General features: G+C 42.3%; 6 protein-coding genes across 13 annotated transcripts; 5 read left to right on the top strand and 1 right to left on the bottom strand.

Annotated features, from left to right (window-relative positions):
* Window positions 1-37263: 37263 nt before the first annotated feature.
* IFNLR1 (interferon lambda receptor 1) lies at window positions 37264-42434 on the top strand. The gene is made up of 7 exons (XM_063355847.1): window positions 37264-37444; window positions 38134-38257; window positions 38505-38686; window positions 39098-39240; window positions 39779-39935; window positions 40459-40580; window positions 40800-42434. Exons 1-7 carry the CDS (start codon window positions 37387-37389, stop codon window positions 41703-41705), a joined length of 1692 nt encoding a protein of 563 aa, XP_063211917.1. The 5' UTR covers window positions 37264-37386; the 3' UTR covers window positions 41706-42434.
* A 4430-nt stretch (window positions 42435-46864) lies between these two features.
* IL22RA1 (interleukin 22 receptor subunit alpha 1) lies at window positions 46865-53798 on the top strand. Its single transcript, XM_063355980.1, has 7 exons — window positions 46865-47045; window positions 49292-49424; window positions 50148-50329; window positions 50502-50686; window positions 51164-51299; window positions 51548-51669; window positions 52278-53798. The coding sequence occupies exons 1-7, from the start codon at window positions 47003-47005 to the stop codon at window positions 53304-53306; spliced, it is 1830 nt and encodes a 609-aa protein (XP_063212050.1). The 5' UTR covers window positions 46865-47002; the 3' UTR covers window positions 53307-53798.
* Window positions 53799-60680: 6882 nt separating this feature from the next.
* MYOM3 (myomesin 3) lies at window positions 60681-87185 on the top strand. 2 transcript variants are annotated; one of them, XM_063355834.1, is made up of 36 exons: window positions 60681-60787; window positions 60940-61007; window positions 61648-61820; window positions 62062-62219; window positions 63359-63454; window positions 64094-64182; window positions 67173-67217; window positions 67437-67577; window positions 68585-68746; window positions 69030-69171; window positions 69265-69464; window positions 69783-69836; window positions 70168-70295; window positions 70940-71123; window positions 71986-72160; window positions 72792-72913; window positions 73574-73761; window positions 73938-74064; window positions 74534-74712; window positions 74789-74903; window positions 75185-75341; window positions 75736-75845; window positions 76345-76389; window positions 76521-76657; window positions 78264-78408; window positions 79660-79719; window positions 80687-80754; window positions 81045-81155; window positions 82229-82316; window positions 83403-83441; window positions 83976-84081; window positions 84706-84869; window positions 85500-85536; window positions 85653-85675; window positions 85766-85821; window positions 86550-87185. In XM_063355834.1, exons 1-36 carry the CDS (start codon window positions 60681-60683, stop codon window positions 86847-86849), a joined length of 4299 nt encoding a protein of 1432 aa, XP_063211904.1. In that variant the 3' UTR covers window positions 86850-87185. The 2 variants fall into 2 exon arrangements, with proteins under 2 accessions (XP_063211904.1, XP_063211905.1); XM_063355835.1 differs by having other exon boundaries at window positions 60940-61014; window positions 61661-61820.
* Window positions 87186-89133: 1948 nt separating this feature from the next.
* On the top strand, window positions 89134-93461 carry LOC134525373 (fatty acid-binding protein, liver). Its single transcript, XM_063356183.1, has 4 exons — window positions 89134-89287; window positions 90340-90512; window positions 90800-90889; window positions 93351-93461. Exons 1-4 carry the CDS (start codon window positions 89155-89157, stop codon window positions 93399-93401), a joined length of 447 nt encoding a protein of 148 aa, XP_063212253.1. The 5' UTR covers window positions 89134-89154; the 3' UTR covers window positions 93402-93461.
* A 3495-nt stretch (window positions 93462-96956) lies between these two features.
* On the top strand, window positions 96957-108229 carry SRSF10 (serine and arginine rich splicing factor 10). Of its 7 annotated transcripts, XM_063355634.1 has the most exons (7): window positions 96960-97264; window positions 99375-99481; window positions 101243-101344; window positions 103024-103186; window positions 103485-103538; window positions 103713-103814; window positions 106938-108229. In XM_063355634.1, the coding sequence occupies exons 1-7, from the start codon at window positions 97200-97202 to the stop codon at window positions 106954-106956; spliced, it is 612 nt and encodes a 203-aa protein (XP_063211704.1). In that variant the 5' UTR covers window positions 96960-97199; the 3' UTR covers window positions 106957-108229. The 7 variants fall into 7 exon arrangements, with proteins under 7 accessions (XP_063211701.1, XP_063211700.1, XP_063211704.1 ...); XM_063355631.1 differs by lacking the exon at window positions 106938-108229 and having other exon boundaries at window positions 96957-97264; window positions 103488-103538; window positions 103713-105930; XM_063355630.1 differs by lacking the exon at window positions 106938-108229 and having other exon boundaries at window positions 96958-97264; window positions 103713-105930.
* A 279-nt stretch (window positions 108230-108508) lies between these two features.
* PNRC2 (proline rich nuclear receptor coactivator 2) lies at window positions 108509-113080 on the bottom strand. The gene is made up of 3 exons (XM_063355637.1): window positions 112908-113080; window positions 111628-111832; window positions 108509-110974 (listed from the first exon to the last, which is right to left on the bottom strand). The coding sequence occupies exon 3, from the start codon at window positions 110954-110956 to the stop codon at window positions 110534-110536; it is 423 nt and encodes a 140-aa protein (XP_063211707.1). The 5' UTR covers window positions 110957-110974; window positions 111628-111832; window positions 112908-113080; the 3' UTR covers window positions 108509-110533.
* Window positions 113081-114095: the final 1015 nt, after the last annotated feature.

Raw genomic sequence — 114095 nt, 5'->3', positions numbered from 1 at the left:
CAGACACACGCCGTTTGGGGAACAGCTACAGGAATACCACCCAGGCAATAGCTCTGTAGCAACTCACCTGTAAACGGGGAAAAGATTTATGCAATAGAACAAAACTCATCATGGATTCAAGCACTCCTGTTGGATAGTTTCTGTCATCCGTGTTGCAATGAGGAGGCAAAGGATGGGCTCAGCAGGTGACTCATGTTGACTGGATTTGGAAGGCAGAAGAGGATTTTACGAGACAAGTTGGTACAAGCCTTAAAACAAAGGGAAAAAGAAAGGCTTCCACCACTCGTTCTCACCCGCCACCACTGTCTCACTCACAGTCTGTCCCACTCAGTGCCCTGCACCAGCAGGTGAATACAAGAAAGCCTGTAAGTCTCCCTTCACATAACAGTAAATTCAGCTCTCCCAACTTGGTGACAAATGGCCTCACCAGCCCACTCAGGCAGGCGCAAGGCATGTCTACACAGGCAGATGTGAAGACAGAGCATATTAATTTGGGTACAACACCCTTCAAACACATCTCTATGGCTTCTGGCTCAGACCGTGGCCAGCTCAGAGAACGGGATGAAGAATGACCGTGGCATATCTGTGCTGGCTGATAAGGACGTGCTGGGCTGAGCTTTGCCTGACCCAGCCAGCAATATCGCCCTCCACTCTGCTGTGCAAACTCCTGCCTGCCAGGGGTCTAGGGACTGGACAAAGTCTGTTTTCTGGGAATGAAAACCAAAGGTCTGGAGCAATGCAAACTCTATTGAGGATCACTGGAGAGTGTCAGCTGCCAAGACCTTGTACAGCAGAGGACAGCAATACCCAAAAGTCAGCTGAATGGGGGCTGATGATCAGAATTAATGCCACGGCAGAGAGCGTGCGGTGGTGAGAGCACAAAAATAGAAGAGGAAAGAACATGTATGTCCTATTCAGCCAAGGAAAGTACAAACCTTATGCAGTGGTGGCATTAGTTGATCAATATTCTGATTATATCTCTGATTTAAGGGAACTCTGCCCAGCTCATGGTGACCAGAGTTGTGGTCCTGGGTACTTTTTCTTTACCTGGATCCAGACAGAGAGCATTTCACTGACTCTGGGTAGTGCACAGAGGAGCAACATCCCCTTAGGGGATTTCCAAGTTTCTTCTAACCTTTCACTGAGACTTACCAGATTCCAGCAACAAGAGTGAAGATGGAGAAAACACTAGCTGAGCCAGACCACGCAGGGGAATGGCAGGGCATGGGGTTCTCAACTCTGCAGGAAAAAGCCTGTGTCAAAGAAAAGAGAGAGAGAAATGAGTCTGTGAAAGGTACCCTGTGGGCCTCAGTGCCACCACGGCCAGGCCAAATCCACCTCTGGATGGAAATGTTCAGGTTTTCAGACTTGGCCTTTTGCAGAACAGCAGGGATGATGCTGTCTGCTGCTCTAGGATAGGGGACAGGAGAAAAATTAAGCCACTGGACCCTTCTGCCTGCCTGGAGCTAAGCTCTGTAACCAGCACGCTGCTGACAAAGCCTTGTTCCTACCTTTGGGGGTGAAAGCTGCACTTGCAGCTCTCGCACCACAGCTCGGGTGGAACTGGGGAGAGCCAGGGCCAGTCTGGGCTTACCCGGCCCTTGGTCCTGCCTGCCAGTCACCGTCGAGGCTACATATCCTGTCCTGCTTCAGTGTGTCTGGAGTCTGGCTGAGAAGCCACGAGGTCCCTTTTGGAAGCTGGGATGGGCTGTCAGAAAGGACAGAAACAGAGATTCTCCTTTGAACAAATTCACCAGGACTCCTACAGGACAGCTGTGAATACCTCTCTTAGTTTTACTAATTCTGTTTTTAAGCATTAAGTTTCTTCTTAGCTTTGCTGCCACAGATCCAGGACCTTGTCTTTTCCTGCGAGGATTTTCCTGCAATGGCGGACTGAGAGACTTTGCCAGCTAGGAAGACGCGTGCTTGTTCTCGCATACAGTCTTATTTCTTATGCAATTAGCAGCGCGCCTACCCACAGCACTGAGGCACTCTCCCAGCCTCCAGGAATTATGGCGCCTGGGTAAAATCACTCACAGCAGAAACCAGCCCTTTTGCGTCAGTACTGTGGGGCCCGGACACATGTCTGTCTTCTCTATGGTAACACCAGGTTGAGTTTGCTCTCTCAGACACCTTTCCAAGGCCAGATGAAAACGTTACCAACTCCCTATCACCAATCTTCCCACAGAGAGGACCCTCACAGCCTCCCCTGAGTTAGATTTACGCTATCGCCAATGAAGGAGGATCAGAACCACTCCAGCACATCTAGGTGGGAGGTGTCCCGGTGGGAAGCAGGGACAGCTTGGGCATCGCCAGCTCCTGCCAGACGGGACCACCCTTGCCCTGCCTCTTCCATTCTCTTGGGCACCTTGTCTTTTTTGTGATAATGCATGTTTTCTGGCGCCTGAGAGGCCTCCAGGCCTGGACGCCTAGACAAACCCTTTGACTATGATTTCAGTATTTTTAATTATTATTTTCTCTTTTTTTTTTTTTCATTTATACTCCACCCTCCAAGAGTATCTGGTGAGGGGGTGGGTTAGAAGAAAGAGACCAAGAGACACATTCTCTACGCACAAAACCCTCCCACTTCCCTTCCACTCCCCTGTTAAATATACCTTGGAACAAAAGCCCTTTATGATGCTCTAAAAATAAAGCACACAGCAGTCAAGACAAACTGCAAAGTTTAAAAGAGAGGGCCAAATTTTGCTCACAGCTACACCCTCTCTAAGGCAACAGGGTTGCAACTTCTGTTTGGATTGTTAAACCCTCTTTAAACATCCAAGGGCAGACTGTGATTAGCTGCATTTCATTAGCAAGAGATCAGCAGCTCTGTGATCGAGGACAACATCACTCATCGGGTCTCCAGCCCCCAGATGCTGCTGCTGTGTCAGGAGCCGGCTGGGTCTCTGCATCTAGAAGAGCTGCCCAAGCTGCGGTGTGACCATGCCGCCCTGGTGTTCCTATTTCTCCCTGCACCACCGATTTGCGGTGCGACCTCGGATAAGTCATTTCACACTCCCTGTTCCCAGTCTGGCTTCTTTTCCGTATAACTTGTAAGAAACTTCAAAGCAAGGGCTTTTATCCCTTTAGGATATGCAGCTTTTCCCATTGACAGCTGTCAAACATCCTTTCCAGTTGTCCTGTGATGTGCCAGGAATTTCAGCTGTCTTTGACCAAAGGTTATTAAAACACTTCAACAATTAATACGCAGTAAGAGGAAGCAGCCTGAAGCGGGTTAAAGTGAGCTGTTCTCCAAAGGGAGATGTGGCTGCTTCGGGTGCTTTTCCAGCAAAAAAATACAACGTGTGCCATAGAACTTTGTAGAAACCTTTGATATCCCTTTTTCCCAGTGAGACTCCCTCTGTCTCCCAGAGCCTTTTCCTTGGGAAGGCAGAACAAAAACTTGAACTGGAACTTCCTTGGGCTGCAAATCTTAGTCTGGCAGGACTGCCCTTTTGCTCTGTTTGTACAACACATAGCGCAACAGACACTACAGAAGTCACTCTATGGTGCTATTGTCACAGTAATAATGAGGAAAAGGAAAATAAATAAATAAAAAAGGCCTTTTGAAGCAAGCAAGAGAGACAAACCCTTCTGACCCTTTCCAGGCAGTTGTTTTCCAGTTAGGTGAACACCTCTATCTGCGGGTTATCTGGGAAGCTGGCTGGCTCTGCTGGATCCTAGTACTACTAAACAACATGACCTGATGCTTAAATGTCTTTTTAATAGAGTCAGGCCAGTTTGTTATTATCTGTTGTAGCCCACGGGGCTATAGGAAAATTCCTGTTGTCTTTATCTAGTTCTACCAGTTTTTACACAGTAACAAGTTTGGGTTGCAAACAACTGACCCAACTAACCGTCTTCAGGGCAGCCACCTTCAGCTTAAATAAACAAACATGACCCACCTTCTCAGCCACCTTCTCTTTGTTGAAGAAGCTTCACTTTTTCTCACCTACAAAAGGATTCAAGTGCTTGGAAAAAGCCTTGCTGGGCAGCTGTGAGGACTGAAGTTCTACAGGGTCTGGACAGCTGAGGCAAAGTCCCCTGTACCTCCACACCAGGAATGCTCTCTGTGTGCTCTGACCTGAGCTTGTGCCGTGCTCTCACTCTGGAGCTGACTTTAGCTGACACCTGTCAATCCAAACCCAGGCAGAAGAAACTCACACTGGGAATGGACATGTCAGTTTAGCCTATAGAGGGAGGGAGTTGGTTGGACATGTAGCAAGGGTGTTCTTCATTTCAGCCAAATTTGCTGCCCAGGCTCAGGCTTCCTGTGATATTCAGCAACAAATATGTACAGGGAAGGAGCCAGGGGAAGGTTTCACTGAGGAAACTTGGGTCCTCTTTAAAAGAGATTGCAGATTGGCCCCAAGTACATGTTGTCCTCTAACCCCAGCACTCAACAGTCAGCCATACCTAACTCACAGGACTTCCCTCCCATCAACTGTCTCACACATACAACTTGAAACACAAAAGCACATTTACTCTTGCAAAAACACAAGGAACTGAACTCCTTCCCAGTGATTTACCACACCAGGAGCAGAAGGTGCTGTCAATGATGCCAGCAGTGCAAGGAAGGGCTGGGCCCACAGTTACCGCAGTGCTGAGATTCCTCACTGAGAGAAACTTATTTTTAAACATGAAAACAGTTTTTTAAATGGACCAGATGCAAAACATCGGGTATTGCTCCCAACCATTTCCCCCACTGCTGCAGCCTGATCAAAGCTGCCTGCCTTCAGGAAGTTATCTGATGTCAGCCAGTGACGCTATAGCAGAGATGAGTTTGGTCTCAGATACCTCAGTTGACTCCATTCACCATTAATCAGCCCTTCATGAGCAGAGATATGGAAATGTCACTGGCAGAGGTGTCCCAAACTGCTCAGAATAAATTACCCTTATCAGCCAGCGGGGTAGATTCCAGCAGCAGAGACTGGGCTCAGATTCAGACTCCAGCTGAAGCATGAAGAGTGTTTGGATCCCAGCGTCTGCTCAGTTCACGCAGTTGCAGAGATGCCGGTTCCGATTTGAATCTAAGCACGGCACAGAAATGGGATTTCATTCAGTAAATTCTAAGTAGCAAGTAAAAAGGAAATATTATGAATGAATATGAGTCTGTCCTGGTGGACTACACTGAATCTGCTCAGGGAGCCTTGAAAGACACCTTTACGTGACAACTTAGTTTCTGTAGCTAATTAGAAAAGCTCAGGCCAGAGATACTTATCTGTGTGCAACATCTGGAACTCATAATGTCTCCGGTTTGCCAGCTTTCATGGTTTCATCACAAATCTGCTGATACTTGCTGCTGTTATTAGTTTATTTAGTTACCTTTTTAAAGCCTGACTTCCTGTCATCACATGATCATGTGAAAGTTTTCTCGACATAAAAAAATCTCTGTCCTTCATGATTGTTGCAAAATACCTCAAAACACAATCCCTATAGGCTCAGGAATGAAGAGACCGAAATGAAAATAACTCCCTCGCACACCCCACAAGAGTTAAGCAATTTTAAAGCCAGTCCTACATCTACCAGGGACCTGGCTCGTGGTTTCTGAGCCAGCCTTGCGTTTAGCAGGACCATGGCTCACGATATATTAGTGCTAAGGCTGGTCAGTATCGGAACCATCAAAGCACTCTGCAAATTTTAATTATTTCTCACTTCTGTTCTACAGCTGTCATTACTCATCTGAACCAGTCATGGGATACTGGTACAGGGGACGTTTTGGGATGGCTAGTATCGGCACACGGCAGCAGTCGTCCTGCCTTTCTCTTTCTCAGCACTTTGGCAGGAGCTGACTTTCCCACAATACCTTGAGGAGACAGCTGTTGGACCTGATTATTTATAGAGAAGAGGAAGAAGTTGGCTCCACAATCTTGATTTGACTCTAAAATTGTCCCTCGAGTTGGGATTCCGTGCTTAGATCCCAGGCCTGGTTTGGAGACACCTTCTGCTCCTGAAGCATTCAAATGAAAAGGCAAACGCAGAGGGAGGAGAGAAGCAGCGAGGCTGGGCAGGGGCTTGGTACATCAACTGTGGGAACTGAATCTCATTTCCACTGAGAAAACTGGAAACCCCTGCCAAGGGCTCTGCGTGAGTCACGGAGCTATCGTCTCGCTGGCTGATACTGCGCAGGTAACGCAGCACAAAGTTCTGAACAACCTCATGTGGGAGAAGTGCCCTGTACTTGGAGCTCTAGTTCTCAGCTCTTCACAGGCAGGGAGGGATTTCCCTTTGAAAATCTCCAGCAAACAGGCCCAGTGTTGGCCCTGCTCCCTCCCCAAGGGCTCCAGATTTGTCATGCTAACGTGCAGCCACCAAACTAAAAAGGAGAGCCCCCTGTGAAAAATATGCAGAGCCCACAGTGTGTCGCATGTTGCAGCAAAACCCAAGCAAAGCTGAAGCCTCCTGTAAAAATGACAGTTCTGGGTTGGTGAAAGAGGAAACTCGAACTTTTGGACTTAACCTTCTGGTGCAAGCACAGCTCAAGGGAGTTGCTGCAGGATGACATCTTCATCTGACAGGATGAGGGAGTCGGTGTCTCTCCGGCTCCCCTTTGGTGCTGCACACCACTGCTGCGACCGGCACTCTGCCAGCACAGACTAACAGCAGGGAAAGCTTTATCAAGGGGACATGGGACCTTCAGAGTCACTCCAGCACCCCCTCAGCTGCACAGCCTCCCTCCATCCACTCAGGTGCATCCACCCCTGGATGAAGCTGTGATCTGGTGAGGGTGCAGGTAATCACCACCAGATATCAGGTCTTCACCTGCCAGAGTCCACGCACCGCAGCCCACCTCCTGCTGACAGAGACCAAAAGCTGTAAGGAACCCAGGCTCCCCTCTGATCTCTCTCTACGGTACACGAGCAGGCACATGGCAGCTTGGAGGAGCCTTGAAACCCACCAGCATCATCTCTCCCAAACATCCTCCCCACGGCTCTGAAGTCTAGAAGAGAGAAACAAAACCAGATACCCATCTACTCCATGCTCTGGTAGTGGGCAAGCTCTCTTTGCTTCCCAGCTGGCACCTGTCTATCATATTTGATACCAAATAAAGGCCCACTTAATTCTGACTCGCTCTACCTGCTCATATTGCTTACTTTTCGTGGCCAGGCCATAATCCAACATCTACGGTAAAAAATCTTGCCATCTTAAATGAAACCTAAATTAATCAGTGCATCACCTTCTCAGATAACGAATCTAACCAAACCTTGTAAAAACTTATTAGATCCTTTTAAGATTGCCCAGCATCTAGGTCAAACGTATAAATCCATGAGCCTGCCTGCACAGCAAATCCAGTGGGTAAGTTTTCAACAGCCTCTGTAGGGGTGGAACTCCCTTCTCGGGGCAGGTTGTTGGTGGGGGATTAACAGAAAGTTCACCGCAAGGTACCAGTTGTCCTATGGAGGGGAAAAATATCAGGTAGTTTTGCAACGTTTAAAGAGATGCACCAAGAACGTCTTGGGTGGCAGTTAGTGCATAAGGGCTGCTGGCCCTTAGGAGCTTGGGGATTTTCCTACCTCATAGTAAATACCTCCTGCAAGAAGCACATACCTATTACAAAACAAACTGTGTCTTTAGCTTTGTTAAATAAATAAATCAATCTTCTTTTACTTCAAGATCTGAGAGTCAGCCTCCCTTCTAAGCCGACACTTTCATATTTTGCCCACAAATATTGTATGGCACCCAAGTATCAGGCACTGATGGCTTGAGAATGGCAAACCAAATTTACCTGCAAACTTTTGATGCCGGGTCTGAGCAGCAACGGCACTCGTCATTGATATTCAGGGAGGATCTGTGGCCATCACTTGTCTCTAAGGCACTGAAATGGAAAGCAGGAGACCAAAGCGCTGCTCACTGCACATCCCTGTGCCTGAGCTTTGCCTCTCACAACCTTTGTGCCTGTTCCAGTCGGAGGCCTGTTTGGGCAGTCCCGCACTAAGCACTTGGACACATGCCACCCCTGGGGCTCTCATGGGATTTGCAACCATGACCGTACGGCAAGTAATTTTATGCAAGTCTTAGAAAAATTTGCCTACCCTGAGTGTCTAGTCACCCACGCAAACCACTAGTGGAGATGTGACTTATAGCAATGCATTTTTACCCCAGTTTGAAACAAGATCAAACAAATTGTACTGCACCAGCATAAACCGTGTCTCTACTGGAGCCGGAACTGGTACTTGTGGCCAAAACCCAAGTACAGATGAGTCCTAAAAAGACACAAAAAAGGAAGCTACAATTTAATCTGAACCTGAAGGATTTATAACCTTGACAGTGAGATTTTTTCCTGTGAGTTCCTACAGTAGCTTTAGGATTAATCACTGCCAGTGAAATCAGTGTCTGCTGCTGTGATTTTCAGCAGAGAATGAAATCATTTTAGGATGAACTAGAAGGATCCAACCTGGGTCAGTCCCGGGAGCAGCCAGATTCAGAGCTCAGTGGAGAGGGGCAAAGCTGAAGACTGGGTTCAGCTGGAGGATGTTAGATGGTAAGAGAAAGCCTTGTTAAAAGAATTTAAATGTATTTTATCCATTCTTGAATGAAAGGTCAGACAAACAAGACATGAGTGTTCTTGCACTTGAAGGTGCTCAGCAGGTAGGCAGGGATAGGCTTACTCCTTGTCTTAGGTCTGCACTGCTTTTGCATTCCAGCTGGTGGGATTAATTGCATTACACTACTTCTCTACCTCAACTATGCTTTAGAAGGAGAGGGAGGACCATAGACAGGGAAGACAACACAACCTAAGGAGTTCTTGCACCCAGCTACTTAATCCCACTATATGAGTAGATATCTGGGGAGCCCAGCCAGCTGTCTGGAGCCAGCATTGAACCTGGAGTGTAGACAAGTGTCAAATGGGGCAGCGCAGGGCCGTCGGGAGCCTTCCCAAGGGATATTTTGGATTGTGGATTGTTCTTTTCTTCCACACAAGAAAAAAATGCCCTTTGCAGAGCCTTGCAAGCTGGCATTGCGTGGCAGTGTGCAGGCAAGGGTATTTGGAGACTCTCCCCCTTGACCCGAGCACGACATTTGGCTGACATTTCTACAGAGCCCATCCCTGCAGTATCAGATCCTTTCTCTCTGTGATCTCCTGTGTCCTAAAGACCCCAGGCAGCTCCCCTGGCTAACAGGAACCCAGATCGAATTCTGGCCATTCGCTGCCTGAGGTCAAGCTGTAAAACGAACAATCCAAAATTGCCCCGAAAGGCAGATGTACTAATTAGAGAAACCCTGGGTGGCAGTTCTGAGTATGATGCTTTTAATAACTGCAGGGATGTTGAGAAGCAAATAAATTATATGATGAAAGTCTACCAGGCTGCAGAACCCAGATATGTAATAAGCAAGACTGGCACCAAGACTGAAATTTTGCCCCCTGGGCTTGGCATTTTGTCTGATTGCCTTTCCAGATGAGAAGGTATCTGGAGCTTCCGGTCCTGCCGACTACTTGGCAGAAAGGTATTTCTCAACAACAACCTGCGGAATCATCCCAGGAAGGCTGGAATTAGAGAGCCAGCACTCACTGGCGCTCAGGGAATTACAGCTAGATTTTCACCAGGGAAAAGTAACCAAGGTTTCTCTCCTGATTTTTGGACTTAAAGTAGGCATAAACCATAGGGGAACTTTAAACATGCTTAATATTGTAGAAAGCTAGCTGGTTAAAGCCTTCAGTTCTTCTCTTTGCCAGCGCACAGATAAAAAGGCTCTGGCAGCTCCAGGGGTCGGGACTGCTGCCTATCTGTCTGTTGCCTCTGATCCCATCAAGCGCTCCACACTCTAAAGGTTTATCTTCCCAGCGCTCTTGTGAAGCTGGGAAAACCTCTCCTCTCTTTACGCTGTGAGATATGCCTTTACCTTGCAACACAGCACAGTGCAGAGGTCCCCACGAAAATAGAGACACAAATTGTTTGCATCTGCATAGTACAGCCCTCCGGGCCTGCCAGCCTAAAGCCACATGCAGTGGGTCACATGAATGAGCCTCTGCTGTTTCCAACCTAAGCCCGTTCTCCCAGCCACAGAGGCTCTTGCAGGGCCAGTGCACCCAAAATGACCAACACAGGGTCTTACAAGTAATCGCCGCAGAGCTAGGGCCCCAACACACTCGATTGTGTGGCAGTGGGGATAAGAGGGACACCCACCTTGCTGCTTTTGCCAGTCCATGGCATGCAGTGAGGCTCCTTGAGTCGCTTCCCTCCCTCCAGCTCAGCATGTTACACCCTCCCACACATCCGTCCATCACTCTGTGACTTCTTTGTGCCCTACATCAGGGCTACCTGTGCCCACCTTCCAGCTGTGCCACCCCACAACAGCCTGGTCCACACTCCTGTCTTGGCTGGGATCTGCATGCACCCATTGCCTCACCCAGCACACACCAGGAACACCCATGGCCTCCACTGACCCTGGGCTCTTCTCCCATAACCCCACCTTTGTGGCTTGACCAACAGCTCTAATAAATCTTGCAAATGAGGGTCTCCAATTACAGGAGGTTTGTAGCCCCTGAGAGTTTGCTTAGTCCCATAGGTCATCACAGCTTTCTCCCAGGGTGGACCTTGCTTGAAAGCAAACTCCCACACACATATAGACCCCACTTCAGACGTCTTGGCCAGCAGAGACTAACAAGTTGTATCGTTAGTCTCCTTGTTGCTCCTGCTAACAAGAAGCAAGGCAGGCTGGAAATGTTTGTCCATCCCTAGCCCATAGCTGCCTGAGGAAGGAGGACACCAGTGTCTGTATCATGCCTATAAGAGCTTTTATTCACTCACAGGCTGCTACACGTCCCAGACGAGCCACACACAGTTATTTTCAATGGCAATTAAAGACTAGCTCTTGTTTCAAGGGCTGGACAATGAAATTGCAGGAAGAGCTGCCCTTACCCAGCAACCATTATGTCAATGAATACACTAGATTGAGAGATGCTGACGCTCATCTTGACTCCAATTCACTTTTAATTCTCCTGGCCTGAAACCGTGCAGGAATAAAATGGGGAGCTTGTAGCCATTGCATGGGGATTTGGGAGCAGCACCTGTTTCAGGAATAATCAGCCCAGCAGGAGGAAAGTTTCTGTCGGCTGGTTTCCGAGCATTTACATTTTTGACCCTGTCTCAGCGTGATAATAGTGCACTTTGTCAGTCTTGCACAAAACCTCGCTGGGCTCTGTGACTGGTTTGTCCTGACTCCTGCATGGCTCTATTATGATTTTTCAAAAGACCTCCCATAAGGGTTAAATGACCTCACATTAGTGCTAATTTAGGGCTAACTTTCCTATTCAGCACTTAACAAAGCAATTGGTGTTTACCCAAGTCCCATAAAGCGACAGGGACCACACACAACCTAACTGCACTCAGCCTGGACACAGACAGAACTCCACCCCAGCCCATAAGTACTACCATTTTGTGAGAGACAGAGGGAGGGAGGAAAAAATAGGAGAGGCTGACGGAAAAACTTCACCCAGCCTGTGCCCAAAGCACGACAGGCTGAATTAAGCACCCAACAGTCAACCTGAAGGAGCTCCACTGCCGTCCCCAACAGACTGCAATGGGAAGAGACAGTGGCCATCCCTTCCGTTGCCCTACGTGGCCTAATTGCAACCTGCTGAGTCACAGACCCACAAAAGACTTGGCTGCTTCATTCCTTAGCTGCTTTTCTTCTCCACAGGCTCCTTGTGAATTTAATTCGTATTAATTTGATGCCAGTAAATCACCCTGCACAGCTAATAAATTAAATGTCTCATTGACCCTGCTGCTGGGAAAGGAAAGGCTCAGTGGAGAGCGAGCGGGGCGCGGGCTGACTGCACACCAACGGCTGCATATTGTCACCACAAAAGGAACTGCCAGTCTCGTCCCTGTCCCATCTACCTCTCTCCGTGATTAATGACAGTGCAAAGTAGGGCAGGCTGAAAATAACAACAAACCATGACTGATGTTCCCAAGCACAGAGCGAGACTTCAGCCGCAGAGAACTGGTGTCGTGACTGGAGCCGAACGGCAGATTTTACACCAGCTCGGCTTGTGCCGCTGTGGTGCAACGCGACCCAGCAACAGCAGCCGAGGGTTTATTCAGTGCATCGTTCCACTTCATCAGAGGCCCATGTGAAGCACAAGGGCTGTTATTTAGCCATATACTTGCCCCCTTCCCGTTGCAATTAAATAAGGTCGAAAAAAAAAAAAGAGAGAGGGAACACAAACATGTTATTGGCCGAGTGAGTAAACATTTCAGGCTCTTTTGCAATCATTAATGATAGTACAAGGGGTGTGTGAACTTCCTGCACACTGTACTGCAGTTCATTCTGAATTCACCAATGCAATTAGGGTGTCTTTTATGCAAGAGCTGAAATTCGCCTAGATTGATTTAACGAGTATAATTTCCTCTTTGGAACTGCTGGAAATTAATCATCACTTCTCCAAGCTCCATCTGGAATTCACTCCGTCAGCACAACACACAGCTATGATGGTGGCAGCTAAAGAGAACTGCATGCTGACTACACTCTTGTTGACTTTGTTCAAGTATTTCCTATACTTTGAGTGGGAAATATCTCAAATATGCAGCAAAGTCAACTATCCCAGCACAGCACACACCAATTTTTTCTCCAGTGACAACCATCACACAGACAATAAACCCAGTTCTCTTCTTGCTCACACTAGTTTTCATTGAGGCAACTGCACCAACTTAATTGGACTGACCCTAATTTGCAGCAAGTGAAAGTGGCAGAAGAAACTGATGGAATATTCTGAAGAGAAATGAAATATATACACCTAACCAGTTACATTTCTAAGGAGCTGCATTTGCACATAAAAATGTCAATTTGTGCATGCAAATCAGGTAACTAGCCACCTAATTCCCTATTTTCATGGCTACCTGCCCAATTTGGATGTATGGCTGCAGGATTTGGTGAGCTGAGAGCAGTGAACACCTCTCAGAATGTGCCAGTGACAGAATTATCTGTCCTCCAAGAATTCTATTCTTTCTTGCCCATTTCAAACTCAATGAAAATCTATAAATGAAGTCAGACAAATTAAAAACAAGGACAGCTTTATAGCATATGGGGACACCACTTAAGTGGCTAGCAGCTAAAAGACTAGAATGCTCTAGAAAGAAAACTGTTTTGTTTATTAAAACAATTAATACAGCTTTAAAGGAAGAGCGCTGAAGTAGGTGTGAATGAACTGCCCTTCTCAAAACTGAGGTGTGGCTGCTCCAGAGGTTTTCCCAGCATTTTGGTGTCTTTTGATGTAAACCACAGAAACTAAACTATATGAATTAAAATCAGAGCTCCTTAAAATTCACTAGTTCCAGGATTATTCTTGGGAGCTGACCCATCCCTAGAACACCCCACAGGTGTACAGTCACAAAGGAACTCACATGAAAGTTTGAGCAAGTCTTTGTTGACTTCTTCCACCCTGGTGTTGACCCATTTCTAGCCATCAGTAGTTTCCAGCATTTTTTGGATGAGAATCTCTGTAAGTTTTCCATTCTTCTGTATATAATCAGTTTAAACCAACTGACAATAAGCTTCCTTTCCTCAGTTACCATCTGCAGACCCACTAGAAATCATGCAAATCCCCTAGGAGTCTGTGGTTAAAAAGAATTGATCCCCATCCCTTTATTGCTTCTCCAGCACATATCATACCCTTTACTCAGCCTCTTGGGAAGAGGCAGGACTTAGTCCAGCATAGTTTTTCTCTGGACAATAACAGTTAGCTCTACCACCGAAAGCTGCATGTTGGAAGTACTCTACAGGGACCATCTAATTAAAGATTATGGCATCCCTGGGAGATATACCAACCCATATGATTCTCTCTATCGATAACTGGGGAAAACAGACTCAAAGATGAAGCGTCTTGCCCAAGAACGCAGCATGAGAGCAGCAGAGCCAAGATAACAACAAGCACTACTGATTCCTGCCACACATTTTTACAGATTCTGGTTGGGACTAGGAAAAAAAACCCTCCTAAAATCTTCCTCTGCTAAGTTTCTGCCTTTCTTTGGAGCAAAGACAGCTGGAAATCAAATGAAAATATCTCCTTTTACAAGACCTCCATCCAGTTTTGCAAATAAACAGATAAGCAGCCACCCAGTGGGGGAAAAAGATAACTAGCTGGGCTCTGAGATGCAGAAAGGTGTGTAAAAAAAAAAAGTTTCAAGGATGGTAAGATGGATGTGCAGGAGATGGAATTACAGACAACCCTAATAAGGGAAAGGAGAGTTTGAACTTCCTGTGAAAAAGAAAAACCACAAACAAACCTGGGAGATTCTCAGAGCCACGGAGAAAGGAGTAGGGAGAGGCGGGGTAAAACTGCACAAAGTAGGAAACTGCCAGAAAACTTTGAGCTTTAAAAGTCTTCCCTTTTATCTAGAGAGCTTTGGGGTAAGAATGGAGCAAGAGGGAGTAATAAGCATAGGTGCTAATTGCATGGAGCATCTCCATGGAGCTTTAGATTAAAGACTCCAGCACCTCGGGGGGTGAAGGAATCTGTTGATCTTGGAGACAGTATGTGGGGCAGGCAGCTGCACCCTTTGTTACTAACCTGCCTCCCTTCCCCATCTGATCATGTAAATGAGAGCTACAAATGCTAGAGTTTACAGCATGCAACATCTGAGTTGGGATCTCTGGGGAGACAGGGATGGATTTATTTACATGTTCCGAGTTATCTCTGCAAATGATCTAACAGGGGCCCCTTCACATCTGTAGAGTCCTGATGAAAGTAAAAACATTGTGCCCAGGTATTTTTGTTTGTGCTCATGGCACTGAAGACAAAAAGGCCAGATTCTTTGCCTGTTTTACACCCCCTTAGCACTAGCATTCATTACAGTCTGCTCCTACGAAGTATGGCATGTCCTTGACGATGAATGTATTTTTCAGGGGAAGAACCAGCACCAGATTCAGTCTGAATTGCCAGTTTGGCCCCAGATCTTCCCCAGATGCCAGACCATGGCATCTGATCCTCATGGCTGCTGATCCTGACACCCCAAATGAAGCTGCACAGCAGCAAGAAAATCTTTGGGAGGGATCTTCCTGCCATGGCAAAAGGCTGCAATAGTGGGAGAGCAGAGGATGGGCCAGATTAGTCCTACTCCGGTGCTCCAAGTTATGGTGAAGCCCTCCCCATATCTGTACCATGAGGGCCTCAGGGAAAATGACTTCTCCACCTGCGATCTGAGTGTGGGTGCTTGGCAGCAAGGATAACCTGGATAACCGTAATCCTGTTTGGAGCCAGGAGGGAGGACAGTAACCCCTCTGCTCTCTGCCAACAGCAAAAAGGGAAACAATAAGAAGCAAAGCCCCAGGTGCTGGTGGAGCAGAATCCACAGACACCAGGCCTATTTGGCACAACACCCCTCACTCCGTGCCTGCACTGCTGTTCCCAGGGAGATTCGAGCAGAGGAGAAGCAGCCACAGCCCTCAGATGGGGTATCTGTTCAGCTCTGTGAGCGATCTGAAATGTTTAAGTACCTTCTCTTGCTGCAGGATGATGGTAGCCCAGGACTGCTGAATTCACCATTCTTCACGTGGTTCCGTGCTTTCTGTGCAGCTGACTTTATGCCTGCATTGCTGACAGATTTTGTTTTTGAAGAGGGGATGCTCCTATACTAACCAAGCAGTCCTTCCTGTCAGTAAAACAAGCAAACTGAGCTAGTCCCTCACTGCTATTGCCAGAAGGGGGGCAGGACAAAGAAGAAGAAAAAAGGAAAAAGAAAAAAAAAAAAAGGCACCAAATAAACCAACCCATGAATCAGCCTCTGGAGCTATTTATAACAGACGTACTGGCAGGTGTGTAATTGCCCTCCTACCGTTATCAGCTGGAGCTCATGAAGGCCCTGCAACCACCTGTACCTCCATAGCAGGGATGCCCAGGGAGCTCTGGCCTCCACCCCAGTGCACCCAGCACCTTCCTTTAATTAAGTGTGGGGCCTCTTCCCACCCCAGTGCTACCCTGCAGACTCAGCGCTCCCTGTGAGAATGAAAGTGGTTGTCGCTGAGGTCCACGGCTTTGTCTTGGAGCCACAATAAGAGCTATGCAGCAGTTTCAGTCCCTGCTTCTATTAAATCTAGAATCTCAGGAGACAGATGGGAAGCAAATCTTTCAGTTCCTAGATTTCTGGATCTCTTCCTTCTATGTAGGGTCCTGTTGCCTTCTCTTTCACGTAGGTTACTCCAGAAAATATCCACTACGGGATAGCTTGCACCCTTCCCTGCCACATCTGTTACAAAGAGTGTCAATGCTGGCTTAGAGGACATACCATGTCATGCAGAAGCAACTTGTGCTTTCCATTTTTACCACAGTAGCTATTCTTGGGCATCTTTGTACATGATTTTGCTTTCAATAGTATTCTTTCTTTGAAATAAAAAGATTTCATATTCTTTCATATAGCCCCAGAGCCTGCAAACCTCTCATTTTGGAAGAATCAGAGTCATTTGAGAAGAAAAGAAAAGAAAGACAAAAAAAAAAAAAAAAAAAAGGAAGTTCTTATCCTTACTTATTGGGGAAAAAAAATCTAGAGCCAAAGAACAAATAAAACTAATTGAGCCCCACGATTTCTGCAGTGCACTTCCTGACTTTTGAATGCATAAGGTTCATTTAAAGAGCAACAAAAATGGGTGGGGATACAGTTGAATTTCCTTGGCCTGTGCTATGGAAAGATGATTCAGAGCGCTCTCAATGGGGCTTATGGCGGGCATTGCAAAAACTGCACCCTTTGCTAACAGAACCGTGGTGATGAGCAAAGCAAACAGCTCCTCCAGCCTGGCCTTGCTAAGGGGAGGCTATTTGCCCCGCAGCTGTGACTCCCATCCGTACCTGTGCACCACTCTTTGGAGTCCTGCTAACATGAAGGCCATCCCTGAGCAGCGAACTCCATCCTGCGAGGTGCTGAGCACCCTCAGCCAGACCCTGTGGGAAAAAGCGGGCTCCGAGTGAAATTAAAGGGCAGCATATGGCGGGCTCCTAAAAGGAAATAGCTGTGTCCAGCGCATAGCAGAGCAGAGGAATTTGCAGCCGCAGGAAGGCGACTGAGACAAACAATGTTGACTGGGTTTCAAACTTGAGTTGGAAAATTTTATGACTGCAAATAACACTGGCAGTCGTATAACCCAAGGGAAAAAATAGGGGTAATGAAACCTCCTGCTTCAGGGCATGAGCTGGTGGCCTCTAGGGACAACAGAGGAATTTTTTCTCCAATTCACAGCATTGCTCAAGTAGCTGGGTGCATTCTATAGGAGTTTCACCATCCATAGAAATACCGGGCATCAACTGTTGATGGTAAAAAAAAGATACTGCACTGGACAAGCCACTGGCTTGGTTTGGTAAGGACATCTAGCAGATAAGTCAGGCAGCAATACTGCCATGAAATAAAAGGGACATTGGATGAGAGTACAGCCCTGGGCTCCTAACAGATCAACAGGGATGCTCTCCAAGGACCAGAGATAAACACAGGAGACACAAAGAAAAAGAAAAATGTGGGCCAAACCTTTGTGTTTTGACTCTGAGCTGGAGCAGACTACCCAATACTGTTATGCTGGCCAGCCAAATAATATGTCTGTGGAATTGATTTTAAATTCCCACCTTTGATGGCTAAAGACTGGGAAACTGGATCTGTGGTTCTGTCTGGGCTCCTCTTCCTTCTGAACGCTGACAACCTACCGACACAGGGAGAGTACCAAGTTTGCTGCAAGTCTTCAAAAACTCTTCTCTCTAGTGGGCAGAATCGCCTCCTCATTGTCAGTCTAAATCAACCCAGGGCCACTTTAAATTCACTGATTATTATGTCAGTATTGTCTTTCCTCTGAAATAGTTCTCATTTTTTCAATGTTTGCCCTTGATATATTTACAGTGAGTGACCATATTCCCATTCGGAATGGTCTTTGCTGGGTCACAGAGACAGCTCTTGCAGGCTGCTTGTCCTGGGAGCCCTGCTCTGAACCTGTCTCACTGTCAATCCACCTTCCACTGCCCGCTGATGACCGCCCCTATAGACATTATTTCTGACGAAGCTTTCCCTGGCTTTGTGCAAGGGCACTTGTACTTCTCTGATAATACTCTCCTCCTCCCATGCATCCTAATATCACATTTGTCTGCCAAGTTCCCATAGCTCACAGATCTGCTGTGATCACTTATCACACCCAGGTCCTTCCCTTCTTTTGTTATCTCCAAATTAAACATTCCCTGTTTATAGCTGATTAGTTATTAATCCCTGAATGCATGAATTTGCATTTTGTACTTTGAATGTCATCTTTTTTCTACTGCTCTGGTCCTGAAGGTCACACCACTCTTTCTGTAGAACACCCTGACCCTCCCCTGCTTTTGATGATAAAGTCTGGATGAGAGTCGGCAGATTTCATCACTACACGCTTTTTTGTTTATTCTGAAAAAAAATGGGTAAGATTGAGCCCAAAAATTATTCTGGAAGAAATCTTCTACTAACCTCCTTCCTGCCGTCAGCTTTCAACGCTTACCTACGGGGTAAGTCTTTCTGCCTCAGTTTTCCTGTCTACTTCAAGTGAATTATCATGTCCAGAGAGAATCTCATTTTTACGAGATCTCAGGCATTGCTACACACACACGCACATGTGCGTGCACATGCACATATGCTCGCTGAGGATACCAGCAAGGAGTCCATTTCTCAGTGAAAGAATAATGGTCTGTGCAGTCCCGAAGTGGTACAAACCTGAGCTTCCAGGAAATCTTATTCTCAGACCTAAGCTGGCTTGGAGCCACTTTGTAATACCACTCCCAGCACCCCATAATAAGTAAGTAGCTTAAAAACCCAGACATCAGGACTCAGAGTCTAGCAAACGGGCACAACAGCATCTTCTGGCCCGTAACACTTTCAGCAGCTCCAAAGGCACTCAGATCCAAAGGGATTAGGTGGTTTATAGGACCAAAGCTCGGCAGGTTTCCCTCCAGGGCCCCCAGCCGTTTGCTCTGTCGGTCATCATTCCTGTCAAGCTAGTTCAGAGTGTCTCTGCCTTTACTCTGAGTGGATTAAGGGGTGGATGAGCAGTTATTTTCTCCTGCTTTGTTGCTCAGAGATGGGGCTGCAGAGGGGAATGAATTACATCAGATAAATACATTAAACTGTCACTCTGAGAATTAACTGGAAACCCTGGTCCCTCCAGGAAAACAGTACAAATGGCAAGAGAAGAAAGTGCCACAGAAGGCATCTATACTGTCATTCACGTGGATGGATCAACACGGACATAATTTTTCTTCCCGGTAATTAATTTCAGTGTATTATTAATTGTAATAACCATCAATTTCTAATGAATACACTTGGCCTCATCAAAATCCTGTCACTCAGTTGTCACAATTAAAGTAACTGTAGTATTCCCTGATCAGCGGGTTCAGTCCTTCCATCTCCTCCCACTCAGATCAGAGCTCAAAGCACCTTATGGCCAGGAGGTGACTGCAGGTTTATCCCAGAACTCAGGGTCTCTACCGCGGATTGGCTATAGGACTTTGAGGAAAACTCTCTTTACCTCCATCTCATACAGTGGTAACATCAGTCCTCTACTGCACTCATTTATTTGGAAGTAAGCTTGTTAAAAATGCAGGGATGATTCAGATATTTAGATAACAGGACCCACAACAAACTGTCTGCTGAGAAAAAAACATCTTAGGGAATCCTGCTAAAAATGTTTCCAAAAAAAAGACCCAAGTCAGGTTCTAGGTGTGGAGGTATTTTAAGTCAGTACAACTTACATGCCATGTTAGGAGACAATTATGCTAGTTGAGAGCTTAATCCAGACTCGCAGAGCGACAGCAACATGAGTGTTTGTCATTTCCTGCACACAACTTCATCAACTAGAAACAAAACAATGGATTGCTACATGTGCCATTAGCCTTATACTTCTCACATCACAAGCACACTATAATCAAATATAAAGAAACAAGTATTAATTGCAGCATGAATATCTTAGTCAGTATCCTGATGAAAACAAAACCCAAGAATTTTATCCTTAACCACTCTTTCAGACGAGAAGCAAGACAACTACATGAACGTGTTGATGACACATCCCACCCCAGCTGTACTCTCCTTAGCATGGGGACTGCTGTCTGTTCCGCATTTAGCACAGGGGTCCTGGGATTGCTGACACTACTACAACAGCAATTCTGTTTCCCATTAAGACACGTGTACCTTATTAACAAGAGGTAATAGTTACCATTACTAGAGCAAAATATTCAAGGGCAAGTCAGTAAATGTATCAATTAATTGTTTTCTTCCATTTCCTTATGGAAGGATGTTCCAAATGTTTCGTTTAAGAACATATTCTGAGAATGGCGTCAAGAGCCAGAACAGTTAAAAAGATCTTAGTTAATAATTTTCAGGTCAGAGTTAAGGACATGATGTGATGTTACAGTACACTTCTCTACATAGCAGAAATCCTGACTTTGTGAAGCTGAGTGGAGAACTCCTACCGATAACAAGATTTCCCAGTGTGTTTAGTCAAGGCGAGATTTGCAGGAAGGGGCATTATCCTTTACTGCTCCTTCTGATGGCAGTGGAACCGGGATTTCACAGTGCAAAGATCTGTAGTGAGAAGCATTACCTTTTATAAACCAGCTGCTACAGCTGAAAAAAACAGAGATGCTTTTGGGCACTCGGACACGCATCTAGATCTGACTCAAAAGCAACAAATTTCAAGCTACATTCAGGCCAAGAAAATTGTCTTTGAGTTTAACAAAATTATGCTGATCAATTAGACAAAAAGAGAGAAAAAGCAGTTGATATTTGTGCCAAGTTTTACTAGTTAGTGCAAGTTCATGTGATGTTAATAAGGCTAATGGACTTCCAGGCTGAAACAACTTTATATTTTGTTGGCTCAGGGTAAGGACAGATGATGTTCATGATTGCTGGTGCCCGTCCATGTAAGTATGGCCTGAGCTGTGGGCAGTTACTTACTTAGTCATTTCCGTGCTCTGACAAGATCGTGATTTACAAATCATGTAAGTAGGTATAATGTTGTCACCTAGCAATGTTTTTTTTTTAATGAAAATTTTTGGTTCTGGACTATGACCCAACTAAATGGTTTAGAACAACAGGTGAATCTCAGGATCTCTCGGTGTTGTAACCTTCATCCTCCCCTGGGAGTCTCCTCCCCTTTGTTTACTGCAATTCTTCCTTTGCACTGAGATGGTGAGATCCTGCGAACAGGGCTCTATCCAGGCTTTGTTCTGACTGCGATACATAAACAGCTATTTGCATTCAGTGGGAGATTTACCTGACCCAGGACTCGCTAGGAGCGGTGGGATCAAGATTAAATCCATTTACATACATGTAAATTTTTGCCATTTGCTGTGCAAAAATATCCTCTCTCTGAGATACGAGAAAATATGGTTCTGACTCAGAATTGATGCTATCTTTCCAGTCAAGATTAGAGTCTAAATTGTGCAATCCAGCTTAACTCACAGTATCAGTTGCTACGCAAAAGACAGTGTTTCATACAGAGGTGTGGTCTTTCCAATGATTGCAACAAATACAGACCACAGCTGGCTTGTCGTTTACATCCAATACAATCGGAAAGTGCAGCCAATTTTTCAGGTTTCATCCTGAAAGAAACTGATTATTCCTCGTAAGGTGCAGACTGACCTTAAATCACAGTGAAAGTAATGGGATCAAGAGCTTTTGAATGCCTGTGAAGAAACCATCCCGAAAGACAAAAAACAGAAAAGGTGAAAGCACTTAAAAAAAAAAGAGAAGAAAAAAAAAAGCTTTTTTCCCACAGGAAACTTCCATCACTATTGTATTTTCCCTAAGGACATTTCTGTATCTGTCACTAAAAATTACTGCTGTCAGCGGCAATGCATCAGCACAAACCAGAGGGCTGGGCTTTGGTGGTCTGAAAAAGGATGTAAACCACAGTTGTTTTTAACCACCAACTCACCTTAGCTGTAGTGAACGTATTTATTATGGAATAAATCCAATTTTGTCTGAAGGAAAAATGATGTTGGAAAGAAAAATTGTGTGCTTTTTTCTCAAGTGCATGTCTGATGCCGAATCAAGGCTGAGAGAGAGACGTTTCACTCACATAAGGCTGAGCAACTGCCAAAACAGAGGTAGGAGAAAGGTACGTGACAGCGAACCATCTGCAGATTAATGCCAAAACCCTTCAAACCCCCGAGACAGCAAAACTGTCTTCTGTCAGAGCCCCTAAACAAATGCCTTATAATTTCAGTGGCAAAAGAAACAAGCCTAAAACAGATTTCCTCCATAATGTGAAATAACGCCCTAGAAAATTACACTACCAATAAAAAGCTAATGAAAAGGTCTACTGGGAACAGTTTTGCCCTACAGATAACTTGTCCCTCCTGATCTTAATGAATTCACTTGCAATTTTGACATGCTTTTATTACAGTGACACTCAACGCCCTAGAAATCTCAGTGCTAGGTGCTGTTCAAAGAGATGGTCTTTGTCCCAGGGAACATGACGTAACTCTTAGAAAGGCAATGATAGAGGCTGCTAATTATTCATTGTTTGCACAGGGAATAAAAAAAGGTTTATATGGAACTAACGTATGGGTAAGTGTAAGTATCATTAGTAGTAATTATAGTAACTGCCTCTATGATCCTCCTCTGTTATATTTGAGGCAGACTTCATTTCATAACTACAGGTTTGTGCTAAAAATCCTCTTTCACAACAGAGAGCCCACTGCGAGCCGATGGCTGCTTTCCCGTATCCTGCCGCTCTGCTCGAGCTGTCTTCCAGCACGGAGGGGTCTCCTTTGGGCTCAGGCTCGAGGAAAGCTGCAGCAGATCCGTGCTATATTTCTCTTCTCAAAGATGATTACCAAGGGATTTGCATGGAGCGATTTAATGACAGAAATGTGCGGGTTGTCAAATCATCCAAGGAAAGGGACAGTGGAAGGCCCTGATCCTATACTGGCAGGCAAAATAACCGTCTCACTTCAAACTAGCACTTGATAGGGGAGCGGAGATGCGACGAAGGGTGTCTTCTGTCAAAATGGTTGTTGCTGGGTAAGGGAAGAATTAAATAGGATGAAGAGGGCGTGGACTGGAGATAGGGAATGGGATCTCTCGTGATGCAAGACGCATCTTTGTGCAATGGCACAGCCCAAACCGGAGCTCACAGGCTGTGTCCACCCAGGCGGAGGTTCACCACCATCCCCCTGCCCCAGAGGTAGAGAGGTTTCCTCTCCAGGGAACCCAAAAGAACCACGGGTGAAGTGGATTTTAATCCCTGCTGAGAAAAGGCAGTGGTAAAAGTACTCTGCTCAGCATGTGCTGGTTGCCAAGCCCACGCAGGCGCTCAGGGCGGGTCTGTTTGTCTCTTCAGGGCCACAGAAACCAACAAACAGCAGCAGGGAGAGGAGTTACCGTGGCCGTATCCTCATCACGCCCACACTCCCATGAGTGGCCTTCTTTCTGCCTAATGAAATGAGTATTAATTAGAGAAGGTAATGGGCTTCTACGGACGGCATTGTCAAGCGCTGCTTATTGCTGTTTGTTGATTCAGCCAGGCATTTTGTAATCCCTTACGTGGTTTTGCAGTGAGTACAGAAAACAGGTAAAAAAGACACTCAGCTTTACCAAGTTCAAGGCACCTGTGCAGACCCTTTAGAAATGACGGCTGATGCTGGATAGCACTGAGCAATAGCAAACATACAGTCAGTACTCAAATAGTCCCATTCGTCTCCAGAAGAATCTATCGGCATAGAATGGGAAACAACAAAACAAAAGGTTTTCTATTTTTGTTCAAAAAGAGGGGGGAAATTTAAAGGGAATTTGGCACTTCTCTTAAACAAAAAGCTATTTTCTCTTAAAATTTTCTTATTTACACACTGTTTATATAATGGGGGAGATACTGCTCAGAGAGAGTGTGGTGACTTGCCCAAAAACAGAATAGGGAGGAAAACCCAATGGTTTTTGCTTGACCCATGCAGAATACGGTACACCTCAGAGCCTGACTTTTCTTTGCTCTTTGCCATGTCCCAGCTTCTGCACGCACAAAAAATACAGTGTGTAATGGTACTAGCCCTTAAGTAATGGTCAGCATCCACGCTGCCTTGCGGTGGCAATGCCTCAACACGTACGGCATCAGCAAGCCAGCCTTTGCTGTTCCCATGCTTTCTGCACAATTCTGCTTTGGGCTGGGTCATAAACAAATACAGAAAAGGGTCTTCCAGAGTTTTCCCTGTAGAACCACTTGGCAAAGGACAAGGTTACTCTCCTGGAGTTGAAATAACTCTTATCTCCCTGGCCAACCCACCTGGATGTTAGCAGTCACTCTCCCGTCATGTAACTCAGCCTGGAGAGTATGAACAAACATTAGCAGGTTTAAACTGACACTTTTCTGTATTTGGGCTAAGCAGAGCTGAGGGCAGACATCCAATGTTGTCTTTGTGTGTAGAAACCCACCACAAAAAATAATTAAAGCACTGAGTCCTGATTTTTCCCCTTAGTTCCTTTCCAGAAAGGTTAGAACTTCACCCATGCACTGAAAATTTGAGGCCCCTTTAAAAACTCCCCCTGGATTATATTTGCCTGCCCAGCAGGACAGATGACACATTAGATTTCATTTCATTTTCTCAAGACGTGACATTTTTGTTGGCTCATGTAAGGGGAAGGTATCTCATGCCTTTCTAAAGATCTTTGCATGCATGAGCACACCACAGAGCAGACAAAGCCTTTGCCCTTCCCAAGAGAGATATTTTGAAGAGGGATGTGCTATGAGGGGGAGACAAGGCTCCCTAAGCAGCGCCCATCATGAAAAGAGAGCAATCGTTGTGGTAAGGGCAGAGGTTTTGGCTCGTTTGCTACAAGATCCTATAGGATCTATGTCGAAAACAAGAGCAGGGTGTAAGTAGCTGTGTCCTGTCCCACTGGAACAGCCTCTGCAGTCCAGGATGCCAGTAGCTCAGGATTTCAAGTGGGAATGTCCAGAAGACTGGTTAGCAGGTTGGGCTCTTTTTGTTTTCCTCATTTGTCATACCTTCACCTCACAGGCGGGTGGTGCCAGGGAATACACGTAGCTTAATGCAAGCTGCTATGGCTTAGAGGCCGGGCAGCATGAGGCACAGACACATCTGGTGGCAGCGGCACCAGCGTGCTGATATGCCACTTCAGACAGTGCCTGAGTCAGCTGGGACACGGGCTGTTCCTAAAGGACAGGTCCGGGAAATCCCTGCCTGCCCTAAGGAACCAGGAAGGATGACTTCCATTCACTAAGGATACAACAACAGCTCCCGCGTGCCTTCAAACAGGCTGAGCAAGACTCCTGCTGAACTATTGCTCCACTCTCTTAATCGGGCATAGAGGGCAGAGGAACTGTCCCTCTACTTTCACGGTGAAGGAAGATTTGCTCTTTTGAGGTATTTCCTAATGGTCATGCCAACAGCCTCCTCCCCTCATTGCTTCCTCACTCCTCTCCAAAGTAGCTGAAGGGTATGAAGAAAGCTGGAGGTCTAGTGGAGTCATTTCAGATTGATGCTGAAACTCCTAGAGAGCTTGGCTACGTGGCGGAAATTCGGGGAAATCAATTGGAGTTCATGAATGATAACAACTTAAATAGGTCAGAAAATGGCAATGAACTCTCATGCAGATGCTCCAGTTCAGAATCAGATAGCCTTAACCGAGTCACTTAATCTGAAATCACTTTCAATTAAATTACAGTAAATCCAAATAAGGCCCCTTTGATTCTAATTGAGTCTGTACGGACCACTGTAATTCTAATTGAATCTAAAGGTGCTTAAGTAGCTCACTTCAAATTCACACTTCTGAGACACCGCCAAAAGAAAGCTTGAAAACACGATGGGAGTATAATATAAAATGTTCTCAAACAAAGGAAAAGTAGTGCAAAATAAGTATATATATTTAAAATCTCATGCTTTTTCTGAGTTAGCATATTGAACTACAGAGATGTCATCTAACAATGTCTCGCTCTCTACAGATTACATCTCTGCCTAGTGTGTGATGCACACGTTACGTGCCAGGGTATCAGTGGAAATCCCAACTCCAGGCCCTCCTGAGTCCTCTGGCTGACTCACTGGGCCACCGCAGGAGCGTTGTCACTGAGCTGCGGTCTCTCCTGCTGACCTACAGCAGCAGCGCCTACAGCGCAGATCAGAGCAGGAGCAGAGCTGGGCAAATGGGCTGACAGATGAGAGACGCCATGAGTGGAGCTACACACTTCCTAGTGAAAGTGAAGGGCTTGCAGGCATCAGAGCAAAATGACTGCATTAGACCTACTAACAGTTGTTTCTTCTGGATTTAAAGAGCTTGTTATGGACAAGGTGTGCTGGGAAAGACTGTCTATAGTTAGCGTGAGTCAGATCAATGATGGACCAGTGGCATCCAGGAAAGAGGATGGGAGGTTAGATCTTCTCAAGGAGGTGGGTGAGAAGCAGTTTGAGCTCTCAGAGCTCAACGTGCTTGTTGCCACCATCACTTTCACTCATTTATTAGCAATGCCAGCAAATGTGAGAGCTCTGCCACACTGCCTGTGGTACACGTCCCACCCAAGCCGCTTTTAATCTTAAGAAACAAGAGGCAAGAGGGAAGGCAAACTGTGCTCAGAAAGGGTCTGCCTCTTGCTCAAAGTCACACAAGAGATCCACGAGCAGAACTCAGCTCAGAACCAAGACTGATGCCCTTTCCGCTAGACCAGACTGCCTCTTTCTCGGATTCATGGGATAAACAGCCTCATTTCTTCACTCTCAGTACAGTTCTCTGCTCTGTTATAACCATGCTAGGACTTCACTGGACCAAAGTTAATGCCTGTACTGGTTTTCCTCAAGCCAGGTTATAAAGCTTACGTGTTACCACACCTGCCTCACCTGGTAGTTAAACACTAGACACAGCCTGCACAGAAAAATCTGTCTTAGAAACGTATATTTTTAATGCAAACACATTCCTAAGAGCATAAAGGCACCTGGTGAAGACATTTCCTCATTGCTGGGTGCATGTGCCCAACTGCCATTAGCACTAAAGAGAAATAACAAGAGCCTGGGAAGACCCATCCTCTTGGGTGGAGGCTTATCATAGTGCCAGGTCATCAGAGGAGATTCTAGGACAATTCTCAGGGATTAAGACCTCCCATTTAAAATCACTGACACCTGACATTTCCAGTTCAGCTGTGAACTTGTAAAATCACTACAGAAAGTGAAACCAGGTGACATTAGTACCAAAAGAACCAGAAATATGTGCGAGTGCCCTCTCAGCCTTGGCAATGCCCATGCTCTCAGTTAAATGAACTCTTGAGCAATTTTTTGCCTCTGACCATTCCCAATTTGGTTTCTTACAACATCAAAACTGACTACTGACTTTCTTTCAACTTATCTGATAGAGTTAAAAGAAAACACCCTGGCAGTGCCACTGCATCACAAGAGAGGCTTTGATCATTTGGAACTGCCAACGCACCTTGAAGCGTGTTAAACATATATGACTTGGCTGACTGCATCTGCCTGATTCCATTAAGTGTACCTGCAAGGGAACCACCCGCTGAGAAGGGGCAGGATGAGGGAGAAACTACCTGGGTTTTGGGTTACTGCATACTCCTGGAGACTTTTCATAGAAGGAACTTTCAGCATTCTGTGTTGAGCTTGTCACCCAGCTTGGATAAGCAAAGGCCAGGTGAAAGTGCATTTCTGAATAAGCTTTCAGCAAGAACTGACCTTTCCACTGTGGTTATGAATGGAGAAACCTTCCAGCAGTAAAAAACCTTCAACAGCTCTCATGGGCTTTGGGTGCTCATGTGTCATGGGCTTTGGGTGCTCAAACTCAACGGATGAGGTTCAACTCCTTGGATAGCAGGTGCTACCAGTCCGTGCTGGTGACCCAGAATGCCATGTTGGACGCTGCTACGTTGGGGATTCATCCCTCCCACCCTCTACATAAGTCTCCCTGCGTACAAAGGCCCTCCCAGTTGAAAACAGCTCTAACACTGCTCGGCTCAAGAATCAGAGCATTAAATTTCAGACTCTGCTTTTAAAGACTCAGATTAGGGGATCAGATAGAGACAAATGCTGGAGTAGGAGACACAATGCTGATGAAATATTATGACACTTCGACACGAGCTTTGTGGGGAGATCTCAGAAACCTCCTTTTTGGTAAAAAAAAAATAATAAATGTAACCCATTTTCACCAGTCTCTTATTTCCTACTAATGGTTGAGGACTCTTCCCAGTTATCCTCTGCAGCATGAAACACCAAGGTCACCTCATCCCCTGCCCTCTGGGAATGTGATTCTGGCTTTGTAGGTTATCTGGGGTGGGGTGGGGTGGGGGAGGAAGCAGGGGAGAAGAACAGAACGATGGGGTGCCGTGCAGATGATTCTCATTAATTTTGGAAGGAGTTATAAAAAGTAAGCTTTAAAGTCTATCCTAAATATAAGGATTCAGCTGATTGAGAACTCATCTGCTTCTATCTCTTGGGTAATCGTGAATACGCTTCTGCTGTGTCACTTCAAAGGCACAGCACAGCTGGGAGGGTTTTCATCAAAGCTTCTGCATGTCTGGGGGAGGTTTTCCCCCCCATGAATATACATCACTGGAGGCTCCTTTTCCCAACTTTTCCCATGCCTCTCTCTGATTGATCCTCATTTCATTCAGATGAGCTCTTCCTCTCTGGATGGCTAAAGGGCAAGAGACAGCTCTCTCCAAAGCTTTCCCACTCGCCTGGATGCCTCTCCGAAGATTTTCCTCTCATCAGAGTGGGGGAGGGAGGGAGCTGTTCAGACAAGAGATTGAGCCTTTAAATTAAATCCTTGTCATCTGAGGGCTGGGCCTGATAGTAGCGGGGGTGGGAAGCATATTCTCCCAGTATCGGGACTCTGGCCAGATCCTCATATGGTGTAAATGTGTGCCAGTGGACTGATCTCAGCAGTCATGTCATCAAAACTATAAGACTTAAAACACTCCCCCCTGCTGCAAGGCAGCAGGTTGCTGGGTGAAACCAGCATCATCCTCTGTGTGTCTGCCCTGCGGAGTACGTGAGCTCCACAGACGAGGAACACTTACTGAAATTGCTCAATTCCCCTCTTTTTCAGTGGGGAGGGAGGGCCGGGCAGCTCGGTGGAATTTCAAACACTCAGCCACCCTCAGCCGGGTTGGGATTTCACAAGAGCCCAGACCCTGTGCGCACCCAGCACGTGCAAAGTGCTGGTGGAAATCTGGGCCCCTCTCCTCGTCTCAGATGGGAGCTCAGCCCTCCTGGAAATTCTGGGCCCGGTGCCACTTCGTTACAGCACGTCTCCTGGCTGGTGGCCAGATCAGAGGAGTCTGAACCTCATCTTAGCTTTTCTACCCTCCACCCTCTAATTGCATATTCCCTAGGGCCAAAATGACCCCAGCAATTGTCAGGTCAGGACACTGCTGAAGTGACTGGATGTGCACTCTCTTACACCACTGGCACAGATGGCCCATATGAATGATAGTGTGTTGCTGTTGATTTTTTCAAAAAAATGCTATAAATCTCCTATGCGGTGACCGACAGAAAAGTGACGGGCTTGCAGATTATCCATGTCTGCTTGTCCAGTGAGATCTTCCTCCATTCCAGTGAGAACCCTCAGCGGATGGGGACCCCCTCTGAGGGCAGGAGAGCTGCATAGCCACCACCCATCACCCACCAGCAAGTTTCATGAGCTCGTGTCCTTATAGCCTCCTGTGTATCCTCTCTTAGCTCAGAACCCCATAAACCCACATCTTGGACCTTTGCCAGGGAGATCAAACCAGGTCCACAAGGACATGTCACCCTCATGGGGAGTCTTCCGACACTTTCCAACATAATGTCTGTTGGCACCTATAAATCCTGTCCTCCACGCTCAGTTCCAGGCTGTAACCCTCCACTTGGGAGCAAGAGCCCCTCTGCACAGGCATTCAAAGCTGGGTTGGTTGTGCTGGTGCTGCATGTGACTGGGGCATTTCTTCCCCCCAGACAGTGATGGGATTTTCCCGCACCAGTCCCCTGAATGGTTAATTGGATCTTGAATGCTTTATCACTTCTTTCACTGGGGTGTGTGGCTGGATTTACTTTGACACAAGCCCCTTTCTGAATTGCAACTTGGCAACAATAAAAGGGAGAAGTCTTTAATTAGTTATCTGGCTAATTAACTTTTACAGCACTGTATAGCTTTGGCATCCAAATACTGCAATGCAAAACATTGCAAACATTCAAACAGACTACCCACCCCACCAGGAAGCTGCTGCCACTAGTGGTTGCAGGAGAATAGCATCTCGCAGCCTTGGCCAAGGTGCATGGAAATCCTCGTCTCACTGTGCCGTGCTCCTTGGACTCCCTGCACATCCACTTCTGCAGATAATTCACCTTCTGATGATGATGTTCAAATTAAAGATACAGAACATACATGGCTTCCCCGTGCCATGCTCCTCCTTCCCATCATGTGCACTCACTCTACCATTGGGTGAAATACCTGCAAGATAAAATTTATTTCCTGCTTGAAAGGGGTATGTAGAGATCCCTGCATCCGCCTGCCGTGCAGGGGAGAGTTTCACAGTCAGGGCCAGCGTACCAGCATCCCACAGTCCTGAGCCCAGAGAGAAACCCCTCACATCAGGCAGGGTTACGTCATGTCACACAGTGAGGAAATTCTCTCACAGAGGGATAAGCTCTGAAGCTTGTGGGATGACCCCCAAGAGCACAGTTTGCTCCGAGAGTACAACAGACAGGTTGCTAGAATTAAGTCTCTCTCTCTGTTGGAACATGCAGGGTCCCCACCGCTTTTCCCACGCTGATCGGTGAGAGCTAGGGGTTTCGGGAGGCATGGTGCCCCCAGGACGTTCCCGTGTTGTTATGTCTGCACCTTGTGGGCTAGCACATGTTTTACTCTGTGTGCACCGGAGTTTCGCCGTTACTGCATGTCCAGGCAAGCTCCCTAACTGCTTTCAGCATGAATAAAAAGGCACTGTAAAGGGGAAGGGACAGGTTTCAGGAAAAGCAAGAGAAGCAGCGTAAAACGGGCCATCAGCTTGAGTTCACTGGCTAATCAGTACCATCCCACATGTCTGCCCCACTGCTCGGGGAGGCAGGGAGGGAAGGAGAGGTCCATCTGATCTCAGGCCGGGATCCAAACTAAGTCAACTCTGTTGTAGTTTGGACTGTAACTGAGATCTGTTTAACTGCTGTATTTAATTTATCTGTGGTAGAAAAGGATTCTGCTCACTGGCAGGCCCAACTCAACCAAGTAAAAACAGGGGCAATACTTTGCTCCCTTTCTGTACCGGTCCATGTGGGATCTGGGGAATCAGCTGAACTGCCAGCTGACAGAAGTGCTGCCTTTGTTCAAGAGGCTGCTTTTAACGTTATGGAGCCAGCTGCCCAAGGAGGGTTGCTACAGGAGGTTTTCAGTAAAGCAGCACCGTGTTTGCACCCCACAGAGTTGCACACAAAAAGCAGGTCAACAGGGAAGGTAGAAATGAAGTCAGCTCGGAGCTGCAGCATGAGTAACCACTGCTACAAACAGGGGTAAGGCCCTCCTGGCATCCTGTAAACATAGACATAAGAGATTCTTCTCCTCATTCACTTGTTGTGAGGGATTTCACTCTGTGAGCACAGGGTTTGTGCGTTGTTCAGTAGGGGCTTCTCTTTGCTGAGGGAAAAAAAAAATCTCTGCAGATTTGCACTTGCTAAATGATAAAGCAGCAAGAGGCGGCGCAGGAAGGATAGAATGAATCACTGATACAGGGGAGGAGATGAGGGGAAGGTTGTCCCCTCTGGGTACAGGCATGCACCTTACCAGCTCTCCCCAAACCACAAGACGACCTAAATCTGGAAGGGATGGAGATGGGAAGGGAAGGGATGGAGATGGGAAGGGAAAAAGCTCCCCGTTTTCCCCCCACTGGCAGTAGCCCATCCAGCGTGGGCTCTGCCAGGGCCGCTGTGCAGCCCTCCTCCATCAGTGTTGCAGTGGCACCCAGTCTGCCTGACTGCAATATTAACGGTAATGGGGCTTACAAGGGAGGAGAGTCCTTTGACCTGTGACTAAATGTGCTTGTGCAGGTCTGAAATGGTTGCAAAATGCTACGCTCTCCTTAGGCAGCTCCTAAGGCCTTGTCTAACCACCCTTAATACCTGTCAGAGTACGATGGTCTAATGAAACCACGACACAGGTACAATCGTTAACACAAAGGTTGGCCTAAAGGGTCCAGGTATCTTTACAGGATTACTGCATTCTCCTTTAAATCATGACTCCTTGTATCAGGAACTGTCAGCTACAGTTGCTGTTTACAGGCAAAGCCCTGAGTTCCTTTAAAAACCCTGCCCCAGAAGAAAAAATAAAGGACATGAAATGATTCATGGCACTTGTATGGGGAACATTTCATTTTTTTTGTTTTTGCTTTTGCTTTTGATTTTAAGGCTTTTCAGACTCAGTTTAAAAAACAAATCAAGCCCATTCTCTTCTCTTCCTCCTGGTGACACGTTGCCCAGATGCCTGTCTGGGTCAAGGGGATACTGCTGCATTTTATTTCACCACCTGGAAACAAACAGCTCCGCAGACTTTTTAACCTCTTAATTCTCAATAGCATTTTGTTCTTTGCTCTTCCCATCGTTTCCCCTTATTTGCTTTCCTAAACCTTCCAAAATCATTTCCATCAAATCCAAACACTCAGCAGCCTGTATATCAGCCTAGTTTCTAAGCACAAAGAGGAAAATACTTCCTCTCCTGAGCTGCAGAAGATCAAGTGCCCCCAGTTCCAGGTCGGAGCTAAGCCTTCAACGAAAAGATTTTCCAAGGATAGGCAAGAAGGTTCAAGTTCACACAACTAGTTCACTGAAGCCAGCATCAGGCTTGCTGGTAGAGCTCCCTGGTGTTTACGGTCTCAGGCTGTCACTTTGATATATCTCCTCCTCTTGGAGTATGTGCCTTGCACCCGGCTGCCAAAGCCACAGCTGCAGCCACTCTCACAGGGGCGGTGGCTGTTTCCACACTCCACGTTCCTGGATGGTACGAACACCTTTGCCACACAACTCGTTCTACAGACCTACATAAGCCAGGGAGAAAGAAGGGAGAGTTGGGCAGAAGAACTGCCAAAGAGGAGAACGTTCTCTGAGGGAGAGCGATCCCTGTACCTCAGGTCCAAACTTGTCTTCTCGGTGAGTGAAACTTGGGACAGGGGAGGAAGTTTCCAAAATTGTTGACTTTTGAGTTGTTCAAAAATTTGCTGCCCCTCCCCTAAGCATAGGTTTCCTTGAAGAGCAGTATGTTCTCCACAAAAATTACAAGTGTTTTCCAGGGAAAACTTTGGAACCGAGTGAAGTCTCACTTTCTATTTCAGAGTATGTTTTTTGTTTAGTTTGGGGCTAATGAGTATTTTCTCTTCAGACACTGCCGTGCTCATTCACTTTTCCAAACAGGTGGTGAAAAACGTTGAAGGAAAAATTCCTCTCCTGCCCTCAGGTTTTACTTTGCCCAGCTCTGAAGACAGGCCCATACTGCACACTTTTGCCACCACAGTTACATCAGCTCCACCACCTCCAGAAATGACGATATTAAGCCAAGAAAAGCAATCTCACACTGGTGAAGACTGCACCACTGCTAGGTAGTTTCCTAAGTCAAAGACATTTCTTTGCAACTAACCAAGCCTTGGGCTCCTGCCTCTGAACTGCTACGGGGAAGTCGTTAATTTTTTCTGTGCCTCAGTCCCCTTCTGCACAATACCTGCGTACACATCCGTGTTGAGAGGGATACAGGGCTTCGTTCTGGAGAAACAAGGAGGAATGTTAGGCAGGGTGTGGGCTGCCTCGTAAGCCGTGAGCGCATGCGCAGGACCAAGCGCAGGGGCGGCAAGCTCAGCTGCAGGAGCAGTGCAGATAGCAGGTGCTGCCAGAACTGTCTGCAGCATCACGCCCTTAGCGAAGCAGAGAAGTTAATTAAATAGCAGGAAAGGAAAAGACGATTTAAAGAGATGAGTCTGAATCACTAAAAGTCTTAGTCACTCATTTATGAAGATCTTAGGCAAAAACTCCTTTTAAAATAATTTTTATCTGGATCACGTTCCTTTATGAAATTTCTCAAATCATTCAGCGAGAACTACTGGGAAGTGTCACTCTCATTCCCTCAGACTTTCAGTGTCCAGAATGTTTGTGACAACTGCCACCTTCTCTCCGTGCCTACAACATTCTCTTAGGCCAAGCAATCTCACCTAGCACAGGACCGTGAAACCTGCTAGAGAAGAATGATTTTTGTCTTGCAGAAACTGAAAATTTTCTTCCCCCAAAATGTTGAGTTGAAATTTTCTGGTGTTTCAATAGAAACCTTCTCCAAATACATTTTCTGGCTTAATTCAGGGAAAAAAAGCTCTTCATATGGAGGCTATTTCAGAAGGCTATTTGACATTTTAAGAAATACTGAAAACATTCAGCCAACCCTTCATGGAATATGGTGGTGACAGAAATGTAAGAGCACACTGGAAATGTTAAGCATGCTGCTCTTATGGATCAGTGGTTTGGTTTCCCATGGTGCCATTCGTACCAGAAATGTCTTGTTAAATTTTTTAATACGTGGGGTTTTTTCACAACGGGCCGTCCCAAGCTCACAGAATGCAGCACTTACAGTTCTACCAGAACAACTACGTGGGTGCGGTAAGAGCAAAAGGAAGGAGCTGGAATGACAGTACTTCATGCTGCCTGTTGCCTCCAAAGGTTTCATAAAATCAAACCACAGCTCAAACTGTGCCTTCCTCACAAGATTAACACTGTATTTCCTGCAGTGCCCCTCCTCAAGAAAGGAAGGTATCAGTCAGCCTGACTCAAGAAAGGTTACAGGGTTTGCCCTTGTGGTCTGAATCATCTGTTGCACGCAGAGGCAAGAGGTGGCACATCAAGAGAGTCCCCCAGGTATCATCGGTATTACAGCAGATGCAGAGAGTCACGTACAGATGAGGCATTATACTAAGGAACAACAATCCCATCCCAAAGCATTTATGCTCCATATGAGTAAAACAGTGGGAGAATGTACGCACAGTGGCATGATTTGCCCAATGATGGAGAGTGTTATCAATCCCAGTCCTCTGCAGAAGCAGGCAGCCCTGCCTGCAATCATCAAGTCATGACAGGCCAAAAGACCCCACAGCAGGCTCCCAGCACACCAACAGGTGCAATGGTTACACGGGTAACGAGTTTTGCTCCTGCTGGCACCTGATCCGTTGTGTGCCTGGGCACCCAAAGCCAGGGACAGATGCTACTCGGACATAAGAGTAAAAATTCACTGTGTACAGTGCAAACTCAGTGCCTGCAAGTAGAAGATGCTGTTGAAAATACTCATGTAGGCCACTGTAGAGGAGGGTGCTGGGCAATGGAGAGGGCGGAAGGAGTTTTAGTGAAGTTTGCCAAGTTCTTAAATAGGTCTAGATGAGAGCCTGTCGCTTGGAGGAACAAATATATTTTGTTTGATAGGCAGCGACACCTCGTGGCACAGGCCTTCCTCCCGTCTCCGGTTTAATGCCAACAGTACACTGTTTTTTCCTGGGACAGGTTCTCTAGTCATGCTCAAATCAGGGGCAGTTTTGCCACAGAGTCCGGTGGAGCCCAGATTTCAGGGCAGATGTTTCACAGGAAAGAATGATGATGATAAGATTCACCTCTTGAAAACGCTTACTAGAAGTCACGTGTCATCTTTAAGAGAAGCTGCCTGAGGGCTCTTAGCAAGACCTTAATGAGACTGGCCCTAGAATTGCTTCCTATTTTGTTCAGGCTGTTACAGGAAGTGTAAGAGCCGTGTGTTGGTACCGGCTCTGCAGTTTAGGTGCTAAAGGTGAATAGACCTAGGACCTTCCAGACCGTTAGCTTTGTTTTTTCCTTATAAAGGATTATAGTTCTTTTTTCATGAGAAAGAGAAACTTGATAGAAATTAAACAGAGGTAGCAAAACAAACAAGGAACAAGAAAAATACTGGTAACAGAAGCCCATAGTAAGAAGAAATGAGATTTTTGGAGAAAGTTGTGACTGAAGAAATTTGAAACTGTCTCCTCCTGTGGCTTGAATCGTACTGTGTTCAGGGAAATGAGACATTTAATACCTTCGTGGTAAACGCACAAGCTTTTACCAGTACAAACCAGAGCTCCATCACATCCCACTTAGTACCCAGAACCTGACATTCACAGGTATAGCAACAGGCTGTCTGCTGGACTTAGTGAGTTTTCCTTCTGGGGAAGACCCAGAAAAGCCCTCTTTCTCTACGCTGGTGTTATCTTCTGTGTGGTTACTTCACTGACCCATTTCCTTTCCTCGTGGCACAGGCCTGGTTGTGATTGTGATGGGGAGAGCGGGAGAGCAGACATGCCAACAAAACAGCACAACTCATCAGGCTATTTTTTCCCTTCTGTCTCTGTGCACAGCATGCAATGGCACAGCTATTCCAAGCACATACATCTGGGCACACTGTACTTATTGGCATAGCTCACGTCTGAAACAGGATGTTTCCCTGATATGTTTCTGATACACAGAGAACAAAACTGCTGTCTCTGTGACTTTGATTTAGGATGTGTGAGGCTGTAACATACAGCAGCAACTTCGGAACTGAGCTTTGCCCCTGGAGAGCTCTGGAGTTTGAAGGTACCATGCGCTGAAAGCACAAACACCTTGAGAGTTTCATAGCTGCAAATGCCAAGGCCAACAGCCAATGTGCCCATCAATCAGGCAGTGCAGAGGCCAAGAACAATCTGTGTGCTGGTCCTGGCAACTCATTCTGATATTGACTCATATTTTTGGGTTGATGACAAATAATTGATAAGTGGTAACTAAGGTATAAGGAAATTGCAGCACTGGCATTCAACAAAGCCACAGGATTTATCAAAAGGATACAGGTCTTCTTTCACTCGGCCACACTGTGCATGGAGCAGATCCCTGTCCCATTTCTGCACTTTATTTCCCCCATCTGTAAAGTGGAGTAATTCCCTAACTTCTGAAAAACATTCTTAACCTGGTAACATAAAGAAAAACATTGATCTCTTGTAAACACAAGACTATCATAATATCACAGATTGATTACTATTTTTATTATTGCTAGGTTATTATCAGATATATCATGCAGTAAAACCTTATTTGATTTCTATTAATATTTCACAGCCACATAGGGAAATTCCAAAGGTCAATTTTCTCATGAGGTGCCTCACAAGGTAAGGCTCAGACTGTTTTCCTGTGTTCCTTTTGCACGTAGCCTGTGCAGAGATCAATTAAGTTACACTGGAGGGCGTAGTACTGCAATCTTTACAGTATTTTTCTTTCATCAAAATCACTCTCACCTCTGCTTCTTTCCCAGTTCAATGTGCAGTGCTATATTTGTGCCGAACCAGGAAGTGAGACTGTGCGCATGTGTGCATTCATTAATTGTATGCTCCTCTGTAATTCAGACAACTTAATACAAGAAAACAACACGATGAAAAGGTAGCAAGAACAGAAATATATTTCAAGTGGAAAAGTTTTGCTTCGGCATGTCTACCTGGAGAGTCAGAGTTCTGATGGCACTGTGCTTCCTGCGGCAGACTAGAGGTACAGTACAGCTGTCTTTGTTACTTTTCCTTTTGTTATGCTATGTGGCTTTGCTTGTAGGAGGAAAGAAATATATAGATAAATTTTAAGCAGTTTAAATGGGAATTATTCACATAAATGAAATATTCCACTGTACAGAAATGGCAATTTAAAATCTGTCCATAGAATGTGTCTTGTTGAAGGCTAGTGATGTACATATTTACCTGCCAGAAACAGTAAGTACCAAGAAAGTACAAGTGGCAAACCTGTGTGCTGCATCTCGCTGCATTCATGGTAGGATCTGCCTTAGAAGATCTGGGATCGAATGAGAGGTCGGAGCCAGCGGTGTCTGCCTCATCCAGGCGCCACAAGGTGGGAGCACAAGGGAGGCAGATTGGAGTTTGTGGGATTGTAAACCAGGTCACACTGAAATCCAGGGAGAACCCTGGGGAAGCCGCTCAAAACTACAGAATAGGATGGTTCACATAAATGAAGGTCCCAATTCTAAAAGCTATTGAGATGATGTTTTATAAGAGATGAGGAAAACACAACTACATCACAGCCATACCTGCTTCCATAGCCAATTTCCAGTCTTAAACAAACTGAGCTGCTCTGTCCCAAAGTTTGAAGTCACCCTGGTCAAAACCAGGTGATATTTTCTATGCCTAAAGATATTTTAAATCATTCACGTAATTTCCCCTTTCAATCAGGTCATAATCAACTTCCCTCTCCTCAAAATGTTACCCTACTGTCAAAGGATTTTGACATGATTTTGACATGGACTCCAGGAGAAGGCTCTCCACCAGATGTGACATACACTGTGAGGTATAAAAGGTAAGTGCTTAAAAAGGATTGAGAGTATGGCACAGTATACATCCATGCATGAATATTAATCAGTGTTCATTATGACCAGTGACCTGGCTGCATCCTTTCACCAAAATCAATCCTTACCCATCTGAAAAGTGCTCCAAGCTCTGAGCAAGATTTGGTACCCATCCTCCAAAACACTTCCTTCTCTTGCTCTATAAATTATAACAAAACAGCATGTTTAATATTATGGTATGCTTGTTTCTTCTTTTAGCCAGGAACGCATGGACAAATGGATAAAGGTTCCTCATTGCAAAAATATTCACAGAACCTCCTGCAATCTAACTTGTGTGCTTCCAAACTTCTTTGTTAAAGTCCAGGCTCGAGTAAAAGCTGTTTCTGGAGCATTCCAGTCGCCATGGGTAGAATCACAATTCAAGGAATACCATTTGGATGGTGAGTGCCTATTAGGTTACAGCCTGGATGAAAGGACGTCTCAACAACAATGTTGGCATGAGCAAATGAGTAGACTAGGCACCACAGAAAGAGAAACAGTAACAAGCAGCTTTACGAATGACAGAGTTTTGAGTGAGCGCAAACAACGAGCCATGATCATCTGAAAATATATTTTGTAGCAAGTGTCAGAATTTGCTCATCAATGTTCTCAGTGAACAACCCAACTTCAAGCTTCCCACATACCAGTGGAGATATGTTAGATAAAAAAGAGTTATTCCTTTCCCTTCCTCCTTTCTTCATGTCTATCACAAGATAACAGTTAGAAGTGTAGATCGGTCACAGAAAAGCATTACTTCTATGAAGCTAAGACGCAAGCAAGCTCTATTCTTATGTCTGGTCACTCAATTACAGTGCAACTGGCTCCCCCAGTGCTAAACGTGAACGTCAGGGAGAACTTAATTCACGTGAATGCCTCCTTCCCTTTGGCCACCTGTGTGGAGAGTTTATCTTGGATGTATGACTTGAACCTTTGGGAAGCTGGATCTGAAGACAAGGTCAGTAAAAGTGGCACTTCTTAGATGAAACAGAGGAACAATGTCCAACTTGACTTGAAATAGTTTCAAATTTCTGGGCAGGGAGGGACTGGATCCAGGGCCTGGAGAAAATTAAATGCCCAAACCAAGGTTAAATGAAAGCCAGAGAAAAAAAAGTAGATGAATGTGTGTGTGCATCCTTATTTTATTGGTAGTTCCCTATTTTTATCAGGAAGATGCGATGGGGAGGCTACACTACAGTCAGCATAACAGGGCAATATCTGAGGTTTAAAACAACTAGTTCAGGTACTGCCAACAGCGTGCCATGGCAGAACAGAGCACAGCACCAGCTGGAAATCCCACCCTAGAATCCATAAGCCCTGGGAGAGGTGCTTGCTACAAACAGCAAGCAAGACATGAAGTGCCTCTCCATGCACCTTCCAACCACTGGAGCCACACAACACGATGAAGAGAATCATGGGCTAAAAAGGTAGAGAAACACCACTCAAATAATGAAAGACCATATTTCCAACCCTTTGTTCTTTTTGTTTTCAAACAGAAGCAATACGAACAGAACTTTAGGAAGAATACAGTGACTATCGACACCACTGCACTTAGAGGCAACTACTGTTTAAGTGCCAGATCTTCCTTCCAAAGCATTGACTTCAAGTACAGCAAATTCTCCCAACCACTGTGTGTGCTATTAAACCACAAAGGTATGGCCCTGCTGAGAAAAGAATGTCGTGAGACATCAAACAGGATTAGGGCAAGTCAAAGATTTCCACCAAAATCAGCTTTTCAACAACAACAAAAAAAGGGCTTCCTGTTAAATAGACTGGTTGGATTTTCTCCTGAAAGGTTCCTGCTTTCTGTAGAAACATTTTCATTAAAAAAATCCAGCCGTGAAATAATTTCTGAAAATACTGAAATATTGTACCTGAGTTATGCTCACAATGAAATTTTGGGAATATTCAAAAATGAAAATTACGCAAATAAAGCCTCATTTTTTACCTGCTCCAAGTAAGGCACTGTCTGGTATCAACATTCATTTGTGGCTGTAATTCTGACTTAGAGTCTGATCCTAGGCAAGTCTGTTATCCTTTCTCTGCATTTGTAAAAATAAGGATCTTGAGCCTAACATTTCCTGAGATTTCTGAAAGAAAAGCTGAGTATAAAAGCCAATTATTACTATAAAATATACCACCAGCAGGAGATTATTTTTGTCTTTTTCTTTTTCAGCAGTGGAATGGAAATTCACATTTTATGCCGCAATCCCTGTGTTCGTCCTCTTTCTGACAAGTGCCTTCTTCATCTTCTTGTTGAAACTAAATGCGAAGCTAAAGAAGATGCCTCATGCTTTGGTATGGCCCAAATCCTGGGGTCCCATCCTGGCTCAAAGTCTTGCTGATTTTCTGAGTGTAACTGGGGAGGAGTGGGGGAGTTCTGCGCTTCTCAGTTTTGCATTCATAAGTCCCATTATAAGTAAGCTTTCATTCTGGCATGACCTATATCCAAACTTTTCTTTAAAAAGCATCACTAACTCACTGATCTGTGTGTGTCTTGTTTCTTTTCCCTGGTAGGATTTATCTCATGTAAAAGCCACTGGACCAGCCTTTCACTGTGAGCCCAGTGAAAAGGAATTCTTCAGGGACTATCTCATCTGCACAGAGAAGCCAATGTCACAAAGGAAGACAAACAAAACTTTAACAAGAAACAACCTACCATGGATGGCTTCTTTCCTATCATCATCATCATCGGAGGAGGAGGAGGAGGAGGAAGAAGAAGACAGCAGTACTTTCATCCCATACACTGAAATGCCTCAGTTTCCAAAGAGACATCTCAACTGTCAACCATCCAGAACAGCTGAGGGGGAAACTAGCTTGGACTCTGGAACTGGAGGTCTCTCTGTGGATAGTGAATCTGTGCTTGACCTAAGTACCTTGGGTTTCTCGTTCCTTCCAATGACAAAAAATGAGGTGGACACCTCAGGATCCCAAGGAAATGAGAAGGCATCCCTTTCTCACAGCTCCTCTTTGGGAAGAATATCCCTCACTGATGTGAGATTCTCAGATTCTAGGGAACATGATACAGACAGGGATGAATGCCTGGAAATGACCCCGCTTCAAACACCGATGGAGAGGATTTGTGACAAACTCGCAGACAATGAACACTATCTGCATAAGAAGGCTCATCTTTTAACCAAATATTACCAGAAAGCAATAGCTGATCTACATGTCCGGACTGGTGAGATCTCACAGCTCAGTAAGGATCCCAATACTGGACTGCTCATTTCCTTTCAGACATTACAGGTGGCAGAAGATGAAGGTATTGCAAGTGACTCTGACAGCGATAATTTTACAGAAGGGACACCTCTTGCATCCGCAGTGCCAAGTGATGCATTTGAGACTTCAAATATGGAGGCAAAATATGATCAAAAGTTTAAATTCAAAGGCTACGAGCACACACATTACATGGGAAGGAGCTAGAGTACCCTACCAGTTCTGCGGTGTGCCTGGAAAATAGAGACCTGAACATATCCGGGCAAGGATACCTAAACAAGAACAAGGGCAAATAACTGGTAGTGGTGCTTTTGTATTTATTCACCTAGAGTTTTTTCTATTGATGTCTGGCCTGTCAAGGGACACAAAAGATGTATTTTTACTGCTAGGTAACTAATGTATGTTGACCATTCCTCTGTACAAGTACAGCTGTGACAGGGTGTTAAGGCTGTGGTATGAGCCAGCCAGGGGTCAGGCATGTAGCGATACCTCCTGGAGTGCCTTGTAGTGCCTTGTGCTCACTTGAGACTTCAGAGCAAAGTAACTTTTACATGTGAGTTACAAAAGGCAAGACCACCTCTAAGACTGCAAAAACACAACCTGAACCTGGGTGAAACCATCAGCTGGGTTCTGAAAACGCGGAGTGTTGTGCCTGCATGTTGAATTTGAGCTGGGATGAACCACTAACATTACATTTGCTTCTCTATAACTGCAAAATTGCACCCCCGCTTGACTGGAAGTACCTTACAGAGACATTTAACAACCTTTGCTTTTTGTGGGATGAAAAGAACTCTACCTCAGCCTACAGAGATCACCTTCCGTGTTTCAACACAGTGAACTAAAGTCAAAGGGATAAATGTGAAGCATGTTTATTTATTATTTTTTTATATACAAATATACTTATTGAAGCCGAAATTCCCCCTGCTGTGCAGAATGTCTGAGAGCTTCTTTATGCAGAGGCAATAATATTTTGCTATATAACTCCTTGTGTGCGTGTTTTTATGTTTCCCAGAACTACAAAGGTGACTGTAGCTTATCCTGGAAAACGTAACATTTTAAAACAGGACCCATCATGGGCTTCCCAATACTTTGGTTTGAGTGGAATCCTATGAGACTTCCTAGCCAGGGCACTCTGGGCCACTGAAAGACCAGGACTGTGACCATCTCTCTGAGCATAGTCATAGAATCATAGAGTCATAGAATCATAGGGTTGGAAGGGACCTCTGGAGATCATCTAGTCCAACCCCCCTGCCAGAGCAGGGTCACCTAGAGCAGGTTACACAGGAACACGTCCAGGTGGGTTTTGAATGTCTCCAGAGTTGGAGACTCCACCACCTCTCTGGGCAGCCTGTTCCAGTGCTCTGCCACCCTCAGGGTAAAGAAGTTCCTCCTCATGTTTAGGTGGAACTTCCTATGTTCCAGTTTGTGCCCATTGCCTCTTGTCCTGTCCCCAGGCACCACTGAAAAGAGCCTCGCCCCATTGTCCTGACACCCACCCTTTAAGTATTTATAAGCGTTGATAAGGTCACCCCTCAGACGTCTTTTTTCCATACTGAAGAGACCCAAATCCCTCAGCCTTTCCTCATAAGAGAGGTGTTCCAGTCCCCTAATCATCTTTGTAGCCCTCCGCTGCACCCTTTCCAGCAGTTCCCTGTCCCTCTTGAACCGGGGAGCCCAGAACTGGACACAGTACTCCAGGTGCGGCCTCACCAAGGCAGAGTAGAGGGGGAGGATGACCTCCCTTGACCTGCTGGCCACGCTCCTCTTGATGCACCCCAGGATGCCATTGGCCTTCTTGGCCACAAGGGCACATTGCTGGCTCATGGTCATCCTGTTGTCCACCAGGACTCCCAGGTCTCTTTCCACAGAGCTGCTCTCCAGCAGGTCAGCACCCAACCTGTACTGGTGCATGGGGTTGTTCCTCCCCAGGTGCAGCACCCTACACTTGCCCTTGTTGAACTTCATAAGGTTTCTCTCTGCCCAGATCTCCAACCTGTCCAAAGCATCAAATCAGAAGTTGACCAGCAAAAGGCACTGGAGAGATAAGAGCTCCCTTGACTGGGCAATACTGTCCTTTTTGGTGTATTTTCAATTTGCACTCTTCACATCTCACAGAAACATACTCTCCCATTTTATTCCAGTGAAAGGACATGCAGAAAAGCAAAGCGTTAAAAGAAAGAGGGAGACACACAACAGCTATTCTCTGCATTCAGAGAGCGTTGTCTCACATGTTGGAAGGGTATTGATGGAGGGTATTAAAACTGACATCTTCAGAGAATCAGGAGAACAATATTGGAAAGACGTCAGGGGTGATAGGAGGGGTTGGGAAGTGCTTTGAAAGAGGAAAGCAAGATGTACTAATTAAAGTACAAACAGGAGGTGGGAGAAAAGATTCATCAACTAGGATTTTCCTTTTTTTTCTTACCTGTCCTCCACAAAGTGTCCTTAAGTACATCGTGTATTGTAATCCCTCCAGTTCATTTAGAAAGATATAGCTCATCCAAATATAATCACCACCCATTTTCTTGTGCAATCAAGGAAAAACCCACAGGCTTTGAGTTACAGGAACCTGTGAAGTTGTGCAACATCTACAAAATTATTTTGACATGCCACTGCTCTGCAAACAGGACCTGGGATCAGTGCTTTGTCTTGTCCAGGTTTCCTCAGGAAAAGGGGAAAGACCGCAGACCAGGTGAGCTGTACTGGTGGAGGCAGCATCCGGCTCCTACATGTTTTCTTTCACCAGGGCTTGTGATCTGCTTTCATTTGCAAAAGGGTCAGGGACAGCCAGAGCACCATGCTCCCTCTTCCAGAGCAATTGGTCCATATCTTACACCTTACTTAACAGTTGTAGTTTGTAGCTATGTAATGAAAAAAGCAGCTCTCCCCTCTCATTGGAAGAGATACGACCCAGTCAACCAAAAAAGCCTGGACATTGCTCATCTACTGGATAAGTGGAAGAGCTGGAATCAAATCTCCTGCATCCCTGGACCAGCAGCTACTAGGCTTCATGCAGTCCTTACAGAGTGGGACTCTGCAGCCTGAGCCCTGCCTTGACCTTTTGGCCTTAATCTACTATCTGCACAAAGCTCTGGCATGCAAGATTCTTCTCCTCTTTCCCCAGCTGTGCCAAGTTATAAGCAGAGTTCTATGGAAAATCTGTGTTACAAACCTCTCAGGCTGTATTTGGCCTTAGGAACTACCTTCTGACATAGGCTCAGGCTCTACAGTTTGGAAGTTGGAAAGCCAAGTGTTTAATTTTAAACTTGGAACCAGACTTTTGGAGATGTTCAGGTACCTAAAGATTCAGAGAGGTGTTTCCCGGGCTATTCAAAAGGAAACGTCTCTCTAGAAATAAGGGTAGAAATGCACCTCTGCCCTACCATGGGTCATCACACAGCAGAAGCATGAGGCAGTGACGTGAGGGAAGGAAAAAAAAAAGGAAATACTTCATCAAGCTATTCAGGAAACACCCTAACAAAGAGTTGTACTTAATTAGATGTAGGCCATACTGGTGGACAGGTGTGTCTTGTTTAATAAACCTGTGAGGCATCTGCATTTGTCTAAGTGAGATGAGAAAGACAAAATGACAGCTATGCATCATGGCATGGTTTGAAGCATAAAGCCCTGTTAATACCGAAAAAGGGCAGGGAATAGAAACAGCTTCAGGAACAGAAAATCCATGAGGTGAAGAGTTAAGCAGAAGGGGAAGTAATTTCTATCACATGTTTGGCCACAAGGATTGAATAGTGAAAGTAGAATCATAGGACCATAGAATCACAGAATCATGGAATGGTTTGGGTTGGGAGAGACCTTAAAGATCAGCTTCAGAAGCACACACGGTTTGTAGTTTGATTAAATTGGCTGTAGGTGTGGCTGACTTGTAATAATAAGAAAAAAATCTGGCACTTAGGAGCTTTAAATAGGCTCTAGAAAATATAAAAGCACTGCTCATAAGGAATTTGTCTAATGCACAGTTGTCCTATGTGGTATAGGGCAGATATTTCTGTTAAAGTTTTACTAGGGCTGAAGCGATCATAATTTGAATAGTTCTCAGTGCTCAGACAGACAGTCCAGTTGGTTTTGCTTTGGTGCAACCTCAGCTTTATGCAATGGTCCAGTTAGTCTTAGGCAAAACTGGGCATTGAGGACAGGACTTCCCCATTTTGTGAACAGCTGTGACCCTGAGATAAAGTAAGCCAGAGAAATAAACCATGGAGGTTACCGCTGGGATAGGGATATGGATAGTCAAGGGAATGTATATATACACTATATATATATATATAGCTATATATATAATTATATAGCCACACTATAAAAATTCAAAAGCAGTGGCTAAGGGAGTTTCCTGAGCTTCAGATGCAGCATGTATGCGTGAAGTTTTCTCTGCTTAGGACATCTTGGGTAAAATAAGCAGTGTGCAGCTCTAGTTCTTCAGATGTTACACACATCTGGTGGTTCTAAATCCACAACTGCTGGACACAGGCAGTTAGTTTTCACTTTTAACCAAAGAAGGTAATGTCTCTCCCTCTTCTGAGAAAAGCCTGAAAATGTAACTTAACAACACGCTAAAAAACTAAGAACCCTATGGAAAAGGAACTATATCTCTTTCTTGTTTAGATTTCATATGAAATGGAAAAGGAACTATATCTCTTTCTTGTTTAGATTTCATACGAACTCCCACATGGCATTCATGATACTCAGAACAGAGCCTTCTATTATAAGCAGCAACAAAAATAAACTGTAGGTCTACGGTGGCCTCTGACAAAAGCCATGGGACGTACTCCTCCTACGGAAAGGCTACCTCATTTCTGCGTCAAATGAGAGAAACTCTGCAGCCACCTGGTAGTGCAGAGTTATGGCAGACTTGAGGAGCTTGTGCTCTGCCCTGTATGCAGCAGTGCTCCATGCTAGTCACTTGGCTCCCGTTCAAGGCCAGTATGAACAATAAATGCACTTAAAAACTAGTGATCTGGCTGACTTTCATTTTAAGAAAGTATTTGAAGGTATTTCTTAAGGGAATAGGTGTCTTGCTTGCAGGAGTTATAAAACCAACCAGAAGCACAGCACTTAAGTTTTAATTTCTAGAGTTTTAACAAGTCAAAGTTACCTGACCAGAAAAGCAAGCCCCAAAACTGAGAAACCTCAGTGAGGGCTTTCAGGCAGGAAGCTCTTTATCAGCAAAATGGTATTTGGCGCTCTTTCAAAAGCTGGGGATTTTCTAAGCCTCTGGCTTGTGCACCTTTGTACAGTTAGGTGTGCACACTCAGAAGGGCAGAGGCACTCCTGTTGTCACTCTTACGTTCTCTCTTACACATGCGCACACACCTTTAGCTGGTGATCTCAGATCTGAATGCAGGCGGGATAGTAGCTCTGCAGCCTGTTACTGAGCAACAAATCCAACCTGGCCTCACAAACAAGAATTTAGCTCTTGTTAAAGGTGATTCACCTGCACACAGGATCAACAACTGCCTATTCTCCCAGCCCAGCTTGCATAGTTATTCATGAAGCAATTTCTGATCGTCTTGGCTGCATTTTCAGTGATCGGTAAGTCCTGACTTCTCCTTTCCTATCACTGATAGGGGTTGTTTCTGTTTGATCCTGTAGTAAGGGAGGTAGTTCAATCATGTGTACTGAAAAAAGACCTAAAGAATAAGCTCTTGTCTGAGGTTGTTCAAAAGCTCTCTTGGGTTTTGCTCTCTCCGTTTACTGTTTTCAAAGTACTGTTGATGTGCTCAGTGCTTTGAGGATTAGTAGGGAGAAGGAAAGATTCCTTCACTTCAAAGTATTTGCCACTGATGTGTTATAACCCAAATCCTACAGGAGTAAAAGATATTCATTGACTTCAGAGGGCTTTGAATCAGTCCCCCTGTGTCTTAGGTGGAGACATAAATGACTACAAGAACAGCTCTGATTTTAAAAGAGGTACAAACAAATAACGTATTGCTAAAAGCCATTTAATACTACTCCTTGTGTGGCAAACTCACTCCTGGGTGAACCAAGGATAAATTTGCTGGTTTCAAATGCCAGCTTTTCAGCAAACAACCTTATCATTCATCTACACTTGTGTCCATGATCTTATACTATATATATAGGGATATATATATATCGATATACGATATATATAGGGAAGGCGCCTTCAGAAACTTCTAAAACAGAGGGACTTTCACACTGTGAAACATCCTGGTTCTTCCCTGTCCACACTTGACTGTGCTTGTGTGACGCTGCTTTGCATAACTGTGTTTTATTATGGATAAATGTGGGAAGACAGATTTCCTACTTCTGATATGATCAGAGTATTTGTGACTCAGTTTTCATGGTGCCCAGACAGGGAAACCCACCCACCTTATACTGGCTGCTGTATTTCTGCCTCACCAGGAAGATTGCACGGAGCCTTGCAAGAGCCGAGGCAAGTGTTGAACTGCTGATGAGGTCAGGGCAAAATTTGGACTGGACTGCAATCCATTTCTGCATTGCTTCCCTGCCAAAATGCCGTACACAGCAAGGCAGAGAACTGAATCTATAGAATTAGGATTTATGCCTAATTCTCCTTATATAGCAGGCTAGTTTTAATTGCCGGCACCCAGTTCTCCATGAAGGCAGCTGGAGAGAAAGCTTGGAGCGAGGATCCAGGAACTGGCGTGGTTTAGTCCCTGCTCTGCCACAACTGCTCACTGTGATCTTGTCCAAGTCACCCCGTCACCCCCATTCTGGTCCTCAGTTTTCCCATCTGTAAAACTTTTACTTGCTTATCACACCATTTTTTCGGGGACGGGGGTGGTGAGGCGGGGGGATCACTCATGTTGAGGGTCCATTTGCAAGCACCATAATGGGACCGTTCATTTTCAGCAAGTGCAGGCTGAAGCCCACACAAGTTCAAGGTGATTATTGATATTGCAAACCAAGAGTTTAGTAATGTATAGATTATCTGTCTTTGAGGATGTGTCTGTAATTCAAGTGTACAGAGCTTATCAATTCTGAAGGTTACTCTCCAAGTTAGAAGGTGTTGTGAATCAGCCTTGAGAACATTTTACACTGTGTATTCTCATGACACGAGAGCGCCAAGTCTCTAGGACGCTCTTCTGCACTGCCTGCTCATAGCCAGTTTGCTGTAGGTGGATCATGGTGGTGTTCTGCTTTACCGAGGCAGCTCAGACCAGGGGCATGTTTGTCATTTCTGCTTACCAAAGCCAGAACCCTTCCTCCCTGAGGAAGGGTTCAGAAAGCAGAGCTGAGTTGTTTGCCTTTACCCTGGCACACCCAGATCAGAGTCCAGCCATCAGTTCGTCGCATGTCCCTCTGTACAGGCAGTCTCTGTCCCATAAAACATGGAGTGTGAGAGGTTACTGACAATCACATCTTCAGTGATGTGAAACAGATCTCACCATATTACTTCCCTGAGTCTGGGCAGAAAGCAGAGACATTCATAGACATGAATCTAGCCTTGCAAACAGGTTGTTGTTCTTAGTTTTCCAGCCATTTTACTGCTTTAAAAGAAATCTGATAAGGAACTCAAAGATTCTGTTTCTGACTGAGATTTTTAAGTCTTTCTGTAAAAATTCCTGACTTACATTTCTTCGGGATGAGTCAACAATTGCTTATACAGTGCTGTGTGCAGAGTTTGAATTCCTGTTCTCTTCAAGCTTCTGCTTTGCAGGCCATCTCTCACAAACTGGAACTGGCATGCCTGATATTTCTGTTCACTAAGAGGCTGAGCAGCACTGGATCCATATTCATGTGAGGGCTGAGATGCCACAATATGCATTTTAATACTAGTTTCTTTGCTCCCCTAGGCATTGTGACTACAGAGAGGTCATCATGTCTGAAACATGCAGCATTTTCTTCTACAAACTTTGAGAACATCCTGACATGGGAAACCGAAGCAGATATTCCCCCTGGCACTGTATTTGATGTCCAATATAAACAGTATGTGAAGTTTCTTCTTTTTGGAGTTCTGTTGTTCTTAGGGCTACTGTTCTCAGACAAAGAAGGGCCAGGAAAGAAAAGTAGATTTTACTGTTTCTGCTGCTTGTTTTACTGTTACAGAAATGGCTCTGCTTAAACAACTCAATAAAGGACAGGATTATCTAAACTGGTAGATGGTGCTCAGTTAAGCAAATAGTTTTATATCTTGGGTTGCCAGCTTTACTCCATTACTGAGCTGCTCTTTGCCTTCAGCAAATTCCTTCTCTCTATTCTGTAGTTTCCTCACCTGTAAATAGAGGTAATAGCAATTGTCTTCCTCTGGGTCACTCATTAGAGCCAAGAGAATCAGACCAGTGCTAGACAATAGTTTTATATGCCTTTGAGTAAGTTTGCAAACTGTGACAAACTTGCATGCGATCATTCAGTGTCAGAGCTGGGCAAAGAACCCTGCAGTCACTGACTCGCAGGACACTCCTGTGCCTGCCTTGAAATAAATTGCACTTCCTCGAGGTGATATTCATACAGAAGCCATCAACGGGAATGGATTAAGGGCTGTAGTCCAGGGCAAGTTTCTCTGCCGTTCCATTCGCCACCACTTGCTAATTGCAATAATGAATTTAAAAACTGCGAAGAGTTGACAAAACAGCCTGTTTGTATCATTCTGGAGAAGGGTTGTATTGCATCTGTTCTACAAAACAGACTAAAAGCTTTTTTTGTCTTAAGGTATGGAGAAAAATCCTGGCTTAACAAGCCCGAGTGCCAGAGCATCACACAGCCTTTCTGCAATCTCACTCGTGAAACTGAAAACTTCACGGAGCATTACTACGCCAGGGTGAGGGCCACCGGCCAGAACTACTGCTCCTCCAACTGGGTGCGCTCAGAAAGATTTGAACCCAGAAAAGAGAGTACGTATCGCTGCTGAAATCTATTAAATCCTGCTTGCTAGGGATTCATACTTCATACAAAAGTAATGCTTTACAGTGAGTCTGGGGTGTGTGTATAAGATGTATATAAATTATCTGATAATGTATCAGCTTTAATCTTAACAGCTGACACTGCCTGTTCTATCTTTTCTAGCTATTATTGGAGCACCAAAAGTGGAATATATTCCTTATGTACGGTCCATAAAGTTTCTTATATGGCCCCCCTATACTCCACTGAGAGGTGAGGATGACCGCCAGCTAACCGTAGAGGACATTTATAGCAAATTTGGTGCTGTTGATTATCACTTAACGATATTCAACCAAAGGACACAGCAAAAGGTAAAGAACAACCTCAGGCCACAAGCCCACTGACTTTTGTAAATCACATTTCACATAAGATGGATAAGGATCTCAGAGTTTATACATGATGGATGAGATTTCTGACGTGCAAGGGAAAGTCTCAGAGTCTTTGACTCTCAGCAGACACAAGGAACTTTAAGCATTCCTCTAAAATTCTGGAAAGGAAACTGGAGTTTCCCAGGGTACTGTATGAGTAGCAAAAAGTAAAACCACTGGTGACTAACAAAGAGAACAAATTAATTAATTCAAGTCTGAAGGAACTGAAATGCAAAAATTAAATAATACTAACACTAGAAAGCAATTTATATGTTTATAATTCCATATAGACAGGATTGTTATAGTCCTATAACACCTTATTAGTAAACAAAATTTTATGCAGAATTTTGCAATCTGATTTGAAGAAAGTGTATGCATTTAATCTTTCTAAAATACAGAATTTGCCTTTATTTTAAATAGTGGACAAAGAATGAGCACAACAAAGAATTTGAAGTTTCCAACTTGGACCCAGACACTGAATATAATGGAACAGTATACATATATCTCCTCCAGAAAAGCAGCAAAGCTCAAGTATTTTGGGTAAAAACACTAGCAGGTGAGGCTGTTAACTCTGCTAATTTAAAACTCCATCTGGGATATTGGATACACAAAAGAGTCTGATTTTCAGCTGGTATAAAATAACGTAGCCTTGCTAAAGATCTCAAAGGAACACTGACTTTCCTAATTTAAAAATGTAGTCCTATGAGACTAGACCTATAACATCATTTAGCTAATCTCATGCAGTTTTTCTAATCCAACCCTCTGAAGCTACATTTTCCACTTATTCTCTTCCCCGCTAACCAGACAACTCATGGCTTCTCTACTGCTTCGTGGCACTTGCGTTCTGTGCCGGATTGGTGTTTGCTTCAATTAGCTATGTGATCTATAAATACGTCAAGCAACACAGTGCGCAGCCGATGTCTTTGGTAAGTGTTCTTAAGCCATTGCAGCAAATCTTTAAAATGCCTGGGACTACGTGCATGCACTTAAATAGCATTGCTAATTGAGGAGGACAAATGAGCAGACAAGAGCAAGCCAGGCAATCACCACAGACTACTGGTAGTTTAAAGGCGAGTGCTCAGAACTTCCCACAAATTGGGCCCCTTTAAAGGAGGTATCAGCTAAAACCTGAGGCATCCTAAATCATTAGTTCCTCTTGAAACCCTGGGCCTTCTTTCTTATCCTTCATCTCCCGTAGCGAGCACTGGTTCTGCTTGCTAAATGAGCTTAAGGGCAATCTATATCTGTGCTCCAGGCCTTAGGCCAAATTTTACGAAAATGAAAGCAGGATTTTTTCTTCCTCATATTTTAGGATTGTACAGTTTCTCTGATGCATAATGAGAGATGTCTGTATTCCTCTGAAGGGTCATTCCCCAGGAAAAAAAACAGTTCTTTTGTCAACAGAGCATATCCCTGGTGGTTGTTACTGGCTTTTACTGATATTTCTTCAAAGAAAATTTTAAAGACCCTAAAGCAAACCTTCAACGTCACAGCTTCTTGTTAATTACTCATCTTTGTCTATCTATTTCAACAGGACTTCAGAGGGATATCATCATTCCAGCCTCTTACACTGACAGTGGAGCATATTATAAAGCCCATTAATTTATCCAAACCTTCACTTCTCATCCCTGAAGTGCAGTTACCACAGATCTGCCAACATTTGGATAGAGTCCTGGAGCCACCACGGTCTTTCCGTCCACCAGAAACTGCCTATCAGCAACAGACAGACGTACCGACATTCCAGCTAGCCACTCAGCCACCCTGCTTGGCAAGCACAGCTCCTGCTGGTTATGCTCCTCAAATAGCTGAGCAAAGCATTCCTACGGCCACGTCCAGCAAAATTCTGCCCTTAACCTATGGGGTGTGTGTCGAAGGCACAGACTATGTTGACAAGAAGAATTTGCAGCCAAACGAAATGCTAAAGGAAGTTTCTCCAGATAGTTCTATTGGTGGAAAGCTCATAACCCAGATGCTGGACAAGAGCTGCAGCCATTGGGATTACAAAGAACAGAGGCCAAACTTGGCATTGTGGAACAGCAGTGACAAAAGAGAGTCAGTTCTCCTACAGGGGAGCCCTGGGCAAACCCAACACCTGCTGTTGCGGACTGACGGAATGGAAAGTAAAGTGCATGTATCCCAGCTGTCACTGTCTTTGCTGGAACAAGGAGGATGCTATAGACAGCAGACAGCAGAACTGCCACTGTTATTGTCTTCAGTGAAAGTTGACACAGACTATGTTCCAGAGGATGAATCACTGTCACCTCTGTCAGGAACCCTCCTCTTCTCAGTCGGTACTGGTAACAACTTCCCTGGAGAGAAGAACACAGAGCGGTGGATGTTGCCATATTCATTCTCACATTCTGCAAATAAACTGCAGTTCCCAGAGACTCAAGAAACAGAAATGTTAGCAGCAATGAAGGAGTTAAGCTGCACAAAACTGAATAACATTGTGTCCCAAAACACTATCTCAGACCAGGACAATGGCACTCCTCTCACTATGCTGTTCAAAGATTTGGACTTAAAAGTACTGTGGGATCAGGATGAAAACACAGAATTTTATTAGGATGACTTAATGATATTAAAATCCAGATTGTGTTTGCTTGCATGAAATAGTAGCCTATCCTGCAAACAGTGCAATGCAAATAAGCATAGCTAATCGTGGATATATTAACACGGCCCAGACTTGTCTGACTGTTTCCTCTATTGTTCTGTCATGGGGATAGGCACTTTTACTGGTAAAATTACTTCTTGGTACGCTGCAATACTGTATCTTTGCACTTAAATAATAGGCCTTTATTTCTTGTATATTCTTAAAATTTATTATGAATTGGACTACTTTAAAAGCTGAGTTAAGACTTAAGTTCAAATTCCAGATTCAGTTTACTGAAAATTTAGCGAAATTCACAACATAAACTGTATTTGCTCTTTAAAACAAACAAAAATCCAGGCCCAAGATATAACCACCCTTTGAAGACATTCAAGTGCAGATGTATGGAGAGGTAAAAGAATTAAATATATTATGGCACAGTAAAAGAATTAAACATATATTGGTGCTCTACCCTTGGATATATGATTTGTGCAAAACAATAGGCTACTTCCATGAAATGGACTTTGCCTTTAAAGTAGTCATTGAAACTGTGGTAATAGCTCCTGATGCAGCAGTTCTGTGAAGCTCTGTGTCCCCTATCCTGCTGTGCTCTTTAATGCCTGTAGAAAGATAAAGCCTTTTTCATCTCTGCAACAGATTAATGCAGTCTTGGCCCAGTTCTGACTTATTACTCAGCTGTTGCTCATTTCTCTGAAATAGTCACACATTCTCCCCTTGAAATCTCCAGGGATGAAGCAGCTAGGATCTCATTCCATGTAGGTAGAAATGTGAGGATTTACACTAATCTCAGTTCAGCCCTCAATCTCAATTTACACTAATCTCAATTCATACACTCAGTAATCTACTAAAGAGACTACAGAGGTCTTGAACTGCCTCCTCCCACCCTCCACTGACACTGTCGAAGAGGAACGTGCTCCATTCGCATGACAGAGCGAGGCCTCCTCTGCTCCTGTTACCAGCAAACCCACCTCCAGGGCTGGAATGAACCAAACCCAGTGTAAACTGAGAGTCAAATTCCCTTAGCACTCCACCTTTACAAAAAGCAAGATGCACAGTATTTATTTGGGGGACAGAGGAGGAAATTATTTTTCGTTAAGAGGAAAGCATGGTTCAGCCTGTTGATTTCCACTGGTGTAGTGAAAAAAGAGTGAGTGTCTGACGACATCAGTTTTAGAGAACTGAAACCATTTACAGGAATAAGCAAGGCTTTGAATGGTATAGGGAAGTACTCACCTGAAAAGCACTGCCAGAGAAGGCCTGACCAGACGCAAAACTCATCTGTTCTCACCATAAGCGCACTTGGGTGTTTTCTCAGTCCAGGGAAGCTGATTTAGGCTAAACTCCACTTGCTTTGGTGTGATTTTGCAAATAAACCATAGCCTTATGAAGGAAAGGGGTTGGATGATTCAACCAAGGATTAAAGGAATAGTCTTAGAAACTTTACAGGCAAAGGTTCAGCTCTTAACTCCAGCACCAATAATGATCAAAGCACTGTGGCTGTGTCATGTGAGGCCAAAAGGTCAAAATGCGAGATGTGGTGAAGAGGTGTCATGGCACAGGGTATGAAAGGTATGAACACGTGTATGGTCTGGGCAGCAACCTGGAAGGACGTTTCCATGGTGCGAGCTTCACTTCATACCATTCAGTATCAAAGGTTTTGTGGAATGTCGTTTGAGCTGTTTCCTGTACTCTGTGTCCAAACTATAACATCAAAACCAAGACACACAGAAGCGCTGCAGTTACAGGAGTTGCAGCAGCCCAGCTGTGTTGTTTCCAAGGAGTGTGAGACCCCAGGGGTAACGTTCTGCCCCACTAACCTCCCCTGGACAGGCTGCATTTCAAGCCAGTGATACCAATTACCTTATTCAGAGTTGACTGTGGGTTGCATATCTTGTGTCAACAACATTCCCAGTGATGCTACTCAGGCAATAATCAAATGCCACAATGTCAACATTTTGGCTCATGTTGTGAAACATAACCCTCAGCAGAGGGTCAGTATGGGCTCCATAGTGTGGAAGGGAAGGGTGCCTTACGAGAGCTTTAGATGCTGCTAAAAAATACAACATTTCCTATTTAAAAGCCTTTTCACATCCCTCTGCAGACACCCTGACACAAGGTCTATTCATGTCCAGCCCTTAATAAAGGTATCATCTTGGTGCCCCAGGAGGAGAGATGGGAACTGAGGCACAGAAAGCCTAGGACCAGATTTTTAGAATACACGTAGGTGCCTAAAGATGCAAAGTGTCCCACAGCTGGGATGTTGATCTCTTCTTCAGGCACTTTATAAGCTACATTGCCTCTGACCACACTCAAAGGCTGCCTTGGCAGGAATGATCTTAAAGGCTTACAACTCAGCTATTGTCCCATCCTGTCCTCGTCTGTTCTAGCCCTAACAGCAGCAACTGCAATGAATAGGGAACGCAGTCAAGAGAGAGACTCAGTAAGCCATGCCTTAAAGAGGTGACTGACAGCAATATTCTCAGTTTCCTGCTCTCATCATGGCTAAAACAATATTTATCTTTTAGGCCTCGATATACTAAGGAGGAGGAGATCAGTTCTTGTCTCATGAGTCACCTCTTAAATTTAACAGGAAGATTATCCCTGCTAAAACTATTTCTCTGTGGAAAAGCTTGGAAACAGATGTTGATGCTACTGAGCTTTATTGTAGCTGTGCAAGGAAAGTGCTCATCCATCCCCCATCAACATGTGCTGACCTTCCGCTTCATTGCTTTTCATAATCAAATTGATAGGCTTGTTTGTTTCAAAATGCAACACAGCAAACAGCTACAGTAGGATCTAATCATCTCATTTTCATTCTGCGTAAGGACATTTTCAGATAAACAGCAGGATTTCAACATTGTTTCAAAGGTCTTCCCACGCAAACCATCTGTATCTAACAACAGACTGTTCCTCATTTATCTTGACTTTTACAGGTAACAGTTTTGATAGCTCTAGATAATAAAAGCTAGAAGCGCCTCGCCACAAACACCGTGCTTATTCCTAAGCAGATGTCACGACGATGACAGGTGAGCATTGCAGTTCCAGTTGTCACAAGGATATCAGCAGAGCAGGTGGCAGCTGTAACCCTATAGCGAAGTATTACTCTTTGTCTTCTTAGCTAAATCGGGGAGCTGTCACTTGGCTGCTCCCCACACCAGCAGCTCACCAAGGATCCCTGCACTGGGAGGAAAACACATTGCTGCAGATGAGGCTCATGTTCTCCCTTGTTATTTATTTGTTTTGGCATTGAAAGGTGCCCTGTTTGAAGACTATAAAAAAACACCCATGATTTTTTAACAAGCCCTTTGAGGAAAATCTTACTCAAGGAACAAATTAAAAGCTCCAAATTCTGGAGACAGAATGAAGCAGAGCTGAGGGGCATCTCTGAAAATATTAAGGACCTTGATAAAATTGACTTTATATCTTAGCTCTGACATCACATCGGCCTAACAGGATTGCTGTCAGTGATGGGGAGGTTTGATGCATCAGAACTGCAGCAGCTGGATCACAGTGCTAAGCAGTGGCCTTACACTTGCTGCTTCAGAGGATTTAAAATGTCAATATATATCTTCTTTCTTCTCAGAGTGAGATAATGAGAGCTGTGAGACATGATTATAAGATATTTTTGTAAGAAAAAGGTGACAAAAGTGGTCAGCATCCATATGAGGAGAGCGTAAGTTAAGACTCTTCTTAAAACATACAACAGAGGGTTGATACGACAAAGATGTATGGAGTTATTAATATTAAGCAGAGTAGACGATAATTACTCATTACTTCTCACAACACAAAATTCAGGAAAGTACTCAAATGGTCATGCAATTGTTCAAAACCAATGAAATAAAAGTGTTCCTTCACTTTGACAGCTCAGCTTATACCAAAATGTATGCAGTCATGCCTGCCCAGTAGTACCTGTTTATTGCTTTCTTAGGAATGTCTGAAACACAGAAGTCCTTGGTAGTTCTAGCGCTGATCCTGCTGGGTTTCAGCTTTGTTTTGTTTGGATGGTGAAGCAAACAAAGTTTCCTAGAAATGGATCCTACTGATGTGGGGAGGTTGATGCAAAGCGTGCCAAATTTGACGGTGGAATTCATTTCCACGAGGCCTTGTGGAGGCCATAATCAGAAAGTGTTCAAAAAGGAACCAGGCAATTTAACAGGGACAGGACTATTAGCAGCAATAAAGCATTGTGTCCAGCTCAGGAAAAGCTACAAGCCACTCTCAAGAGACAGGATACTGGGCTGAACAGACCTTCACCTTCATCCGGTATGGCAATTTTATGTTCTTACATATCCTCTTTACAGACTTCTAGCAGCTCTGAGAAGCCCACTACTGATGTGCTGACTCTTCAACTAACAAAATGTTGCTGGAAAACATCTGGTTCACAAACTGGTATTGCAGCCTCAGAGCTTCACTAGTTTGAAACCTTCATTTCTCCTTCTGAAACCACAAAAAATGCCTCCTGCTTCTCACATTGCTGGGAAGAGTTTATGCTGAATGCTGAAACTGCAAGGCTATCTCAAATAAATGGAAAAACAGTAATCTCTGTTCTTTTACCCTACCCCAGACTCTTAGATACCACCATGGGCAGCTGGATGTGTAAGCTCACCTCATGTTGTGGCAGCAAGCCTTCATTTGTCTGTAATAAGGAAAGTGTAATAGTTGCAGCCAAGTAAAACATAAAAGCTGCTGTTAGCTCCTGATCTAATTATACACTGACATAATTTGGCTGGAGCTGGCATTCACTAAAGAGATGTCGAAGTAAATGATTTCACTCTATTATGCAGCAATGGCAATGTTAACCCAAGGGAAATTCCAGGAGGAGATTAAAATATTCATAATTCATTTTAGATGCCTTGTGAGCTTCTATCCTAAATGAGCAGAGGATAATCCAATACTCTGATGCCTGAATTTTGGAGGCACCTGTCTTTCCTTATATCATTTGGCAAAGGCAATAATTTGCCCGATCTGAAAAAGAGTTTATGATTAGTTGCCATTGCAGTAAACAGCTCCAACTGCGTAAGCCCTGCATGGGTCTCCCCATTGTCACTGCGATGGCATGGTAGGATGCTATATTTAAGACTCCAGGATGGGCACTCAAACATGGGGAACATTCTTTTGGGGAGAGTCATTCTTAGTGTCATCAACAGAGAGAAGGAAACGCTCCTTTGTCCCTTCTCTTTCACGAGGACAGGCACTCTCACTGTAGTCTTCACAGGGTGAGTTTCGTTTATCTGTAAATAAACTCTGTTTATAGCAAGATTTTATAAGATCTTTACAGCAGCATCAGCTATTTTGCACGATCACTTTATTTGACTTGCACTTCAGAAATAGACTGTGCTTCGTGATTGTATGTGCTTTGAAGTGTCATTACTGTTTTTCCAGTGTTGCTCTTATGAAAATACTGTTTTGCTTCATGTTTTCTCGCAAGAATCTATTCTGGTTTACTGGTCTGTTTAGAAAAAAAAACATAGTTGGATTGAAAAGTGGAGGTTTTAGCAGACCAGAACTCTATATGTTTACAATAAACACCAGATTATAAAGCACTGAGAATTTTCCGTGGAAAAATAAAAAACATTATATAGCAAAAAATTAACCTGGATCAATAACTATTCATGAAAATGGGAATAAAGATCTGATGCCCAGTAGTCATTCTGCAGCTGAAATAATCCTGAAGAGAGTAGTATTCTATGAAATTACAAAGATATTTTTCTATAAAAGCCTTCTTTATTTTCTTTTTCTTATACTTGACAACATTTCTTTGTTTCTTCCGAAGTTAACGTCTACTGAGGAGATATTATCATGATAATTCCATATTTTCATTTGCATTTTGGGATATTTTGCTTTACCACAACAACTCTGCTTTTCCTACAACTGTGTTTTTCCATGGACTGTTTTTAAGAAATTTGCTTATATTAACAGAAAATTGTACTACTAGTAAAAGCTGAGGATTTTGTATTTTTTATCATTTTAGGATTAGAAAGCAGTAAAACTAAAATCCAGGTGTAAAATTCGTCAAGGGAAAATTTCTATCATGGAAAATGAGTTAGGGAAAGACTTACAAGTATGTTTTAACAAGTGTTACTCAGCAACAATTACATTTCCAAAGTTGTTTTTACAAAGTAACCTAAGATCTTACAACTTGAAAATCTGAACCGTTTAAAGATTGTGCTGTACATTTCTGAACCAATTGCAGAACAAAATGGGATAAGGAGGGATATACTTTTAAAATTGACTTCTGTTTAATGGCCACTCATTAGTCAGTGCCTAAAAGCAGCACGCTGCTTATTCCCAAAGCCTAGCTCTTCAGCAGCTAATGCAGGAGATGGATGGGAGCCAAGAGCGCTGATGTTTGCTCCCCGTGTTTCACCTGTAGGAGAGGGATCTCTCTGGGAAGGCTTCTCTGGTCACTCTGGGGAAAATCCTGCCGTTTACTGAGTCACTCCTTTAAGGATAATGTTTTGACGTTTTTATCAACCTTTTTCTAAGACCTAAGAATAAACAACTGATCTCTCATGATGCACTGAAAGGACTGGTTAAAGCATTATCCTCTTAAAGTACTGAACTATAACTGTTCTTGTCAGCCGCCTAGATTTGCAGATGGGAATACAGACTGAAGAAGTGCTCTGCAACTGGAACTGGTTAGTTCCAGAAAATCCAGTTGGATTTTCCAACTATCACAGACACCAAGTGATTCCTGCACAGCAGCCTGTGTGTTTGGTTCAGCAGCATTGCCTTATCTAGCCCTGGGCACATCCAGGCAGGGTCAGAACACGGTGCATTCACAATCTGGGTGGCAGGTCACAGGCTATTTGGCATCATAGCTACCCCTGCAATATATTTTCCAGACTGCTTATATTCTAACCTTTTCCTCTGTATCTCACTATCTGATGTTCCGTACCTTATTTTGTCCCTGATCTTCCATGTCTCTCTGAACTCCCTTTTCATGGTGCTCCTCATTTGTCTGCCTGCTATATTGGGGGTCTGATCTAATGGAACTCCCTGGAAGAATATCCACCAGATTTAGAGCATAAGATCAGTCCTAGGAAAACAAATCTACCCAGAAAATGCTGCCTACCTACTGTTCTGTTACAGCTTCGGCTGCCTTTGAAGACTTATTAATTTCATCATCCAACTCCATTTTTCACAGAAGCATCACAAAACAAACCCTTTTCATAGTTTAAATGCCAGAAGATAGTATTATATGAGCTTTCATCCACAGCTCTTGAACATCAACAGAAAGCAGGACTTAATGATAACTCTAACGTGTCTTATTTGAAAGCCACTGTATGTTTTTTTTCCAGCAAGAAAGTTCATATTTGACTTCCCAGCATGGGAACCCGAACCTTCTTCCACCACAGAGAAGAAGAGCAAAAGGAGGAAAGGCAACAGAGCTTGCAAATGACCTCCTCAACTAGAAAGAAAAAATTCAAAACCAGGTAAGCCACAGAGCTAGGGACAGGCCGAGTAAATCAGGTCCAGACAGGACTTTCTACACTCGGCACTGAGCATTCAGAGATTTGTTGAATTTTGAGTTTATGAAATTATGGAACTTTATCTGGATTCTTTTATGTGTGTCTGCCTCTGTAAGTGAGGAAGAAGAGACTTTCAGCCTTTCAGAGTTATCGATAGCAGCTGCCCTTGCCTTGACCGCCGAAATACCACAGTAAGTCAGAAATCATTACAACTCGAATGCAACTGTTGTATCCAACATCACCTTTGTATATAGACGTCACAGGTTCCAACTCATTTCATTGGAAGCAAAAAGAGCAGGTCAATCAAGAGGTTCCTCCTTTTAAAAAGAAAAATGCCAGACCTCAACTAAAATGCAGGAAATTAAATAATATCGCCTTGATACCTGTGATAATGAGTAATATTGCCCTGCTCACAAGCAAGGGCTTAAGAGAAACCCGGCTTCACAGGAGTAAATGGAAAACACAGTCAGATTAATAAATAAAAGGTAACGGATTGAACTCCCCCTCTTTCCTAGAAAATTGTGTCAATGATCCTGCAGTCCATCCTTCTGTGATGGCTGAACAACCTAAGTAGTCAGCAACATCCCTCCTCCCTTTAATCCTTACCCCAGTTCCCCACGTGGGATCAAAAGTGGTCATATAGTGGATCCCCTTCATGTGCTGTTAAAGTATTACATCTCACGGTAGCACAGCTGTTCCTATGAGCCATAACTGCCTGACATTCATACCTGTAATGCATGCAAGCTGATGTTTCTGCCCTACAAAACAACAAAAAAGACCAAAACAAAATAAAAAGCATAATCCTAACTTTTGCTGATTTGTATCATCCTTTTGCAGGGATTACAAAACAAGAAGAGAAGCTGCCATCCTAGAGCTAGAACAAAGGGGGCAAAAGAGAGTTCGGTTTGGGAATGACATGGAAAAGTTGGAAAAGGAGGTTATTCGGAACTGCAGACTGCTGCGTGTGAGAGCTGACCGGAAGGCCCTTCGGAGGAAGGTCAGATCAGACATCTGTATTGGTAACAGCAACGCCAACAGGATTATAATTGCCAAGACTAATTAGCATTCTGGAGAGGATACTAAACCTAACCAGGTGTCAGGACAACCTCAAACCCATTAGAAATAAGGCCTTATACTCCTGGCACTGACGCATTATCACACGTCACTTTGTAAAAAAATTTGGGTAGTTAGAACATAATCTCTTTCTATTGCCTTTATTTAGTCTATCCTTGTTATAGGCTGTAGAAAAGGCACGTGCGGAGAAGGAATACATTGAGCTGCGTTCGGGGCGACCACCTATGTTCTGGATCCCCCTCAGAGTACATGCAGTCTGGGAGAGGATGGAAGTGACACTGGCGTGTACAGTCCTGGCTTCCCCACTGCCGCAGGTGACTTGGTATGTTGGTCGATAGCAATGACTCAAGCTTCTCATGTGGCTAACAGTCTGTGTGCATTTCAGGAAGCAACCAAAGGAGTAACATCTGTGTCCTGCTAGAAAGAAGGAAGGGAGAGCTTCAGAAATCACAGAAAACACTTTCAATTCTCCACTTCCACTGTTAGGACCCATAAAGACATTAAGTATTCAGTGCACTGTAGAGGCAGTGGGCAGTCCTATGGGACTCCTTCTGGGATAGGACTGATGTTCATGTAGCTTTCCCTGCTTCCTTTGGTGCTGTCCTCCATCCTTCAGGCAATCTCGGAATTTAAGTCTTGGAAAGCAGAATCTATTGTCAGCACTAAACCATCACACACATACACACCATCAAGGCTTGGCTACCTTGGCTACCACGCAAGTTTTAGCATTAAACTGCTATTGCTTCTACAATTTGTAAAATACAAACCAACTCTTTCATTTACTTAGCTTTGCATATTTACCAAACCACAGAAGAGGAAGTGTTACCTACTGGGCCTCAGTGCAGCATTTACCATTAATAACAGAGGGGCAGAAATAAATGAAAGATCACCTCAACAAACAATTTGCAAAGTGTACTTTGATCAGTTTGTTAAAGCGATTGACCATTCCTCCCATGGAAGGTTTGAAGTATGCAAACATTTTGATTACTAATAACTTCGTAGGCAGCTCACTTCGCTACTGTCAGAGCTCCTGATGTCCTGTGTCCTTCCAGAACAACCTCTTTGAATTATTTAAAGAGCAAAGAGAATATGAACCTCCCACAGATTCCCAGTGAACACAAAGAAGCAAGAGACATCTGTTCGAACTCCCTCACACAACCTGCAAAGCAGAGAGCATAAACTGAGAAGGAAGCAACAAGCCAATGCTAAGCTGCCTGTGGGCAGTTTGCAAGCAGCCCTGGGGAAGAAGCACCCACAGGACTACGGGAGGGGATCAAGGTTACCTGCGAGGCTGCTTTGGATTGATGTGGGAGACCTGTAAAAGAGGGAATTGTTTCTACTCCTCACTTCTGTTGTGCCTCTGTTGTGTTTGACATGGTTAATTTTAAAATAAAGTGTTAATTTTACCAGTCAATTTCTCCGTCCTTTCCTAAGCTGCATGTTTCCTTTGTGTTCAACTAGGTATAAAAATGGAGTCCGTATTGATCCTCGCCTAGCCCCAGCAGGAAAATACCAGATAAAAAACCAGTTTGGGATGCTGACCCTGCACATCAGCAGGTATTGTATGTGCTCGTCTGACTTGTTTTTTCAGTGGAATGAGGCCTGCTTTCCTGCAGCTCCCAGTTTGTGTATGCTAAACAAAAAGAGAGTATTCTGGATTCTGACCCTGCTTGACTTCCGTGTGTTGTGTCTGAGCTACACCTTTGCCACTAGAAAGCAATCTCAACAGCAGGTCATGAGCTTTAAAAAATCTTAAAAAAAAAATTAGAGTCTTATTTGGTTTTGCCCTTTTTAGGCATGGCCAAAATTTCCTCGTTTGGCGTAAAGCCATGTACATTAAGAGCGCTTCAGAAGCAGACATACCAGTGTGATTTAGGATGGATCATTGTAATCAGAATGACACTAGTTCAACTCTGTGAATTATACATGTGATAAAGATACATGTATATCTTCAGTGGAACCAAGTGTTCCACACGGCTTTTGCTTGATCATTACTTGAAATGGTTTGCTTATGGGTATCAAGAGAAAAAAACTGACCTCTAAGAAGTCCTTGTAATTGAAAGGAAAAGCAGCTTTTTGACGAAAAGCCAATATCTACTTTTAACTTCTGGGATTAAAGGGGAACCCCTTCGAATTTGTCCTGTGAAGTATGAACAATAACTGAAACCTAAATGGAGGGGAAATGTTTTTTTCCAGATGCTCCATAGAAGATTCTGCTGAATATAGTGTTGAAGTTAAGAATCAATATGGCGAGGCTTATTCCTTTGCTACAGTGCTTGTCAGGAGTAAGTAAAAATGTTCTTTTGTTTTTAAATGTACAGATTCTTTAGATCCTTCAAAGTATTTTCAATGCTATACTTTATATCATAGGAATATACAAGCACTCTGCAAGAACAGAGAAAAAAGTGAGTGCTCTGCTAATAGGAGAGGAGAATTTCTCTCAGTTATTAGTGAGGGAAAAGCACAACTGGGCAAAATAATCCTTAGCTACTATTAACTAAGATATATATGGCTGATATAACGGCTTCTCTTTCTCAGTCACTTCTGGACACAGGCAAAATCTTTCAGATTCTATACGGACACAGCTGTCCATCCACTGCGCTGAAATTGTACTAAGTTTAGGTACTTACTTCTTCTGGACTGATGTGAAACAGCCATACAGTTAAATACGTAACAGGCTTAGAAAGCGTCTGCTGCATTTCTAAAGCAAGAAATTGGTTAACAAGTACTGTGGCTTTCAAGGGGATTTCTCAGTGCAATATTGCATAGAATACCCTGTTTCTCCCTCAAATCAGTAACTACCAGGAGCAAATACAAAATTTTCTTCTTTGGATCTGTGCTGTTCTTAAAATAACTGTTATAGACTCCGTAGATACACATTCTGCACAAGTCAAATCCAGACATATGGTGAAGGAAGTAAACTACCAGTACTTAAAAGGGAAATTATATCAAGCTTCAAGAATTATGCAGTGCACAATCATAGGATCACAGTTTAGATGTTCACATTTCATATATATAGATACATATATCTACAAATAACAATTTTGTCGTAAAAAGCCTGAACAGAATAGACCCACAAAACTGTAGACAACTGCGTGCTTCAGTGGGACTGACAGAGTCGAAGGCATAATTCAAGTGGTCACAGATGAATAGGAAGGGGACACATTTGCTTTGGACACCTTACTGGTCATGAAGAGATGGGTTCCTTCGACTGACTGAATTGCAAACCCAGCTTGAACTATTTTTTCAGACAGAACGGGTCTTCTTTGGTTTAGATAGTATATTTATTGTTAGTGCTTTAATACATTCTTGGCTCTGTCACAAGTTATGTTATCATCCTTATTCTTTGCATGCCATATTTTGATCACATCTGAATACCATTCGGGGATACATATGCGTACAGAAGAATGTGACTCCAGAATTGTAACAGAAGTGTATTGTTTATGATATCTTTCAGATCCTCTAATTAAACAATGTCAAAATTCAGCATATCTGGAAATATGCAGCACACACCAATTCTAAAGGGATACGTATAACAGATCAGAAAACCTTCATTTGCAAGCCTTCCCAGATTCCTAAATTCCCCTTGCCCTTACATGGAAATACAGAAAAAGTTACCAGGTGTGCAAAGCTTCTCGTCTATAAAGGTTCTTATAGTACTTCCAGAACTCAGGAACTGGGCCTTTGCCATAAAGCAGAAGCAGCTGTCTGAAAAAAAATCCATGGCAATAATCACATACTCCTCCCAATTGCCGTCAGCATCTTTAGGATGAGAGCAGGCATGATGGTAGAATAAGAGCCGTAGTCTATCATAGAAAACCTTGGGTGGGACTGCTCTCTTCACCTCTAAGTGCCTGATTAAACTATCCTTCATCAGGCCTGACGAGCATTTCAAACAGCTTGCAAATATTGTTCCTTGTGATTGGGGGTGAGCAGACCACACTGTTCCTTCTCCCTTGACCCTGTCTAATACTATCCCAGTAACATGATTCTTCCTTTTGCTATTTGCGTTTAACATTCTGAAAATAGAGACTACACCAAGGCCTTAATCCTGCCTCCACTGGAAACATTCCTCATCCCCCAGGCAGTCCGATGGTATCTCTTCTCCCAGCCCCATGCTGTCTGGAACGCCCTTGATGCCAGGAGAGGGTCTTGGGGATCTGTGGTTCCTACAGCAGAAGTTCAGTTCCCCTAAAGACGTGACTGAGGGTCTCACAGGACGGGGGATGAAGCTGTGCTTTGCCTCTTGCGAATTCTATTTCTTTCCCCTTCAGCTATTAACAGCCCTCATCTTTTGCTTATGAGTGAGCTCTGCTACTGCCAACTCCATTCACGGAAAAAATAGGCATTACTTTATGTGCCTTTCTTGAGGCTTATAAAGATAAGAAAGTATCTCAATTTCATCTTGTGTTAAGTGCGTCATCTCTTAGATTTCAGCTCCAAATAATTTCATTTTGTGCTGGGATGCCAGCAGTTCTCACAGGCTAGATCACATGAAGCAGGCCACTGTTCACGCGTGATGCCTCTAAAGAATCCACAGCTGTTGAAGCAAGTGATTTGGTAGGGGACACACTTCCCTTGGCTCTAGGAACTACCTCAGTGTCTCAGGAGAGATATCCTTTCTTTTGGTTAAAGCTTGAAGTCCCAGTCACTGGTAGCCTTCAAGAATCCCACATCATCCTCTGGGAACGCTGCTTAAACCCAGGGGTTTGGCCAAATTCCACTTTCAGTAATGTTTATGACACCGACGCTTTTTTCTTTCTTTTTCTGTGCTGTATGTGGCAATGAGTAGCTGTCATGCTCTGTCTCCAAACAGGGACATAATTGAAGCATTTCAGTTATGGGTGATCCTAGATTGTCACACTTCTCATTTGGACAGTACCATATTGGTACACTCATATGACAAAAGTTGTAGCTCTCTGTATGCGTGCTTTTATTGAGCATAACTTTCCTAGTGCAGCTTAAAATGACAGATGCCAAATTGGGAAAAAACCACCAAACAACTCCTCAGCTAACCGTGTGCATATAAGCATTTAAAGCAGTATTGCTTATACTAGTATAGCCATGTAAAAAATTTCCTATGAGATGCATCCTCAGTTGTTTGTGAAAATCATCAGCTGTCAAATGAATTAATGTTTTACCACATGATGGCACTTCAAAGGTTCACATTAAAAACTGATTTGAGGGAAAAATACAGTTTGCTGAGCATCGTTGTATGTTTTTGAGGGGAAGATAAACACTGGCATGCTAAATGTATTTTCTTCTTGTCTTATAGAATATTATGGAAAGGAGTCAGGATTTGATTCAGAAATATACAGAAGTGAGTAAATGATCGTTTGTTATTATTATTTCTTTTATTTTTATAGCCTAAAGCAATCCAATTCTTTTTTTCAGAGCTATAGCTTTTCCTATTAGCATAACTGCACATGAAAAGTGCAAGGCTGAGGTACCACTCTAAATAGATGATAATAAAAATACTACAAGGAGGAAGGCTCTAGGAAGTCTCTTTATCATGCTGACTTTTACTCTTATTTCGTAGGATCCCTTATGGCCAGAGAAGCGGATTTTGCTTTTCCATTGAAACCCTTATTTTCAAGAGAAAAGGAGCCTTTCACCCTCTCTTGTTACTTCTCTTCTGATTTACTTGAACACCAACGAGACATTATGTGGTTCAGAGACGGTTTGTATGCAACAGATAAGTTTATATACATTTACCTATATGAATATACCGTTTGAATTCATTGCTGTGATCCAGTGTTCACAGAGAGAATTAGAATTCAGGATTCTTGAGCTGCTCTCAACTCTTCTCAAGCTACAGACGTTATTATTTAATTTGTATGTTTTCCTCATTTGTAAAAGGATGCTACCACTAATGTTTTGGAGGTAATAACGTATTTCTGCTCGTAAGAATAGTTTAAGAGCTTTAGTTCTATACAGTGAAAGCTCCAAGTGTTTGTTAATTCAATGAAAAGCCAGTGGGTCTCTAGTGAAAAAAACCACCCACCTTTTGGATATTCTGTGTTGTTCTGCTGGCAATCAAGAATGTCGAGCTTAGCCAAACGGGTAATCTTTCTGTGCTATTAAGTTTTGGAAAGCAGAAGCAATGCAATAAGACTGCTCTTGCCATTCCAGCACTTCTGCCAGAATCAGCTGTTAAAATAGCAGGACCTATTGTGTTTTAGTGATTTGAGGAGAATTTGGGCAGAGTTTGTATCTCAGATCTGGTAAATACACACAAAATGCACAGTATGTGCCATTCTATTTTCTTGGTTTTGAGCACCACTTGGACAAAAGATCCTATGTACTGAGCAATAATGTATCCTCAGTTAGAGCTGACATAATATGTGGCAGACTTCAGAGCATCCGATTACCTGGTGTGAAGCGTACCTTTTACTCACTAATTCATCTGAAGACGCATTTTATTACTCTTTTTCACTTGGACTGCAAGCTCTTCAGGACAAGGACCATGCTTCTTGCTCTGCATTTGTGTACAAAGGGAACAGAGAGGCACAGCAACAAAGTAGGATCAGAGTCCATGACTGTAACTTGGAGGCATAATAATAATATCAGGAGTGTCTTCCAGATCCCTCCCGTCTTGCTCTGTGGGTTTTTTTGCATTTGGAAATACGCCACTCCTGACTCAGCCAGTTCAGTTGGAGATCCTTTACCCCTTCTCATGCTTCACAGGTGAGTTGCTGCAGAACTCTGAACGTCGGGAACTAAAGCACCAAGACCGGGAGGCTTCTCTGACGGTGTCATGTGCTTACAAAGAAGATGAGGGATTCTACACTGTCCGTGTCCCCTCACTGGATGGTTATAAAGAACAGACCACTTATGTGTTTGTTAGAGGTATAAGCAGGATTCTATCCTACTTAGAACAAAAGTTCCTGTTCTAATACCTTGGCATAAAAGAATTCACAACGTCATTCACAAGAAAATATCTCCCAGTTTTGTGCATGGATACAATTATCAAAATGTCCAAATCTTATTTTCAGTAGTGATTTACGTATTAGAAAATAGGACTTGTATTGCTGGGATATAGGCCCTTATACACTTAAAATCAAGCTACTGAATGAAAATTTTGGTACAGAGAAGAAAAAAATCTAGCCACTATCACTGGGTGTTTCTATAGATGCTGCAGCAGAAACAGTTGGTGCACCTGGATCCCCACTCAACGTGAAATGCCATGATGTAAATAAAGATTGCTTGATTCTTTCTTGGGTAGCACCTAGTGATAATGGAGGAAGTCCGATCCTAGGATACTATATTGAAAGGTCTGTATGTTAATCGTCTTTGAGCAAAAAAAAGCTCATGATCATGTTGTGGAAAAAACACAAAGGAACTCCATGGGCTGTGTTTCATTTCAGGTGTGTTGCTGGGTCAGAGGATTGGGTCCCATGCAATGAGAAGCCTGTGAAAACCTGCAGATACCCTGTCCTGGGCCTTGATGAAGGCCAGACGTACCAGTTCCGAGTAAAGGCTGTCAATAAAGAGGGCATCAGTCATCCTTCAAAAACCAGTGATCCAGTTACAACATATGACCCCAGCAAGGACAAGAGAGTGACAGGTTTGTACTAAAACCAGGGAAATGGGCTCCTTAAGTACAATGGGAGGCTGCAGGTATAACTGAATGCAGTTTGTCCACACCCTCCCCATTCTCACAAATGTGCCATGCCTTTGCTGTGCCGTGCCTTTGCTGAACCCACCTTAGTACTATTCTGAATGGAAAAAGATCAAAATACCAGTTAGGACATTTTATTGTATGTGTAATGAAATGTATATAATTATGCATATAACGAAATGACGTGGTCCTGTGCTCTGTATTTTTTGACAAGCGCCAAGCATCTTCTCATAGTGGATAACATTGTCCTGTTTGACATTACAGTTATTCCATATGACGATGGCAGGACAATAGAAATTCTCAAGGATGACCTAGAAGGTAAGTTCAAATTTATACCGAGGCATTCTCTCAGAGAGAAACGATTGTTATACAATAATGAGATCTGTAATAACATGACTCTGGAGAAAACACACTTAGGAAAATATATGGTGAAACATCATTGCAAGCTGCATAAGGATCAGAAACTATCCTAAATAGCACAGCCCTTTATAATAATCTTGGTTTGCCTGTATGTCCACGTAGGGTTTAAGTCTCCTCGTTTATATTGAAGAATCTTACTTTATAGTAGGAAAGTGGAATCCATTGTAAAAGAACTTTTTTTTTCCTTCCACATTATAACTAAAGCATAGCCTATTCCGACTTCCCACAGGACATATTAAAATTCCCTTGCCACCCACCAATGTTCATGCAAGTGAGGTCAGAGAAGATTATGTGTCTTTGGCCTGGGATGAACCAGATCCAAGAGGCAGAGAGCCACTGAATTATTATGTGGAAAAGGTAAGAAAATATTATCGCATAGAAGGGAAATCACAGAACAGAATAATTTATTTCTCAGATAGTCTATAGCACAGGCGAGGCTATTCCTTGTGTTGATAACTGGAGAACTACAGGCTCAAAAATGGCTTACTCAGCCTCTCTCCAGCTCTATAGTGACTTGAGCTATGATTCTGACTCTTGACACCAACTCAAGTAGTAATGATTAACAAAGAATAAACAAGTAAGTTTTAAACCACAGAAGAGTAGTAGAGTTTTAACAGGAAGACTGTACCTGCCCTATCGGCCCTTAAGTGTGGAAAAGCTGTGAAGAACTGCACAATAGTTCACTTTCCTGTTCCTCGCTAGTCATTTTGCTGTTTAATTATAATCTTCTACCCATCTCCTTTCATACGTACTCATTTTCCTCCTGCTGTACCATTTCTGCTGCAAAGGGGCCCTCTGTCGCCAAGGAAGAAAAGTTTGGGTATATCAGCAAGAGATACTTCATTTATGTTTTGTGTTTGGTTTTTTGTTTGTTGCTTTTTGTTTTGGTTTTCTTTTTTTTTTTAACTGCTTTCTGGTAAAGATCAGGTTTGTTATTGCTCAGGAGGGTTTTAAGCTCAAGTTACAACATGAGTTGTAAATCATCACCTTTTTTGTTACAGTCGATTGCAGGCAGCAACTCCTGGCAAATGGTTAATCTGGATATGCCAGTTAATTCCCCAAGATTTGCACTCTTTGATCTTGTTAAAGGAAAATCATACTGTTTCCGCGTGCGATCTGTTAACAAGTATGGAATCAGTGAGCCATCCCTGCCCAGTAAGCCTATAACAGCTGGAGCAAAACTGGGTAATTATTTCACTAATATGCTCTACACCAACGATATGGAAAAGGAGATTACTTTGAAAGTAACATGGGGGTTCCCCTTCCCCTCCCTTTCCTTTAAACTTCATGGTATATGATTACACAGCAGTTGCTTTGATATCAGGAAATCTCTTAAAGCCTTAAATCCTTGTTTAATCACTTTGCAGTTGGTCAGTGCAGTGTAAATCTAACAGACCAATGATGGGAGAATTAAATTTAATAAAATAAGAAACAGTTGAAGCCTGTGTTTAATCCAAGTATGCTTCCAGCACTGCGTAAGAGAGTGATTACACAGATCAGTGTTGGAAGGACTGATGCAACTGAAGGAGCCTGTTTCTGGGGGCTTCAGACAGAACTGCGGTCTTCGCAGTGCTCATTTGTTTTGTTTTCTTCCCAGACTGAGCTGACAACAGTAAGAGATGCAAAGATTCATGCCTGTGTTTCCATTATGAAGAGAGATGAGCACTCGCTCTTTCTTTTACTTTTATATTCTCCTATATTAAAACTGGCCAGTGTTCATTCATACTGCCCTTTTTTTCTCAAGAGTGAAGCAGGTCCTATTTCATAGTCAAGTTACGGGAGAGTTACTACATGAGTCTCCTTTCTCCTCTGCTTCAGAGAAGGTTAAGTATGTGTAACTCTTCAGAATCAACGGTCAGTAAGGGAGAGGAGTATGAGATATAGCAAACCCAAACATAAAAATTTAAGCTGTAGACTGGGACAATGTCCATGGTATTTTGCTCTAATTCGAAAATGATGCTCTGGGAAAGGTGAATAAATCAACGGGCCAACTCACTTAAATTAATTTTAAAACCTCCTATTTGTCTCTGTTTTTTTCTTTTTTTAGCTACTCTGCCTCCACCATCTCAGGTTTTGGCTTTCAGAGACACGAAAACATCTGTTGTTTTGCAATGGGATAAGTTAAAGGATGGTCTGGAGCCTCTTGGTTACTACATATATTGTCGGGAGACTGGGACAGAAGAATGGCAAACTGTCAATAATAAGCCCGTGACATGTAATGAGTGAGTTCAGCTATTATACTCCACTGAGAGAAGACAGGGTGCCAACTTGGATTCTTCTGTTTATGGCTGGAGTCATATTTCAGACAAAAAAAGAACTTCCTTCACGGCACACACATAAGCTTGCACACACACAAACACCACGTCCTCTTTTAGAATTAAGTATTGCTCAAAGTCTCGCTTTTACATCCAAAGCCAGACTGACCACAAAGTCTGTGTGTATCTTCACAGACTCTGGATCTGCAGAAGGTAGATAGACCTTGTGGCACCAGCAGAACCACATTCCTTCTTTTTGCTTGCTTTCCAGTAGAGCAAGTTGGTGTCAATCACGTATAGGATTTATAATACCTCTCTAGCTGTGGGGGTCACATGTCAAGCAGAAAAAGTCCATTAAAAAGTCGTTTATTCTACGGACAATGCCAGCCACAGTGTGTCACCTCTCTATCTGATCTATACTTACCTTACTGTCTGATTTATTGGTAGCCATTTTATGTGACACAGTGCACTTTAATTTGCAATGGCAAATAATTTTTTAAGTAACAATGCCTAATTAAAATGTATTGCTGTCTGTTCAAAAGGCTGTTTACCTGTACTTTGAGCAGTCAAACACAAGCATATTAATTTGCTCTCCTAGATTTACTGTTCCTGGGCTGCAGCCAGGAAAAGAATACGTCTTTTGTGTGAAATCTGTCAGTGAGGCAGGACTAAGCGAAAGCTCACCAGAAACAGATCCTATCGTTGTAAGGCCAGCTATTGGTAAGTAGTAACTTATAGATGCACATACACAGAAAAATTAGATCCCTCAAAAATGTATCTATCATGCATAGCTATTATTACATGTAGTGGTGATAATGTTGAGCAGATAAGCAAAGCAACAGAGAACTGATTTTCTTGCAGCTTCTGACATCAATTACACTTGCCAAGGGTGGACAGAGTTAATTAGCATTTTGACTTAGCAGTATGTTACATTTTCAGTATTAATTTGGCAGTGGTACAAATGACCATTTTAAGTGCTTAATTATGCTGGTATCTTGAAATCAGCATTGTGAATTTCCCCAGGGCAACTGCAAAATCCTAACAACCACATTAACCAGTATCTAACCCTCATCTCCATTTTACCGACTCACTGCTTACATCATTTCTGTCACACAAACCATAAAGCAACATGCAAGAAACATCCTGAGACACATCCATGACTTTTGCTGTGGCTTCCAAATAAAAATCTGGTCATTTTCAAATACTTTTACGCTGTAAAAATGGTATTAGTGCCTTAACACAAATAGAATCACACCTGATATGAGCACACAGAGATTTCCTCGGCCCAGTTTATCCCGCACCTACATCTCTTTTCCTGATCTCTGGATCCCAAAGCTGCAATGAACAATACTCCATTTTCTCTCTCCCTTTGCTGCGCAGCTTGTCCATCAGCACCACACGGGTTTGTTCTTCTCAACTGTGGGAAGGCTGACATGACCATCGGCTGGAAACCCCCGAAGCGCAAGGGGGGAACAAAGATTCTAGGTTATTTCCTAGATCAGCACGATACATCTGAACTAGATTGGCACGAAGTCAATATTCACCCAATTCCTCAACGAGTTTACACGGTATTCATTTCAGATATAACACTGTCCTTCTTTAATCATGGTGGGAACTGTAGCTATAACAAGGGTTGAGCTGGTTTTCCTCTACTTCCTCTAGTCTAGAACTCTCTTCCTTCCCTCACAAGACTGTGACCATGCAGGGCTGCACTAATAGTATGTTTGCACTTCTGAACCCAAAGGTCAGCAACCTCAAGGAAGGTCACCTGTATGAATTCCGTGCTTGTGCAATGAACATGGCTGGTGTTGGGGAAGTGTCTGAACCCAGCGACTTGTTCAGATGTGAGGAATGGACGATGCCAGAACCAGGTATCTCTCGTGTAAAAACAACAGCCAGAAAAATATCACCAGGTATACTAGTTATCTCCTCACTCCTCTGTGAATCCAAGGGACTTCTGAAAACTATAGATGTGTCTAAGGGTGACTCCCAGTACAGAAAAGCACACAAATATTGCTAGGAAAGTTCAGATTCAGACGTAGGGTATTATTTCTGTGTTACATAGATACAGCACCCAGGTATTTTTAATAGTGTTTCCAGAGAATGAAGACTCTTAACGTATTTGTATATTACACCAAAGGAAATAACGTTAAACCATCTGATGTATGCTTTTTTCTAGAACCTACCTCTACAGTTAATTAGCACAGAAAGCATCCCCTGTAGACCCACTATTCACTTGTTATCTTAAAACTCTGTGCTTTCTGATCTAAAACTCACACAAAGTGCACCCGGTTTCATTTTTTAATGTTACTGTTTGACAGCCTGCCCTTCTCTGAACAGGCCCTCCCTATGATGTGAAGTGCACTGAAGTACGAGACTCATCCCTGACACTACACTGGGAAGCTCCACTGTACACAGGAGCAGGTCCAGTCACAGGGTATTATGTAGACATGTGTGAAGAAGGGTCAGAGGAATGGAATCAAATAAATAAGCAGTCCATAGCCACCACCCACATGAAGGTCTGTATATGCACTTAGTATCCAAGTGTTCCTTCCCATTTACTCTTATGTTAATTTCTGTCACTGTTACCTGCAGGTTTCAGATCTGGTGACAGGGAAATGCTATATTTTCCGAGTAAGAGCACTGAACAAGGCTGGAATTGGACCCCCTTCACTACCCTCAGATCCTGTGGTGGCTAAAACCAAACCTGGTATGAAACTAAAATTGATGAGATTATGGCAGTCTGTAATATTATGATGATCCCGGTAAAAGACTGCTTTATGAAACATCAGCTACATGTTTCATAGCAAGAAACCTCAGTCAAAATAAAGATTAACAAAGCAAACTGCCCAAATTAATTTACTGTTGCTGTACACTCTGGGGTGTTTTTTTGGAGTGTGTTTTTGGCTTTTCTTTTGAGTTAGATGTCCAGAAGCTAAGCCCTGATCTATTTTGGTAAGGAATGTTTTGTGGGTTTTTTTCCTCATACAGGAACAAATGAAATTGAACTTGGGGTTGATGAAGAGGGCTTCATTTATATGGCTTTTGAAGCTCCTGAAAAGAATGACTCCTCTGAATTTATCTGGTCAAAGGACTATGAAGGACCACCAGATGCTGACAGAGTTCGGGTTGAAGAGAAAGGCAATAAGTGAGTATATAATGCACATTGAGAAAATTAATTGTGGACTATCAAATAAAGAACACATTAAACACTGAGAAAAACATGAAGACAAATGCTTCCCTCTCCTTCCAATATTCAGCTAAAATACACATACACTATTGAACTGCAAATCTCTGTCCCTGATTCTCAGCTCTGGTGTCCATGAAATGGGGCATTCAATGCAATCTTCAGGTCACAAAAGGGAAGTGTCTGTCATCATATTGCTAACATTTTTGCCTTGCTCCTCAGTGTCATATATAAATGACAATGAGTACTATACTTGATGTCCGTCCTGGGTGTATCGAATGTATTGCATTCTGTTACAGAAGGCATAATTTTTGAGGAAAATATAATTTTTATTATTAATATTTTTATTTCTAAGATCTAAGCTTATACTGAAAGACCCATCAGAAAAGGATCTGGGTATATATTCAGTGGAGGTCACAGATGTAGATGACGATATCTCCGCCAGCTGCACTTTAACAAAAGAAGGTAAAAACTAGTAATTGACAAGAACAAAAAACTACTGAGCCATAATTTTCTAATATTAGATGTTTAGAGTAAAGTTTCTTGTATAGGAACAGTAAGTGACTGATGTCACTTAATGATAGTGGCACCATTACAAAGATGTTTCCCATTCCTTGAAGGCTCAAGGGCAGTTTCATTTACAGTCCGCTAGGAAAAGATTCCATGCTCCTGGAAGGTCATTTTTCCATTACAGTTCAGATTTCACACACAGCTACAGCATCACAGTGATTTAAAACGTCTTTAACATGTTTCTTGAATTGATACAACCAACATTTTATTCAGACATAACTAAGAATTATCTTCACAACCTTTTCTAGTCCTCCCTGCTATTGAATGTTTTGTACTTATCATCTTGTTCTTGACATAAATAAAGCTCATTAACAAATTAAATTAAATCAATACTATTAATTCATTTTGGCTGAGTTGTACTGATCTAAATGACTTGTTATTCTTTGTATTTCAGATCTGGACAAGTTATTGAAACGTAGCCATGAAATCAGGAACCCATGTAAGTTGAACCAGTAGGAAGCCACTACCAGATGTATAGACTCCGAAAGGGGAACCCTGGCATAACCCTGGCTGAGCCAAATTCTGTGGTTTGCCTATGAATTCCCCTCCGTGGTTTGCTTTGTTTTCCAGTGATCAAGCTGATATCTGGGTGGAACATTGATGTTCTGGAGAAAGGAGAAGTGAGGCTATGGTTGGAGGTTGAAAAGCTGTCACCAAATGCAGAGCTGCATTTAATCTTCAATGACAAGGAGCTTACAAGCACTCCAGTATGTTTTGGTTTGTTTTGGTTTTAATTCTGACTTACTTTCCCACTGCTGAACAGGGAGATAGAGCAAATGGGTACATACCCAGTTTTCTAAATTCCCATCAGATATTTTGATGTGTGTTTTTGGAAGACCCTAGGGCTTGGTTTTCCACTGTGCATAAATAGAAAGCCAAACTGTCTGATTCTCAAGCTGTCCAGCCCTAGGATTGATGCTGTTAGTTAAAGACAGTGTAATATTCCTCAGTGCTATGGCCAGCAAAACCTCCAGTGGTAACTCAGAGAAAAGCCCCTCCTTATCCAGCTTTCCTTTTACCTCCCCCTCTTGAGAGGCTGCTGCCGACAATCTTGGCCACAGCAGAGACTTCCTTTTTGTAAGGGAATTTTCTGACAACAAACCTCAGTCATGTGTAATTCATCTGATACTACAAAGGCACCTGTGCAGAAGAGCGAGCTTTGTCTTGGATGAACAAACTCGACTCACTTCAGTGGATGCTAAAGAAATGCCATCTCTCACAATGAGACAGGGTATTTTTCTCCTGCTTTACCAAGCAAAGCTGCAAGCTTTCCACCCTATCTCTCTGAACTGAATACTGATAAATCTCATGAATTCTAAGAGCAGATGAAAGTGATTTATTTCTTAGTCTGAGGCACTGGAATTAATACCACATCATGTGTTACAGTGCACTCCAACCTTCTGATACATTTAAAAAAAATATTCTAGCCTCGTTCTTGTCTTCCCATATCAAGTTAATATTATAACATTTAAAAAGTATTTGGAATGACAGGACCAGAGGGGAGAACAGTTGAGAATGAAGAACAATATAAATCATTTGCCTGTCAGTTAAATGCAGTGTAGCAATGCCAAGATAACAAAAAGCACAGATATATCAAAGGGGTAGGACTTGGCCAAAGAATTCCAGAGCTGTTATTGCAATGTTGGGGTTTTTTAAAGCAATGTGTAGCAAATTTATTGAAGGCTTTGTCTGTTCTAAGAACTGTCTTTTCTACGCTGGAGAACTGTCACGCACTATTACAAAGTGTTTGTCAAGCTCTTTATAATGATAATATTTGCTTAGAGCAAACAAGGTGGTAAGGCATAATGATGATATTTACGTTTAAGCGTCTGGCGGGTTTCGGGGTGTATGTATAAAAGGTTCAGGAGTGCTTGCATGATGTCAAGAGGGTGGCAATATTACTCATCATTGCCCAAATATGCAATTACATGCCACAGATGTGTAATTAAATGCAACACTTCTATTATACTAAAATTCACACAGATTCTGGTAAGCTGAAAAGTCTGTAATATCCAACAAGAAAGAATGTATTGTGTTATGTGGTTTTACAGAAACTTTCTCCCAGAGAAAAGTTCTGCTGCAAGCAATTCTACTATAGCTATATATATAAACAAATAATAGATGAATCCCAAAATATAGAATATCAGACTGCATCAGCTTCATTACTCCTGTAAAATGAGGGAAGTATATAAGGATACATATATAAAAGGACTGTAATGTCTGCATGTTGTAGAAGATGGTATGCCAGGATCTTGGAACAGTTTTGCTGTGGAAAAACTTCTCAGTTTATCATATTTCCTTTGTTTTTCACAGACACATAAAATAAATTTTGTTAAAGGAAAAGGTCTTGTGGAACTGATAATCCAGAATTTCTGTAATGACGATAAAGGGATGTACACAGCCCAGCTGAAAGATGGAAAAGCTAAAAATCAATTCACCCTAGTTCTCGTGGATGAATGTAAGTGGAAATTCGGGATCAAATATAGACTGCCATGCTCAGTGGAAAGTTTTCTCGGCACTTAAGGCCCCAAAGTATTTCCGACAGTTATAATGGCACACTGGGAACTGGGAGAACAAATATTTATTTTACCGCACATTTAAAGTCCAGGAATCATGTAAGAAATTATCTGAATTTCTCTTTAACATAAATTGAAGCTTTTGGTCTTATAAATAGGGTCCTGATGATAAAATGGTCTGCTAAAGCAAAATATCCAGTGGAATGCTTAGTTATTTTTTTTCAAATGTTTTACATATTATCTTGCCATGGCAAACTGTTTGTGTCTTGTCAGTAAACTCTATGGCATGTATTATTAGATGTACTCATTTATCTCAGAACAGGATCAGGTTGAAAATTCAGTATATTTAACAGCTGGTTAATTGCATTAAACTGAATGTAATAAAGAAACCAGTGTCAACTGTACTTGAGGACAAGTCCAAGCAACAAAGCAAATTGAACATGAAACATAAAGGGTCCTTGTATATTAGAACAGAGAGACTTTTTTTAATTAATTAAAAATAGAAAGTAACAAGATTCTCATTCAAATACTTCCCCATAGAATGTTTATCTCTATTTTCAGTTCTTGCAAACAGTTTGCTTTCAAGTGACCTTCTAAAGCTTCCAAACCTTTTGAATGGAAAGTGTCTATAAAATGTCAAGTCTATGTGACACCCTTTACAACTGGTGGAGAAAAACAGGGTTTTATTGAGTGATTCAACACATGCTAAATTCAGAATATAAAATAAGTTTGATGAATTGTGCTCTAAAAGTGCCCATTTTTCTTTACTGACAATGAAGGAAGTAGAGATAACTAAAGTTACACGCAGTTGTTTAAAGCAGTGGTAAATTCTATGCTCTCTGCCTTATATGTTTCTTACTTTTTAAAGATTTTAATTTCAGGATTTCTAGCCTACCTTTTTGCATGGTCAAAACTCCTATTTCATTTCCTAAATGCACAACGGTCAGGTCTTCAGAGACTCTTTTAATGAAAATAAATGTTAGGTTCTGAGCAACAAGTACAACGAAAGAATGATAGTACTAAACTGTTCACAGTTCCCAGTGGGTACCAGAGGTAACTCTTGCACTAGAGATGTCTTATAAACAAATATCACAGCTCTAATGATAATACCTTTCATGATCAGAAATTTCTAAAGAGTTATACTGAGAAATAGTGGGGGGGGGTGTTGACTTTGACCATTGGTGTTCTCACAGGTTTTGCTAAAGTTGCAGAGGAGGCTGATGCAAAACGGAGAGAATGGAAGAAAAAGCAGGGTAAGGTTAATGACTTGCCAAAGTTATGCCAACAGGATGGCAAAACCTGAGCAAAGCTATTTCTAAATACTTTTCTTTATCATCTTTTAAATGTGTATTATACAAGATTATTCATACACTAAGATTCCTTAAGATACTCTGCCATGCTCTTAAAAATCAAAATATTTTATTTAAATAGTTTTAGCCATGCTAGCCACAATCCTCAGTATAGATCTTCTCCATCAGTGCTGCAACACTGAACATTTTTGAATTCTGAAAACTGTCCAATCTGAACTGAATACATACCATGTAATTAAGATTCACTCACTTTCCTTGCAGAAAACAAGATTCTCTGGATAAATTTAAAAAGAACCATGCGTTCCACTTTCATTTTATCCCTCATCTTATATTAATGAATAAGGAAGTTTATAAAACAGTTTCAGAGAAAAAATACTACAATTTTTGTAGTAGGTGATGCCCTTCTAGCAGGGATAATAACGTTTACTTAATAAAAGTGATACCACGCTAGAATATAGGCTCGGTCTCCTGTCTTCAGAGATGCTTAGTATACGGTGAAAGGGTATATGAAGTAATCTGTCCCCTAGTTTACCCTCCCAGAATGAGGAAGAAAATCAGAAAGTATGTAGCTTTTCTATTCTATTGCAATTCACCTGGGAAATACCCATCAACTCCTACACTGGCTTGATGCAAAGTAGAGTCATAAAAGACTGGTTAGGCAGCACCATTAACTACATTTTAAGGTAGTATTCCTCAACAAAGAACAAAGATATGTTACCTAAGGACATTACAAAACCAGCAATAATTATATGCTCTGAAGTGTAGTGCCTATTGCATGCAAAAGTCAGTAGCATGAAGCACTCCCTACAGACCACACTGCGGGGATTCACCGCTAGATGGAGGCGTTTCTGTAGAGAACACTTGAGAGCTGCGGAATTGCATCGCAAAAGACATTTATTTTCTTTTATAGGTCCACATTTTATAGAGAACTTGAAATGGAAGGTTACTGAGAACTGTGAAGTACTCCTTACCTGCAAGGTACATACAGCTATGTGATGCAGCTGCACAGCCTGAATCTCTTTAGCATTTAATTTTAGATGTGAATTTTAAGGGAAGGGTATGAACAGTGCTCATCCAAATGCTTATCTGCAGACCAATGAAAGTTAAGAGACAGTATATCTTGGAGAGATATTTTAATAAAGAAGGAAGTTTCTAATATTCTGGAGCAATCTTCTAATGCAAGTGATGTTTCATATTAGAAAGTCATCCAGGCATTCAGAAATAAAATGCATTTGGAACCTTGACTTCTAAATGTTGACTTCAAACAGGCAACAAATCTGAGAAAGGACACCAGCTTCCAATGGTTCTTCAATAAGAAAGAACGAGCAGGTGGTGTGTTTGATCCACAGACTGGGATCGGAACTCTTCGTATTAAAAAGGTGAAAAACATAATGCAACTCAGAGACTTCGGTGATTACATGAAAATGCAAAAAATATGGGTTGATATTATTAACATTCAATGTGTGTTTTGTGTAGTGTCCAAAAAATTAAAGCAATTGAACAAATGCTGAGAAAAGCACAAAAGAAGAAATCATGTAATATAGTCAGATATGAATAAGATGTTTTTCATAAGATGTTTTTAACACTGAGTGGCTGTTAAAAGTTTAACATGTCCTGAGTGGCTAAAAAGAAAATTGTGGGCTTTTCAGGTTTTCTGATCGGGACTGGTTGCCTATTCTGCAGATGAACTTTAGTAACAAAAAAAAAGAAGTTACTGAGCTCATTACAGAATTAACTGATTAACTGAATGAAATTTTATGGCTTGACCTACAGAGAAGGCCAGACAAGCTGATATAATGCCCCCTGTAATCTTAATTCTGCCTCAGAGAGGATACAGCTGAAGAAAGGGAACCTGATGGTGCAGTTAAGAGTTTCAGTGCAATCTCTGCATGGCTAATTTGAATCTTGTTTGGCTTTGATTTTTCATCTTAGTTTAAAACAGACAAATCACCTATAGAAAACAAGTAGACAAATGTATGTGAACGGGAATCTCTGCTCACACAAGTCTGAGGACCAGCAGGAACGCTGCAGGCTGGAAGTCGAGAGCATTGGCAAAGCAACACGAGGAAAACATGGAGCAGAGGGCGTTCATCATCACTGAGTCCAAGACGTACCTGTACCGTATGCCACTAAGGACACACAGTGGTACAGGGTGACTGAGGGCAAAAGCTGAGATACTGACTACCCATAACCGACACCACATCAGTTCATATCGAACCAGGGGTCCCTCTAACCTTTCAAAGGAGACTTTGGAGTGAATTGCCTTTTTTTGCCCTCCTTTCTGATCCGTACAGACAAATTCATTGGGAGGGAAGAAGAAAATCTCAGCTTTTCCACCTTTTCCAAATCCTGCCCCATTTAAATTATATGTGACATTTCTGCTGGGGGTGTGTGTGTTTGGGTTTGGGATTTTTTTAAACAAATATTACATATGTACATATGTATTTGCTAGATAACCAAAGCAGATGAGGGCCAATACAAAGCACTTGTTTCAGATGACCGAGGAGAGGACTACACCCAACTTGATCTCACAAAAGGAGGTAAGAGAACCTTGTATCAGGCAATAATAAATATTCACACCCCTGCCTGGGATTCATTTTAGATTGAAAAACAAATTTTATAACTTTCTACCACATTGTTAATTTCTATACTTCCTACATTGTTTTATAGGGATTAAAAACTGCATTAAAAAGTTACTGCTCAAATTTAAAAAGTTTTCTGATCTATTATAACACATATATATATATATGTGCTGATCATTTTAAAAATCACAAGTATTTCATGTGAGACTGAAGCCATAACATGCACTGTGTAAAACAGCCTCTTACTCTGCAAGAGTTATACAGAGTCCAAGGAACAGAATAAGTTTCCTTTGTAACTGATCTCAGAGCTTTTTTTGCATCTGACCATACTGTACTTCATTTGATAATCCACAGACAACATTTCACTCCTGAACGTTTAGCCAGTCCTCCAAAGCACCAGGAGAACAAACTTCCACTTCCACTCTGCATTCCATCCAGTGAAAAAAATTCGAGGCTGAATTACAATGACAAAATAGCTGTTAAAAACAACATCAAGTGGAAAAATAATTACACGTTACTACAGATTGCTGCCTCACTCTTCAGTGTTCTGAGTACGCTCTGGAAACCAAAAAATAAATATGCAGTTCTGACATTCTAATGTCATTTCCATATATAGTCATTTATCAAGCTATGACTGCATTATAAATTCTGTCAAGCACCACAGTTAAAAGCTCAGTAATGTTTCAGTCACTTCAGCTCAGCATCAATCAGAAGTTTCTGCTTGCCAAGATTAAATCCTGCCCTCGCATCTGGAATCTATCATTTAAACCTGACACATAAATCTGCTTTCTGTGAGGCAGTCTGTTGCATATGTTGAGTGCTAAGGAAGATAGAGGCATCTAAATTTAGTAAGAAATGCCTGGCATCTAAAAACAATTGAGTCAGTGGCAAAAACTATTCTGAGTAAGCTTTGCAACAGAAGAAGACAACAACTAACTACTAGATATAATACATTCTAAACATAATGAAATTAAGTTGGTAGATCAGATTGTGATTTGCTAAATATTGTTATTTGTGGGCACTTAAATCTTTATGTCTTTGCAGCCTTTGAAGACCTTCTCAAGGAGCTATGTAGGATCAGTGGTATGTCATTTTCTCATCAGCTGACATGGTAATAACGTAAGGGGAGAAAGGTGGGGTGCCACGATCAGAACAAACTGCTCAGGAGCTGGCTCTGGGTTTGGATCAAGTACGATACCACCCATTTACTATTCCTGTGGTGTTAGAAGCACCTTCGAACTGTCAAGGAGGATGGTCAGTAAATAAAACCAGGGACATAAAAACCTCTGCACTTACAAATAAATTCTGTGACCCTTATGTGCCAGCAGCCTGCTCCTTGTCACATCGCTTGCTATGTGAATTTGGACAAGTTGTACTATTTCGATCTGAGATGTGTATTCCAGACCCAGGTCTCTAGAAGAGATGCTGACATGTTTCTACTGGCTGCTGGCTAAAAGATCCAGGGTCTTCAAGAGGTAGAACACCATCCAGTTTTCAGCTAGCCACATTCTCCAGGAGAAATGATAATAGGTTGCTTGGGCTTTTGTTTGCGTAATGTGTAAAATTGTGCATTCTTGAACATCCTCCTCAATTTCAGTCTTTTAACTACACTATTAGCTCTTTCTGCTACACCTCTGAAGATTCAGGCTACTGAAGAAGGCATCAAAATCTACACAGATGTGAAGTACTACACAGACTACATGAAAACAACCTGGTATCACAAGTAAGTCCCCCAAAAGATATTTGAAAGACTTTTGGAGTCCTGTATCCAAGGTGGCTGTAACTGAGCAGTACCTTCAATGGAACTGCTCAGTTACAGCTACCTTGGTTACAGACAGGTAAAGAAATTGTTGGTTTTTTCAAATTCTTTATTTCTACTATTTTTTACTTCCCTACACCACTCTATTACCCCACTCTGAATAACAAATATCCCCAAACATTACAAAATTCTTTCCAAACACTAGCTAATTTAGCCTCATATCTTCATAAAATAGAGAAATAGTGTTTTATTAGATACCACCTACACATGTATATAAGGAGGCCAATTTTTAATAATGTTTCAGGGCTAAACATGTACAAATAGTCAACATCTAAATCCTATATAATCTCCTAAATAAGAACTAAGAGGTCTTTTGTAGAGTTCTTAGAGCTTTGGCAAACTGCCTAAAAACACTGGTAGATGCCCCGTGAGATTTTCAAAAGTGACTGAGCACATAACTCTCCATGAAATTAACAGTGAGGTCCCGACTCCCACTCTCTTATTCTAAGCAGTATAAGTCTAAAAAAAGCACTCTAATTTATACAGCTCTGCTAAATACTGTTGAAATTATATCATTTGTTTACATAGGGAGAAACAACTGGAAAGCCGTGACAGACTGAAAGCTGGGAGCACGATGAATCAGATCTGGCTTCACATACTGAACCCAACAGATGCAGATAAGGGAAAATACACCCTGGAGTTATTTGATGGGAACAACTCTCGCAAACTGTCAACTGACTTGTCTGGACAAGGTAAGCTGAGTCAAACAATACCGTCATAGGAATGAGATACACCCAAGCTGCTTTCCAAGACTCCTTCAAATCATAGGCAGTGATTCCTCTCTCCCTTATTTGAGCTGAAGCTGCGGTTCCATGACAGCACACTATGAAATTGGGTTCAGTGAAGTGCCCTTAGAAGTCAGAGGAAACACAGGGAGAGGAGAAGTCTGCAGCAGAAAGGACTGAAGCCTTTAGGGAGCCTTGCTGCCATAGTGTAAGGCACTCCTGGAGAAAGGATGAGTGGGATGAGCAGCTGCTCCTGGGATGTCTCTGATTCCTCCATAGAACAACAGAGCTTACAGGCAGCACCTTGGAAAAGAGAATGTGGCTTCAAGTTTACAAACACTTTTCCAAACTGTTCAAAGTTGGGCTTTTTTCCCTCCTCTGGACTTCTCTTTGGGAAGGGAGTACTAGATCCCACTTATTTCAGTACCATATAAATAGAGTCATATTTCCTTAAGGCAGATATAGATACTGTCTAGATAATTATATATATCTGTGTGCACAAATACCTGTAATTCCAACACTGATGCATTATGTTAAATTTACTAAATCAAATGCAATACACGGCAACTTTCCCTAAAACCTTTTCACTGCTTGCAGCCTTTGAAGATGCCCTGGCTGAGCACAGACGGCTAAAGTAAGTTCCTGCCTAAATATTTTCACAGCTAAATCTATATTGAGTGTCACATTCTGTATTGACAATACAATGCCTAGTAAATAAAACCACTACAATTTTCTCTCTCTCACTTTCAGGGAAGCAGCAGTAGCAGAAAAGTGTAAGTAAATTAATTACCTTCCTTCTGTGAAACAAAGCCTAATGGTAAGCTGACAAGTAAAACTAAAAGGTCATATTTGTTCATTCCCAGGTCGTGCCAGAGTTGTTCAAGGTCTGCCAGATGTTGCCACTATCATGGAGGATAAGGTAATATTGAGTAACTGTTCATATAATTGGCCCTTGCACAGATATAGAATAACTGATGGGGAGAAAAGTATTTGTTTTCCCCTCCTGTATGTTCCCAGCAGCTTTTCTGAGCTACCACAGTTGCCAGAGGTGTGAAGTGGTACCCTCCACAATATTTCTATCAGCCCCCCTGTATTGTTGATGGTGCTTCCAAACATGCATGTGCTTCTGCATGTACAGGTGCTCTTTGTGGCACAGAACCTCTTTCTCACAGGTTTTGGATGTTACTGCTTCTTAGGTCTGTTTCACAGCCAGACTCTTTCTGTTGTCTTCCCACTTTATAGGCTTAGACTAAGGCCTTTAAGTGCTGGACCTAATTTTCCCATCATATAAACTTGCTGCTTACATTTCTGAGTCACATTCCCCTTTACTGGTACACAGGCAGAATAAAAATCCTGTAAAGCAATTGCAAATTCACCATGTGCCTATTTGAGTATCACTTTATGGTGTAAGAAAGCTATAAAAAGACAGTAGCACAAATATGAATCAGGCCCAGTGAATTGAGTCAGATTAATCCTGATTATACTGGAGTACTGGAGTGTTACCAGGAAAAGGAGTGGTTAGTCCTGGAATCTCACCTATTGAAAATCTAAGAGAATTGATTTTTATTTTTCTTAATTTCTCATCAACTGAATTTCCTTGCTGATTTATACCTTCATAATCTATTTCTGCTACCTGTTTTACCACAGACCCTGTGTTTAACTTGCTGTGTATCTGGAGATCCTTACCCAGAAATCACTTGGTTCAAAAATGAGAAGGTTATCGTCTTCAAAGATCGTTACAAAATGGATGTGAAGGGGACAGTTGTCACAATTACCATAGAGAAAGTCTGCAATGAAGATACAGGAAAATATAGCATCTATGTCAAGAATAAGTATGGTTCTGAAACAGGGCAGGTTACTATCAGTGTCTATAAGCATGGAGAGATACCCATAGGAATGGAAGAAGAGGAAGTCTCAGGTGGGATTATAATGAAAAAGCCTAAATGAATTAGTCAGTTATATCTCATTGAATTTAAAAGGAATTTAACTCCTTTGGATTCCTTTCAGTGCCTCTGCCCTAAAATTCAGGCTCATGTCTCTATTTTTATTTTAGCAATATTTTAGTATTTTTATTTTGGTAGTTGTTAGAAAACAATTTTTCTCTGTGTGTGTGCACACATGTGTGCACGCGTGTGTACACATGCATGTTCACCTTACAGAGAAACTCTTTCCTAGTAAATCTGTGTGGGAAATACCAGAGGATTCCCATATGAAAACCAGGCTTTCAGTGGAGTTTTTTTGTATTAAATCACCACATGTTACTGATTATCTTGTAGCTGACAAATGCTTGTGTGTGTGTGAATTATTAAACTTATACCCTTGGTGGCACCTCAGCACTGCTGTCAAGTACATCCATCTTGAAATCCGTTGGCCACTGTGTGTGTGGGAAATTGGGAATTTTCCTAAGTACCGTGCTGAATCAGGGCCTTGAAGCCTGCACCTTTCCAAACCTAACCCATATGGGAAGAAAACAAGGCAGAGGTATTTTCAAGGCTTGGTTCTTTAGAGTAATACATTCACCTTCTATATATACTGACATGCAGTAATACATTTACACAAAAGGGTTGAGTGAATGTCTACAGAGATGGACCCAGATCCTTCCACCCTACTGAACACACCTATATTCTTTAGAATTAAAGAGATTTTTAGGTTTAGTAGTTATGTTAGATTATTCTGAATGCAGAAAAAAGTGTGGCCTCTCAACTGCTCTGAAGCCACAGCTATGCTCCCAGCTTCTACCGGTAAAACTGTGTCAGTGAGAGATAAAAAAGTGATTGTATTCCTAAAACACCCATCCAGCTTAACACATTTATTCAGCAAAATAGCGTCTTACCTTGTTCCACAAACTAGTATAAACTGCCCTCACAACAGCAGTATTTTTCCCAGTTATTTGAGGGACGCTGCTGTTCCAGTGTCAATATGAATGAGCACAGCAATCCTGTACAGAACTGCCAATCATTTGACTGAAGGCAGTTACATTTCAGACATTAGTTAAATTAAATGTATATATCGTTAAAATCAATAATATTAAAAAGCAAGAGCTTAGCTAATTGTCTAGATTCACCTTACAGCGAGTGAAGAAAAGCAGGCCCTTCTAATGGCATCATTAACATTACTCCATGGTAAAAAAGATCAATCATGTTCTAGAATAACTCCAGTATAAACATGCACCTTTTAGAGCCATTTGTGTTACATCCCATGCATAAATACACCCTTATTCATTATCAGTACCTTGTCCTTGCTACTCGGGTATTAGCATATGTAAATGTAATTACAAAATTCATTCTGTGAATTTTCTTTAAAAGTACTTACCAAAAAAAAAGTTGTGAATTTGTAAGAAAAAGTTAAGCATTGGTTTTCTATTTAAATAGAAGAATTACTGACTGGTATGGAGTAATAAAAGTTAACTTAGAAAGGTCATCTACCCCTGGGATACAGGGCTTTATTTGAATTAAGCAATATAATTGCAAGATACATAACCTAATGAATATCTTCCAAAATCAACAGTCGTGCTTGCACAGACAGCAAGGAATATCACCCAATAGCTATAAAGAGTGACGAATTCCTAGTGGAATTGGTGAGGAAAAAAAAAAATACATCCCATTTACTACTTCTATTTCAGTCTCCAAGCAATGTTCCATGTTATATTTTACCTTTAATCTTCTATGCATTCAGTGACTATTTAAAAAAAAACCAAACAAACTGAATTTAATACAGATTTAGATGCACGTTACTGACATCTACTGGATAAAGTCATAACTGACTGTCCCATTCTAACGATTTTCCCTGTCCTCAAGCAATTGGAGGCCCACAATTTTGGAAGAAATACCTGTGGATTTTATTCCCACCGTTTAAGGTCCAAGTGCCCATATTAGAGAATACTGTGATTATTAGGAAGTTCCTGCTGCAAGACAGTAACTACCTCACATCTATTGGAAATTATGCCATTTTATCTGAAGAATTCTGTCCAAAACACAGAAAATGTATTAAACATTGAAGTTGTGAATAAAAAGAAAATAAATTAATCCATGCAGCACTTTACAACAATTATGAATAATTACCCGAGTTCAGTAACCAACAATAAACATAACATCCCAAACCAGCTGGTCAAGGTAAGACTTTCTACAAAGCAGAATGAACTAGAGGTTATGATCATTAAGAACAAATAAATGATTAATAATTGTTACTTCACGGTTAATAATTAGCCAGTCATCTCACAATTTGGGCTGGCCTTTCCATAAATAGCACCTGAATGACCAGGGAGAGCCCTCGCTTTCCTGCTAGCATCACTGCCCTAAACTGCATTATAACGTCCACCATGGCATTCAATGGAACCTGGCAGGTCTATGCTCAAGAGAACTATGAAGCGTTTCTGAAGGCTCTTGGTAAGTGTCTAGTTACTTTTGAAATAATTTGCTTGGATTGCAACACACACTTTGCATGACATTTTTTATTACTGTATTTCTATGGGGTTTTTCTTTTGTTTGTATGACAAACTACCCCTGCCAGGTAAGTCTGTTATCTCTAATTTGGAAATGAAAAGAAGCTGAAAATCATACAAATAAAAGTAGAAAGGTTACAGATGACCCCCAAATCCCTATCTTAACATTAGATGAGCCCCTCATGAAAGAAGAGGTATATCAGAAATCAACTTGTTTTAATTAACACATAACTTTATAAATACATTTAAGTAGAAACAAGTTGTCAATGATGTATACAGATTTCCAACGCACTATGAGTAGTGCAAGCTCTTTCTACAGCAGTAGTGATTAACACATGTGATAGCTGCTTAGTAACCTGTAAGGAACAGATTTGGTGGTTATGACTTAGTAGGTGCCTACATTAATAAAAATGCACTTACCCTCTTGACAGTCTTGAAAAAATATTCACATTGGGTTATTTAAGAGCGTATAAGAGATAGTCAGTAGAATAAAATTCAGTTACAACTGAAAAGCCTAGTCTGACAGTATGATGCCGGACCCAACCCCTCTACTGCTAAAGATGATTCTCTCAAGTCACACTAGAGACACCCCGATAAGGCACTCTGAGGCTACCTGCACTGTTGCAGCTCTGGCTAGACAGATAACCCTCACCTCCAATCTCCCTGGGAAGAGGTGAGGGAAACAAAATAATACACACATGGTTTTCGTCATGGAGAAATGTCATCATCACATGGCAAGCCAATACTCAAAGAAACAATACATATTCTGACAGAAGATTAATGAATATAATATCAAAATCTATACAGACTAAATGAAATGGAACAATATGCCCATAGAGAAGAGAGGAATCCAAACCAGGATTTGTCTTTTAACTCAGATATCACTTTCTATTATTGGTTTGTATATTTTGCAACTTTATCAGAGAAAATAATTTTCTATTTCATATCAACAGACTACTTCATAAAATAAAAAGTCCTTTTTTGCTTTTTTTACAGCATTGCCAGATGACCTTATCAAACTCGCCAAAGATATTAAGCCTATTGTTGAAATACAACAAAAAGGGGATGACTTTGTTGTGACATCAAAAACACCCAAGCAATCTGTAACTAACTCGTTTACACTTGGAAAAGAGGCTGACATTACTACTATGGATGGCAGAAAGCTAAAGGTAATATATTTCAGGAACAGGTGCATCTCTTTATTCATCCTTATACTTCAGTTTCTGTGTATGAGTGAAATTTGTACCATTTCCATTAGCATACATTTCTATCATTTTAACAAACAGAAAAGTTTCTTCTAAAACTCTTAGTAAAATGCTGTGGTCTCCCATTTAAATTAGCAGATGTGATTATGAAACATCAGTATCATTTATTTCCTATTTATGTAGTCCTCTACTTATTCTGACTGAATTCCAAAATCTAAATTTTTTTATAATTTTTAAATCTGCTTCAACAGTGTACCGTGAACATGGTAAACGGGAAGCTTGTGTGCAAATCAGAAAAATTCTCTCATGAGCAAGAAATTAAAGGAAGTGAAATGGTGGAGGTAAGTGTTAGAAAATAACGGCACATTAAGAAAAATGCTGAAGGAAAAAAAGTTCTATGTTGATCAGCTCTTAGTGCTGCCAGGGAACTACAGGCCGGTCAGCCTCACCTCCATCCCTGGAAAGATGATGGAACAGCTTGTTCTGGGTCTCATCTCAAGGCACGTGGAGGAAAGGAAAGCTATCAGAAGTACTCAGCATGGATTCACCAAGGGGAAATCATGTCTGACTAACCTGATAGCCTTCTACGATGGCATGACTAGATGGATAGATGAGGGGAGGGCGGTAGATGTGGTCTACCTTGACTTAAGCAAGGCGTTTGACACGGTCTCCCACAGCATCCTCATAGGGAAGCTTAGGAAGTGTGGGTTAGATGAATGGACAGTGGGGTGGATAGAAAACTGGTTGAAAGATAGAGCTCAGAGGGTTGTGATTAGGGGCACAGAGTCTAGTTGGAGACCAGTGACGAGTGGTGTTCCCCAGGGGTCAGTACTGGGTCCAGTCCTCTTCAACATATTCATCAATGACCTGGATGAGGGGATAGAGTGCACCCTCAGCAAGTTTGCTGATGACACCAAGCTGGGTGGGGTGGCTGACACACCGGAAGGCTGTGCCGCCATACAGAGAGACCTGGACAGGTTGGAGATCTGGGCAGAGAGAAACCTTATGAAGTTCAACAAGGGCAAGTGTAGGGTGCTGCACCTGGGGAGGAACAACCCCATGCACCAGTACAGGTTGGGTGCTGACCTGCTGGAGAGCAGCTCTGTGGAAAGAGACCTGGGAGTCCTGGTGGACAACAGGATGACCATGAGTCAGCAATGTGCCCTTGTGGCCAAGAAGGCCAATGGCATCCTGGGGTGCATCAAGAAGAGCGTGGCCAGCAGGTCAAGGGAGGTCATCCTCCCCCTCTACTCTGCCTTGGTGAGGCCGCACCTGGAGTACTGTGTCCAGTTCTGGGCTCCCCGGTTCAAGAGGGACAGGGAACTGCTGGAAAGGGTGCAGCGGAGGGCTACAAAGATGATTAGGGGACTGGAACACCTCTCTTATGAGGAAAGGCTGAGGGATTTGAGTCTCTTCAGTCTGGAAAAAAGACGTCTGAGGGGTGACCTTATCAACGCTTATAAATACTTAAAGGGTGGGTGTCAGGACAATGGGGCGAGGCTCTTTTCAGTGGTGCCCGGGGACAGGACAAGAGGCAATGGGCACAAACTGGAACATAGGAAGTTCCACCTAAACATGAGGAGGAACTTCTTTACCCTGAGGGTGGCAGAGCACTGGAACAGGCTGCCCAGAGAGGTGGTGGAGTCTCCAACTCTGGAGACATTCAAAACCCACCTGGACGTGTTCCTGTGTAACCTGCTCTAGGTGACCCTGCTCTGGCAGGGGGGTTGGACTAGATGATCTCCAGAGGTCCCTTCCAACCCTATGATTCTATGATTCTATGATTCTAGTGTAGGCTCAATACTTTAAACAAATCCTGGCCCCAAAATTACTACATTACTTGCAGAATTCCTTATGGGTGATTAAACCTGCAGATACAGAATTTTAGTATTTCAAACTAAGCACAGTTCATGGAAAATACTATTACTATCCTTTATTATTCCAGTTTCTTATTAAAACCAATAGTCTTGGATGACTCTCCATTAAACATTGCTCATATATTTAAGGCATCCTGCTCAACAAATCTTTTTATTAATTACTACCCTGGGGCCAATTCTAGGCACTGAAGTGTGAAGGGCTTTAGCTGCTGAATGTGTTGCAGAAAGGCTGCTTATAAATTCCTCTAGATTACTGTAACAGTGTTTCCACCCTTAGCTTTATCTGCAGCATTGGCTCTGGAAAGTAAAGGCTAAGTCAAACCTGAAAATTTACAATATGTGTGTTCCACCTACAATTCTTCAAAGTTCTTTGGTTAGTTTTAAACTGTTTGGTACTGACAAAGAGCTTTTCTTTATGGAGTTAAGTTCATTTGGCTTCTAAGAAGTGTCCACTTGGGTAAAGACTGCTATAAGAGTGACACCTAACTACATTAAAGTTATATGGTTTGGACATACAATATCCTAAGGTCATTTTGAGTATCTCAAACTACTTTTCTAACAGTAAGGAAGCTAAACACCAGGCAAAAGAACCCATTACTATTTGGGACAGTGGATTTCTGTTACAGGAAGCATATCTTTCTTCTGGTATCTAAGATAGCTCTTAAAACAGAGTGATAAAATGTAGTTGATGATGGCATTTATATTCAGATTTTCCATCTTCAGAACTAGTTCTGTAAAAAAATTTTCCTTGGTATGCATGTTATACACATATTTATAGGCAGGTACTGTAAATGTATTTTCTTGTTACTTCACATGGAATAAGATGGATTTATACATGAATTACGGAAACTTCTAGCCTTTTAGCTATAAATATATTTCCTAAAGTCTAAATGAAAACCACATTATGAATATTTGTCTTCTACAGACTATGACTTTTGGTGGAGTAACACTTGTCAGAAGAAGCAAGAGAGTTTAAAGACAGATCACCTTCTTTGTGACATCTTTAGATACCTAAAATAAAGCGCAGTTTCCACAAGGTGTGATCTTTGTTATCTGAAAAAACGGTACAGAAGATAATTATGATTTCTACTCTCCTTTCACACATGCATCACCTCCCATTATTATGAGACTGTGTTTTCCCTGAGTACACTTAGAGATCCCTTCTGTACTCAAAGTGACAGAAGTCTGCCTCCCTGACAACCAAACCTGGACATTAATTATAACATTATGATTTATGATAATAATCCTTGGAAGCAGACAAAAGCTGATATAAATGCGTCTTGATTTCTTACATAATCAGTAAACATATTCAGCTTTAGTTCCTTTGTCTAATAAAGTTTGGTCTTCTACTAAAAACCCTTTCTCTGTAACTTAGCCAGCAAAGAACAATTAGACATTTATTTAGCTGATCTGCACCACGTGTCTGTAGCAGGAATAGAAACAGTAATATTTTAAAAGCTATGAAGTATTTAACAGCCATAAACAATTACAAAGTAGTAATAGGAATGACTGCTCTTGAACTCAAGTACGCAAGAGTACAACTAAACACAAATAAGGCACTACAAGAGCAAAAGAAATTAAATATTCTTCCAATTTGCAACATACTCCCAATATCTGCTTGTCACAGTTCAAGTTTGTGACGCTCAAGTACAACTAAACCGTTTATGTTCAGATTACATGTCTCTACTAAGTATGAAATGCACAGGGCCCATGCCTATAACCATTTCTCTGTTCAGTGCTCATTAGATGCTACTATTACACTAGCAGTCCTATTTCATACTTATTCAAGTCACTGGAGATTTGTTAGAATTGGTCCTGGGTATAAGACCTCCATGAAAAAAGTTGCTGGACTCATTATGCCATTTAAAAATCTTCATGGGGACATTTTATTCCAATTAAGAGTGCTGAGTCTACATCTTCCTACCCTAGGAGAAGGGCGGTTTGTGAGGGAGAAAGTTGTGTTTTAGTTAATAACACTTGCAACATGATAATAAGCAATCTGGGAAGTGTGTTCTTATTCTGGGAGAAGGCAGGTCCTCATGGGAAGTTATACTAGCATAGCTGTGCAAGTATTGTGTTCATTTGGCTTCCCAGGCAGTTCTAATGCTAAGTACACTTTTGCAGGCTAAATTAAATTCCATGTGAGTTACACATAAATAAGATCAACAGAACAGAAATCAAGACACTGGTAAAACTCAAGGAGAAGGCTGCTTTAAAGCATCCGTACTGCAAAAAGCCATATAAGAGCTTGAAACACTTCTGTTTGGAAGTTGCTGGGTAACTGCTGCTAACTACACAGTGAAACACTACAAAACAGAAGAGTTTTCTAATAGTAAATTCACAGAACACTGCAAGTCTTCAATAACCAAATGCTCTATCAGTAAGTTGTAGGATACCAAATATGAGACACTTCAGGTTTATTTCTAAACTAATGAAGAAATCAGTCATTACTCTGAACACTACACTTCTAAAGCCTGTTACAAAACAATTGCTTTTGATAGATTGTGACATAAAATGGTATTGATGTTAAAGCAAACTACGTATGGATTTGTCTGCTTTTAAAAGAAACATGATGGTTCAATGACTACTTGAATATTCTCGTCTCGGTTCACATGATCTGCTTTGCAAACTCGCTTCTTCCCTTAAAGTTCAACCTCAATACATGACAACGGATATACAAAGGCGCTTTAAGTTATAGACTGTAGCTACCACATACTAAAAACACGCTAATCCTATATAGAATGTAAACTGATGCTAAACCATTTTGATTTGAAAGCACTAAAAATTCTTAAAAGAATACTTCACCTTACTTCACGATTGCATTAATTTAGTATTTCCAACAACTGTGACAATCTTTTCAATCCAATGGCAATATTCTTCCGCCACAGGGCATCGCAGATTGAGGTGAAATACTCAGTGCAGCTCCTTATGTGAAGCAGTCAAAACCTGAAGGATTTTTATGAGATTGCGAGCCTTGCCCCATTGCCCGAAGTAATCAATTATCCCTGGATGACAAACTTTTACAGGTTTAGATGATAGCACTGGACTGACTTCCACAAAACCAAGTGAGTTTTTCTGCAAAGGTCTTCATAAGAGTATTTATCATCTTATTTGAATCTTGTTCAAAAGTGTTCGTTTCCAACTTGAAAAGCTCTGAAAGGGTAATCCTGGCAGCAAGCATTTCTGTCCATCACCAAACTCTAATCTTTGGTGATTCCATTGTTTTTCAGAATGTCTGTGGAAGGAATTTTTTCTGCTTTGGCATAGGTGCTTTGTGTCACACACTCCCACCATAATTTCAGTCTCTAATGTGCTTTTTGGGCTTGATTTTCCTGTTCCTTTGATGACTTGTGTAAGCAGATCTGTCTATATATTGCACAAAGTAACAAACTCAACCTGCTGGTAGCATACTTAGCAGACAAAAATGTTAAATGTAAATGTTAAAGGCAGAAAACATTGAGAGAGAGCCCCATCTCTTTTCTGCAGTCTTTAACACAGACCACTGGGCATAGAACCACCATCATTTCCTTTTTTTTGGATGAGCAGTGTATATAGTTGAGATACACCTCCTGTGGCAGTGCTTGAACTTCATCTGTCATTCAAAACCTGTAGAAATGTCAGGCAATTCTGAGTGTGAGATTGCCAGGACATGAACAGCAGTGTCCACCCACGAGAATTTTCATACATATTCAGCCATTAAAAATAAAAAGGTGAAAATACAGGAGAGACAGACATCAGGTTTTTTGCTCCCATTTGTAGTTCACTGAAAATTCCTTAAACCAGCAAGAACGCAGACATGCTGCTTTACTGAACCCTTCATCAACTCACCTGTAACTGTGCAGTCACAGATCTGCCATTTATCTGCCTATAAACTTGTTGCTGAGTCACTCGTTAAGACGTTAAGAAATAATCTCTCTACCCGCTTACTTTATTGTTGTCATCACACAAACGGCTTTAGTGAAAAAGGGCTGGTCCTTTGCAAAAACTGCTGCTCTACAAGTGTCTGATGAAAAGTCCTGGGGCACAACAACTGCTAGTGAAAAGGGCCACAGAGCCGCGATCCCTCAAGCCACGGGAAAAGGCCCTGCGCAGTGTATTTTTCTGCAAAGGACTTAATGAGAGCATTTATAATCTTATTTGGATCTTGTTCAAAACTGTTCATTTCCAGTTGGAAAAGCTCTAAAAGGGTAATCCTGGCAGCAAGTATTCCTCCCCAACCACCGAATTCCACGACGACCAACGGGTCGCTGTGCTGGCCGACTGCGCAGGAGCGAGCCACGGCGGCGAGAGGTGACCGCGGGAGGCACCCTCTCCCCTCACAGCGGCCACCCGCCCTCCGTCTTACCCGCGCGAGGAGCGCCACTCGCGCGCTTCCCCCTCTTTCGGCGGGAAACGCGCGAGACCGCGGGGGCGGCGCAAGGCGCATGCGTGAGCGGGCGGAGGGGACGCGCCCCCTCCGTGCGTGCGCGCTCTGCGCATGCGCCCTCTGCCCGCCGCGGGCCGTGCGCATGCGCCCTCTGCCCGCCGAGGGCCGCGCGCATGCGCATTGAGGGCAGGGCAGCTGTTGGCGCCGGCCGTCGCTCCCCCGTGTTTCCCTCTTCGCGCCCAGCTCTCGCCGGAAGCCCCGCGGGAAGTCTCGCGAGAGGCCGCGGGCGGGCGGCGGTGGCGCTGCGTGCAGCTCCGGAGGGTCGCCTCAGCCGCTCGCCTCCCCGCAGCGCCCGGGCCCGGCCTGCCGCTCGCTGCCTCTCACGTCGCCGCCGCTGCCGCCGCCGCCATGTCCCGCTACCTGCGACCCCCCAACACCTCGCTCTTTGTGCGGAACGTGGCCGACGATACCCGGTGAGTGGGGGCGGGCGCCAGCGGGGCGCGGGGGCTACGCAGGCTTTGGCGGGCTCGCTAGGCCGCACGGGCGGCAGCCGACGGAGGGGCGGTGGGGCCCTCCCGGAGCGAGGGAAGGGGAGGGGGCGAGGCCGGCCTGCTGCCTTCTGCTGCTTTACCTTTCTCCCTGCCTTCCCTTTCCGCGCCCTTCTCCATTTTCCTCTCCCTGCTCGCCATTCCGCTCTCCTTCCCTCCTCTCCACGAGGATCGGTTGCAAAACAAACGTCCAGAAAGAACAAAGATGGGCCGGAAGAACGTGAAACTCGTACTCGCGCTTGAGTTTGTCCAGCGGGAGATTGAGGCGGGATTTGCAAGCCCGCTTGAGGGATAGCCGCCCGTGCCCCTCAGCGATGCTGGAGTGTGGAATGCTCCTTTGAAATACGGCGATTGTTACTAGAAGGGCGAAAACGGCGCCTTTGCTGTGGGTGTCCCCAAAATTCTTGGCGGAGTTGGTTCCGTTAGTATGGTAATTGCTGCCAGTTCGGGTGGAATGTTATTGCATTAACGGTTATGTGTGGTGTCCTGTTATGACACTATAGAGTGGGGGGGAAACAATGCTTTTTCTCAGTAATAATCGTATTGTAGCGAAAGTCTGTAAGGAGCGAATACGTGCAGCGACTTAGTGAAGTAACTTCACAGTGAATTGAAATAATTAAAAAGTGGTTATTGCACAAGTTCTTGTTTAAGGCTTGGGTATTTTTAATAAACTGCTAGGTTTCTGCATTTCTGTTTTGCAGTTTATTGCATCCCTTTTGCGTTTTATCAGCTGTGAAGCATAGAGCATATTAGTTTAGAACGCGCATGTGAATTAGAGCGCTTTTATGTTGTTAATTATTGTAGAATTTGTATGGGAAACCCTGTAAGGTCTAGTTGTGTAAAATGCAAGCATGAGTTTTTAAACTTGCTACCTGGGCAGCTTGCACCAAAGTTGTTAAGCAAATAACCACACCATTGGCACGATGGAATGAATTAGGGACCATATCGTAGACAAAAGTGTAAATAGCTTCAAATCTATTTTTTTTTAATGAATTTTTCTTTTCTCTCTTTTGTAGTTTATTTTGCTGTCAGAACAGTCCGGGAGGACTGTTGCTTCCTAACTTTTTTAAAATAATGTGGGTTCTGTTGAGGCTTTCGACATAAGCTTGTGATTGGACAGTACATTCTTCTTAGAGGTAGTTTCATTGTGAGATCTTGATGTTGGTGGTTGTAGTTGCCTTCTGCATTCATTGACTACATGCACTGCAGATTCTTTCCCAACTGATGAGAAAAAGAAATGATTAGTAGTAACTCTTTTATACCACATAAATATGGTATTACATCAGTCTTTCACATACAGGTTGTTGTCCTCAAATGACACAAAAATACATGTAAAGAAACTGATGTGATTAAGAAACCTCTCTGTTGAGGAGTCAGTAGTTGTTCCAAGTATAGTTACAGATCTATTCAACAGTTCTTGTGCTCAGCTCTCTTAAAGCCACCTCCTTGGAAAAGCTATCCTAAGGGCATGAATGGTTGCTCACTCAAGTTTTGTACTATTTGATGTGGTTGTAAGTATTGATTATTCTATGGAAATGAGTTTGTGTGACTGGTTTGTTCTCATACTGTTTATTTGGACCTTACAGTTGATGTCTGCATGTTGCAAAATCATTATCACGAGTTACATGAGGTACTTGAATAACAATAATTCTTAGGTCTGTCTTTTTGCTTTCTGCCCACCTTTGCTAGTACATCCTGCGTTGAATTGAATAATACGTGTCGCTTCTCAGTTTACACTTCTGTTGTAGAGTTATGCTGAACACTGGTTTCCAAATGCCAGGGTGTATCTTAAGCATCCTGAGTCTTGAGTGTTTCGGAAAAGCCTAGTGTGGTGCTTAACAATGAACTGCTCAAACATTTTTTTCCCAAAAATGTTTTGCTATGTGCATATTCTGCCAACTGCTTACAAAAAGATGAGTGGTCATATTGATTGTAGATTTTAAAATTTTTTAATTACTATTATTTTTTATTTGATGGATGTTTTTTAACACCTTAAATAGTGAAAAAAACCTGTAAGATATTTGTGATATTCTAGGTCTGAAGACTTGCGCCGTGAATTTGGTCGTTATGGGCCTATAGTTGATGTATACGTTCCACTTGACTTCTACACTCGTCGTCCCAGAGGATTTGCTTATGTTCAATATCCTTTCTTCAGATGGCTGATTAGTGAGGGGTGTTGAAGTTTGAAATTCAAGTTTGTGTAAGAGGTAACAAATCTAAATGAAAAAGCAGTTTACTTTTGTGTTGTATCTAATAAGTGTCTTTCTTACATTGTGGTGTTTCATTATTTTTGAAGATTAACTTCTCTCAATTGTTCTTTGCCTTTTTGAAAAACTTAAATCAAGTCCAGTAATATAAAAGCTTGCTTATGTCACTGAAATTAATACTATATGATTTAAATGAAAATTTATCACTGACTCAAAATTGTCTAGCACGTTTTTATTATCACTGGTATGTAAGTAAACTTGTGCTTAGCAAACTGTGGCTGGTATTCATTGTTAATTTAACAAATGGAAACTGGAATCACTTGATCAAAATCAGATTGTGTAAAAAAATGAGGTGAACTTCTTTCTTTAATATTGTCCCCTAATTTACTGTCCTCTGTTGTTGCCTCAGAATGTAAAGCTGTACAGTAATGGCGACCCCAAAGAGAAAGCATGAAAGAACCTTTAGAGTAGAGTTCAACAATTAAGGCAAGTAGACAAGCCAAAGACCTCTTAAGGATCAGGCTTGAAGAGAAGGGAGAGTTTGGGAAAAGAAAAAATAAAGAAAAGCTGGAAGAAGGACAAGCCATAATGGGAGACAAAGCTTCGCTTTATCTACAAAAGGGGGAAAAGGTTGTTTTTCAAAGTAAAAGATAAAGCCATCTGTCATTTTTGGCCAAGCATCTCATGACAAGTCCTTCTGACAAGCACTTAAAGAGTTAAAGGTCAAGATGAAGTTGAATGGTGGCCAAGATTAAAGGAGTCATACCTGATGTATCCTACAGAATAACAGCTTTTCTTCTGTTTGTCACGTAAGCAGTAATTTGATGAATGATTCTGGTTTAGTCCATTGACAAAACCTGTAATATTTCTCTTGTGAGTGCTACTGTAACTGTGGTCTTGAGTGAAAGTGCATTCGTTCTTGGTTTATCGAGATATATACCTACAACGTGATAGTTTATTTTCTGCATAGTTGATGCTGGTGGTGAACTGAGTTGCTACAAGGAGAAAGGCAATTTGTTCTTTCAGGTCAAATAGCTGGAAGGTGGTGTGTGAATTACAGTAGCGGTCAATCTTGCAGATTAAAATTAATAATGTTTGTGTTACTGAACATCTGACCTGACTGATAGTGTAGGGGTTTTAGTGTATGCTTTTATCTCGGGCTGTTGAAGGTCTGTATACATGTCCATGGCATTACACACTTTAAACTTAAAATCAGTTGGTGAAAAAAAGCAAAGCTTTATCCCAATTCTAAAATTAGTAGACAGATGTTAAATTTACTGTTGGTATGCCTAACATAATTTAAGAGCTAGGGTTTAATTTTAGTAAAGTCAATGTAGTGGAGGGAACTGAATGACCATTAACAAATGCATTTTGAAAAGGATACCGCTTTTTTTCCTTGCATAAGTACAAGTGGGAGAAGAAAAAAGTTAGAGTATCGCATAGTAACTGCTTGCTGACAGATAAGTTCATGGTCATATTATGAGACTTTAATTTGTTATAGGAGTTCTCAGATAGCTGGTGGTTAATTAAAAAAAAAATAAATTATTAGTGTATACTGTAGCATGACCAAAAGAACTTAAAAGAATAAAACCCAAAACCAAAAGCCCTGTAAAATTATAAAATAACTTTTTTTTTTATTTTAAATGCCAAATCTGTAAACTATTCAAATTCCCAAGTACCTTAACACTCACCACATTTGAAGATGTCCGTGATGCAGAAGATGCTCTCCATAATTTGGATCGAAAGTGGATTTGTGGTCGGCAAATAGAAATCCAGTTTGCACAGGGGGATCGGAAGAGTAAGTGCCTTGCGTGTATTTCATCAGACTATGATTTTAGCCTTAATGTGTAGTGCCAGGCAACATTACACGTGTTATTAATTGTTGTGATGTGTTCTTACTTGTATATAAATAGCATGTGGATGTTCTGCTTTTTATTCGGTAACTATTAATGACTCATTTTAATTAAAAACAGATAACTAAGTATAACGGTCACTTAACACAATCTGATCCTTGCTGCTGGCAGAGAATTCTTAAGAGCTTTCTGTGCAGCTCTATTAAGCTTTCTTTGCAGAAACACAGTGTTGAAAATTCTCCCTGTCAAAATGAGTAGCCCAGTTTTAATGTATTGCAATGTTTATATTGTGTTGAAGCATATTAGTTATTCTGTGTGGACGTTTCTCAGTGCAGTCCAATTTCTAGGATTGAGGTAATGTCTTCGTTTTCATTTGGCTTCAAGATAAAAGTAAATTTTAAGGTATCTCGACTCAACATGGAACAGAAGTCTTATATTCTGAATAGATAATTGTAAAGAGAACTTAAATCTTTCACATCTGTAATTCGTATACATATTCTTAATATCTAGATAGATACAGATATTATATAAAAATACAGCATGGTGTTGGTAAACCTAACACATACTTGTTGATCTAAAACAGGACTGTAATACTTACATGCAGCTTGGGAATAAAAGTGCCTTAAAGGTCTTTCAGTTAAAGCTATCAAAAAAACAACCTAACTGTGCAGGTTTCCCTCAAATGCACACATTTAACTTTTATTGAAGTCAATGGAAATTACATGCTCTGAAGGACAAGCTTCTGTCCTGTATATAAACATCGGGATTTCTTCCAAGTTTCTGAAAAAAAATTAACTAAATCTACTTTAGTGTTGTAAACAGCAGTGCTTAAAACATAAAAATTGTAGCCATTTAGTACAGATAGTGTTCATCACAGCATGATACGTTTAAAATGCTTTAAGCATGGTCTCTGGGTTTGAATGAGAATGGGATTTAATGCAAAGGAAAGATAGCTGTACTGCTTAGAGGAAATACAACAGAAGACTAATAAAGTTCATTCATTCTTAATCATTTTAATAACTAAGCTACAGAGTGAATGTGCGTTGTTGTACTGGCAGGGGGAGTACTTTTAGAATCAAACTTCTCTTTGTGTGGCTTCCACTGCTGCTTCTGTACAAGCTGTCTTTTAATCTTTAAAGAAGACTGTGGATCAGGTGTAATGTGTGGTGCTGTGTAGTCAAGAAAATGGGTGTTTAATTAATTCCTTGTTAGCTTTCACTTTTCGAGTAAATTCAGGAATGTTAGAATATTTCAGTCATGGGATTGGCCTGTCATACCAGTTTCCAGGTGGCCTGAAATCACCTTAGCCAGTTCTTTGCTCTGGTTGTATGGGGCATTAATCCTTTCTTACTGATTTTGGGTTTTGTTTTCTTTTGGATTTTTCTTTTCCCCCTAGATTTATAATGCCCACAAGGCTGCATTAATTTTTGTTCAGTGGTTAAAGCAGCAAAAAGCAAATGGCATACAGCAATCTCTTACCCATTCTTTTCATAAACCTCTCTGCTAGAATCATGAATTGGGTTTTCTGCTAAATACAAAATATATGGATTAGTAGTGTCACTGAAAGAAAGTAGGGCATCTTTTTTAACTTAAAATGTTAAATATTGCTTTTTTTTTTTTACAGCACCAAATCAAATGAAAGCCAAGGAAGGGAGAAACCTATACAGTTCTTCTCGTTACGATGACTATGACAGATATAGGCGATCTAGAAGTCGGAGTTACGAAAGGAGACGTTCTAGAAGTCGTTCTTTTGATTACAGCTATAGAAGATCGTATAGTCCCAGAAAGTAAGTGTAGTGTGTGTTTGGCTTCAACTGCACAGCAGTCTGTTGGAGGAGAAACACCACATTGACTACTTAATTGTTAAAATTTTGAATAATCTTTTTCTACACTCACTTTGTAATTACTTGTGAGAGTTACATATCTTGCATGCTACATCAAATCAGAAGTATTGAATGAAACAATTCTGTGTTTCATTGAAGAGTAACTAAAAGAAAATACACAGCTTGAAAAATAATTTATTAAGCATTTCTGTACATACGTAGGTATTTGTCACCGTTTACTTTTTCTGATGTACCTTTTTAGCAGTAGACCTACTGGAAGACCTCGTCGTAGCAGAAGCCATTCGGACAATGATAGGTAAAATACTTTTTACACCCTTTAAATTGAAAAGTAGATCACTGTATTCCTTTAACTATAGGTTTATAAAAAAAGTTTCTCCTGAAAAAAAACGGTAAACAATTTTTAATGTGCTAGATGTCTAAGAATAGTGTTTTTACATTCAAATCTCCTCTCTCCCCTTTATTCTGATAGGTTCAAACACCGCAATCGATCTTTTTCAAGATCTAAGTCCAATTCAAGATCACGATCCAAGTCACAGCCCAAGAAAGAAATGAAGGCTAAATCACGGTCTAGGTCTGCATCTCACACCAAATCTAGAGGCACCTCTAAAACAGATTCTAAAACACACTATAAGTCCAGCTCAAGATATGAAAAGGAGTCGAGAAAAAAAGAACCAGCTAGATCCAAATCACAGTCAAGATCACATTCTAGATCTAGGTCAAAATCTAGATCAAGGTCATGGACTAGTCCCAAGTCCAGTGGCCACTAACAGTGTATCCATGTTGTTTTTAGGCATGTAAGAGTCATTTACACACAGTTCAGTTTACTTAAATTATCAGGAATATGATGTTGCAACAGTGCTAAAAAATATTTTCTTTGTCAGTTTTCCCTGTAGCCGACAATGGTTAAAATTAAAACAGTGTTGAGAAGCCACTGAGAGAGAGAGAGAGAGAGAAAGAGAGAGAGAGAGAGAATGTCCACTTGGTTAAATGTCATGGGCAGCTGCTGATTTGGTTGTGGTGTCTCTATGTATATTTTTGTAAAGATTTGCATTTTTAATGCCTAGATATTGGTGATGACTTGATTGATCGTAACTTGCAACGTTGTCCTATTAAAAATGTCATACCCATAGAGAAATTGGTACCAGTTTGTGCTGAACAGTTAAACCAACTGTTTAACTTGTTCTTTAATGCTAACTTTGTGATAAAACGGAAAACTGGACAGCTGTAGTGCAACACTGACTGCGGTGAAATGCAGACTGGCGATTTTATGTTTCCATTGTTCAAAGGCAGGTTTCTGTGTTCTCCATGCCCACTGACAGGAGTAGGTTGGTAAATGGAGCTCTATGGAGAGATGTTTTTTGAGATTTCTCTTTAACCCTGCCATCTGGAGGGATGGTACTAACATTGCATGTACTACATGGGGAGAGAGTTGGTCTTAGAAGCTCATTCAGAGACTGTGCAGTGTCGTGACTTGTCAGGATAGAGGCTTCACTGCTTTTGACCTGGCTGCTAGTACTAAATGTGTGAGGAGAAAAAACACCTGGAAAGGAAAATTAAATTCCGATTTCAGCAAATGGCAGAGCAACTAAATAATAGGTTGTGTGTACATTTTATGCAGTTTTTGTATCTATTCTAATTTTTAGTGAGCGGTTAACCATAAAATTGCTTAGTTTTCCTGCTGTTAGATACAAGTAGATTGTTTCGAGTTGTGTGTGTACAGTATATAAGAACTAAACTTTTATGCCAATGACTCCTGTGGTTAGTTGGTGTATTCATAGGTATAAAACTGTAGCCATCTTTCTTCCTGAGTAACAAAGGCTTGCTTTTACACATCAAAAAGTATTTGGTCAAGCAAGTCTGAATGACTTCTTCCTCAGAATGGATAGTGGTTTGGTTACAAGATTTCATTTTACTTAAGAACAAATGTTTGAAGTTGGATATGAACAAGAGCTGCATCTCTAGCTATTTAGTTTATCACTAATACAGTATATTTAGTAAATTTGAATGTGAAAAATAACAAAACCAGTGTGTAATCTTACCAGTATTTCTCTAGAAGGCAAGATACTTTGTTACGAAAATGGCTTTTGGCGTTGTTTTTTCTATTTACCTTCAAAAGCCAGCATCAAATGCCTAGTGTTCCTTGCTGTCCTACGTAGTAGCATATAAAGACATTGATTTCACAAAGTTCCTTTTTAGAGAAATATTTTAGGTTTTGGTTTCAGTGTTTTCAGCAGGGCTTTTGAAGAAAAGCAGATGGCTTTTACATATTGGCGGTGGAACGTGCTTAGGGGGTTGATTCTAGAATCTTTGTACATTTGATAGTATTTCTAACTTTTTCTTTACTGTTTGCAGTTAATGTTCATGTTCTGCTATGCAATCATTTATATGCACGTTCCTTTAATTTTGTAGACTTTCCTGGATGTATAGTTTAAAAACAGCAAAAAGTCTATTTAAAACTGTAGCAGTAGCGTGCAGCTCTAGCAGAGGAAAGTTGTGGGATTAAACTTTGTATTTCCTTTCTTATAGAGGCTTCTAAAAAGGTATTTTTATATGTTCTTTTTAACAAATATTGTGTACTACCTTTAAAACATCAATGTTTTGATCAAAATAACTAAAGACCCAGCTTATTTTCTGCTTGCTGTAAATTTAGCAAACATGCTGTAATAAAAAAATGAAGGAAATACTGATCCACTGGAATTATTGTAGCTTTAGAATTTGACTCCAGAGCATGGTTAGGAGTAGAGCTGTGCATCCCTTATGGAGTAAAATCCTTACTATGGTATTTCAGTAGTGTCAGGAATTTATCGTTTAATGTCTGAATAAGTATCGTTTCACATTTTAAAGGGTTACTAGACAAAATAAGAATGATAAGCATATGTTTTAGTGTAATATATTGACATTTCTTTTCCGTTAACTTTCATTATTGCTGGATGGACTGCCCTATGGTTACAATTTGCATATTATTAGCCAAGTTATGAACTCTTTAAAATCAGTAATTGAAGATTCCTATAGAACCAAATTCCTAGTATCACCTTATCAAATTGTATTTGCCATATCAAAAGTCGCGCCAGCAGTGGTTCTTTAGAAGGTGGCAACACTTTGCTGGTGATGTTTAGAATTCAAGCTGCCTCCTGGCACTTGTGGTATTTACAACTGGTTCTTCTTATGCCATTCAATGAAAACAACTCTGAAAAGCACTTAATTGCTTTGAGAAATTCACTCTTACACTTTGTGAGTTGAGCTGTGATTATCTTGTAGCTGTCCATAAAAGTGGCTCATGAGAGCAGAAAAGCCCACCCTTTTCCAGCTTTCTTAAATGAATATAGTCTTTAAGACTAAAATCCTACTTAAAAGCGGTCCACCCGACTGTGTCATGGGGAGACGGGGTTATATGGTTTTGTCAGCAGCCTGCGAGGCGTTGCTGTAATTAATGTTCACGTTAGTCCAGCCAGAATTAGCGCTGGATCGCTGGGGAGGAGGGAGGAGAACATCTTTGTGTCCAGGCTGAGGTTCTAATTTGAGACTGCAGAGTAACAGTTAACTATACCTTAACTATTTTGTCAGCATGTCCTTATATTGTGTGCCTCAACATTTATGTATAGCAGAGTTTAAAATTTTTTGTTTTGAAAATCCAATTCATTGCAAGTATAATGTAGTATCTGACAGTTCTGATGGTTCTTTCTTTCTCTCCCAGAGGTAGGACTAAACTTTGACTTGACTTGTGTATATGAACAAGCCAGAAAAGCCGAACACAAACCCACGATGTTTCAAGAGTGCATGAATAAAGATGTTGTCCTAGTTCTTGCTCCCATGGAAAAATTGTGAAGAAGCTGTTCTGTGGGCCTTTCAGTTGGGGACGAGTTAGCAGGATGTGGCCAAAAAGGGCAGGGAATGTTTTACGCATTCACGCAAGTCAAGCCACAGCCCATCTAGATAAAACATCTCCCTCCCTTGATGCAGGAATCCTTGTCCTGCTCTAAAACACACACACAAAAAAAAAGCAGTAGCCTGTTTAGTGCGAGCTACCTGCAGGTTATGCACAGCTGGAATGCAAGAACATACGCAGGCTACAAAAGATCATGTATAGGCATCTTTCTTTTGGAGTCTCAAGAACGGTGGGAATTATGTTTTTCTGTGGTAAACTAGATGATTGATTTTTTTTTTTTGTCATTCCTGCAAAATTTGTAGAGTTGAAGTAGTGTGTAAAAAAAAAAAAAAAAAAAAAAAAAAAAAAAAAAATCTGCTGAAAGTAATAATGGCTGTGCTCCAAAATATCTGCAGAGTTATCAGTTTATCTCAGCAGTAATAGAAGGCTCTATTGGAACTTCTTTTTCACCAAAAGTCCATGCACCCAACTGATAATCATAAATCTTAAACTTAGTGGTTAAGTAGCTGGGTGTTTAAATTAGGGACTATACTAGACTGGTCTCTGAAAGCTAAATGTTATCCTTTCTATGTCTTTTAAAGATGTTTAAATGTACAGTATAATGGCTTTATTCAAAGTGGAAGTTTTCAATTTAAATGTTATTTTGAGCTCTCTTCTTGGAAAGAGCTTTTTTTTTTTTCCTTACTGTTTAGTCTGGGGTAACAGCTTGAAATATGTTCAGAGAAGGGCAATTGGATTGATATCCATCGCAGCACTGCTACTTGATTTTTTTGGCAGGGATGTTGCAGATGAACATTTTGAAGTACAAAGGGATAAATTTACACACTTTTAGGACATAATCGCCCATTAATAATTGCTGGTTTTCTCCATTTATCTTGTAACTTGCTTAAAAAGTCTGTAGTCCATTGCTATAATATTTGTCTAAAGATGCTCTTACTGATGAGACTATTATAGGAAGGGAAGACTCTGTACCCTGTAGTGTGTTTGATCAAAAGATGCTAATGTTTTATTCATCCACATCCTTTCTTCTTAAGTTTTGTGTTCCATCTGTGCAAATAACCCTGTGAATTGGGAATAAAATGTACAAGTTTTGACTATAACTTGAGAGCACCTTCTGACTTAATTACTGCAGCCGTAGCCTGTTGGAGCCCGGTCACGGAGCATTCGGATACCCCAGAGCTGGGCAGAGCCCGCCAGCCCCTTCCAGCCCAGCTTTTGTTCTGGTGAGTGTGAATTTTCCAGCCCTGGGCTCACAAATCCCCGGCCAGGCTGAGGGAAAGGGCTGGAGTTGAGGAAACTCCTTTATTGTGAAGCCATTTCCAGCTTGTTCTGACACTGGACACACAGAACACGTGCCAGGGGTTCTCAGGTTGCTGACTCATACCAGATAAAGATAATTGTGAAGAGTTTTGTGCCAGTTAAGGATATGAAAGAGGGCATTTAAATACATTAATCGGTTTTCTGAAGTATAGAACACTGAACTGCCAAAAAAAATCCCACTTTTCCATTACCGTCTTAAAATAAATAGATGCTTTTAGGGGGTGAAAAGTTTAGTTTATTTAAATTTTTGTTGTTTCCAATTTGTACACACACAGTAATAGACAATTTGAAGTCGAGCGCACACAATTGTAACTGGGATAACAGCTCATTCACTGGTGAAGGTCCAGGGCACAAAGTCATTAAGTTTAAAGACTGCCAATTCCACCTTATTTGGATTTGTAAACATTCAACCAGCTGCCAATGCATTTTGAATGTACAGAAAGACATCTTACACAACATCTCACCATCTGCAAAACTCCTTTTCAAATTAAAGCACTTTTTAAATAATTACTGTATTTTTAAATAACTGTGGATTCTGTTATCACAGTTCAGTTGTTTCCACTACAGGATCAACTGAACCGTGACAGCGCTGAAAGCTGCACCTGGCAACTGCCCCGATTTTGTATTTTATTTTGTATTTTAGCAACTATTGGGACAAAATGATGTAGCATTGATTCATTTTAGAAACAAATACTTACACTTCATCAAGCACCCAAACTCAAGCCATTGGCATTTTTTGTGAAACATCCGATTTGATTTTAAACACCTTAAGTACTTTTTTCATCATTTATTACGCACCTCTCCTATACATTCAGATCATGAGTATCTTCAACTTGAGCAGCTTTTTTTTTATTATTTTTTTAAATTTTATTAAAAAATTCTAAATAAGCCTCTTTTGCACTGAGTTTACTTTAAAAATGAGCTCACAACCAAGTATAATGTGCATATTAACTGTACGTTAAGTGCAAGGGCACAGCCACAATTTATTTTTTTTTTTTAAACAAAATATCTTTTTTTTAAGTCGGGCCATGTACTCAACATGGTCATCATACATTCAGCAGTTTTGTACTAAAAAATACTTCTGTGCAGGAAAGCCCAGCATAAATTTACATATGCTACAAAGTTTTACACTTATTTACATGGCTCTGTCTTCCCTATGAAAACATTTCAATACCTGCCACAAGCTATGGTAACTTAGAACAATTATTACAGGGTAACCAATTTAAGACCAGCCTAAGTAACTACGACACCTTTTCCACAATTTTAAAAACTGATATAAAAATGTATTTTAGAATTGCAGTGCAATTGGTATGCAAAGGGGTTTTTTACTTTTTTGGCAGTCATCTGGCAATGTCAGTTGGCACAGTCTGACTCGGGATTCCCATGGAAAATCGCTAGAGCTGGAGAGCGGCAGTTCAAGAATGCGCACCAAGATGTTTCCTAGATCTAACTTTTTGTCACAGGCTTGAAATGCTTCTCTACTGATTCAAGCACGCCAAGTCAAGCTCCCAGGAGAATAATCTCTGCGGTTTACCTAGTAGCCAGGTGGAGGTCTGCTCAGCAAATCTGCTCTGCAGTTTTTATTTAACACAAGTTTGAAAGGCAGCAAAGTACAAGACTAAAGCTTTCAGTGCATTTTTTTTTTCAGTTAATGCTGCATTAAGTTAGGCAAAAGCTGTTTTTCTAACACCACAGCAAAAAGTAGTCACAATTCCAATTCTGAGAGACAGTCCCATTTACAATAAATAGAATAAATGGTTACTGCTGAGGATTTCACTAGATTGATTGTAGAGAAAATGGCAGGGGGGTTGGAACATGATGATCTTTAAGGTCCCTTCCAACCCAAATTATTCCATGTTTCTATGGAATAACCTATTTCACAGTGAAGTGAACACAGCACACAAGTTTTGAGGTAAAATACAAGGGGAATGTAAACTTCCAGCCCCTTCTCTTCCAAGTGACTAACTACATGCAGCAAGAACATCTAGTTCTGTACACCTGTGCATCTGGAGTTAGGAATAACAATTTTTAAATTTGAAACCCTGTAAAATTTAAATAACTTCCAAAATGTGAAAAGTTATATCTCAAGCCTGGACTTTAAGTAATGTTTTAAGCTGAAATGTCATTATTTCTTTATCAGAAGGTTTAAAAGAAACAGGTACCCAGTGGCTTGGTGGCTTAGGAAGAACACTTGGTGAGGGTGGCTCACTGAATTTTGCTCCAGCATAGTTCTGATTGGTTTGAGGTGTGAAAAACAGGTTGCGATTCGATAAAGTAGGACTCCAATTTTGATTATTGGGGAAATGAACATTGTTCTTTCCCCCTTTTTGCATGGCCTGCCATGCACCAGATGATGAGTTGCATCCATGTCCTCTTTCTTTCTTCATATAGGTCTTCATCTGTGAATTCTGGTCTTTATTCTTCTGCCTGTTTTTAAGTTGTTGATGGTTCTTGGTCATATTTCTAGACTGGGGAGCTGGAATGTTGAATCTTTCTCCACCACCCATCTTCAACTTAAATGTCACCTGTAAAAACAGGGGGAAAAGTTGGTGGAGTCTGCATTACTACTTTAAAAAAAAACCACAACAACAACAAAACAGAAAATATTTCAGAGAAGTTTTAGATTCTAAGCAGCAGGACTGAAACCAATCTAACCAAAACTTACTGAAAGTAGTGTTTTTCATTCTTTACTGGACACCACTTCAAAAATACTGAAGAACTTAACTGACACACTAATCCATCCCGTGGGAACCATACCTCAGCCCCTTTATTAACAGTCACAGCTTTGTCTACCTAGTTATGAAAACACTGCTCCCCCAAGCAGCTCAACTACTAAATACACCACTTTTTTTCTCAGCAAAAGGTGTTACCGGAGGAATGTAAAACACATGTTGCTCACAAAATACCCTGCCAAATTTAAGGTGTTAGTATTTAATCCTGAAGACATTTAAACCAAGCTTGTTACACCTTATTTGCATTGGTAAAGCCGCTCTCTGGTTTTCTAGTAAATCCAAGAATTACTCTGATAAACCCGAAGTGAAATGAAGACAACCTCAAATGGAAAGCAGACATTTGTAACTGAACTTCCAAAGCAGACAGACAGATGCTATCACAACGAAGTTGGCACCTTCGTGCTGACTCTCCTACAGTATAAGATTGCCCTCCCACCCCCTTTTACCTTTCAGTTGTCTTCTCAGATTCCACACTCTCCAACTCTTGCCCCCTTTCTTGCTTCCAAGCCTGAAAGAGTAGGTGCTGCCTTTTGCTGGACTCGTTCCTTTGGCTAGGAACAGAAGTTTTCATGGGCTGATCTGCTGTTTTCAGCCAGGTAGCCGAGCCCAACATCGGATTCTCGGCACAGAAGCTCTAAAGGAGAAGTCCCACTGTGTAAGAGAGAAAGCTGTGTGAACTCAGGTTATGGAAACACTTGTTTCCCTCTAAAATTAGAAGTAGTATCAAATAAGCTAAAATAATTCAGAGAATTCATAAAAGTCAGTTGTGTCTCTTATTTGTGAAAGATGACAATATGCTTAAAACTAAAGAAAAAAACCAAGGTAGTATTCATCTTACTCTGTTTGTATAAACCCCACCATTCTACTTATCATTTCACAAAAAAGAGCATTTTTATCATGAGATACATGTATCTTAATAAATATTTTAATTAAGGAAAGGCTGGATAGAACCTCATCCTTTTTTCAATAGGGGGAAAAAGTCAAATACAACGGGGAAATACTTTGGGATGAACTCTTAGACAACTAGCGCTCCAGTGCATCGCTCCTAAGCACAAAGAAACCCTCCCTGAAAAGCACCCCTGGAGAACTCGCCCCCTCATCCTGTGGGACCGGGACGGGAAAGCAGCGCCCAGAACTGCCCCCAAGTGTCCCCACGCTTCCCAGGAAACCAACAGCCCCCCTAAACCCTCCTCCAGCCAATACAACAAAGATTTCTAATCTGCCAGCTGGGTTTTTTTTCACCGAAGTAATTCCTTATTAACTTAAAATAACTTCCCGTTTAGCCCATGACTCATCCTCTCCTGAAATCTTTTTTAAGATTTTAATCTTAAAGCACTCTAATCTGTTCACCTCCCCCTAATCGACGTGTCACCCTTGAGTCACCAGCACCCTCGGTCCATCTCTCCCCAAAAGCTCCAGGAAGAGCCACCCATCTTCGTTTCCAGCTTTCACCTTGTTATGACTAAAACTAAGGGCCGAAGTCACGTCATTAGCACAAACCCAGCTGCTGTCTGCTCCCACCGGAGCGACCCTCCAAGGCTCGGCACTTGCCAGAGCTCCTCCGTCCGTTCGTCTCCAAACTTTCTCTCTTCTTATGCTGCCTACAGCCCCCGGTCCCTCATCGAGCCGGGAATCCCCGTCCCCACTTCCCCAACAATGGAGCAGCCCAGCGAGCACAACATGGCGGCGACAGCGCCCGGCCCTTCCCGCACCGCTCCTCCCTTACCGACTTCTGTCCGTCTCGTTCGCCCAAAAGCACAGACAAAAACACAGGGGCCTTTAGGAACGGACCCCGCTGCTTCTCCGCCGTCACTCTCCGACACCCCCCCCCGCAAAGCACAGCCCAAACCGCTCCACCAATTCCGGCCGCTGCCCCTCTTGTCTCCCACACAAAATGGCGGCCGCTTCCCTACGCCGTATAACACCCTCACCCTCCTCCCCCCTCCCCAGACCACCCCGCTCCAGCCAATAGGAGCGCGCCGCCTGCTCCCTCCGCCAATCAGAGCCAAGCCCCGCCTGTTGCCGGGAGGGGACGGGGCAGACCGGCTGCCGTTTGAATCTGCCCAGCGCAGGGCAGCTCGGGAGCGCGGCCGCCCCGGGGCCGGGGCCCTTCTTTGTCCGGGGACCGGAGCCCTTTGTCCCGGGCCCGGACCCTCCGCCGGGCACGGCCCGAGGGTCCCTGGGCTGCGCTGCCTAACCCCCCCCGGCCCCGCTCGGCAATTAGCACAACAAAAGGAAGGAGTAGGGGGGTGGCCGCGCCAGCTGCCGCTTGGGGCTTCAAAGAGGTGAAATAACTAACAAAAAAACCCCACCCCTCCGGCTGTAAGAGGGTCCCCGGCAGCGGGGATTCACCGAACAAGGAACAAAGAGCGAAATCCGGCCCCGCAGAGATGCCCCGCAGTCTCTAGACCGCCATAAAAGGGGTATCTCCGAGCAAGGGGTCCGGCGAGCCCGTGCGCCAACACCTGCTTGCGTTTTAATAAAATACCTTCAAAATTTTAAATCACTAAAAACAATTCAGAGGGATTTTCAACGTCAGACTGTAAGGAAATGCGTGAAGGGAAAAGCTTCCACAGTTTTAAACCACTGTTGTGGTTTAACTCAAAGGTGCCGAGCCCCCGGCGCTGGCGGCTGTTTGTGTTTATCTTCACATACTCTTTATTTTGCCTCAAGGGACCGTTTACACCGAAACCCACCTGATTTTACGTGTAGAGGTGGCGTGAAAATTCCATACACACAGGAAACCTGCACACTCTCACGGGAGCTCCGGCTCCTGTCACAGCTGAGGGGCCAGTCCAAGCACTGCACGCTGCGTGAAGGCCCAAAAAAAGGAATTTCAAAAGAAAACAGAAAGCAACTAAATCCGTTTAATCAACTCCGAGGCAGGGGGGGAAGTACTTACAAACCACACAAA

Source organism: Chroicocephalus ridibundus, chromosome 19, assembly GCF_963924245.1.
Source record: "Chroicocephalus ridibundus chromosome 19, bChrRid1.1, whole genome shotgun sequence".
NCBI classification, from domain to species: Eukaryota; Metazoa; Chordata; class Aves; order Charadriiformes; family Laridae; genus Chroicocephalus; species Chroicocephalus ridibundus.
This window is presented reverse-complemented; position numbering and strand designations above follow the sequence as displayed.

What these genes read in the sequence shown, in the direction of transcription:
- IFNLR1 (XM_063355847.1), top strand. Translation starts at nt 37,387, where the DNA reads ATGTCTACCTGGAGAGTCAGAGTTCTGATGGCACTGTGCTTCCTGCGG. An exon ending in CTTCCTGCGGCAGACTAGAG is followed by an intron (nt 37,445 to 38,133) that starts GTACAGTACAGC and finishes CCTTTCAATCAG; the next exon opens with GTCATAATCAACTTCCCTCT. An exon ending in TGTGCTATTAAACCACAAAG is followed by an intron (nt 39,936 to 40,458) that starts GTATGGCCCTGC and finishes TTTCTTTTTCAG; the next exon opens with CAGTGGAATGGAAATTCACA.
- IL22RA1 (XM_063355980.1), top strand. Translation starts at nt 47,003, where the DNA reads ATGAAGCAATTTCTGATCGTCTTGGCTGCATTTTCAGTGATCG. An exon ending in GGCTGCATTTTCAGTGATCG is followed by an intron (nt 47,046 to 49,291) that starts GTAAGTCCTGAC and finishes TTGCTCCCCTAG; the next exon opens with GCATTGTGACTACAGAGAGG. An exon ending in ATTTGAACCCAGAAAAGAGA is followed by an intron (nt 50,330 to 50,501) that starts GTACGTATCGCT and finishes TATCTTTTCTAG; the next exon opens with CTATTATTGGAGCACCAAAA.
- MYOM3 (XM_063355834.1), top strand. Translation starts at nt 60,681, where the DNA reads ATGGGAACCCGAACCTTCTTCCACCACAGAGAAGAAGAGCAAAAGGAG. An exon ending in ATGGACGATGCCAGAACCAG is followed by an intron (nt 74,065 to 74,533) that starts GTATCTCTCGTG and finishes TTCTCTGAACAG; the next exon opens with GCCCTCCCTATGATGTGAAG. An exon ending in CCATGAAATCAGGAACCCAT is followed by an intron (nt 76,390 to 76,520) that starts GTAAGTTGAACC and finishes TTTGTTTTCCAG; the next exon opens with TGATCAAGCTGATATCTGGG.
- LOC134525373 (XM_063356183.1), top strand. Translation starts at nt 89,155, where the DNA reads ATGACCAGGGAGAGCCCTCGCTTTCCTGCTAGCATCACTGCCCTAAAC. An exon ending in AGCGTTTCTGAAGGCTCTTG is followed by an intron (nt 89,288 to 90,339) that starts GTAAGTGTCTAG and finishes CTTTTTTTACAG; the next exon opens with CATTGCCAGATGACCTTATC. An exon ending in TGGATGGCAGAAAGCTAAAG is followed by an intron (nt 90,513 to 90,799) that starts GTAATATATTTC and finishes CTGCTTCAACAG; the next exon opens with TGTACCGTGAACATGGTAAA.
- SRSF10 (XM_063355630.1), top strand. Translation starts at nt 97,200, where the DNA reads ATGTCCCGCTACCTGCGACCCCCCAACACCTCGCTCTTTGTGCGGAAC. An exon ending in AGGATTTGCTTATGTTCAAT is followed by an intron (nt 99,482 to 101,242) that starts ATCCTTTCTTCA and finishes CACTCACCACAT; the next exon opens with TTGAAGATGTCCGTGATGCA. An exon ending in TGCACAGGGGGATCGGAAGA is followed by an intron (nt 101,345 to 103,023) that starts GTAAGTGCCTTG and finishes TTTTTTTTACAG; the next exon opens with CACCAAATCAAATGAAAGCC.
- PNRC2 (XM_063355637.1), bottom strand. Translation starts at nt 110,956, where the DNA reads ATGGGTGGTGGAGAAAGATTCAACATTCCAGCTCCCCAGTCTAGAAAT.